This window comes from Tachypleus tridentatus, chromosome 13, assembly GCF_004210375.1.
Source record: "Tachypleus tridentatus isolate NWPU-2018 chromosome 13, ASM421037v1, whole genome shotgun sequence".
Lineage (NCBI taxonomy): Eukaryota > Metazoa > Arthropoda > Merostomata > Xiphosura > Limulidae > Tachypleus > Tachypleus tridentatus.
In genome coordinates, this window is record NC_134837.1 from 169483251 (window position 1) to 169609755 (window position 126505).

Below are 126505 nucleotides of genomic sequence, written 5' to 3' on the forward strand. Positions count from 1 at the left end.
TTTAAGATAGTAAAATTTATGTCAAGTAAGATGATTTTGTTTATTAATTTTGATAAAACAAAACTAGCATAGAAAATAAAATGTTTTTAAACAATAAAGCCCAGTGGACATGAATAATATAATTGTATTCTTATGTGCTTTCAACTTCTTTATTAATTAATTCTCACTGTTCAAAAAGAGACTTCATAAACCTCTCACTGTACATCGCAAGAGTACATGTACTTGTTCGTGTGTTTTCAACACGTTTGTTTGTTACTAGGCGCAAAGCTACATTATAGGCTATCTCTGCTGTGTCTAACACTAGTACATTGGCAATACTCGGATTTTAGAGGTATGTGCCCTCGGACTTGTTGCTGAGCTGTTAGAGAGTTTTTTAACGTTAAATGTTCCCTTCCCTCCAACTTTTCAAAATACAAATCTTTCTTAGTTAATAATAAAAACCAAAATGTATAAAGGCACCTTTAAGCTTAAATACAAAAATATTTCTTGGCAAAATGACAAACCAATAGTAATATAGCGCCGCCATACAACTTTAATAACAATGTTACGAAAAATATTAATGGACGAAAGTTTTAAAATTATTTTTGAATAGATCTGATATAAAGAATAACTGCAACTCTTCAAACGTTTATCATTAGTCATAATTTCCTTATATTAACTTCTATTTTCTTTTCCAGTGAAAATTGATGTGGATACGTTTTATCTGAGTATTAAAAATTTCGTGAAGGCATACATTGATTAATTGACACCGACTGACATTCTTTTCTTTTTTATCTTTATAGTATGTGTTTTTTTTTTCTTCTGGAAAATAAACTAGTTCTATAGTTATATATATGTATATGAGGGTTTGCAATTATAAACTGTGGCATTTAATTTTCCAAGTAGTCCACCTGCCAAGAAATGATTTCTTTTTCACTTTTTGTGTCTTTTTAATGTTCTTATTTTGAGTATATAAGTGGGTGGAATAGGTCATTAATCTGCCTATCAAAAACAGTTAAGCATTGTTAGGATTAGGAGCCTGTAAGATCACCTAGTCTTATATAGACAACTAATCACTAATTAACGAGGTAAGTGCTACTACTCCATCCCACAATATACCCTAACCTCACATTTTATATCTAACTGAAATAAATCAATTTTGTGAAATCAATCTTGACCAACAAAGTGCAACAGAATCAGTGAAACATTGGTAAATTCCTTTGTAAACTAATCAAAATTAAGATCATTTATGATTCACACTATGGGTTTTTCCCACTGACCGCCAGTGTTGTTTTGCCTAACTCAACATTCCTATTATTTAAAAGTACTCATCCATCTGTAGCAGCAACTGACCTTGATAAACGTCATACAGCAGTGCATCATGGGGTTTACATCCAAATTCGGTGGTTCGGGTACACTAGCAGTTGGATTTATGGTTTATCAGTAGTCGTGGAATTACACTGTACACATAATATCCTTTCTGCGTAATATTGTTTAGTCTCGTAAATAATATGCAGCAGTGCATCGTGGGCTTCAAACCAAAATTCAAAAGGACAGGTCAAACACTAACTGCATTTATACTATGTTAGTAGTTTCGGAAGTATATATTAGACATAAAATGCTTTTTATACAGTGATGGTTGATATCGTCTTATATACCTTGGGCTCTTTAAGATCTAAAAGTAGCTTTCTTTGTTAGTAAAACTAATTTTTCACAACAGTATTTTCTTCTTGCGTACCACGTTCAGGCAGATCCAATAATTATAGAACAGGTGTTTAAGGCTCAGCTTCATTTGGTGGTTAATTTCAGACTTTCGTTAGCCGAGTCTGATTTAAAATATATTGACCCAATTAACCTCAAATTTTGAACAAGATAGCATTATTCCGTTGTGGTCAAAAGAAAATTTTCACACAATGAATTCCTGGTAATAAAAGGCGATCACTTTAAAATCTAGGAAAACTGAAAATAAAAATAATATTTTTATTTTATACTTTACATTTAGGTATGCATAAGTAAATTCTGCATGCACAGGTCGGGGCGCAAGCGTTGCCACAAATTGTAAGAATAGAACAATTTTTTCTTTTAAATACGATAAGTCGTTTCTGTAGTACAGAAACGTTGTTATTAAACACGGATCATTTAAAAAAAAACCGCTCAAATTAAAACTAAAATACACTTAGTGGTATAAAACAATAAAATAAACAATATTTTATATGTAATTGTTAAGACACGGTTATAGTCATGAGACGCGCCTAGAATTCAACAATATCCTTCTATGTGTCCTTAACCCTAATTTTGGCCCGGCATGGCCAGGTGGGTTAAGACGTTCGAGTCGTAATCCGGGGTCGCGGGTTCGAATCTCTGTCGCACTAAACATGCTCGTCCTTTTAGCCGTGGGGGCGTTATAAAGTTACGGCCAATCCCACTATTCGTTGGTAAAAGAGTAGCCCAAGAGTTGGCGGTGGGTGGTGATGACTAACTGCTTTCCCTCTAGTCTTACGCTGCTAAATTAGAGATGGCTAGCGCATATAGCCCTCGTGCAGCTTTGCGCGAAATTCAAAACCAGCCAACCAAACAAACCACCATTTGCGATAAACTTGATATACCCTAATGGTAAAATACTTTATAAATTTCTAACTGAAACTCATATGATCTAGTTAAATGATGCAACATCGACACATATCTCGTACGCACACGGCACCAGTGAAATACCGGATTTATGCCTGTGTTCGTATAATATGAGTTGTAAATTCGTGAACTTCTCTGTTGGTCACAATATAGATAGTGACCACCTTCCAGTCTGGTGTGTCTTCAATCTCACCTCCCCCCACTTAAACAAAATTAAAGTAAAAGATAAACTAAATTATAAAAAAAGCTAATTGACCACTATTTCAATCAGTCATAGACCAAATTTTACCAACTGAAGTACCAAACTTCGCCGCGGACGCATCAGATATAGATGCATATAGTCATATAATCTCTGAGTGCCTAAAACATGCATCCAACAGCTCAATACCGAAACAAAAACACTTCACATCAACACACATATGGCAACCACATCAAGAAATAATACACCTAATAAAAGAAAGAAGAAAACTACGCATACAGTACATACAGAATTGAGACCCAACACTAAAAACACAAATAAACACTATAAGAAATAAAATAAGACATCAAATCCGACAACAAAAACAAGACAGTTGGGATACCTGTTGTTCACAGTTAAATCATAAAACAGATCCAAAACTATTCTGGACACACTTGAAAAGATATACCAACACAAGAAAAACAAAGAGTACCCACCACTCGAATCACATAGCAAAATAGCTTACACCAACATAGGAAAAGCAGAGATATTTAAAGACCATCTACAAAACACGTTCAAAACACATCATGAACCAGACATGAACAGATACTTCTATAATAAAGTCAATAACTTCATTGAACAGAAAAAAACAACATATAATGCCAAAATTTCCAGTAAACACATTAATAAAACCAGATGAAACAACAGACTGGATGTTTTATCAACTGATAAAAGATATTAACAGTAACGGAACTACTAATAGCCACGAAAAACACAAAAAAGTAAAGCTCCTGGAGAAGATGGTATCCAAGCCATCCTCCTGAAAAATGGTACTCAGAAATTATATGAACACTTAACAGCTCTATTTAACTTATCATTTTCAACGGGATATATCCTTGTTTCTTGGAAGGAAGCAGTAATTTTAATGCTCCAGAAGGAAGGAAAGCCAGCAAATAAACCAAACAATTACCGCCCAATTAGCCTAACCAGTTGCATCAGCAAAATTTTAGAAAGAACAATTAGTAGCCGACTATCTATACAGTTAGAAGCAAATTCAAAATTACCAGAACTTCAAAATGGATTTAGAAAACACAGATAAACTACCGACCACCTAATCAAATTAACAGAAACAATTACAGACAGCTTTAACAAAAACGAATGCACTGTAGCTTGCTTTCTCGACGTTGAGAAAGCATTTGACACAATCTGGCATAACAGATTACGCCACCGGTTAAAAGAAATGGATTTACCCCAGGGAATTATTCGTTGGCTATCTAACTTTCTGGACAATAGACGTGTAAAGTAGAAGTGAATGGGGACCACTCAAGATCCTTTGCACCTGAAGCAGTAGTCCCACAGGGCGGGGTAGTTAGACCTATCTTATTTATCATGTATGTGAGTAATATGCCACTGTCGGACCTAAATTTAGGTTTAACATCACAATTTGCTGACGATGTAGCGGTCTGGAAAAGTACACCCACTCCTTAAATAGCAGCAACAAACCTCCAACCAGTCCTGAATAATTTAGAAGAATACTGCCAGAAATATAGAATAAAAATAAATATTCCGAAAACCAAGTAATACTAGTCACCAGATTAAATAAACTGAAAAAGATCCACCAAAGTTATACATCAACGGATCACTTTTACAGACTGTACTTCTGCTAAATGTTTATGATTAACTTACGATATCAAATTAACGTGGATACAGCATACTAAAAATATCCTGACTAGTCAGTGACGTCGAGACAACCCATTTGTAGAGAAAAATATATATGTAAAACGGCTCGTTTGGGCTGAGAAAATTTTTTTACGTAGAGGAACGAACAACGTTTCAACCTTCTTCGGTCATCGTCAGGTTCACAAAGAAAGGTAGAGGTAACAGACCGTAAGCTGACCACATGTTTGAAATGGGTTGTGATATATGAAAGTGATTTATATTACAGTCGCAAATCTCGAAAAACTACTCACTTCCAAACATTTTTGTATAACTTTAGTATAAATACATGTAAATCTTGATTCATGTGTTGCTTTATTCAGACTTTATTTAAATGAAAATGTGCAAATTTGCCAGTTTTTACATAGAAAATAGGTTAATTTCTAAATTTCATCATTCAGGTCACAAAAGCAACATTTGCAGGGAATAATGGCCATTTTCTGTACTTTTACAACATAAGCAGTTAAGAAATAACGCATACTATTCAGAAACAAAATTTGTTTTACATAGTGTAATATTCCTATGGACATTAGCTGCTGGGACGTAACTTCGGTTTGTTGGAAAACTGGTTACACCTTTGATAGATATGTAATACGTGTTTTATATCTTTGCTTATTTTAACAGTAATCGATCGAGCTATTCTCAAATCATTCTAATACCTTTTTTATATTTCTAAATACACTGATAAATTCTTATCTGTTTCTGATTTTTAAGGTTAAAAAGAAAACTGGATATTATCCGTCTATTAAATACTGAGTTCGCTAGTCATGTATTTTAACACAGAATTAAAAAAAGTTTTTTTTCGGTGTTTAAATATTATTTGGGTGGAATCTGATGGTATACATTATACAGAACATTTAGGCAACAGTAGAAATAAAAAATAACTATTTCTATTTGATTTAAAGTCATCGTTAGTTATGTCTTATAAATAATAATTCATAGTGTGAGAATGGTGTTTGTAGTTGCCGCTTTTTATTTAATAACAGTAGAAGGAATCCAAAATATATTTTGAAAAATCGTATTTTGGGGAGACATTTGTTTTTAGGAATAATAATGTACATATAATATATAAAGTTACAGAGTCCCAATGAGATCTATTATAAAACTTAGGTCTTGGATAAATTTATATTTATAATAATATCCTTATTGGTTGCTAGACAAGTTTGGAGTAAAAGTTTGATATATCTGTATCACGTTAACACTTCTTGACAGTGCAGTGAGAAATTTTTTCTACTTGTTTAGATTTAATATAAAAATAAAATATATGATGTTCCTCAGCTCTTGGATTGTTTGGATTAGACAAAAATAAGAAATTTGGCACCATTGTTGAGTTGTTTGTCGCTGGGCCAGACCACAGACCATGAGTGCCATGGTAGTGTAACACATATGTTAACTTGTAAATGTAAAGTGAAACAATGTAGCAATGAGATATACTTGAAATGTTCTAAATTTGTGTGTAAATGTGATGCTTCAAATGTAACGATTAAGCTAAGCCGTGAGTCCAAATAAGATCATGAAAAAGCTTTTTCGAAGATACATCAATCGATTTGACGTACTAGCTGAATTGGAATCATATGTAGGAAATTATTAGCATCAATATTTTGTGAAACGAACGACATAGTAAAGTACATAGATGCAGTGTTGAAGCTGATGCATTATATGATGACGTCACTAGCGATTCTCAGATTAAAATTACCATTTCTGCAATGAAGAGTAAATATAATAAGGTTGAATAATGCCTAGTATGGTACCACCATATTATAATCAATATATCTTTGTTCATGCGATATTTTCATTAATAATTGCGTTTTTAATTTGTTTTAGGAGCTTTGCGAGCTTCATTTATCAATTTCTGTAGAAATCACCCAAAATCACCGGTGTTCGGAATGACCCTCCCCCTGTTGGCCATCTTAGGCTAAGTATTAAAATAAACTGAGGTGACTCGTGTGGCAGAAGATAAAGACAGTTATAGAAGATAAGAACGAAACTATAACGTGTAATAAAAGTAATTCAACCCTATGGTAAATAATCATACACACCTTTCTCTCCGATGCAACTACATTAATTACTACACATAATAACTATTTGTGTAACATGCGAATGAGTCAAGTGCTTAAAGCTATAGTACGGTTGATATTTAATAATGTAATATTTAAGCTCTGCAATATATAAATATATTTTTTTCCGCTGTGTGCTCACGGCTGTGAGTGAAGCTGTACTTTGGTTAAAATCTACTATCACACATTTTTTTTTCCTCCTGAGTTCATCGTATCAACTACCTTAACTAATGTATAAACAGCTCTCATTCCAGGAACTTTGTAGATGTGAAGACTATGCTATCTTCGTGTTACACTTTTTAAAATGTCAATATTATTAACAACCGTGGATATTTATTAATACTAATAAATACTGCATCATCAGACTGCAACGTCATCACACATGGGCAGCTTTCATAGATCAGTGTGTGAAGGAAGATGAATGAAGGAAACATTATCATTCATTATATACTTAAATGATGGAATTGTCATCAAACTGCTTGTCTTTATAATATGAGTGCATTAGAGAAAAAGAGAAACAAGCAAAACTGTAAACTTATTCGCGAAGTTTATTTGCTCTGGTACAGTGTGCGTGAATGAACTGTGAAAACTTACATTTTATACACTTAAGTCGACTGGTGTTATAGAAACTCTTATTGAAAACTCTTGTTAAAAGTTTTAAAAACGCTCTTGTATCGAACGATTTTGAAACAGGTAAACAACCCAAGGTTTTTTGTTTTTTGAACTTCGCGCGAACCTACACTAGGACTATCTGCGCTAGCCGTCCCTAATTTAGTGGTGTAAGACTAGAGTGGAAGGCAGCTAGTCATCACCACCCACCGCCAATTGTTGGGCTACTCTTCTACCAACGAATAGTGGGATTGATTCGTAACATAATAACGTCCCTACGGCTGAAAGAGCGAGCATGTTTGGTGTGATGGGGATTTGATCCCGTGACTCACAGATTACGAGTCGAGTGTTTTAACTACCTGGTCATGCTGGACCCACAACGTAAGGTGTAAGGTATGTTTTATTATATCTTGATCAAAGATAAATGACTACAACGTTTGAGATATAAATACCTTTTGATAATAAAAATCACATATGAGACACGTGCAAATGTACTAATAAAAAACAGACTTTTCTGCTTTCAATAAATCAAAACTTGTAATCTCAATACTTGTTTGAAATTTTCGAAAATTTATTACTAAGAATTGCACGTTTATAGAAAGCATTTCCTAATCACTATAGTACAGTTAAAGGAAGAATCAAATAAATAATATAATGAACTTCAAATATGCCCGTAGGCCTCAAATAAGTGTGAAAAACATCTGATAAGTTTATTTTAAAACTGTTTATCTTGTCTTTATAATCTTACATAAAAATTAACTTTGAATAAAACTACGAAGACATTTTCTTTTCTAAAATTCCAAACGAATGAGAATTGTTCCTAACATACAAAAGCTTTAAACAGTTTAGATTGATACCTTGGCGTGACAACATTTCTCATAACCAGTTTAAGTAACCTTTTCGATTAATTCCAGTTGTCTAACCGTTAGAACAAGAATAACCTGAATAACTTTTATGTATTTGTTGTTCGCAATATATGTCTCATAACTTAGTGTACTATAGAAAATTAGCACCAGTAACTTGTTGACGAAGAAATTGTAACTGCGTTGGTATGTATTTTTTTACCAGTTATTAGGTTTGGTAAATATATTTTACGACTAAGTGTGGCTCTGTTTTCATGTTTGATACTGCCGAGATTGAAAAGGTGCTCGTAGTATCAAAAGTGATTTGTTTTTACTTTCGCGCAAAACTTCACGTGAGATACCTGTGTTAGCCGTCCTTAATTTAGAAGTGATAGACTAGAAAGAAGGCAGCTAGTCAGCACCACACACCGTCACTTCTTGGGATACTTATCAACGAATACGAGGATTGGCCGTCACATTGCAATGCCTCCACGACTAAAAGGATGAGCATGTTCGTTGACGAGGATTCGAACGCGCTTGTGAGTCGAGTGCCCTATCCATCAGGCCACGCCAGGATTACAGGGGAAAATATAGACAGAAGGCACACAGTGTTTTACAGTTTCGGTATTGCATGAAACACTGCTTAAAATAAATTAATTCATAAATAAACTAACTATAGCTTCATAAAACGCTTACGGCAACGCCCGTGATTGTAAACCAGTATTTTAATGGATGAAACAAGTTTGGGAATACATATGAACGCATAAAAACTTTTAAAAACATTAGCGGAAAAGTCCATTCTATACATTGCAGATCTCAATATATTTGTAAATGCTTAATTTATAATACATATAAATTATGCATATACATATATTTGCCATTTTATATTGATAGAAATTACACTTTTAGTGCGAAAATGAAGTGCCTAAAACACGAGTAATAAGCAGTTTTTATTTCCGAAATTAAAAGGAATAAATCAACTTACTATTATAGCACAACATTAATTTTAGTTTTTGTATGTTTTCGGTTTATATCCTGAAAAACAAATCTCAGAAAGTTCCTTTGCTTGCTTGTTTTTTGAATTTCGTGTAAAGCTACTCGATGACTATCTGCGATAGCCGTCCTTAATTTAGCAGTGTAAGACTAAAGGAAAGGCAGCTAGTCATCACCACACACCGCCAACTCTTGGGCTACTCTTTTACCAACGAATAGTGGGATTGACCGTAACATTATAACGCCTCCACGGCTAAAAGGGCGAGCATGTTTGGTGCGACCAGGATTCGAACCCTTTAACACACTTGGCCATGCCGGGCCAACTTCTTTTACACCATTGAATAAGTCAAGTTCTTACTGCAATTATGTTTTATCTTGCGAGAATAGGTAACGTATTAAAACAAAGACAACTGTATACGTACAATTAAAAGTGTTACTTCATTCTGCAAGTGCTTGGACAAGACGAATTTGAACGTTCTTCTAGTCATATTGTTTTCAAAATTAAGCAAAATTATACACAATGGACCACTTGTCCTCTCTCCTCCACGGATATAGAAACTTGGTTTCTAGCGATGCGAGTCCGAAGACATCCTGCTGTGTTACTGGTAGGCCGCCTTTAGTCACAATAAAACGGTTTGCGGGACATAACGAGAACCTAATCTTATTTTCTGTTTTTATTTTTAATGTCGTTAAGCTTTTACGCAAATAAAATAAAAGACAATTTTACCTTTCTAAAATCCTGCGTGAACACAACGTATTCTGTGTGCATTCATAATGTAAAATTGGTACTTTGTAGTAATAGTAATTCATATATACATATTAGATCCATCCGTTTATATTTATTTCAATATTAGAAACATTAATATAATAAATAACCTTCCAGAAAAATATTCTAAAGTTATATACGCATAAATACAATAATAATAAAATACATAATAGACACACGTATGCACGCATAAATAGAATTCAATACGCATTATCCTATGTTTTTAAGCTCACAAATTGACCCTTTTTCACAATAACGGCAGAAATTACACTTTCGGTGTAATTGTAATTTCCTATGTTTATTGTTACAATACGGAGTTACAGAATGTGGTTACTCCCGAGACCTGTGTCGTTATTTATAGTTAAAAGTGTTTAGCGATTATCCAATGATTACGCTTCATACCAGATAGGTAGAGAAATGATTTCAACAGCACAAAGTAAAAAATAGAAAAAATTAGTCAAAATCTTGATTAAAATTGACGTTTCGTGTCCTACGCACACAAATATCATGATTTCTACCTTTTCTGTTTGGCATAATGTGCCATATAGAGCAAAATTAATTAAAATTAACTTAAGATAATCTTCACTTTACGGAAGATATCCCAGTTTTTATTGTTCTAAAACTTATTGTGTTTCTTATAGCAAAACCACATTGGGATATCTGTGGTGTCCACAAAGAAGAATGGGATTTTTGATTTTTGTAAATCAGAAAACTTACGGGGGATAAGACTTATGGAATTGACACTTTAAAATAGTATGTGTCCATTTATAATGGTAAGTAATATATTATAAGTTAGCGACTAACGTTTTTACGAAAAAAAATATCTCATCAGAATATTACTCTGTGGTCAGCATTTTGTACAGTCAGTACTTCGATTTTTTAACTTTAATTATTGCAATTTCGAATAAGTTTTATGAAAAAAATTAAAAGCAAGACTTTAAAACGTTCTTATTTAGAATATGTTTTTTTCCCTTAAAATGCTCAAACTTGTTTCACAAATTCTATTATCCGAAAATGATTTTTTTTCACTATTTTGTTACATATAAAACATTTTAAAGAATCTGCTTTAAAAAAACACTTTATTTTTCAGTTAAATGCTCTCGATTATGTAAAATATTAATCTATTCGTGTGGAATTAGAAATAACATGTTTTGTAACACAGCTTTCTTCGTTTACAAGTAATCTTTCGCTTATCCTAAAGCATGAAAACGCTGTAACAATGCAATAAAAGAAACTTCTTTGACTTTCAGTTAGATATAAATTTGTATGAGTCATTCGCGTATCATCAGCCTGTGACACATAAAAAACATATTTATTAACGATTAGAATTTGTTCATTTATTCAGATATTTTCAGGAGCACGTTTAATTTAAAAGAGGTTCCTTTAAAAATGTTCAACTCCTAACGGTCGTATATGTTGTTTGTTATGAAGAATAAGCTAGTTCAACATGTTGATCAACTACTTGTTTTTTCACTTTATGCCCTGTAGTTTTTCTGTTGACTTTATCCACTGACACACTTTACTTCTCTTGTTTTTAAACTAATATCAACTTTTTAGTAAAATATGATATGTCCTACAAAAATCAAATCTTCCATGTTTAGTTCAGCAGTGTTTAGAATTGCATTACAGGTTTACATATAACGAGAACTTCTCCAGTTTAACATACAGGTTTATCACCAAAACGTTTTTTTCAGTGAAACACAAATAACTATATTAACTAATGAGAAGCTCCTGTTCTACCAAACGTCAACTCATTATCCCTTTCTTCTTTGTTTTGTTTTTTAATTTTGCGCAAGGCAATTCGAGGGCAACTTGCGATGTCTGTCTCTAACTTACCAGTGATAAACTAGAGGGAAAAACCACTACTCAACAACACCCTCCACCAACTGTTGGGCTATTCTTTTACCAATGAATAGTAGGATTGACTGTTACGCTATAAAGCCCCTACAGTTAAAAGGCGAACATTGTTGGTGAAGGGGATTCGAACCCGTGACTTGCGAGTCGAACGCCCTAACCACAGAGGCCATGTGCTCTTCTTGGTCAATAAATATGTCGGGTAAAATATATTTATTTGTAATCGCTAATTTATAATTTATTTTATAAATTTGTCCATGAAGAGTATGCAACGATTGTAACAACTGTTATCAGAAACGTTCTACAAAGGCGATTTTCCAACCAACCATAAGATATATAACCTTTTTCTTTGAAACACGTATTAATCTTTGATACAAGTATACTTGTAAAACATATGTGAGTTTTAAACAAAAGTTTATGTAAAGGTTGCTTATCCTTCATGCACCTTACGTACTCAAAGTAACTGTTGTCCTGATTCCTAATAAACACTAAATGACTATCTTTTAAACAATATAACAGACTAGATTGCTTTTTTTGGAGGAGACAAAAATAATATTTCGTTATTTATCATTTTAAGCTGTTACCTAGTGATGTTAATTTATTTATCCATAAGTTGGACAGTTGTCATATTATTAAAAGTCACATTCTTTTTGGATTCATAAAACCATCAAAATTTCTTCTTTTCGGTTTTTTTAGCGCAGACTTTGGTTTGATTTCTGTTCCACTATCAGACTCATCGCTCGTTAAGAATCCAGACTTAGTTAAATTAATAAATTGCGATTTGAAACCGAGATTTTGAAGCTCATTATGTGTTATAGGCTTATAGAAAATTCGTGAACCTTCCAGAAGCTCCAAAAGTCCCCCTGAGCTAGAGGTCTCGTTTAACACACGTGATTGATTGCACAAAACTCTATTTACAGATTTGTTTGCTAAAACATTTTGTATTGAACAAGTACTAATTTGAGGATCACCGCCTCCTACCTTAGCGATCCATTTGGTATATGGCACTGCAAGTATTCCAGACGCGTTTTGACTGTTCCTTCGTTTTTTCCAAGACTCCTGTGACCATACAGGGTCTGGCAGAGAGTATCCATCAAGTAGGTGGCTACTACAGGCACCAGAAATTTCGAAAGTGCTTTTACTTTTGTTTCGATTAAGATTATGTCCAACAGGCCTTATTTCATTCAATGTGGAGTCTTTGAGAAGTTTACATCCTAAAAGATGTTTCTCCAAATTATCTGAGGTAATACAACTAGAAGGTCGATGTGGCGACATTCCACGACTGATCTTGCTTTCTCGTTGCTTTTTGTCAAGTTTTGGGGTTAAAAGCTTGGCAGGTTCGCGTTGACGTGTAGCTACTGACTTGCGGTCGCGACCCGAGTGGGTAGCTGCTATCAGAATTTCCCGATCTGAATTTTTCTTGTTTTCTTCAATTTCATCCGAAAGATTTGTTAAAATCCTTCTATTTTCGACACTACCAAACGATTTATGAGTGATTCCATTCGACGAATTACGTATTTTGATGCTTCCTGTTGTCTGAACAGTTGTAGGTGATATTTGTTTCGCGATTCTTCTGGGAGGTCTTGGTGGTGGCGTTTTCATCTTAGTTCGTGGTGGTACATTGGATTTTTCCTCCGCTTTTACTTCTCGAGAATTTTTAATATCACTTATTTGTTTTTTTGAAGGATCTGAAGCATTCTCGGGTTTTTGAGAGATAACTTTGATGGTTATATGTGAATTTTCTGAAGATTTTATATTTTGAAAATGTTCCACAGTCCTTTTAGAATTTAATCGTTCAGCAAGTATAGCAGATAGCTCGTTGTTGAAACATCTTCTGTTATTATTCATAGTATTTTTCGATTCGTTTTTAATAACGTTCTCTAAACCATGTGTCTTTTCTCTTGCCTCGTGGTACATACGGTACAGCTGGAAAGCGTCACTTGGCGTTTCACATCTCCAAACCCACGCTTCTTTTGATTTATGCTCGCCTTCTCCATTGACAACCCACACCACGGTACGTGAACAGTCTTTGGAAAGATGGCAAAGCACTACATTTTTAAAATTCATTCTTTCAATGACTGTAGAATTACGCTTTTTGCATGAAGCTGTCAAAACATATCCGTTAAACACCACGTTCCACGTGTTTTCATTGTTTGGTTGCCTCAGATTTTGGTCAGAGAAAATCCGTAGCGTTTTCAGACAACGCTGTAAAGTGAGCTCCGTCAAAGGCCCATCCACACGAACCCTTCCAACAAAGTCTGCAATCCCTTCAAACATTTTTTCTGGTACTTTCATGACAAACAGTCAATTTTAAAGCAATTACAATTTAGTTTTAATTTAATATATGAATAAAGAATAAAAGGTAATGATTTTCCACCAATCGACACTGCACGTATTTGTCGATAGTGAATGGTTATCGAATTAACACTGCACGTATTCGTCCATAGTGAATGGTTATCAAATCAACACTGCACGTATTCGTCCATAGTGAATGATTATCGAATCAACACTGCACGTATTCGTCCATACTGAATGGTTATCGAATCAACACTGCACGTATTCGTCCATAGTGAATGATTATCGAATATTTAAATATTCTATATTCTTCTTCACTAGTTTCGTAGTTGTTGTCTTCTTTCGCGGACCGATCTCTTAGGTTTTCACGTTTAACGATTTACACTCAAATAAATAGCAATGGACAGAGTTACTCCGCAGCTTCCAGCAACGGGACATTAAACTTTCAGCACCCTTCTGAGACACGCTCTGTCACAAGTACCACACAAGCCACGCGAAGTTTACCCCAGACTGCACTAGTCTCGAACTGTTACTAGGTCACCGCGCGCATGGAGCAACAGGAAAACCTGTTCTGTTTAGAAAATGGCTTAGTGGGAGTTCCTAGACTACATGCGATATCATAAATAAGGCATTTCTTTTGGACATAAAACAATCGAGGATGAAGTATGAGCATGTGCAGTAAATGTTCTAGACAGAAATATTTACAAATCTAAATATTATTACCCAGGTCCAGGGGTTATAGGGTCTTTCGTCAATCAATTAATTCACAATGCTCAAAATTACAGAGTGATTACATTCACACTCTCAAGACCAAGAACAACAATTAATTTACGTACGTCGTGCCACCTTCTTCCGAAAACAAAACAGCGAACCCAGCTGAGACTATTCAAGTCCATAAAGAAAAACTGTAATTTTTTTCAAAATACGTCATCAGTACAAGGAAGTCTTAAATAATGTTTAAAGGTTAGAGTAAATTGACAATCAACGATTTATAAGTATAGTGAAGTGTTTTTAATATGTTCCCCCAAAATAAAAACTCGTCGTTATGCTTATAAATCACTGTTTGTCAACTAACTATTGTATTAGCATAATGTACTTGAAATCACAAGTATTCGAACAATAAGTTAAGTCTCACACTAAACAGTTCGTCTCTTGTGTGAGTCTTTAACAAAAGAGCTTATCTGTGTTTGTGTAGTTGACCACCATTGCTCCAAGAAGAGAGAACCTAGAAACTTGAAACTTTGTGCACATACTAAAAGGATCATTGGGTATGCACCAGAGTATTATTTAAACATCTTTGATAATTTTTTTTGCTCTATACACCTTAAGCCCCATAATTCATCTTATTGAAGATCTATAGAAAAGCATTCTCATTTACTGAATGGCCCGACATGGTCAGTTGTTAGGGTGCTCTACTCGTTCGAATCCCTGTTACACCAAAGATGCTCGCCCTTTCAATCGTAGGGACATTATAATGTGACGCTCAATCCCATTATTCGTTGGTAAAAGAGTAGCTCGAGAGTTGGCGTTGGGTTAATTCAAAACAAACCAAGCATAATATTTAGGAGTTTCTTAGGTTCTATTTATTTTTGTTTTTTCGAACTAATTGTCAATCCAAGTTTCATTTATTTTAGTTTTCGTGAGATAAATTGTAAAATAACAATAAGAATTTGTAATATTTTAACTTTTAAGATAAAAACCAGTAATATTTTAATCATATAATCAATTCACAAACAAACACTTATTGAATGAACGATGTGTATATGTTTTCTGCCAAATATTCTTTTTCAACACAAACATGTAAAGGAAAATACAAACCTGAAAATTAAAAAAATAAGACAGATGAATTGAACTACGTTTAGAAAATAGCAGTAAACAACGAGAACTAAATTACGAATCAAAAAATCTTGGAGAATTTGAAGAATGAACAGAATTCCAATAAAAACTCAGGAAGGAAAAAAATCTGAGACACTAAGTTAAATGTATTTTCTTTTAAAAATATTTGAATTAAATTCGAGAAATGACAACAGACAAGTCAGTTAAAGAAATGATGCATTGAGGTAGCCATAGAAGTAATTAAGAAAACAGATACTCTTGACTGGTACACTGAAGCTTTTGTGAACTATAAGGGTTCCTTAAAATCCCATAGTGGGATGTGGGTATTTCATGTTAGTAACTAATAAATTTGTAAGATACCTTCATTACAGGAACTATTTTACGGTTAAGTTTCATTCTTTTGGTACCATTATATAAATTTCTCTTGCACTCGACGACATAATTCGAAATTTGCTATTTTTACACGGGTTTAAGATAGCACAGAAATTTCGGAGCTTTGAAATTAAGAATTTTTGAAGTGAAAATAATAACATTCAATGCCTTCGACGATTATGTCATATTTTTTATTTTTTTTGTAATCTCTGTACTGAATTTTAAAGTCAAAAGGTTTCTTTGTTAGTTTAAAATTATGCATAAAACTACACGATGGAATATCAAAACCCGTTTTCAGCGGTCTGAATCTGCAAACATACCACTGTACTACCGGAGGGATCGAAGTCGAACGGAAAGTATATTTATTTCCACGTAGTTTATATTTAGAAGATTTTGTAATTAAAATTTCATTACTTTTTCTTTTAACAAATGTATTATAAATTTCCATATATTTCCAGTCATTAAAATATGTCTAGCTTATGAAGAGATATAGAGCATGCCTTCGCTACAATATCACAGTTAGAAATTTGTGTTCATTTAATTGAACTATATTGTGATTATTGTTTTAGTTTTTCTTTTACCTATTTCTAATGTTATCGTGGTCATTTAAAACTACTCGTATATGTGCAAAATAAATTCGAAATGTGTGTTATACTACTAAAAGCAATATGTTTCTTTTCATAAACTTGACTTTTTTTTTTCTGCTTTATTTATTTTATTTGTTAAAATGTGAATATTGGCACTGGAACTTTTGTCACTACATACAGTTTACGAAAATTCTTTCTTATCGAAGGACTAGTTCACATCTTACAGAAGTAAATCTTAACAACACAAATTGCGTAACCGATTTAATCACCAATAAGAATCCGCTACAGAATTTTCCTTTTATATTTTTGAGGTAAAAACTCACATATTCATACATTTAGTCTTTCAACACCTAATTTGTCCTGCATTCATATCCACTCTTTTTCTTTTTCTTATCTTACTGCTATAGAAAGAAATGATATCATGGTTGTTTAAGAGCGTTGCCTTTAGTGGTAAGAATACCGCGGTTGGTTGAGAGGAATTTATGATACACTTTAGTGGTAACTATACCCTAATTGTTTAATTGAATTTACCATAAACTTTACTGTTAGGTAAAACTTGGTTATTTAAATGGTTTTAGGATACACGTTAATGATAAGTATATCCAGGATGTTTAAGTGCGTTTATGTTATGTTTTATTGGTAAATATACCCTGTTTGTTTAAGTGGGTTCATAATTCGCTTTAGTGGTAATTATACCGTGGTTGTTTAAGTTGGCATATGATACACTTTAGTGGTAAGTATATCCTGGTTGTTTAACTGGGTGTATGATACACTTTAGTGATAACTATACCCAGCTTGTTTAAGTGGGTTTATAATATACTTTATTGGTAAGTATACCCTGGTTGTTTAAGTTGGTTTGTGATACACTTTAGTCGTAAGTATACCCTGGTTGTTTAACTGGGTGTATGATACACTTTAGTGGTAAGTATACCCTGGTTGTTTTAATGGGTTTATGATATACTTTAGTGACAAGCAAAATTTGTTTGTTGAAGTGGGTTTATAATACACTTTAATGGTAAGTATACCCTGCTTGTATAAGTGGGTTTATGATATACTTTAATGGTAAGTATACCTTGGTTGTTTAAGTGGGTTCATAATACACTTTAGTGGTAAGTATACCCTAGTTGTTTAAGTGGGTGTATGATACACTTTAGTGATAAGTATACCCTGGTTGTTTAAGTGGGTTCATAATACAATTTAGTGGTAAGTATACCATGGTTGTTTAAGTAGGTGTATGATACACTTTAGTGACAAGTATACCCTGGTTGTTTAAGTGGGTGTATGATATGCTTAGTCGTAAGTATACCTTGGTTGTTTAAGTGGGTTTATAATACAATTTAGTGGTAAGTGTGCTCTGGTTATTTAAGTAGGTGTATGATTCACTTTAGTGACAAGTATACCCTGGTTGTTTAAGTGGGTGTATGATATGCTTAGTCGTAAGTATACCTTGGTTGTTTAAGTGGGTTCATAATACAATTTAGTGGTAAGTGTGCTCTGGTTATTTAAGTGGGTGTATGACACACTTTAGTGATAAGTATACCCTGGTTGTGTAAGTGGGTTCATAATACAATTTAGTGGTAAGTATACCATGGTTGTTTAAGTAGGTTCATAATACAATTTAGTGGTAAGTATACCCTGGTTGTTTAAGTGGGTGTATGATACAAGTTAGTGATAAGTATACCCTGGTTGTTTGAGTGGTTTCATAATACAATTTAGTGGTAAGTATACCCTGGTTGTTTAAGTGGGTGTATGATATGCATAGTCGTAAGTATACCTTGGTTGTTTAAGTAGGCTTATAATACACTTTAGCGGTAAGTGTGCTCTGGTTGTTTAAGACATGTACGTCTACGAATAATACTTTGTTATTCCATTGATTTTCAGTAGTAAGCTTTATATTATTGTGCTATGATTTAAACAGTATAGAAATTATTTAACTGACTCAATACTGTCAAGTACCAAGAAAAGTGTTGACAAAATCTTTTCTGTAATACGAGGAAACGGAAAAGCATAGGCAGGTGGTTAGACTGCTCGACTCATAATCTAAGAGTCGCGGGTTCGAATCCCCGTCGCATCAAACATGCTTGCTCTCTCAGCCGTGGGGGAGTTATAATGTGACGGTGAATCCCACTATTCTTTGGTAAAAGAGTACCTCAAGAGTTGGCAGTGGATGGTGATAACTAGCTGCCGTCCATCTAGTCTTACACTGCTAAATTAGGGATGGCTAGCGCAGATAGCTTTCGTGTAGCTTTGCGCGAAATTCAAAACAAACCAAACAAGAAAAACATTAGTAAGGTCACTAACAAGGCTGGATAAAGACCATAACTAATTCTTCAGTTGTTCATAATTTTTTACCATTAAATCTAAATTGTGATTGTTGGGTCGCTAAACTTTAAAGTGTTTTGTGAAACATCTTTAATTATATCCTGTATAACGCAGTTCTCAACAGACACTAATAGCGAACAAAGATTAACAGCTACGTCTAGAAGTATCTTTGTAAACAATGACTCGGCATCATAATTATCAAAATTAATATTGTAACTAAATTGTCTGCTTCAACCTACTAAAATGTTCATAACAGTTTATTCATTCTACAAATTGTACTTCAACTTAAAAAAAGGGTAAAATCATGTTTATAGTTGAGCATAAGTGCCTATACTAGAAACAGTTGGTCTAACCGGATATCCCTGTTTGTCAACTTTTAGGAGTCCTTATAAACACCTATACTTTGTGCACATATCTAAGATGTTTTAAAAATAATTTCTTCGATTACGTTTTTCTTTTTATTTTAAATTTCGCGCAAAGCTACACGAGGGCTATATGTGCTTGCCGTCCCTAATTTAACAGTGTAAGACTAGAGGGAATGCAGCTAGTTATCGCTACCCACCGTCAACTTTTGGGGTCTCTTCGGTTATGAAACTGTATTTGTTTATTCACTTTTTTAAGGTATTTGGATATGATAAATCACTCTAAACGAGTTTTGCTGTAAAAAGAAACTGAACATTTATGGTACATGCTCTTTGCTTCAAAAGTTTACTGGAAAAAACCATTAATAGACAAGATAATCCACTGTTTTTTGTCTTAATGTAGTTTTATACGTACTTATGTACAACCTATATTTTTAACCTTAGTTATTTTTCCATAAAACTCTCAAATGTAAACAGTTTACGATTGGTTAAGGTAGAAATGGTATATCACATAAAGTATACGTGATCTAGACCGTGTTTCATGTTTTCATAAAAACAAACAAGCAACAACATTTATATAGATCAGTAGACGGTGCAGTCCGTTACATCATCTCAAGCAGTTCTGGTTATCTTTGATAAAGCTTATTGTGGTATGGTATTATTGTTAGAGTGGAATATTGAAACAATGTTTTAAGAATCAGATATTGTGGTAATTTTATGAAGTTAAATATTAATGAAAATCACATTCAGAAACTTTCTCTTGTTGTTCATTTTAAGTATCAGTTGACCTTACAAAAACAGCGAAGCAGTTTTTTTGTTTTTCATACTTGGTATAGTTATTTTTATATTTGGAATATTTGAGAGTAGTTCATGGTGATGTTAAAAACCAGATTCGTGCTTAGATCTTGACAACCTACATAATTCACGTTTTTCTATCTAGCTGATAAAGGTGCAGGCTAATCACGGAGCGCGGGTGCATACGGAATCGTGCACCTGCTAGTGATATGAAAGCAGTTTGTTACTTGGCAGCTCAAAGCCGCGCTCGTAATCATACAATACGGCTATTAGTGTATTGTTAGCTCGTTAGTAGTGTTGCAAAATGCTCATTGTTGGTATTTGTTATTACGAAGGTTATATGTAAAACTAAGAAAAACGCTTTCAGCCAAAGTAGCGTAATTCAGTCATACGCATTTAGATTTGCATAAGGTGAAGGCAAGAGAGAACTGCTCTTTTCCAATAACGTTAGTTATTGTCAGTCAGACAGCCACGTTAACAAATTTGTAATTTTGTGAAAATTTTTTTTATTCTAACAAGTTTCTCAAATGTTTTGTTTCAACAGTGTTTGTAAAAAACTTATATAAAGTTTTGTTTACATGCTGTTTGCAGTAGGTTGAGGTTTTAATGTTTTGCATGTATTGCTCATCTGGCACATACCTACTATATTTATGATAATTATCATAGATAAAAGCATAAGAACTCCACAACTGTTTACTATAAGTAGATAGATACTGCTGTAGTTTAATAGATCAAATGTTGTCTTGAAGATCTTTATTACTGATTATTAAACACTATATGTGGTCCCAAATATCTATATTAGCACTCATTAAACAATTTATCCAATCAGATATTGTATCAGAGATCCATATTACTGTTTATTCAACACTTTTTACCAAATTATATATTATCCCGGATATCTATACTGCTATTCACAACACAGCGGTATATCTGCGGACTTACAGGCAAGAAACCACGTTTCGATACCCTTGTTGTGCAAAGCATTGTAAAGCTTTGTGGTTAACTTCAAACACAAAACAAATTCCCGCCCATTCTACGATTTACGGAATCAGATATCGTCAGAAGATCTATATCACCGCTCATTCAAAGATAAACCAAACCATATATTGTCAGGGTATCATGACTGCTTTAGACGTACTTTGCTTTTCGAGGTTTTTGATGTAGGTCAAATTTAGCACGACCGCTTTCAATGTCCTCCTCCACAATACACGCTTGTTTTTGTGAAAACAATGAAATTTGACCTTACAAAAGTCGAGACAAGACAAGCATTTCAACACAATCACAAAGTTATCTCGCTTGAAAAGAGAAAGCGTTGTGTTATTGTGCGTATTAGTGTTTATTTTCTTTTTTTTCAGTTACATAAATTCAGAAATGTATATCTAGCTTTTTTTTCGAGTTATTACAAATAATTACTTTATCTTGGTTAAAGCAGTATATATTTAAGATATCCTAAAAACTGAGAAAGACTTAACGCCATAATGCGTTTCATTACCTCACCTCATGGGGAGACATCTACCTTCCGAAAGTGTTCTGTTTAGCTACATTTTTAAATACGAAACTATCTCTTTTTGGTATTAAACGTGTTTATTTCTAATTCCTTGCAAGTGGTGTTATAGTGAAGAATGTCACATCATAAACAGTACCGTAAACGCAACACGTTTTGCTAGTTTGTTTTACCTAATTTCGCATAAATCTATTCAGGAGTTTGTTTGTTGTTAATTACAAAGCTACAACGTGGGCTATCTGTACTGTGCCCACTACGGTTGTTGAAATCTGGTTTTTAGCGTTATGATCCTTCGTACTTAACGCTGAGCCAACAAAGTGGGATGGAACTCAAGATTCTCTGCATTTGTCATCCCTAATTTATAAAAGATAGCCAACAGTAAAGGCAGTTAGCTACTGCTACCTGCCGTCAACTTCTGGGCTGATCTTTAATAATAAAAGAGTGGATTGGCTAACACATAATAATATCTCATTCGGATTAGTGACATCATTTCTAAGAAAATAACACCGATTTTTGCTGTGTTTATTTTAAGGGCCTTATAAGGATTAGGAATGTGTTTACTTGAGTTAAATACCCTCAATTTAGGTCAAACTTATCACAAAATATAATTACATGTGTACTCTTGCAGTATGTTGTCAAAATTTCTGTTCGGTGACCCAACTTCCAGCAGAGATTAATGGGACTTCCAACCCCTCAAGTCATACTTCCTCGTATGACACCTCGTCCTTCAGAGATAAATTCGTATTGTTACTTCATTTCATGTTTTTCATGTAATTATATATGTAAAATAGATACTTTAATTTTGGTTGTTTTGCAAGATTAAGATAATAACTTAAAAGTTGATTAAAATATTTACACATTTCAAACTAAAAAGAAAATGAAGAAACTGATAAGTTAAAAAATTAATAGAATTTCTAATATTTTTTCACTGTCAACACAAACTGTAAAGTCACACGTCTCTTTCACCGAAGTTCGAGACTGTTGTTCGATGAAGAATTATTTGTTTATGATTATTTTCCTGCAATAAATAACGTTATAGTTTTACTAATGGCATCAAGATAACAAAAATATATCATTTTTATCAGAATATCGTAGTTGAGTGAAATTAATACATAAATGGTTAAATTTACTAAAAGGGTGGATGGGAAGTTGAAAAATGGAGATCTTTTCTTAAAGTGGGTGATATTGTTATTTAAACAAACCAACAATTTTCAGCTCTTTCAATGAGCCCCGTATTCTAGTTTAACAAGTCTTAAAAATTACAGTGTCTTGCAATATCAGGTAAAATGGTTACACATCTGTGTGTAGAAGCTGTCTTATAATGACTGAAATAGATATGAATCTCTATATCGTAACTAATGAGTCTGTCTGTACCTTTGGTAAGATATACTCTGGTTGATTTTTCTACATTTTCGTGCAAGTGTTTTGCATGTCCTGTGGCATTCCTGTTAAACGTATACTAATTATTTAACTTCGGTAAAATCTGCATATGTCAACAGCGAGCAGCTCATGCCACTTTATATGATCTGTAAGAATACGCTACAATGAAAAGCCTTTGAATCATAATCAACCATTCAACTTATTTCTTTCCGTGTTAACTTAAACACAAAAGTAGTTTGGCCCTGAAAATGTATTTCATAGCATTTCTAGCTTTCATACACCAAAGACGGATTAAGTTTATCATCATAACAGCACATTAGTTAATGATTTTGCACTGAAATAGTAAAGTTGGCGAGGACCGATAATTCTCAACAATTTAGTTTTTCAGAGTTCTCACTTACTAATGGTATGGGTTACTCATTAACTTGATAATTCTTGAAACTCCAGTTCTCACTTACTAATGGTATGGGTTACTCATTAACTTGATAATTCTTGAAACTCCAGTTTATTACTTTTACATCATGCATTCTCGTTCAATTTGGCCATTTGATCACGTGGAAGGAGTAATACGTATAGTCATATCAATAACATTAGCCTGTATTAATCCTTTTAAAGATTTTAAGGAAAACAAAAGTGGATATTATCCAATGAAACATATAATTTATTATCAAATAAGAATAACTGCGGTAATTATATAATTATTTTCCTCTCTCGAATTACTAAAACAGTTATTATCATTCAAGTATTTGGATGGGCTTATGATAACCCACAAGTGTGTTTATTTCAAAAAGTGACATTGTACCAATCGATAAATATTTACTTAAAGTTAACACGGTCGGCGCAACAAGTTAGAATATTAACTTATCAGAGGTGCATGCAACATCATATATATATCATAAGAAGAGAAGTAGAATAAAACCACTTGTAGCATCCATTTATATGCGCCTCGATTCATTAAAGTAACGACTGTGTTAAGCAAAGATATGAGAAAGACTTCTCAGACACTAAAAGGTTTCCTTAGACGCGTTATTTCAGTCGCACGTCAGAGAACTGCTAACTACAGGAAGAAAAATTCATGTATCGAACTATAAATCATTAAAAGTACATAAAAGCACACCACCTCGTGTATCAGTAAAATAACTAGTGTTCAAGATACAAAAGTGTTAAGTATGTACTTTTAACTACGGGTATAAAGCTTTTATTTTTCTATAGAAAATATTTTTCGTGCGATTTTTGTGGAATGGGATATCAAATATTAGCAAGTATTCCCAGTTTTTACATCAGCTGCTGCTATTAAAATAAATCAAATGTCTGCCTGATTCCTGTAATGTACAGATAATAGAGTGAATTAGGACTACTGTCTGAACCTTGGCCTCGTTAGTTAACTGGTCAAGCCGGATCTTTGAGCTGTGGTTTGACATAGCTTTATAAGTTAGATATACGTCGTTTGTGTTGGTTGTTCATACAATGTACAGTATATACATACATATGTAAAAATATGGTATTATCTGTGTACCTCATTTTATATTGTACACTCGTTAATACGTAATCTGAGCTGATGAACTTTGTTGTAAAAGCTGGTTTCACAGAAACTGTAGCCTAAAATGTCTGGTCTTCAACAAACTAAACATATTCAGGACATATAAGGACATACTCAACTACTAATGTATCACGTGGTACTTCGAGAAAAAGTTTCATATTTTATTTAGTTTTTTTTCCGTTTTATGCTCCCACTTGTTTTATGAAGTAATAGATCCATGATAATGAGGCTAATAAGTAGTTATTGAACTATTTACATAAACAGAGAAAAGATAGTTCTGGTAATTATAGCTGCCACTATTTGTTAATTAGATTGCTACCTTTTAATTTATTAATTATCGCATACTTAAAACAAAGAAAGAAAATAATTTAAGTTTTCAGAACAGACAAAAAAGCCAAAACAAACATTTGAAGATACTGTTTTCTATAAATTGGAAAATAAAAATGTGATTCAAGAACTTTAAAGGACCATAACTGTCTGTCGAGTAAAGAGGACGTTTCGGTTTGACGCCTTCTCAAAGTCCTCAAACTTACTGTTTCTACTCTGCTCCCAAATCTCATTGAAACAAAATATGATACGCATTTACTTTTAACAGGCGTATCACTCCGTTTTTTCATTCTGTTTTTTTTAGTTATAATCTAAAAGTTATTTTCTAGATTTTATGCCTGTAATACGTATGACTCTTCACTTCCCACTACAAGTTTCTGTTATAGTGCTATGCACGCGTTTAACATATATTTTATTTCTTTTCTTTGGGCTCCCCGCTAGTACAGCGGTATGTCTACGGATTTACAACGCTAAAATCAGGGGTTCGATTCCCCTCGGTGGGCTCAGCAGATAGCCTATGTGGCTTTGCTATAAGAAAAACACAGACACACTCTTTTCTTTGAAATCTCGAGAAAATAAATAAGCTTGAAGAAAGTATGCTGAAAACACATTATGATTCTACTATTTTTTCGCCAACACAGACGAACACACAGACACATATATACATGTATGTATATGTAAATATTTTCGTTTGTCAGATGTGTTACAGGAAAAGTGAAAAGGCAGAATTTATTAATGTGGAATACATATGCAGCATACATATACAACACACAGTATAAACTTTCATCCTCATTGTCTTATTTCTATTTATACCATTCTACAAAAGCATAATTATGTAATTACAAAACCTAGATCTCATTCTTAGCTCTGTAAGTTACTAAGTTTTTTAGTTTGGTTTCAATAGGATAATGCAGGAAATGTTAGAAACATAACTTATATAAGTAAATATTACAGTTTTGTGTTCGTGTTCTTCTGGAAAGAACATGCAATTCTTCCCGCGTTATTTATGTTCATTAGAATTTGTAGGTCGAATACAATTCATACAAAATACCATACATACATATATATATATAAACGTCTACATATACAGACAGGACTGTGTTTGTTTGCTATTCTACTCTATTCTTATTAAAGGTATGCTAATCTTAATTTAGAGTTTTCCCTCGTATAACTGTGCATACAACAGTATTTAATTTCGCATATAAACGAACTTGATTCACCGTAATTATTCTGATGAAAGCAGAACCTCCTACAGAAAGTGTTGTGGTTTTTAATTTTTATTGTTTTGCATCTGATTTACCAACGATTTTGAACCCACGTATTTCCAACTATCCTGAATATTAAGGTTAGAAGTCACTCAACTCTGATTGTTTCTGGCGGCAATACCCGTTCACTGCCCTCTAAAGTGGTTACGTCACACTTATTCTACCTTTTAAGTGTTTCGTGTTCAATTATATCGTTACTTTGTTCTTGTATTGTTCAGAATATACTATAGATAAAAAAAAAAAACATTTGGTGTATTTGGTTTGAAAATATGGAATAGAAATTAACAGATAACGTTTGTTACTGTGATAAGATAAAGTTTGTTGACCCTTATGAAATTATGTCAGGGATGTTTTTCCGTGATAAAGAAATCCATGTTTGTTTTCCTTTGGATGTAGTAAACGTACCATCTCCATGGGCCTCAACCAGTTTTTCGTGATGACAAGAAACCCACCTGAAGTAAAAATGTATCTCAAGACAGCTGGTAAGCGTATTAAAACTTTTAATTCTTAGGTCATCTTCAGGTTAACAAAGAGAGTGTTTGCAACTGTTTGTTAGCCTGAAGATGACCTAAGAAGGTCGAAACGTTGTTCTCTACTTTGTTTTAATAAAAGTTTTAATATCCATACCAGCCGTCTTGAGATACATCTCAACTAGTCTTATTTTTGTAATTTTTTTATGCTTTTTACTCTTATCACACCATTTTATTATCATAAAACTTTTGCAAGACGGGCACATTAAATATTTTTCAGTAATAAAATGTTTTTAATTTTATGAAGAAGGTTCTTCACGAGGGATATCTGAGATAGCCAGTCCTAATTTAGTAGTGAAAGACAAGGGGGAAGGCAGCTAGTCATCACTAACTCTTCAGCTACTCTTTTACCGTGCCCCTACTACGGCTGTGAGGGCGAGCATCTTTGATGTGACAGGGATTTTAACCCACGCCCCTCATATTGCGACTCATACACTCTAACCACCTGGCCATGCCAGGTCGAACGATTACTTACAAAATGGTAGAACCGGTGCTTCTTTTGTTGTTCACCAGTGGATAACATGCTTTGTTGCTTTTTTCATCTGGGTTGTTCTTTGAAGAAACCAGTATATATTTTAACCTCTCTAGAAATGAACATCAAATATCATTGACTTTAGCTAAACAATGCTGGATTATTGAATCCTTTTCAGATATATTAAATGATAATTAAAAGGGTACATTTTGAAAGGAAAATAAATCATTAAAACTAATTAATTTCCATTAATATATTACACTTGTGGTATAATTCTTTTTGATATAAAGTTTAATGAAAATAATAAAACAGAAATGAATATCTACTTTGTTTTCAGGCCTATTTATATCACTGAATTATATTCAGAGGTTTTCAAAGTGCAAATGACTTAAAGTAACATCATAAAATATTTCATGTGTATTTTTTTATAGCAAAACCACAGCGAACTATCTGCTGAGTCCATCGAAGTAATCGAACCTTTGCTTTTAGCGTTGTAAATCCGTAGACTTAAGCAGCGGAGGACTAAAATTTCCTCCAGAATGATTACCACTAATATGTTTACGACAATTTCAATAGTTTTTTTTTTTTTTAATTTCGCACAAAGCTACACGAGGACTATTTGCGCTAGCCGTTTCTAATTTAACAGTGTAAGACTAAGGGAGGGCAGCTAGTCCTCATCACCCACTGCCAACTGTTGGACTACTCTTTCACCAACTAATATTATAATGCTCTCATGACTGAAAGGGTAAGCGTGTTTAGCATGCCTAGGATTCGAACCCGCGACCCTCAGATTGCGAGTCTAACACTCTAACCATCCACATTTCAATATAAACACGAGCTTTCTGAACTCCTAAATTACAGAAATAAAAGCACGTAAAATTGAAAACTTCGGATATGTGGTGTGTATTAACATATAAAAGTGAAGCCAGTGATACAACATGAGGATAACTTCTATTTGTAGAAGTATAAAATGAGGTTATATTGAATCATAAGAGCAGTGATGTCTTTCCTGTTATTCTGTGGTATTCAAATAAATTAACATCCACTAGTATCGATTAAAAAATTGTAGAATATAGAAATATTATGTAAAAAATTACAAATAATATGGATAACAAAAGAAAACTTCGGATATGTGGTGTGTATTAACATATAAAAGTGAAGCCAGTGATACAACATGAGGATAACTTCTATTTGTAGAAGTATAAAATGAGGTTATATTGAATCATAAGAGCAGTGATGTCTTTCCTGTTATTTAGAGGGACACAAATGTACAAATACCAACAAAAAAAAAAGAGTCTGTTTGCTGTTAAGCGCAAATTGACACAAAAAAATGGCTATCTGTACTTTGCTCACCGTGGTTAGCGTTATAAGCCTCAGAGATACTGCTGAGCCATCAAGAGCGCAATAAAATGAACCTTCATTTATTCAATAAACAAATATTGTGGTTGTAATTTATCAACTAGCTGACCGTTATTCTTTTCACAGTAACAGATTGCTGAGGTGAAGAGGAATACTAAAACTACATCGAGTCGCCCGTGATTCAGCAGTATGTTTGTGGTCTTATAACGGTGAAAATAAGGTGTCGATAGCCGTTATATACACAACATAAATAGAAGTCTGAGAAACTTTGTGCTTAGTTTTAAGCCAACAAAAAGTATATTGCACGGAACAAAAACAGTGATAAGGTAATTCGCGTCCTTATAGAAGCAAGAATAAAGAAATGCCATGTTTTCAGGTAAGATCAGGATTCTTTTGTGGTATCCCATGACCCTGAGATCATCTACCTCCATGATACTTCCAAATAAACATACGCAAGGGAAAAATTCCCAACGCTTAGCAACATTTACAAAGTCTCTGTGCCATCGTTTGAAGTAAGTGTGACCTCACTCCAGTGGGGTGACACAGAAACAGAGTCATACAGGCACAAGCCCTACAGTGCAGTTGTTATGACATATTACCTTTGCATAAAGTAAATAATTAGTGTAAGTTTATGGCCTCCATGCATCCGGTTTACTAAGGTGTTGCAATTAAATATACGAAACACTTGCAAGAAAAGATTGAAAAAAATGTCAAAATATACCAGAATAAATATATTTTGGTTACAACAATGGAGAGACAAACTTAGCAGATCTTTCGTGATGACAAGAAACCCACTTGAAGTAAAAGTGTATTCTCAAGATGGCTGATATGGGTATTAAAACTTTAATTAAAATAAAGTACAGAACAACTTCACGTTCACCTGAAGATGACCTAAGAAGGTTGAAACATTGTTCTTTACTTTATTATAATCAAAGTTTTAATACCCATACCAGCCATCTTGAGAATACATCATCTGCGACAATTTTCATTTAATTCAGAAACATTAATTTATAACTTCAGCAACCAAACCTGAGAAACCTTCATCAGTTACTTTAAAATATACATCAGTATTTAATAAGAAACTATGACGATATGTTTTTCAATTTCAACTAGTCTCTCGTTAATTACTGTAACTTGAACTGATTAATAATCTACTATGAATACGTTTGGCAACGTGGCCTGCTTTTGGATTATTGGCCCTAAAGGTGTTATACAATTGTCTAGCCATATTACTAACTTTTATAATATGCTGCTGCGACAAGCCCATTAAATTTCTTCTTTTATAGAACTATTTTCTCGTATGACTTACATGTAAATGGATACCTCTTTAAAAATAGTATAGCTATCTGTTATAACAAAGATACTGTTTGTCTAGCACACAATTATTAGTCCGTTGAAGCTAGACTCAAGTAACCTTTATAGGCATCAAAAACATGCATTTCAAAATAGGAAAACCTGTTTCGTCTATGATTGTACAAAGTTAACAGCAAAAAGCACGAAAAGTCCAAGACGGCACTATTAACCAGCTTCCTGTTGATATGGTGGAACAATCAGGCAGGTATGAGAAGAAACCTCAGGATTTATTGCCTCAGGTTTTATTTAACTTCCCTTTTTTATATTAGTTCATATTTTTGTTTTTCAACTGAAGAAGATATTTTGTTTCAAGCCAAAGTACTGTCGTTCGAGCCTCATATATGTTTCATTGTCCCCATCACTTTAAATAGTTTCAACACAGACAAGTTCATATCTCTTGAAAATGTAATATTAGCATTATCCATCTCTTTATAAGTTTATATGTAAATAAGTTTACATCTTTTAACAATGCAGCATCAACATTATACCTCTTTTTACTAGTATGTAACTAAGCTTACATCTGTTAACAATACAACATTAACATTATCCCTCTCTCTACTATTTTAACTATACTTTATAAAAAAAGATAAGAATGAAAGCATATTGATTAATGAATATGATTACCTTGAACTTAACAAATAATGAAAGTTCGTGCTCTAGCAGAGAGTGTGTGCGTGCTGTCTTTATAGGAAAGCAACATCAAGCTATCTGCTGAGTCCACCGAGGGGAATCGAACCACTGGTTTTAGCGTTGTAAATCCGTAAACTAACCGCTGTAATTACAGGAGACCTAACAGAGAGAAACCAAATAAAAGTTAGCTTCAGAGTTCAAATAGTTAACTTTTGAAAGTGTTACTTTGATCCTGCAAATAAACAATAGTAATGAGCGAAAGTATTATTTATTTTCTTGTCTTTTCATCTTTATTGTTTTCAGCTCATCTATTTAAAATATTTTAACGGTTTATTTTGTTAGATAAACTAACAGTTGATCTGAATACTATATTTGAAAAAAAAACCCTTTAAAATATTAAACATGTATTATAAATGTCACATTTTTTTATGATAGGCTTCACAAAAACACCCACCATGTGTTCTGCGTTAATTGCAAGGCTCATGATAGTAAAAGCATTGTTTTGATACCCGTCAATTACACACCACACATAGCGCGTTGTGCAACTTCGTGCTCACCGATAAACTAGTTAACAAACTTCTAGAAATATCCTTGTAATGAACTGAGTGGCCAAGATAATGAGTGGTACTTCGGTCTGTGAAACGTTTGTGTGTGTGGAGTCTCGGAACATAAGCTACAAAACTGTGAATATGTTCCTGCTTGGAAATTAGGATAATTTTGTAACAAGAAAAACAAATGTATATATATTTAAGTTTATTTATTCATGTTTTTATGTTGTTTATCAACGTCTACTGAGACCTACTGAATGAGAAATAACCACAAGTTGAGGGTGAAAAGTTATTAGGACGGGATGTACATCATAAACCACACGTTGTTTGACATATATAGGTTGACGCTTCGAGAGTTAGCCGGCAGCTCTGCGTTAAGCTAAGCACCATAAATCGTATTGCGCTGATAAACAATAAATAAACAAACACTGATCTGAGATCTTTTTCGTTGAATTTCATGTGCGTCGGAGCAAGTCCAGCAGACCGGGCAATAGTCGGACCAACATTTCGTCATAGTAACTATAGGTCTGATTAAACTTTAAATTGCAATACAAAACTTGCTTCTAGGTAAAGAGATAGCGTATGATGAATTATTTTTGGTATAATTTATGTTGTCACAACAACAAATTAGATTTTTTTTGTTGGCTTGAAATAGCAAAGTTTAGTCTGGCTCGATCATTAATTAAAGTAACATCAAACTGAGGTAGAATTGTTGATACAGTAATCAGAGAAATTCTTTTTCTTTGAAGAAAAACATTTCTCAAAGCCTTTAAACCAAAATTAAACATAGTAGTAGTCTCACTGATAAATCAACATTTACTATTTTATAAAAATGTATACAGTTTCTATAATCCAATTCTCCGTTGTTATAACATTTTCATGCAGGTCACATGTTAGAATTAATTGTGTTCGAAATATAGCACGTGTTTTATTCATAATTAAAAGAATGAAAAGAGTTTCTAATTATTTTAAAATAATTATGTCTTAAAGCTATAAATTGCTATCTCTTATGTGTCTGTTTGGACGACATTTATTGCAAAATAAATTTCACCCACCATGACCTGTGTTATGCAAACTTTGTTTTGAGGTAAACCGTTACACATGTATATTATCTCTCTTTCTATATATATTCGCGAGTTCCAATCCCCGTCGCACCAAACATGCTCGCCCTTTCAGCCGTGGGGGCGTTATAATGTGACGGTGAATCCCACTATTCGTTGGTAAAAGAGTAGCCCTAAGAATAGAAGTAAGGAAGCTAGTCATCACCACCCACCACCAACGTTTGGGTTACTTTATGAGTAACCCGATAAATTTATAATTAGATTATAAAACGTTAGCTCCAGTTTTAAATACTGCTTAATTTAGCAGTGTAAGAACAAAAGTAAGGTAGCTAGTCATCATCACCCACCGCTCACTCTTGGACTACTTTTTTACCAACGAACAGTGGAATTGGCCGACACTATAACGCCCCCATGACTGAAAGGGCGAGCATGTTTGATGTGACGGGGATTGGAACTCGCGACCCTTCAGATTACGAGTCGAGTGCCTTTACCACCTGGCCATGCCGGGCAAGACATTTTGGAATGGTTAGGCTAAACAATGTGTAACAACCCCACTACCGGCAAGCAAAGCATGCCATTTCTAGGTAAGTCTGGGGATATGCCCCCTCCGGAATTTTTAGGAAAGTCTTGTTTGGAATTAAGCGTAAAGCTACACAATGGGCTCTCTTTGCCCTGCCCATCACTGGTATTAAAAGCCGGTTTCTAGCGGTACGAGTCCGCAGACATACCGCTATACCACTAGGGGCGTTTATGAAGGTTTAATGCAATGAAACTGAATCTTGGGCCGTTTTAACTACAAATGCTGCTTACACACAACGAACGTATTTTATTGAATTAAAAAAAACAAGCAAGTTTTAATTCTTAAGTGGTCAGGACATGGCCTTACCGCTTGCTAAACATTGTGTGATAACCACATTACTGGCATGCAAAGTATGCTATTTCTAGGCGAATCTTGGAATACGCCCCCACCTGGAAGTTTTATAAAGGTTTAATGATACGAGATTAAATATTCAGCCGTTTTAATTACGAATACCGCATGCACACAACAAATATACTGTACTGAATTTAAAAAAAAAGCAAGTTTTAGTAGCTTTACCGCTTCTTATGGCCCTGTCCAATTTGAACTCTGCAAGTAATTAAGAAAAAATGTGAAACAATGTCTCTCAAAAGTGATTTTTAATCACGTTTGAGTCAGAAACTTGTGTGCAATTTTTCAATGTCGTCATCTGTAGTGCTAAATAATCAATAAAATTATGACATACGAACAACTCAGAACTTTTAACTATATCTACAATCAGGATAAGTTTCATGTCTTATTTATTTTAAAAAAAGCAACTTGAAAAACCCTGTCGACAAAAAAAAAGCGCGAAAATGAAAAATGTAATTTGATCAGTTGCACAGTAAATATTTTATTCAGTGTGCCAGCAAACTTCCTAATTTATAAAATTCAAAACCACGAGACCCATGCACTACAAATTTACATTTTAATTTACTGAGATAGTTTAGATTTTGTCGTGACCGAAAGATACTTTCACGTTTTTATTTCGAAATAAATTCAGTTAAACGCTTGTGCGATTTTTTATTACAACAAAACTACATAAACCATGTTTTATTATATTATTTTTCCCCTCCATTTCCAGCAGTTCGTTTCTTCTGTTGTTATAGGTTTGATACGTACAGGGAAAATGTTACGGTTGGTTCATATTCACCGAGTTATTGTTAAAACTAAGATACCTTATGGTAAGACATCAACGTTAATTTCTAGGTTCATACATCATGGTGTAACAGTTTGGATATTCTGTTTTATATATGTGTGTTGTCTTATAGCAAAGCCACATTAGGCTATCTGCTGCTATTTTATGTTTCATCGATTTAAATAACCCTTGCTTCGCTAGTATTACTAACGTTGTTCACTTTTTGTTTCATATTAAATGAAAAAAACATCCGCCAAAAAGACTTCAACGTAAAGCCAGAAATGTTGCTAACCTCAACAAGAACGGCAGAAATCCATAGTAATTAATTATAACTTGAAAAGGTCTACTCTGTAAACTTTTCTAACAAATTCAGTGGTTTGTTGTGAAAACGCTTTCTTTCAAAGAATTAGGGCGTTTGTGAATTTAAGAGAAAATAATAAGATTTTAAACATTGTAAGAGTATTTTTGTACCCGTTTGGTTTGTTTTGAATTTCGCACAAAGCGACACGAGGGCTATCTGCGCTAGACGTCCCTAATTTAGCAGTGTAAGACTAGAGGGAAGACAGCTAGTCATCACCATTCACCGCCAACTCTTTTAGCAACGAACAGTGGAATTGACTGTCACATTATTACGCCCCCACAGCTGAAAGGTCGAGCAGGTTTGGTGCGACTTCTGTACCTGTAAGCTCCAACTATGCAAGAGAGAGAATATTAAATGTTTGGCATTGATTGTTGTATACCAAATATATTTCACTTGTTGAAAATAAGCTTCTAATATTGTTAGTTTTATTTGGCACAACCTATCCCATCTCCCATAGATAGATAGATGGGTGTGTGTGTTGCGCGCGCGCGTTTATAATATAGGCAGATCTGTAAAGATATTGTTCGGAAATTTTTGTGAACTTGGGATTTTCCAAGTTTTATTTTTTCAAATGAAAAGAACATAGCTCTACTCATGCTGTAAGGTTTGTCTGTACTGGTGATCAGAAAGTGAATATAATCGTGCTACACGTTTTCCGTCCTAAGATTACAAGTTAGGACTAAAAATAGTTGTAAGTTATGTTCGAAAGATATTTCCTCAAAACACTTATGATCACATTAGAATAATTCTAATTTTATTCAGAACTGCCAAGTCTTTACAGTAAGATAAGATTCTTATGTTCATTCATAGTTTAATTCCTCATAAACATTACCAATTCTTCTGGAATTCAAGCAAAATAAATCTCAACAAATAATTAACAGCCCAAACAAAAAATATTTAACAATGACAAAGCTATACGCAAAATATCATTAGCAACTGAAAAACTGGTGAATCATTTCTCTTTCAATATACCAATAATTAGAAGTATAAGGTTATCTTTCAGTTTTATGTTAGTCTACTAGTATTGTGAAGTTGAACTCTTGTTTGACACATCAACATATTGCACACCTTGGAAACCTTTTCTTTGAATGAACCAAAATCCACAATTTCACGTCACTGTCATCATTCTAATATTTAACATTGTTTACAGCTGTATAAGAATTTCATAACAGCCCATTTAAAAAGCATACAACCATTTGTTCAAAAAATAAAAAAACACTTTGTAATAAATGTGGATAATAAACCCGTTTTAAAAATTTAAGTAGGAATATTTAGTTTAATTACTCAAATATTATCTTAAAACATGGTTTAACAATTCTCAAAATCTAAATATTGAAAAGATATTCTACAAAATATGAATCAATATAGTTATAAATATTTTTACAAGCTGCACTGACACACTTTTACTCTTTAAATAATACATATAGTAATTAGATAACACACAGATTTCTAACAGCAGAAACATTCCATACAAAATATTAAAAGCAATAATGTTGATGGTGAGTTCATATCATTGTAATTTAGTCTTTAAAAGTAGATGACCTTCCAAAAAAGACCAATGCTTATGACTCTTAGATGCACAACAATTTCTTAAATACTACATTAGTTATGACATGGTCAGTTACATTCTCAAGTAATCTTAGTTGTACTATCTCCTTTTCAGATCTTTTACTAATGACTGATGTCTCCAAATTTAAAAAATAAAAGATGTTCTATAGGGTTTGGAGGCCTAACCCTAAAAAATAAAAGAAAAATGTACCATTTTTTCTCGACTTCTATGTTCTCATGATTACTACTCATTTACTGTTGTATTTTTCAAGTTGCACGTTGTAACAGCAACAAAATCAACACTGAAATCACACTAGTGTTTTGTCATTACTGCTATTAGAACATGGTACCTACAGTGACTTGAACATTTCATTAACAGTATATTATCAGTGTCTGAAGAAACTACAAGACAACATAGGCTGCTGTTGTAATAACCTCTGAAAGTATAAATGTTGAAGTTAAAGAAAATTCACTTTCACCAATCATGATAAGATTAACATTATCTATCAACTTTAACTTTAAGTACTCAAATTTTTGATACCATTAAATAATTTCAAGCATTTAGTTTTAAGATGTTATGAGCTATAATCTGTTTAATTGATTAAAATGAAGTTTAACTTAAGATGCTAACAACTACGCAATCTTCCACGAATAGCAGGATCTCCAACTACCACATAATTTTTCAAAGTCTAAAAATACAAACTAATATAGTTATCCTATTAACTGGATTCTTTGTTACATATAATTAGAAGAAACATAAGTCTTAAAACTTCTTAAATGTTTTGAGAATTTGTCAAGATGTACAAAACAAAAATATGCAACAATTTAAACATCAACTTACGATGCTACAAGGTTAAACAAATGATGAGAAAGCATAGATTTTTGTTCACTGGTTTCATATTTTTTTCTTTATATTTACACATTTGCTTGAGATACTAGAAGGTTAAACAAATTAAAGATTATACACAAATGAAATTCTATAATTTTGCATTATGTTATGATTCCAAACAGATAAGGTATTAACATGAATTTTGTAGCTAACAATTCTCAGTATTCAAGATGTAAATAAATGTGGCAGAAATTTCAGTTGCATGTAACCACTTATGTTTCTATAGCCCATGGTGGACAAAAGTACCTGTTAAATAACAAATTAAAGCAGTTACTTAGTTATTGTGAAAAATTATTTTTGGGTATTCTGTTTCCATCTTATAAATTTTTCACACATACACAGTGAACAAGACTGACATTAGTTACCTACTCAATATGATATAAGAATGCTCACTAATAATTACAGAAAATTCATAATATTGAGAATACCATATTTAAAAAAACAATCCTAAAGAATAATCTAAAAGCATGAAATGCTTATCAACTGCATTAATCTGAAATGAACAAATATTACGTCTTCATCATCTCAGATAAGAAAGGAAAAACTCTAACAAAGATAAGAAATAAAATTTGTCTCCTTTAAAATAAATTTATTATACATTTTCTACCAAGATAATAACACCATAGAAATTAAAAATCTATATTGTGCAAGATAAATTACTAAACTACAAACTTTTGAAGGTAACTAAAACAAAACAAATACATAGAAAGGAAAAAGCTTGATTTCAGGGAAGATAAATTTAACAACCACCTATCTGAAGAGCAGATGTTACAGTGAGAAATAAAAAATGTTTCATTTCAAAGAGATAAATTTACTAGGTAAAGAAATAAAAAGTAATCACTGAAAAGGGAACAAGCCTGAAATACAGGTGAATAAATTTAACAGCTACACCTTTAAATAAAAAAATGTATCAAATAAAAAACAGATGAAAAGCTTAAGTTATGAATGGAAAAACAAAACATTTTCTAAAACTTTAACATACTTGAAAAATTCATTGTTTGCTGGTTGATCACTACATTGAGAATCATAATTTAAAATAAACAAACATATAAAGATTCTGGTATTAATCTCAGATTCTTAAAGACAATTATTAAAAGTCTAAGGATTTTATTCAGAAGTTACTAGATCAGAATAGCTATCTTCAATTTTCTTTTTCAAACTGAAACTAGATCTCCAACACCTTGCAGTAAGTAAAATAATTTGAACATATACTATAAAAGAAAGACTGCATGTTCTATTACACTGCTTGTAGCATCTTCTGTACTTCTATTTCATTGAAATTCGATGCATTTAAAGATGAAAGCCTGCACAAGTAGGCAGTTTATGACTGGATAGTTTCAACTGGTAAATTTCCTTAAATACTAGCAGTCATGCAACAATGTGTTCACCACAGAAGCCTTTTACATACTAACAATAATGCAACAAGAGAGTTCACCATAGAAGCCTTTAAATACTAATAATGAAGCAATAATACGAGTTTTCACATTAGATACTAGCATTCAAACAACACGTGTTTATAGAATCTCACAGTAAAAATTTAAAAGTAAAGATATTTGCATTAGTTTTTATTATTCCTACAAGCACCAAATGAATATATGCAATATACAAGTTCAACCATACTCATAGTAATTATTCATGTTAACCTGAACAGACTACAGAATTCCTGTTTCTGAGCAATTAATGAACACCATACGGTGTACAGAAGAACAAAGTGAGTAGCCATGCCTCACTTTGAAGTACCACTGTTTATTTTTCAATGGCACCAGTTACATGCAATTCAGTCTTTTGTTTATACGACAAGAATAAAGAGAATAACTGAGTACTGCAGATGTTTAATAATAATAATAATAAACATCTACATAACTTACATGGATACAGAGAAATACAGGAAGTGTTTTGTGGTTCTTAATCACATCTTTCTTGCTGTAAACATTTTAAGTATCTTTCACTTCAAATACTTTTACACCTGTATCTACATCTTGCTACCATAACAAGTTTTATTACAAGTTCAACTGCTTTATTAAGGTGTTTATATCAAATGCTTAATTTTTGCTTTGTATGCCTACTGAAAAATTCTCATTTGTTAAGTACAATTTATAGATTATATAGACACAGAGCTGACAAACTAAAATTATTGAAAGACTTAAAACATTTCATGCCAGTAGATACTGAGACATCACTGACTCCAAACTAAAAGGTTTCATTATCATCACATTCTGCAGACCAATGTCCAAACACTCCACAATTATCACAGTAAGGCCGTTCTTGCAGCCTCTGACCATGATGATGAGTGTGTTGAAATTCTTCCTCTTCTGCTGCTTGCTGAGGACAATCTTCTGTGTCGTGGAGGTCAAACATTTCACATATGTCACAGAACAGGCGTGGAGCAAGCACTGTTTTTATTCCATTCCTAACATGCATGAAATTAAGCAGAAAAATGAAGTTACAAAAGAACAAAATTCTACTCTATAATGTAAACTTAAACAACTTGAATAAAGTTAGTAAGTTAATGATGTGCAATTCTCAGTTGAAACTCATGACAAATTTCCTACAAGTAAATTATAAATTCCTTACACATTCTATTGTTAAAAAATAATTGTCTTTACAATATTCTTTGACAAATTTCGATTCAAATTTGTACATTATGTATACATTTGTACGTATGAATAAAATTGCCCTACATAAATAGTACCTCAGAAACTGCTTAAAATTTGACAAAACAAGTAGCAGTAAATTCATTAACAATTTAATTAGGCTGAGCTTTATATTTTATGCAGAAATCTAAAAAACTTAAGTATTAGTTTGTGTTAAGTAAACGTACAAATTTAAATCTTCACTTTCAAAACTTTCTCCACTCTCCAAGATCTCGATTCTTGATTTCAGTTCATCATTCTTCCGCTGCATGTCCACAATCACAGAATTTAAAAACTCAATCTGAAAGAAACACATGCATATTAGTAAGTGCTAATTGTGTACAAAATACAACAAACTTTATGCCCTATAGGAACTAGTAAGAGAGATACAACAAAGCACTTAATCTCTCTCCCTCCTATTAATAAATAAAGGAAAGAAACAAACTGCAGAAACAGAACCTAAACAAGAAGAGAGAGAAGTCCATGAAGAAGTAGAAATGGTAAATGAGGAAAAAACAACAAAAAAGAAACACAGTATAATGGATTTGTTGTCATGCATGCAGAAAGATTACTGTAAGTTTCTAACAAATAGAATGGGGTAAGATAATTTTTTTTAATACAAATAATCTACACAGATTTCATAAATAGAAAAATTTTATTAGGAAAAGGCCAGGTTAAGAGACAATTAAATAAATAAAAACTAGAGAATTTTAGGAGTTTTAATACACTCAGCAAGTATTTATATTTAGAAGTACAAGTAGAATACTTGAAAAGATGTTTTAAAATTCTGATATGTAGTATATATTAAAGATGCAGCACCTTATTAAAGGCTTTTTTTGTCATGATAACAGTTACTGTACAAGCTGAGGAAGTTAAAAAAAATAATGATAAACTAGAGGGATAGCAACTAGTCAACATTATCCACAACTCTTGGGCTACTTTAACCAAATATTGTGACTGACTATCACGTTGTAACACCACAAGGGTGAAAAGGCAAAACATTTGTGACAATGTAGATTACGAGTCGAGCAACCTATCTAACATGTCAGGCCTTTCCCTGGTATGTAATCTGATTCACACCTTGGCCATTAAGCATGTTTTGATCATAAGGCATTAAAATATTAAATGATTAATGTTCAAAAGAAAGGAAAAATAACTGAGGTATAAGATTGATCTTGAAATTCTATTTGTCTTGTTGTTTAAAACGATCATGTTTGGTGAAGATAACTAATTTATAACTCATACAGAAACAGAACAAACAATAAAATACAAACTTGTAAATGGTTTAGCAATAAGTAATAAGAGTTTAAAATGTAAATATCAGTGTATCATAAACTGGTTACTATACCTGTACTTCAAGAGCCTCCTTTTCTTCTGTAATTCTATTGTATTCTGGATCTAAAAATAATTTTCTATGGAGTAGTTTCATCTTTAGAAATTTATTAAAGAAAACTACTATGTGTTAAAAAATAAAATAAAATAAATAATTACATCTTCAAGTACTTTAAAAGAAAAGAGTAGGTAATCATGTTAAGTTTTATAGTTAATAACTATAAATACATATTAACTTGTGATTATACAGTTATACAAATCCACAGCTCTAACCTACAATATAAATTCAGTAAAACACACAGATAACAGTTCTAACCTTCAACATTGGCATTAGCCTGTGATCTTGCTAAAGCTACTTGAAGTTCCACAATTTTAACCCCTAGTTGTTTCTTCTCATGTTCTACATTCTGAAGAAGAGCTTTGTAATTTTGAAGAGTAATTTCATCTCCCTTCATTGATGCTAACTGGAAAATACAATGACAACATTGAACAAATTTCAACATAATGATCAATATAATCATCATTTAAGGTGCTTTTGTTTCTATGCACTAAACACTGATTTCACATTTCATTTGACTAATTATTTAAGTATTAAATTCAGAAAGCAATCTTGCAACATAGGACGTTTGTCTTTCAGTACCAAAATGGAATGTTTTATTAGAATAAAAATAATTCTATATTTCACATGCCATTGAGTCATGTAGAGTTTGAGTCTAACTTTCAATCTACTAGCCTTCTTTTCAAGGATATTGAGATAAGTCAACAGAAAGTGATACATATAAAAAAGCTCTTGTGTAAAAGAATGACTAAGATAATACTGATGCACACACAGAGAACAAAAATACTTTACTGAATTTAACACTCCTACGAAAAGTGGGGCCTATAGGCCCCAGAGCAACTTGAAAGGTTATTAATATTAGGCTAATAATTTTGTATTTAAATGAAATTTAAATGATATTTAATGAAATGAAATCAAATGAAATGGCAATTTCATTTAAATACAAATTTATTAGCCTAATATTAATAACCTTTCAAATTGCTCTGGGGTCTATTAGGCCCCACTTTTCGTAGGAGTGTTAAGAGCAATCTGGGTTTCCAAACCCAATTACCTATATTCAGTGATGATAAATTTTTCCACACAAAAAGATAGATACTCTAATAAAATACAAGCTCAACATATTGCTGGATCTGTGTTCAATAAAACAAAACAGAATTAGGTAAAAAGAGGTTAAAAAACAAACACTTATGTTATTAAATATTTGTACAAGTAACAATGTTGATGATGTTAGATAATCAACACAAATTTAGAATCACAAAATGTACGTAAGAGCAAAAAGCATCAAAATTAAGAAAAATATTGTTGCTATAGACCAAAACTCTCAAACTAACTGCAACTGGTTAACCATTTCCTAGTTTGGGGAATCCCAACAACAGTGGAAAAGGGCATTAATTGTCTAAGACTTCTGGTGTTGAAAAACTAAGTTACTGAAATTGGGCAGAAATAGTACTGTCCCTGTAAAATGCTACAACAGAACTGAAATGTGATACATTGTTTCACATACATTTCAAATAGAAGTAAATGAATAGGTAATTAATCAAATACCCTTATTTTGAAGTCATAATCATAAATAAGAAGGCTTCAAAGAAATTTATATCAGCACTGTGGCAAACAAATGGAAACAAATCTGTGACCTTTTGATATATAGCCAAGAGTAAGAATGAAAGATGACAGACAATCCAAATATCCTTTGTAAGATAAAAAAATAAGGAATATCTTGATAATCTAATCTAAAAAGTAAACCTGGTATTTATATCAGGAGTGTGCATCTGTGTAACCTTAATCATGGTTTTTCTTTATGTGGTATACTTTTGAGATTTGTTTTTTTGCCATTGATAAATGAGTAACTTTTCAGAAAATTTATAACTATATCCATCTACATACATACACTCCCCAGTTTCCCCATGGGTTGTTTTAAACATTAAAATTAAAAACTTAGAACTTCTGGATGACAAATTCTCATTTTGTTAGACAAACCAATAAACTAAAGTTAAATAAAATGGTTTTATACTGGTATTATATTTTTGTGGTATAATTCCATGGCAATTATCTGATTTTTGCAGTAATGGAGGTTTGTGGACCCTCACAGGGAGAAGGACTGGTGTAGTGATTTACTATAGGTGAAATGAAAGACAAGATACAATATGAAGCAAGATAAAATTGAACTTTATTTTCAGAAGATAAGTGGAAGACAGATTGTAGTAGTGCAGTGGGTTTCTTTTGTAATTAAATACTGAAATGTAATAAACTGTATTGAAATAAGTAAACAAAATAAACTGTATTCATTGAAAAAATTAAAATATATTTTGCTTCAAAATACATTGAAATCAGTCTGGTAAACTGAATAATTAAAGAAAATTATACATGATCAGTAATAGAAAGTTTATAAAGACAGGTGAAAACAGAAATGCCAACTATTTCAAATGACTGAGCATAATGATTGTAAACAAAGCCCTTTATTATTTGCAGCTACTAGGCCTGACCAATGTTTCTGTTTATTATTGTTATATATCAAATATTCCATTCTCATTGAGTGTTCTTGATACTGTAGATCTGGACACTATCATTTCACATATTTCCATTTATTTCATGCTTCAGATTAGTGGCAGTTTTCCTTCTGTCCTGAAAGCTTCATAAATGAAAATACTTAACTTTAGTATCATTGGGTTTAGGTGTTTTGCCTCTTCCTTTCCTATTTTCAAATTTATATATCTTGGTCACAAGTTCTACGGTGTACTTGACAGTATTCATGGAGCATTTCAAGTATGTAGAAATTTGTCAGAGTCGAAACAGCATCATGCAAAGGTTTTATGTGAACTCTCTCCTCTACAGACAATTCTTTATGCATGACAACATAACTTCATATATAGTATTAAACATTGTTTTTATCAAGGTTTATTTATGGAGTGCTGTCACATTGATTTATTCTTGCAAATATTGGTACTACATGGTAGCTCCTTGCTTACCTCTTTCTAATATAGAGAAGGCACTGCACTGGGTACCTGACAGTTATTTCAGACCCTAAATTTTATCAGTATGTTTATTCAAGCATAACCCTTATGAAGTACCCTTGGTAAAAATATATGGGAATTCTAAAAAATAAGTATTCACACCCTAGCTCATTCAACTATCAACATGGAATTTATATTTTGTAATGGCATAGAAGGAGGAGCCCCATAAAATAGAAAAAATAACTAAACATTCTCTCGTCCTAACATGTTTGCACAGTACTGTATGTGGTGTTTGTAAACAATTTTATTGAACAATTTTTGAAATACATGTCCTGATAATTATAACAGAAAAATGGTTATTTATATTTGTATTGAAACATACAATACATTCAATTCAACTGCATATATTATTTAACATATTAAACTAGCACCAGTACCTCTTGGTCTTTCTTAGAGATATCCTTTTCCCGTTGCTCCATTTGAGACTGAGCAGACTCCAGCATCTTCTGCAGAGATTCCCTCTCACTGTTGAAATCATTCACAAGTTGGAATTCCCTAAATGTAAAAGTTAAAGAATAAATGATGTGTATTTCAATTAGTTCACTGTAAAAACAGAAATGCTTTAAGTCTGTTTGTTAGACAGCATTTTTACACAGTAAATACATTAATCATTAGTATCAAAACAAGCTAAATTATTCTCAATACAACTTAAAAAAACAACAAATATAAGCTTGGGTATATTTGAGTATTATCAATGCAAACCCTTCAACCAAAATATGAAGCATAATGCATTTATTCAAATATAACATTGAGGGGGATCCATTAAATCAACAATGTATTACAGGCTCTGAATACTATCATTCAATTTTTAACTTCAACATGTGCAACGAGAAACAGTTAATAGAATACAAGAATGGGAATTTTAAATACCCATTATCATCAGTGTGAGTGTACCAAAATATGATGCTCAGGCTATATGGTATGTGTCCTGTTGCTGCAACAATTTTGTACTTTGGACTATTGTATGTTACAAGAAGGCTGGCAGTCAAATCTTACTATTTCATTAATTACCCAAGAGGTCATGATGGGCACTGCTGCATAGTTACCTTCACTCTGCTCTATCAGTTTCAAATTAAGGATTAATAGTACAGTTAAGCTTGTGTGTAACTTTGTGCATATTTCTGATACAAGAAATCTGACATTAGAGTGGTGCAATAAGTGGAACTTGAAAACTGAATCATTATTGAGCTCATTAATTATTAGATTCAAGTAACTGACTATTCTTACAAGATTTAAATAGTTGGTGCAACTAAAGTGTTATAACTGGTATCACTAATTTAAAATAGTTTATTTTGGGGAGTTGCAACACTAATCAATTAAACTGAATAACTGTAAATTAATTAAAAAAATATAAACAATAATGGTAATAGATTGATTACTTGAACAGCATAAATAATCAAAACCTATCATAATCATAAACACTAAATTTTAGTATTTTAGGTTATAGATGCTTATATGTAATTATTATACTGATTAATCAAGTTAATCAATTGGTTCTATCTCACAGATCATGATTTGTATAAAGTTTATCATTGCTTCATTTCTTGTTAGTTTGTGAATCATCCTATAAAAGTAGTTAACCTGAAGAATAATGAAGAGAAATAAATGTTAGATGTTTTCAAAAAGAATAAAAAATTGAAAATGTTTCTTTTTAAATCATTCTTTAGAGGTGTGGACAAACTAAAATGTTAATTAGGTGGTTATAGTCCATATTTGAATAAAGCATATTTCTTTTTTAAATATACTAAATGTATGAAATCTGACCATGGGTATTAAAATCTGTTTTCTACCAGTGTGTGTCTGCAGACATACCTCTATGCCTTGGGGTCAACCAAAAGTGGATAATCAGAAGCATGACTATACAACTGCTATGGAATGTAAAATGCATAAAACTTGTTAAATGTATATGTATAATAAAATACAGTAAAACATGCAGCTCTGAACACAATGAAATATGGTTACAGAATATTATGTCAAAATATAGTAAAGACAGATGCAAGATATCCATTTAGTGACTACATAACAGAACAAGTTAATGGCTAGGTTCAAATTTTGTATACGATTATGACATGACAATTACAAGTTGATTTTCTAACTCAGCTGACTAAATGTGTTTTGGTACTGAAGGAAATGTTTAGTTAAACCTAGTATAATATAAATAAAGTATGTAGTCTTTTTAGTAATCCAACATTAAAGAAACAAAGCATTTATAAACTAAATGTGCAAGTATAACTGGTTTAAAGGTATAACTGATGAAATAGTAAAGTTCAGAGAATAGTTTATCAGATGCTAATTTTTGTATTGAAAAGCAATTATAATGAGAATAAAAATAAATTCACATCAAAATTTAAGACAAATATAATACCAGCTAAACTAAAATCAATATTAAAAGCAAACAAATTAATCAGCATCAATTAATACAAATTATTCTTACCAGTATCCAAGTTTGCACAAAGCAGCACAAAAAGGGAAAATGTTTATACATATATTGCTACATATATTTAATTTTTTTTTCAAACCTAGCAAATATTTTAGTTACTTCACTGATATATATATATATATATATATATAACTTTACTGTAAATAAATGTACTTTAAATAATGTTTACATATAATTGTTTACAAAGCAAAAACGTTTGCACAGGTTATTCCATAAGAATAATTAACTATTTAAGAAATAGTATTTTAATTTCAAATATGTTTTATACTAATTCACAAAAAATGTTGATCAATCTAATTTGTAATACCAACTGATAGCCAGTCCAAGTATGAAGGCAGACATCTAATGAATTTCAAAGATTTTTTTGTGAAATTATTTTCAATTAGTTTGTATACATATGTGTTAAAAATTTATTGATTGTTATAGCTGCTGGAACAAACTGATACACTAGCTACAAAAACTGATCTTTCAAAGTTCACGTATACAAACTATACAGTTTGACATTCTCTGTCCTATCGTATTTTATAACATTAAAATTATATACATCTGAAGAAGAAATGGTGTTATATTACAAGTGTAGGAACAAATTGTGATATTAAGATGAATATTTTAAGGATGATATATGAATGGATGTATAATATGAGCAACATCAACTCGTAAATTAAAAAGTGAAAACAATTTTAACATAATGTGAGAGAACAACTTTTAGCCAACAAGAAAATCATTAAAACAATACATAAATGGATGTGAAAGAAAAAACAACTTACTGTCATGAGTATAATAGGAAATATTTAACATAAAATGAAACAAAACATTAATTATATAAATACTTCTATGAATACTGAAATTAGACTGAATATTTTATGTGGTATAACATTTAAACAAACTGAAGTCCTGAGAGAGGCATTTCATAATTGATCAATTAAAGAAAATAATATCTTATAAATGATGCATAAACAGTCATATCCAAATATCATAATTTTAATTAATTTCAAATATCAATTTCCCAAGAAAATGTATCAAACTTTTCTATAATTTTAATAATATTCAGAAACACTATTAATCAAATTCTTTTCAATTCAAGTTAAAACCTTAAGTAACATTGATATTTCTATATAAAACAAGTAATATTAACTGATAATGCAGCTCTAATTTACAGTGTTCAAATCAACATATTAAAAATGTTACAGTTACAAACATAAGTTATGATAATACTTGTCTGCGTACAAAATTAAAACACCTTCATACAAAAACGTTTAATGTACGTTTTTATCTTGCTATAATTTTTTATAATAAGAAATTATCTTAAAAATTGCATTACTACTTTATAGAGCAACTTGAAGTCAGCCATTCTAAATTTTAGTTGCCATAGCAAATACTGAATGTTTTCTATTAGTCATTAAGTAGCTTGGTAATAAAGAACAAATTTATTTTTAACTGGCTTTTTTCTTGCCAGTAAATTTTCATTAGCACCCAAGTTTTCAAATTTGACTTAATTTGCAGCTTCAGATGTAAGCACCTTTCTTAATCTCAGTTCCAGTTGTAAAGTTGGTTTACTGACACCTTAACTCATCTTCACTTTCTTAATGCTACTTGCTGTACAAATTCATTTTTACTATAGGTTAAATAACTTGTCTTTATAATACTTAGAAAATATACATGACCATAAGAACGATGTAAATCGCAATTTAAGAAACCCTGAAGAGGTCAGGTTCCTTTGAATTATCAGTTAAGTTCCTGCTGGACAAGAAACTTTAATCATTCTTAATGTTATAAAGCATGTTTAGAAAAGGCCAATAAACACATCCTATCATTGTAAAGAAAGCATTAAATGTATACTGAGTAAACTAATATACACTATCTGTATAGCATGGATTTTGCAAATACTTAATATTAAGTATGGTACTAAGTTGGATATAACATTGTATGATTTTAAAAATGATTATCATATGTACAGAAGAACCAGTGAGTAACTTATTTTGTTATATGATACATACATATGATTCTATTAGCTGTGAAGGCTCAGGTGGTGAATAATTAGAAGCACTTATAATGAATGCAAACAAATTACTTGATTATGAATACCTGCTTACTATGAATGACTATAACTAGTATAATCTGGAAATATGAAATTCTAACATTTATATTACAAAGAAAAACAGCTAAAACTAAGAATGTGAGAGAAGTTAGTGTACCCTTACCTCTTTTTTAATTCTTCTAGTTGTTGTTGAAGAGATTTTGATCTGTTTTCTAACTGCAATCAAAATTTAACTTTTATACTACATCATTTTTTAACAACTCAACTTTAGTGAATAATTAAACTCTGCAGGATATTTCATGTTTTAATAAATTATTACAAGGAGTTTATATATGAGCTTCACTAAGGTTTATCTCCTGAATGGCTTAATACAAAACATGAAATTATAACTCAAGTCATGCATTTTGAAAAACTGGCTGGCAATACAGTTGAAAAATTATGCAGATAAATGATTTTTACATGCAATCACAGAGGATTTTAAAATTGTTTACTGACAATACTTTTAATTGAGCTTAAGCATTGCTAGCAAATGGCCAGAAGTTGAGAATGAATAGTTATGAAACAAGTCATTTCTTCTACTCATCCAATTGGGTATACCTCTAAATATTTTGACCTGTAACAATACACATTTCAAAATGCAGTACTTTCTATCCTAAAACGTGTTTCATAAAATCCAAAGTGCTTTATATACTTATCAAGTCATATGGCATTCTGTCAAGAAATTCACAAGTCAGCTTCCATTCAATATAGCTATTTTAAGAAGCCTCATTTTATTAAGTATGATAATACTAAACACTAGGTTTCCATACAAGTTACACACAGAAATTGAATTCCTAAGGAAAAAAACCCATGATTCAAAGTATTGATTATGATATATTATGCACATATATGCACACGCACACAGACACTAATAATACACCAGAAGAGGTCATTAGAATTTCCAGTATAAAAATTCAAAAATCTTTAAAACAGCAACTTTTTCACCAACTTCCTACCAACCTAATCATTACTATTATTTTAATTATCTTATAAACAACTTGCATCATTACATTGTAGAACAACTTATTCTTATTGTCATAGCAGCAAATACTGAATATTTTGTATTAGTCATAAGTAAGTTGTTTAGAGAGTATAAATCTATTTAATGTTTTTTGCTTCTTACCAATACATTTTCATTAGTCAATATTTTCAAACCTGACAATTTGCAAGCTTCTTCAAGTGTAAATACCTTTCCTAGTCTCTGTTCCACAGAATACTATCACTACAAAATTTCTCCAGCACACTTGCTGGTCTGTGGGTATCAGCTTTCAATATTACAATAAACATAAATAGTTTTTTTTTTAGAAATAAAGATATTATGAACTTATTTAAGTATCTGTTCAACCCAATTTGATCCAACCAACAGGTAGTGCTGCATATTGATGGATAGGCACACAACAATTTCTAAAGGTTAAGTATATAGTTTGTACAGGTAAAACAAAAGATTAAACTTAAAGAGTTTTAAAAAATTATCAATTTTAAAATGAATTAGGAAATGCTACAAAAATAAAACAACCTGTAAACCAAAGTAAGGATTACATTTTAAAAATCTGTGATTGTGGTTTTAATTCTTGTAAAAGTTATAGTTATCAAGGATGTGGCTATACTGAAGGTTTACAGATATATCCATTCCATGGACATGTAAAAACTGAACACATAAAACACAAAAACATAATTAAAATTTGAATGGAAAGTATGGATCATTCATTATTTGTAGAATTGCTATAAGAAGTATTTAAAACAAAATAAATGCTGGAATGAAAATTACACCAACTAGTATCACTTTACTTGTTTGTGTAATTTTTTATTCCAGCATTGATAATAGTATTTGCTGATATGACATCTAAAACATATTTCAAAAATTCCAAAGTGCCCTGTGCAATTGTATCAAGTCATAAGGAATCTCAAGAAATTCACAAGACAACCTTCATTCATTCTAGTGTTACATATCATAATTTATCTTGGACGAGTCTCCAATTTATAATATTATGAATTACAATTTAAAATAGCTGGAAATTTTAATTTAGAAGTTTATTGAATATTGATATGTATAAAATTTAAGATATTTACCAACAGGATTGACACACAGTTTTCTTTTGTACCACATATATATTTTAACATACAAACAATAATACAATTTATAATAATGGGTATTACAAATAATTTCTATACAAGTTTTAAAAGCTTAAAAAATACTGAGTCTTTAATGTGGCCTGGAATTAAATATTTTATCAACAGTTCACAATGAGCAAATGAATTTCAAGTTGTTATCAGTACAGTTCATTTAATTAGCCAGCTGCTTTGCTGATCACATGCAATTTTTTCACCAATAAAAATATCTAATGTTCTCATAGATGTGCTAATATCTAAACTTAATTCACTGAAGTTAAGAGTTACAATATTATAAATCTATAGATATTACTGGTCAAATATCTGTAGTTTCCCAATTGATAAGCATTTATCACAGTTGTAGATTCTGAGGTTTATAGTATACCAACTGTAGCAAACCAAAAATATACAACTGTCATTTCAAGCATGAATTTATAAATTATTAAGGAAGGTTCTTGAAAGTTCAGTTGGAAATGCTACTGGCAATCACTAATATTTTATATACATACAATAGTATACTGTTGAATCTTAAGCTTAAGAATCTTCTGCAAATTTAGTGAATAGGTGAGTATTTCATGATATGCATTTAACAGTATCAGTTACATGTATTTGTAAATATATTTTGAGTGAAAAACATCAATAGTGAAACAAATATATAATAGAAAAATCTAATACAATAGCTAATTTGGTCTTATGTGTATTGTTACCAAGTAGTTTTAAAATCTATCCAGCTATTATCACTTTACTTGTTTACTGTTTATTGCAGCATTTATTTTGTTTTGGATATTTATTGTACCAATTTATGAATAACCAATAAACCCTACTTTCCATCAAAAGTTTAATTTTGTTTTTTCTATTTATAAGTACAATTAATATTTGTAGCTTTTTCTTATCTTATAAAACAGTTGTTAGCCAGGATGAAGTACCATTTAACTGCCAATCCAATGACACTATAACAGAAGAAACTATTGAGTTTGCCATGTAACCAAGTTGTTCATGTTCTTGTTAGCAAAGAAATCTACATTTAATTCATCTGCATTAAGAATTATAAGAATAAATTTCAGGATACGAATTAAGGGAAATTCACTAAGTTTCAATAAAGTATCAATAAATACTGGCAGAAATGACTTTGGGCAAATATGCTTCTTATATACTAATAATTTGAGCCTTATTAGAAAGGAAAAAGAATTACAGTAGATTTCACTGAGTCAACTCAATACTGTCAAATGTAATAAGGAAACAAACTATGTAAATATTTAATCTTAAGTGCACATTACCATTTAGTTGTAAATGAATTGTTTTTTGGAATAAACAACCCAGGAATATTTAACTTATAATTTGAAATGCTCAAAGTTTAACAACTGATAGTTAAATGTTTGATGACAGCTCTTAAATTTAATTACCACTTGCCCCATCACTATAATTTACATGGTTGGTTTTTTTAATTAATATAATTAATTCTGATTTTAATTTCCATCTTCATTAACTAATGACTGGCTAAAATAATCATATCTGCATAATAGTGTCAAAAGTTTATAGATGTTTAATTCACCTGATCTCTTTCCTCCTGTGCACCACGTAGGATGAGAACTTGTTGGTACAACTCATCACGCTCCACCTCTACATGAACTAGCTTATTCTGTAGTTCACTAAGTGCATCTCTCTGCATGTTGCTACATGAATACAAAGTAAAAAAAAAACTTGTACCCCTTCAATCCCTCACCATTTTACAGCCTAAAAGTATGGCATCCAAGCAAAACTTAAAAATACACATGGAAAAAGTTAGACATTACTTCATTGTTTGTGCAATCATTTACTTTTATTAGTTTTGTAATAATCAATTATCTATAGTTTATAGAACATTTATAACTACCTCTGTCTAAATTTCAGTTTTCTTGTAAAGAGTTATTAGCAAATGCACTGAAAATATAACAAGTTTTTCACTAATTTCACATCAAAGTACTAAAGGTACTTTATTTCGTTACTGATAAAATGTAGTGAAAATTATGAGTGGATTGTTTATTACCTAATTGATGGTTCATAACCACTTAGTGTAAATGCTAAATTTATAATTAAAAATTACACTTAAATATTTATAGGTTTTAAGTTAAACTTTGTGTGGTGGTTACCATCATAGGAAATGCTAGTATTGTAATATTGTTAACACTGAACCAGCTTCTGCATTCTTTTATTATTTCTTTTAAATAGTCTCTAATGTAGTAGTATGTATGGATATTATTATAACTAATAATGCTGGCAGAAATAGCATACTGTGAATCAGATCAATAATCAAGGACCACCCATTGCACTTGAAAACACATGCCCAAGCTGCATTCTTTTCTTGACTGAGAGATTATCAGGGAGAGAGAGATGGAACTAATGTAATCTATTACTGTTAAAACACAAAAACACTTTTGTTACTTTGTGGATACTTGTTGATTGTGACTCTACATTCTGCTACCACTGTTTACATAAATAAAATGTAAGGACACTATTATGACATATTAACATCATTCATTGTTTTTCTTATTTTAATTCTGAGAACAAGTAGTTTAGATGACTTAGGATGTTAATGTGTGGTATATTTCAGTTTCATTTTATTGTTGAATATATACCATGCTATAAAAACCAGAACATTTTCAAAATTAAAATTTAATTATTATAGTAGACTATTGTGCTATTTTATAAACATACATTTTACTGTTCTATGGCAATGGACGTATAGTTACTCAAAAAATAAGTGTTTAGGAGATAATCAAATCAAAAGGCAGAAGCCGTCATTTGACCATAAACAAGAGGACACGTAATGTTGAAGAAAAATGCTCTTTATAGATGTATTCAGATTTCTTTGGAAACAACAAACAATAGTTACTTCAATGATAAAGGGGAAAAAAAAAAAGATATCAAGGTCAACATACAACATTTGCAGTGAGTTTTGTCAGGTTACCAACACAAAAAGTGTGGACTGAATTTCAGCCAGTGATGTTCAAGATATACAGAAACTGATGGCAGTGTGACTGCTGAGAGGTATATGCACATTCTTATCCATAATGTAATTTTCAGAAAGTATGCAGCAAGTGGGATGAAATATATCTGGGAGGTAAAAAGATAATGAGAATATTCTTGAAAAAAAACAAGAAACATGATAGTATAACTTAAGGGTATTACTCTTTTTCATAGAGGTTAATCCAAAGAAATATTCCACTAAAATCATATGGACTGGAACAATGTCAGGTTTAGGCTTCCACTTATCTTTCAGCAATCATAAGATATGATTTAGACACTGTAATGTATAATATTCTTCCCATAACAAACCAGTAGGGTACTTCTCATTGATCCATCATGTACTAGCAATAATGTTAAGCTTATCTGCTTGTATTTTGCATTTTTTTTAATAATGTATTATACTAACAAAAATATTACCAGTTGGTTGCAATTACTCATTGCTTGTCATTCCTATAGTGTATGACCTAGGCTTTCCATAATTATTTTAAATATTGTAAAAACATGTATATTTTGTTCAATTCCATAAACATCCAATGTTACAAATTACATTATATTACTAGAACAAGCCCAAATCTTGAGAGAACAAGCCAATTATTATTAAAAAACAACAAAAAACATGAAACTAAACATGCTTAGATGAATCAATACAGCATGTTGCATGCCAGCTTACAACTGATTATGAAGATCTTGCATCACTTGTGACTCCTGTTCAGTCACTGCTAATTTTTGCTGAAGCTCTTCTCTGTGCTTAGCAAATTCTTTCTGGAGTCTATCCACTTCTGCCTTCAGCTGAGCCACTTGAAAATCACGATCAGAAACTGTAGCCTGTTGTTCCTGCTTCTCTTTCACGAGCTGTTCTTGGTTTTTCTCTAACTTAGCACAGGCTTCTCTGGCTTCTTGATACTGATTAAATACCTAAATAAAGAAATATAGAAATTAAAAAAAAATACTCGCATGCTTTTGGACTCTCATTGATATTTGAATTTCAACTTCAAAACAGTCTACAATTGAGCTTTAATAAATTACAAGGTTAACATTAGATTTTGTGAATGTTCCACACAGATATTTTTTTAAAACAAATAATAGCTTCCTTCTCGTCATAACATATCCAATTTTATATCTCACTGATATGATGAGCTTCCTGGATAGGTTAATAAGTTTATGTAGAAGCAACATCTAAAATTAGTTTTGGTAACACTTAGTTTTCAAGTATGTAGTGATGGCTTGTTCCAAAATAATTTTTGAAACGTCAAGACTTAACCCTTAAATAGCAGGAATGTTGTAGGTAGCAGGATCAATTGAAGATGATCATCATTTAAGGTTTAATAACTGCAGAAAATTTTTTGGGTATGTTTGAGATAGAGAAATATTCTTAAGTTCACTACAACCCTGGGATACTGCTTTACAATACACATGTATCAAAATTTAAAGGCATGCAAGATCCATCATCAACCAAACAAGTATAAGAAATATGCATAAATAAAACTGAAAATCAGGATGAAATGTAACAGAAATATATAAAACTATCAATTCTACTCACTTTGAAATGAATATAAAATTACCTTTTCCTTCTCACACTCAACTTGTTCCATCTCTTTTTGCAGCTGTTGAACTTTTACTTCTAGATTCTTGACACTGTTGGAGGCTTCTGCCTTTAGGCCTTCTACAGTGAGTTGTAATTCTTGTAACTTAGCTTGTGAGTGTGTGAGATGAGATTCACTTTCTTCAAGCTTATGGCGTAGGTCTTGTATCAGTGCTTCCTTTTCAGTCAGTAACTGTTCTTGTCTAGATAGTGATTTAGACATGATGGACACTTTATCTTGTGTTTCTTGTAGCTCCATTTGCTAACAGGGATTAAACATTTTTCAGGGATTAAGGAAGGAAATATTAAAAAGGGGTAATTACTTTTGACATTTTGAATGGCTGTCCTAGTAAATAATCAAATTTATACATAATGATTAAATTCAATGTAAAGTATATTAAGTGACAATTACATTTTGATAACATGCAAAATAATAGCTTACATAAATCATTTAATACAGAAGAATATGTTTGAATGGTGATTAATTTGGAATTGTAAGCATCTACTTTTAAGTGGGGAGATATATATTCTGATGCTTATAATAATACTAATAAAATGTACATACAAGAGATATACAAATTTATTCATTTAAAAAACAACAAAGACTACAATTTTAGATTTCCTAAAACTCACCTGATTTTGCATCTTGGCTTTCAGTTCCTTAACTACTTCATTATGTTTACTATTAATCTTTTCAAATTCCTGTTTATTTTGATCATGAAGGCTATTAACAGTGTCTTTCAGTTTCTCTACTTCTTGAGTACGACTTCTTAGCTGGAACTGAAGTTCCTCAACTTGTCTAAAAAAGTTGACAAATGTCAAGTAATTTAAGAAGTCTAACTTCTCATAATCCCAAAATAAAAGATAAATTTCTCTGTATAAAACTATGGACAAACTGAAATATTATCAGAATTAGGTAAATCTTCAGTGCTTAGTTACATGTGTATAAACAGTCTTTTGTAATTAACCTGCAAAGCAATTTTATCTTTCCTTTTACTGTCTTACTTTAACAATTTAATTATACCAGGATAGATGTCTATAATGTTTAGCCACAATCACACTGAAATTTGGCATAAGATTACATTTCATTCACACTTATATTAACTTTTCAAATTACTTCAGATTTTCAGAAACTACTAACCAACAATTGCAAGTAGTATATGCTTAAAAAATATGAAAATCAAATTATATATATATAAAAATATTAATATCATATTTATCTCCTTCTGAGAGTGGTGGTATTTTTACCACTTATCTGTGTGGGTGTATTTGAACAGTATAACTCATTTATAAGCTTTCATATGAATTTGATCAAATGTTAGAAACAAGTAACTTTTGGTAAAAGTAGCTGAAAAGTTAAGGTAACACTGATGGATTCTGAAAAACAATCCAATTAAAATCAAACAGATACAAAGATAATCATGGCACCTAGACATATATTTTTGATGGTGACATATTACTTTGTGTATATCTTAAGCTGGTTTCTATCAAAAAACATTGCAAGGCATAGGTTGAACTCTGAGCTTTTTTGTAGTTAACTTTTGTATTTAGTGGACAAAAAGTTCATGAAATAAATGAAATCACTCCTGATTACATCATACAACTGATTTTTTTAAACAAATATATTGTGCTATTTATTTTAGACATTTTCACTAACTTTTCTCTTTCCCTGATTTCTTCATTGATCTGGCTTAGCTGATCTGAGTTACTTCCTGATAAGTGCACCAGATCTGAAACTTGCCCTTCTAATTTTGCTTTTTGTTGAGAAAGTTCCTGCCCTTGTCCTTCAATAACATGTAGCTTCTGTTCAGCATCTGTGACAGTCAGGATTAGTTTGAATGTTATACATTAATCTTTCTATATTTCTATTTCATAAATTAGGCCAAAAAAACATAATATACTATTTATTAACAATAATCTTCTTAAAACTTAAATGAATTGAAAAATTCTAATCCAGATCAGAGGTGATATTAATGGTATATGGAAATCCATTACTTAACACTAATTTCTCTTATTAACCTTCAATACATCACTATGTTGTTAGTTTTAGACTATTTTGAAATATATATTAGTTTTAAACTATTTAAATATTTCCATATCTGGATTTATTATATAAAATGGTAAGATTAATGATATATGTAGTAATTTTATCATACATCTTTTCCAAAATGCTAGTAATTCTTTCCGTCTGTACCACTGAAGGATAAATTAAACAATAGTGATTATGAATAATTTTAGAAGAACATAGTCATTTCACTGTTCTTTCAATAGCAGTTCTACACAAACAAATATTCACTGTATTAGCTGAAACAACCTACAAATAAACTGTAATCTCATTCTTAATACTGAGTGTAGTAAACAAAATAAAAGATGACTTTTATACAGGAAATGATCACTAAATATGTCTTATCCACCTCAACTCAAAAGAGATAATATATCAAACAGTCTTAAAACAATTTGAATCACAAATACATGCAAGATAAAATATTCAAATTATTGCATAAACAGATACATTATTTTGTGCCTATAATCCTATGTATGTACAGTAATAATTTACACACACTCTTACTTTAGAAATTACATTCTGTAAATACACAAATAAATTTATAATTAATCATTCAGTGAAATATTTTTTGCATGCATACATTGGGCTAAAATCAATGTGAAGAAAACCCCTCTGTCTCAAAAAGTTCAGAAAATTTAGATGGAAAAATTTCTTAAATCCATAGCTCATCATTTAAAAATACATAAATAAAACACTAGCAAGCAACCGTTTACCAAGATCACCTAAGACAGTAATGTTCATTCATGGATCTCTGCAGTGTGGAGAAATATTTATCAGTAATTAAACCTAAGTCATGCACACATTGATATCAGAAACAAGAATAATGCCATAATAACTGGAGAAGGAAGAAAACATTACCCCAACCTAGATATTGCATAGCTACTTGTATATAGTTAATTAAATTTACATAGCTTTAGTTACATTGCTACCTTATTTGTAGAAAGAAAAGGTGAACATTTAATTTTAAATTTTTAAGTTTTGTACTATAAACAAAAGCATGTCTAACATCCATTCCAGTTTTGATGATAATTCCAATGTTTCTAAGTTCACAGTGAATTTAGTTAGAAATGTATTAATTTTTTTTAATCTAGATGTATTCATACATATACATTAAAAACTTAAGTTTAATTACTGCTGCCAAATGTGAAAATGATCAGTTTTTTCAAAATACATTACAGAATGCATACCAAGTGTTCCTTATTCTTTGAATGACTGATAAATGTTTCTATGTTCTAATTTCCTGATGGATATTAACTTTTCTGAAACTTTAAAAAACAAAACTTCAATCGAGGAAGCTGCCCATCTCCTGGACTATGCTAATGTATGCCTGTTTTGTACATGGACAGATGTACTTAAGTGGACTTAATGAATGAAAAAAACACAAACCTGCTAAATGTGTCTTCATTGCACTAAGCTCCTCACTCAGGTGGTTTGACTCAGTTTCAGCACGTGACAGTTTCATATTCAAATCTACAAGCACAAGGGCATGACAAGAACCACAAAAACACACACTAAGGACTCACAAAAATCAAATGTAGTTACAAAAACACAACGTAAAAACCATAAAGAACTGATTTATAACATGATGGCGTATGAAAAAAACTTAGATGAAAACAAAACAAAAATAATTTAAAATGTATTAAAAATAGTGCTTTCACAGACTTAAATGGTTTTGCCTTATATTAGATTATATTTAAATTTCAAAAACATTATCATTACTTTGTAAACATGCCAAAAGCACTTTTACCTGTAGTCTTAAAAAAAGTGCATTTAAATTTTATATATATTTGTATAAATTATTAATAATCACATATTTACTTATTTACAAACCAAAAAATTAAAACATTCAGTGAGGAACAGTGATTTGTCTGTGCATGGTTTCAGAGCAAAGCAGTTATAGTACAGGCAGAGGTATACATGACAAAGTGAAGTATTTAAAACTATGCATGACTTCATGGTGAAAATTCAGTTCTACTCAGGCTATGGATTGCATGAGAGAAGCAGTCATAAAATGAAATCAGGTATACAATATGAATGATCTCAGAAGGATGTACTACAACCTGGAATAAAGCTTTTGTTTGCTTCTTGAATTTTACTCCAAATGTATTTACTGTTGTAAATAAATACAATATTAATAATAATAATACTTGAACTAATATTTAATGAAACAAAAATATAATGATGTCATTAAAGATATCACATTACTCTCAAATAACACTGACTGGAAGGCATGTTGTCAACTGGTTCCTTGTATTTGATTGAGGTTAAAATCATGGTTCATAAACATTTTTAAATCAAAATGATAAATTTGACAATGTTATAATTAACATATGCCATGTTTTATTTCTTGAAACTAAATGAGGTTTCCATAGCTTTTGTGCAATAGCTGAAACCCAGTTTTATCAAATTATTAAAAATATAAACTTCACATTTTATTGCACACCAATTTTGGTATAAAAGTTCAAACTAAAAACTAATGATGCAACCTACCATCAATTACTTGGAGTTGCTTGTCCTGTCTTTGTTTGCCCTGTTCTAAATCTTCACCCTAACAACATATTTATACATTTATTTTTTTTCAGAAATTTGATTTATAGTTAACAGAAATCAGATATATTCTACAAACACATTCATCTTTTGATTCAATTAAAAATCACTATAAAAAGATATGACAGATAAAAATAACCTGAGATTATACAGTTTACTATTATTATCATTCTAAAAAGAGAGAAATGCTACTTTCATATATAACCTGTTAGTAGCTTTTATAAGTAGCTCTTAGATGTAATTTGAGGTTAAACTTATTAATCAGTTTTCATAACAACTTTCAGGTGTAATCTATGGATGAAACATTATAGTAAGTTTTCATTAGTAGGTTTCAGGTGTAACTGTAAGAACTACTTATAATGAATTAAAATATTGTCTTGGTTGAATTAAAATATTTTTAAGCTCATTTTTTACATTCTGAATATACTTTCTGTAGAAATTTCTAAATAATGGCCTAACATTCCCATTTACCTTGACATGAAATGCATTAATCCTAATACCAGCAAAAAACAAAACAAGTAATCTATCAGATTGAACATAACAGTTAAAAACTGGACTGAAATCTTACCATTTCTAAAATTCTTTTTTGAAAATTGGAAATTTCTCTTTTGCGACTCTCAAGAGAAGCTTCTAGCTGTAGAATTATTTCGTCTTTTTTTACCACATCTTCTCGTAATTCACTGGAAACAGCATTTTCATATTTCTTGCCATATAAAAACATCACAGATAATATTAAACATTCCAAAGTTTGTTTAAAAACAGAACAAACAGAAAGAATAAATAAAACTTTAAATGTTATATGTGAAAAAAATCCTTAAATCGCCTTTTCTTTCAGGTTTTATTAAGATACGTTTTTCAGCTTTCTTAAGTTTCTAGCTACAAGAATACTAGAGGTCTAATGCCAAAGATAGAGCGAGTCCTTATTCACAATATGGACTATTCTAATGAACAAAGTCATTAAGTTAAGTACGAAAAGATTTATTCAGGTCAAATCCATTTGTTTAACAAATGAACATTAACAGGATTACAACTATTTTGGATACATTTTAATCAACACTTCTCTTCTTAAATACAATAATTAAATATTTCTTTTGAAGCCCATTATTACAGTAGCTACTTAAATATATTACTAAATAACATACCAGAGAAGTCTGATATTGACTGTCTTTTAAAGAATTTTCAAAAAATAATCATTTAAGAGAAAAATTAGACTGGTCTGTGATGTTTTTACATGTTCTACAGTAATTTTCATAAGCTAAACCCCAAAATGATATCCATTTTTATTCATCAGGTACATTATTTCAACAAACATCACATGTACTTTTCCATAAGTGAATCATTTTCATTGAAATCAGGTCAAATTTTGTTATGCTTAACATGTAGCCAACAACTGGCTGTAGATTCCTCTAGGCCAATTATGATGTGACAGTCTTATCAATCATTCTAGAACCTATAAGAAACACATCGGCAGTATATAAATGATTAACAGGCTGCATGACATCATTATTGGATAGTATTTGTTTGTGCATGCACTTTTACATTATTTTTTAATATTATTCATTCATTGCTATGGCAACAGGTTTTTTTAAATAACCCAAACATACACTGTTATATTTGTGGTAAATTTGTTGTAAAGAAAAAAAAAGGCAAAATATTACATTATTATAAAAAAGTGTATTATGCATATTTTAAAATAAAACTTAGGGACCAAGACAAATTATAGGCTTTACACAAAGTTTGCACCACTTATGTTGAAGAGTAGAGACTGTGAACTCGAGCTAAAAAAAATAAGTCTATCTTTTGGAAATCCAATGGTCTAATGTGAGCCTAGAAGCCACAAAAATTACCACTATCTTTGGTCATTTAAATTTGTTCAAGGCTACAAAACTTGAAACAAAAAATAAATTCCTTATCTAAACCTTCAGTCTGTTATACGTCTTGTTGTTCCTGGAGCTGATGTACCTGTACCTTTTCCACCAGGCAAGTCTCAATATAGTTTCATCTGGATTTTAAATCTGATGCCAACAGAAATTATGATTAGGAAATTTACTTCAGATGAAGAGTTCAAAAGGACAAATGAAGAAAGTTGAAAAAAATCATGGATTGCTTTTAAATATGTTATTGAAATTTTTTTCGGAAATAACAAGGACTCAAATTATGAATATATTGTCAATAAAATGACTGATACATTTTGCAAAGAATAAGGGTAAAGGTTTCATAAAGACATCCGGAAATATGAATGAGGTATCAGAAAAGGTGGAACAACAGCATGATGGTTGCTTACTGTTGGTCATTGAAACAAGATGCTCAAGACTCAATAGATAAAAGAAAGCTCACAACGTGTAGTTCTGAGACTACTGAAAGACATAAATCTCACAAAAACCTGGGATGAATAAAGATGCATGTTCATTTGACATCAATGACCTTCCTTTAACAAACATAGAAATAAAAATGTTCATTGTGGTAAATGAAATTATTTGTTCTTAGTAAATTTTTTTCCTTCCCAATTTCTTAAAAATCCTTACTTGATAGAAAAAACAAATCAAAATCATTGCAGCTGAATCAAAGAAAATCTGTTAATAAATCCAAAACACTTATGAAGTTTAAATTTGCAGGACTGTGTTATTTATGTAAAAAAAACATTAACAAAAAATTTTGTTTACTGTTTAAACACAAAGTTACACAGTGGCCTACCTGTACTCTATTTTCCTTGGGTATCAAAACCTTATGTTAAGCAATTTACGCTTACAGGCAAACATACACTGTTATATTGGGAGGGAAGAGAAAAACTACCCTTTTCATTTTTATTGTGTTTTAATATTAAATAATATTCTCTATAATTCAATTTCATCAATATCAGTTGTAAAACATTTTTATCCCCCACCAAAAAATTCACGTGTGGAAGTATGTTAATGGTTTAAATATTTGTGTTAAAATAACTTATGATATAAAATAGTCTCACCAATTTTGTTTCTAAGGATTTGATCTTGTCTTCAGATTGTGTCACATTCTGATTTAATTTCTCTATTTCTTCCTTGTAATTGTTCACCTTATCAGTTTCAGGACTTTCCTACAGGTGGAAATAAAATATTGTACAAACTTGTATGAACCTGTGATTTTATGTACAAAGTTTTAGAAATAAAATGCAAGGAAACTTGGAAACTAGATCAAATATTTCTTGAATATTTGGTTCTATTGTTAGCACACAGTATACTTCTATACCTGACTGGTTTTATTGTTAGCACACAGTATACTTCTCTACCTGACTGGTTTTATTGTCAGCAAACAGTATACTTCTCTATTTGACTGGTTTTATTGTCAGCACACAGTATACTTCTCTACCTGACTGGGTTTATTGTCAGCACACAGTATACTTCTCTACCTGACTGGTTTTATTATTAGCACACGGTATAATCGTATACCTGACTGGGTTTATTGTCAGCACAGAGTATACTTCTCTACCTGACTGGGTTTATTATTAGCACACAGTATACTTCTCTACCTGACTGGTTTTATTATTAGCACACAGTATAATTTTCTACCTGACTGGTTTTATTGTTAGCACACGGTATAATCGTATACTTGACTGGTTTTATTGTTAGCACACGGTATAATCGTATACTTGACTGGTTTTATTGTTAGCACACGGTATAATCGTATACTTGACTGGTTTTATTGTTAGCACACGGTATAATCGTATACTTGACTGGTTTTATTGTTAGCACACGGTATAATCGTATACTTGACTGGTTTTATTGTTAGCACAGTATAATCGTATACTTGACTGGTTTTATTGTTATCGTATAATCGTATACTTGACTGGTTTTATTGTTAGCACGCGGTATAATTGTATACTTGACTGATTTTATTGTTAGCACACGGTATAATCGTATACTTGACTGGTTTTATTGTTAGCACACGGTATAATTGTATACTTGACTGGTTTTATTGTTAGCACACAGTATACTTCTCTACCTGACTGGTTTTATTATTAGCACACGGTATAATTTTCTACCTGACTGGTTTTATTGTTAGCACACGGTATAATCGTATACTTGACTGGTTTTATTGTTAGCACACGGTATAATCGTATACTTGACTGGTTTTATTGTTAGCACACGGTATAATCGTATACTTGACTGGTTTTATTGTTAGCACACGGTATAATTGTATACTTGACTGGTTTTATTGTTGGCACACGGTATAATTGTATACTTGACTGGTTTTATTGTTAGCACACAGTATAATTCTACTTGACTGTTTTATTGTTAGCACACAGTATAATTCTACTTGACTGATTCTAAAGATGTTGTATGATTTTACTTGATTCAACACATTACATCATTGAAAACTCAAAGCAAAATACACTTTTTGCCATTGTTCTCTCTAGATGATTTAATACCATCATTTTCATTATGTATACATGCTAGTGTATTTAAGTAAGAGATTCTTATTTATTCACTGCATAAGACATTTCTTAAACAAAATGATCAACTATTAACAAATGTCTCCAAATGTAAAAACTTAAATTGTGATTAACATACCAAGTAAAACAAGACGCTATACAGATGGATCATTTAATGATTATCCTGAAGCTATTATCTAAACACAAGTATTATATACACATTAAGTTAAAATTGTGTGTTATAAGAGACTAAAATGTAAGTGAATGGTTTCTGATACTTTATTACTGGTAAAATCTGAAGATCTGGAGCATTGTTGTTGTTCTTCCAAAAGTTTCTCCAATTCTTGGATCTTCTCTTGTTCCTTTTCTGACTGATTCTACAAGAGTTGATAACTATATATTAGGAATTGAAAACTTTACTCAAAGTTGTATTTCTCTATAAAAAAAAAAGTCATAAAACAGTACAACATTTAGAGAGAAAGGTTGCTTTTTGAAACCTGAATGAAAAAGCAACAACCAGTAAAGCTTATAATTAAAAACCATGAATTTGTATGTAATAATCCAGTTTATTTGTATGTAATAATCCAATTTAAGTTATGTGTGAGCACTTTGTACTATCACTGGCAAAGACCTTTGACAATTCTCAATTTGAACAAAATTTTCTGTTTAAAATCTTTCTATCCAAGTTTGTTTCACTGCCTTTTAGAACCTATCAAAGTAAATAAACATTTCTACAGAGTATTTTGGTCCAACATGGAAGATTGGACATATTTTATTATATTAAAAAAAATCAAGGTTACAAGAAACAAACTTTTTGTTCATTTTGGCAGTTGACTAAATATTACAAACTCTACAGTATCTTCACCTATTTCTGGACTGTTTTTGTTTCCAATCATAATTATTTTTCATACTTTAGCTGTACAATCACTACAGTGTAATAACCCACATATTTTGAGTCATATGTTGTTTGATACACAATAAATACATGATCTTGCCCGAATCTTACATACCAGTATAAGCTATGCTCATAGTGGTATACATTTGTTTACCTTCATAAAACCCTAGAATGCTTTGCATACTCTTCATACTCATAAGATTCTAAAATGGATTATTATTTTTAAAGTGTTATAAAAATTATTTTAACTTCCAAAGCATTATGATTATTAAAACTAATAGCCAGAGTTAGGGCTAATTTATTTTTGAAAAGTGCAACTAATTCTATCCACAGATTAGAAATTCAGTGGCTTTAAAAAAACTGACATTTAAAGTTGGTGAAATAAAAATAGACAGACACACCCACACAGTAAATTACCAACAGTACTGTCTAAATCAATCACACCGATATCTATTAAAAATATATATGCAATACAGGAAGAATTTAAATGTGTACAAGATATTATAATATTGGTAAATGAATGCCATTTTCTTAAACTACTAAGTTCACAGAAAAAAGATATGGTTGCCAGCCATGGATATTCCAGAGTTTCTGTTTACAAGCATAGAATTTACTATTTCTATTATGATGTTCTAAATGCTACCATTTATTAATTGTCTAATAATTACAACATACGTTTTGCATATTTTAAAATCCATTTTTACATTCACAATATTCAATGGTTAATGAACTACTAATTAAACTTACCAACAGATCAACCTTGTTTATTGATTCTTCTTCTATTCTAAACTGTAAATCTTCAACTTTTCTGACAAAAACATTAGCAAGAAAGATCAAAACCAAAAGATAAAAAAGAATAGCAATTACAAAAAAAGTACCAGAGCATTGCACCACTAAAGAGTTGACTTATATTCATCCTACAAGTCTATTGTAAAAGTAAACACGGTTGTTAATGAGCTACATCTTTAAACATAACCATTTTTTTCTTATAAATTACTTAAAATAATATATGAAGTTATTTTAATCATCTGGTGGAATCCACACATCGGGATATGTAAATAATCTATGAAGTTATTTTAATCATCATGTGGAATCCATACATCAGGATATGTAAATAATCTATAAAGTTATTTAATCATCATGTGGAATCCATACATCAGGATATGTAAATAATCTATAAAGTTATTTTAATCATCATGTGGAATCCATACATCAGGATATGTAAATAATCTATAAAGTTATTTTAATCATCATGTGGAATCCATACATCAGGATATGTTACTCACCTTCTCTCATCCTCTAGCTGACATAATAAATTCTTTTTATCCATTTCAGTCTTTTCGATAATCTTCCGTAGTTGGACCAAACTGCATTCTGTTTCTTCCAAATACCCTTGGTGCTCTTTCTGTAAATCTGCCAACTTCTTTTCAACCTGTCATGACATCCATAAAGCAGAACAAAGAACAAATGAAACTAGATATCTTTAAAAAGGACTCACCTTTGTGTTAAATTATAACAGTACAGAAAATGGTAACTTCTACAATAGACAAATTAAACACATGTAAAAACATCATAAGTAAAAAACGTTTTAATGAAGTGAAAACATAAACCAGGTAAGAGTGGAACTGATCATTCTGCTCTTTAGACAGATGCTTTAATCTACAACAAAAGTAATCCCACAGTTGTTGATGTTTAACAAAATTGAAATATTTAAAGTGTAGTAGTAAAGTCTATATTGCATAAAACCTATAGAATGATCTAACTAAGCTTATCTTGGAATATAAAAACATTTTCTCTGGTATGATGCTACAGCATTATACCATTCTTAAAAGGTTCTAACCATACAATGGGTAAGTTTAAACAAATTGTTATAAAAATACTCAAATTAAGGATTGTACAGATCCGTCTTGACAAAAACATGCTATAACATAAAATTTTGTTTTGTATAGAGACCACAATTCAATTTCACTACCTCATCTACTTGGCCTGCAGCTCGAGCCACCTCTCCTCGTTCTAGATCCCGTTCTCGTAGAAGTTGTTCAATGTGTTCTCCCTTTTCTTTTAGTGCTTCCTAACAGGAATAAAACCATAGTTTATATCAAGTTGGAAGGAGATCTAGAAGTACTACCACATCATGGACAACATTACATGACCATGAATGTAGACATAAGAAACAGTTAAAAAAATTAGGGTAAATACAAATTAATAACAAAATATAAGTTACACTTGGTTGTATACTGTAATTATTCATTCTTTTATCACAGCTTTCTGAACAGACATAACATTTCTGCTCCAGCACATGTATAAAGAAAGACCTTGCGTAACAGTTGTATATTACATGTACATAAGAAATTACAATAGTACATTTGTGTTAAAAGAACAATAGTTCAGAATAATTTTAGTTGAAACCAATTTCTTACAGTTAGTTATTGGAGCACCAATACAAAATCATTTAGTAACATTAAAAGCCTTGACATTAATACTAAGGATGAGCCTTCCCAGTCCTCTATAACGATATTCATGGTTTATGATTTATGCCACACCATTTGTTTTGCTCACTATGATAAATTTGAAGAGAAAATATTAAACTTAATAAAATAGGAGATACAGATAGAAGGACAGTGTGAACTGATAATGTTTAAATTAACTTTTGCACCTACAAACAAAGCATCTAGTACACAAGTTCAGAGTATGGTAACTGTAGTGCAGTTACTTTTCAAACTTGACAAAATTTAGTAATACAAATGAGTACCACAGTAACAGAAAAAAAACAAACCCTGCCAACTATATATGTCATGGTTTCTTATCCAAAATTGGTGTTCACTGGTTGAAATTACCAAGTTCATAATACCACAGTTATCTTCTTAATAACTAAAACCATAAAAAAACTTTCAAACCACAAATATTAAGATGTGAATATTTAAAACTTACCACACACACACTAATTTTTTATTTAATGAAAGAAATGCACCAGAATAAAAAAAATAATATTAATTATCTATAAGAATTCCTCAGTAAAAAACAACATTGTATAAAATTTAAACACAACAGAAAACTTTCAGGTTAAACTGTTACTGCAGCTACTTTAAGGTTATATCTAAAGCTTTGTTACCAAAGATAGACACTCATAAAAAACATTTCACCTACCAATTGGAAGCTTTGAGCAAAATACTGTGATATTCTAATAATATTAAAAACAATAATACACATAATTATTAAGTTACAAGTATACTACACAGACATGGTATAAAAGGCAATATTGTTACTAGAAAATCTAAACATGAAAATTTTTTTCAGTTATATAAAGTTCAAAATAAAAAAAGGTTTTGTAGTTTTCAAACAGGTATTTATCTTTTCAACAATATAGTTCAACTGATGCTACAAGTTCTGATAAACAGTTACCATACTGATTTCATGATACTAGTAACTGATCTCATGAAAAAAAAACAACCAAAAAACAGTAACTAACAGTTTGTAAATCACTAGATTAAAGTAGAATTAAAACTAACCTGAATGGCATTATTAGTAGCTGTAACATTGGCTGCAGAGGGACGTGAAGACCTCTGGAACAATAATAAAACAATCTAAGAAAATTAAAAACCAAAACCTATAATAGAACAACTAAAATTGCAATGAGAGCCACTTAATACCAAGTATAAGCATCTTTACTGTAATTAACTAACATCACAACATTAACAGTGTACACTAATTTATTTAAAGGATTACAACACTACCAGACTCACTAGATAACTATATTTCATGGCCAGTACTATGTCACCTTAAAAGGAAATGTCATATACAGTTATCAAATCAGGTGATGTTTCAAAATGTCATTGTGCACTTAACATTATACTTTTAGTTCATATAATTTATCCACAAGCACTGTGCTTTGTTACCATGGTTATCCATTCTTTCATTATGATACGATTGAAGGAAAGATGTGGCAGCTTAAAATTTAACTTAAGTTACTTTAAACAATTATTTCTTTTTAATTACTTACTATTATAACACTAATAAATCATGGACTGACATCTAAAATTAACTATATGTGTGTAGTAATAGCTAAAAAGAAAGTTTCATAATTCCAACTGAGTTTTTGGGTGAAGCACTTAGAGAACTGACAATCAACCATCTTGATAGAGCTTTCTCTATGCAAAACCTCACTGGAAAGGTTTACATAATTACCTTATATCATCAGATTTATTTGATACACAAATATTGTTAATGTATTGAAATATGTTAACAAATACTGCAATAGTAAATATTAACTGCAACTTTAACTGTGTACCCTACTTAAAAAGGGTTGTGCAATCTCATACAATTTTATAAAGTTTAACTTCATCACATATTTTCAATGATATAAACATCTACAGAGATAAACTTTGCATCACCTTCTTGTATAATTTCAGCAATGTTAGCAAATACCTCATCAGTATCTAAACTGCCAGGAATATTTTGTCATTATGATACTAAAGCTAAGTGGACATGTCTTCACAGAGATTTGCTTTGTTTCTGAAATGTAAACAGTTTCTTCATTGCTAATAACTATAAATCTTAAGCATGTATGTGTATATTTTCATCATAGCTTTAATTCAAACTAACAGGTCCATAGAAATAGCATTTAAGGTCTTTATCTTACATTATTATTTAACCCTTAAACAAAGATCATCATTAATTGATGGTACTACCTACAACATTCCTGCTGTTTAATGGTTATTAATACAGTAATAACAAATTATGTGTGTTAAAAGCTGTATATTTTACAGTTTATAAACTTTTGTGTGTGTAAGTGATGCTAGAAATTATGGGAATGTTTTAGGTTATGTCAGTAACAAACCTTTGAAGTTTTTTTTTTAGCAAAAATCTCTAACAAACTCCTCCATATGACAGAACTTTATTTGCAATATACGATTAACAAATAGGAGTTTGAAATGTAAAACTTAAAAGCTTTCAGTTTAACTCATCTAACACTGCATCTTTCTCCAAATAATTATAACTTTCAATTATACAGACAGACAGACCCACAAACTTGCATATTTTAATAAACTGCTTAAAAATTTACCATGTTATATACAGAATATTCACTGTTCCTCTTATTTAAAAACAAAATCAAACAATTGCACCAATAAATTACATTACATCTCTTTTTGAAGAAATAAGGAACTTACTATTAAAATGTTAATGATATAGTTTGCATGTTATCTGTAAATTGTAATTTACAGAAAATCACTTTGGGTGATAAATCAAATAATTAATCACCAATTAATAATCATATTCAATACCTAGCAAAAACTTGTGTTTTATTATTTAATATTTCATCAGTAAAAGTTTGAACACTGAAAGAAAAACACCATTCTATGTAACTTCTGCATTTTTCATTACAGATGGATCGATCAGTTAACCTACATGTAACTGAAAAGACTTACATGAAACCATCCTGAATTGCAATTAATCAGCTACAGATGCAAATACAGATTCTACGTCAGTTGTTCTCCAAATTTTTGAATAAGAAATTGCAAGCACTAACTGTGTAAAAGCATCCACGTATAATTTAAATCCTTCAATATAACTAATACACTTGTTAATCTTGCCAGTGAGGACTAATTCTGTTTAAAAAGTTGAGTCTGATTACTTTCTATATTAAACAAGTTAAAGCACTAGAGCTTATTAGTAAGAATGAGCATTCATGCACCAAAAGTTTTTAGAGGGAAGGAAAATGTAAGTAAGTTAATATATGGGTAAGTACCTGGGGACTAGTGAGTGATGTCACACCAAGCCTTACCCTGCCACCACGCGTAGCACTGGAGGCAGAACTGATAGAACTATTGAGTGACTCGTGACTTCCTGCTCGACGGTGGAGGGTTAGACCAGTACCTGATGACAGGCGAGTGACTCGAGATGTGCTTGAACCCTTACCAGCTTTGGAAACTTTATGGATAGGTGCAAACAATCCATGTTTCATCTGACATTCAAAATACCTTTGAATGAGAGGGAATAAATAGATTAGGAATCTAAAAAGATATTTTATCAAAAGTTATAAAACTAAAGAAAACTAGATTCTTTGTTAACAAATAATTTTATATCCAGAACAAACAAGAACCACAAACTATGATCCTAAAGCTACAATATCACAGCAACATGTAGGGAACTAAATTCACTTTTGTAAAAACAATTCAAGAACACTGAACACTCTACATAATTACTTATCATGTGTAATATTCATTGTTAAGTGTAGAGTGCTGAGTCAAGAACTTAAGTTTCTCATATTATATAGCCAGTTTGACTTCCTTCATATCTTTGCTTAATACAACTATGTTCTGACAAAAAAGATATTAATAAGCAAGAGAAAATTAATCCTGGCTAGTATTAGGGAAATTATCCTAATTATTCTTTTGAATAATATTTAAATACCAAAGTAAAAAGTGAATTTAACTGAAAAATGTTGACTCCAAACAAAAATAAGCATATTTAAGTATAAACTTTGAGTAAGGCAAAGGCAATATAAGTTTAAAGTCAATTTTAAGATTTAACACAAATATGGGCATTAACCAACAACATTGACTTCTAAACTCTACATTTTTTCCTTGACCTAGAGAAGTGCAAATCTAAGTCTCTTCAGCTTTAGCACTTGTACAAGTTACCTAGTTTTAGTTCAGCCTTATATTACAGATTCATGTTTATGTCCAAAACTAAGTAAACTCATCTGACTTAATAAAGAGTTATCTGAAAATCATGCCCCAAATGGGAGTACTCAGAAAATGTTGAGCTGTATCACAGCAAATGTCTGGTGTGTTACAAACCGAGTGCAAAGTAAAAATCAGTTTGTTGCAACCTGTAACAAGGAACATTTGCAATTACACAGTTCACCACCTTACATATATTTCCATTGTAGCCAAATTTAATCTGTTCTACAGAAAAAAATAAATACACTATAAATTTCAATATTATATCTAGAAACCTTTTTCCTGCAACTGAACCATCATTTTTTCCTTGAGGTTCCTCAAGATCAACTCCTGCCCACTCCCCTGGAGCAAACTCTGTAGTTCCAAGATAGCGAAGGATTCCTACTTTTACACCACTTGTGGCATTAACTACAACCCGATCTCCACATTTAAGTGGACTGTCATTAGTAGACACACTACCACTCGCACCCCGATGTGTTGTTCCATCTTTAATGCTTCCTGATGTTGGTGAAATCGGAAGTTGTGATGTTGAGATAGCAATTCTTCCTCCAACCTGTGAACTTATCATTGATGTTCCACCTGTATTTGTTTGAAGTGTACCATTAGAAACAGTATTGGCTGAGCCGGTAGGAGATCGAAAAAGTCTATGAGGACGGGCAAACACTCCCTTATTTGGTTCACACTGAAAGTAACGAATTCCTCCAACTGAACCATCATTTTTTCCTAATGGCTCATCTAAAACAACTCCAGCCCACTCTCCAGAAGCAAACTGAGTTTCTCCAAGAAACTGGATGAAACCACTTTTGGAGCCATTAACCCATACTTTGTCTCCAATGATAAAATTTTCAGTCCTTTCTGGTAAAGCATCAGCTGTATCTGCTAAACAATGAACAATAAGAAGTTTCTTAAAAATATTTTAATAAGTACTGTAGATCAGACATATCACACCTGCAAAAACATAAATGTATGAGATTAATGTATTTTTGTTTAATCCTGCAACAAACAAGTAAATATTATTCTCATCTTGATTTCTTCAGTATGCCTACTACATTGTGGCATGGAAAAAGTAAAATTTTAATTTTTATAATGCTGTAAAATAAAGATTTATTCAGCACAACAAACTAAAGTTACAAGACATGGAGTAAAGCAACTGGAAAAAAATATATTTCTGAAAATTACATTAAATATAATAGTGTAAATGACTCCTTCCTCAGTAATTATACAATTTTTTTTTGGTTTTAATAGCAATTAAAAAACAACAACATTAATCCTTGATTATCAGGTTGCATCAACTGTAAGACAAAACCCATTAAAATTCCATCATTATTGTTACTATACATAATTTTAGTTGTGAAGTCTGTAAAAGTTGGTTAAAAATTAATTTAAACAAAACACCTCCAAACCTAGTGATTTAGAAAGATAGTTCATGTATTCCTTTCTTAGCCAGTTTCGTCATGTTTTAGAACCAAACAGATGTCTTTAGAGATTACCCAATAAATCTCGCGTTATACTACCAAAGTAGTATAGTTTCTATTTTTCAAAGGAAAATATAACTAATATTGGAGACATTTATTACATGCCTGTTCCACACATTTTGCTGTTTCAAACAGCTGTCTATACAAATATCTTAAGAACAGTTCATGAAAAGCAACAAAAACATTAATATATTAAAACAGTGGTGTGGGAGGAAAAACACGACCCACAGTTCACCTGTATCATGTGTATTTCTGCTACACAGCGAATCTTGTTTTGTTCCCAACACCACTTGGTGCTTTCAGCTTAAATCACCGCAAATTGGAGCTTAACTCCAGAGTAATTAAAGGATAGGTAAATGTTTTAATACAGACTTACAAACAACAATACATAGAACTGCACACACTTAAATTATGTAGAATAATGGTATAAAGTGAAAAGGTTGAATTTATTTGAATCATTACAGCTATTTTATTTCTCAATAAACCAAACGCAGCTTGTAGAAATTACCTTGCATGTGAAGAAAGTTCCCTAGTTCTAAATATATATCATTCCATATTGTTTTGTTTTCTTTAATACGTTTTCATATTATGTAAAGATCCATATTCGACTTCTAACTTAACGTTCTTCAGTGAATAAGTCGCCATTAATAATCCATTTTACCAACTTTTCTAGACGTGTTTAATTTCTCAATTAAAATGCGATTTTAGTTAATAGCTTATGGATGAAGAGCTATAATTAGCTTTTGAGAACTACATGAAAACACGCAGAACAAACGGGAAGGGAAGGAAAAATGAAAGGTTCAGCAGTTCACGAGACCGGAAATTGCGAATCAGGAGTTCGGTCTCATTCGAGGAAACACGGATAGCTTGTGTGCTTGCTACCAGTGTCAGCTGCACATATGGTGACGGGCTTTATGGTTCTGTGGCTTGTCACGTTTCTTTGAATCAGTTCCATTTAAAAATTAAAGTAAAAAATGAAAATCGAGATAGGATTAGTCAAAGAATTAAAAAACTGGATGTTTATCTTCATTACGCACGAAATACTTTTCCTCCTTGTGTCTTAAAACACAGAATGTCATCATTTGATACTATACAGAACAAATACTTTTACTGTCACATTCTTGACTTCACAAATTGGAAAAGAAAAAGGACAATTAGTTGTGGCAGCGCACGTGTACGAAAATGAATACCCGAACTGTATAAGTAAAAAACTTATCGAAACTTCAAACCTCTTTGTGCGCTCTTCAGAATTAGTGCAAAAACCAAGAAAAAGAATTTGTTATAATGTTTTCTTTTTTCGAAATATGCTACCATGTTCTTGATTGATTGGGAAAACTTTTAGGTCTATCCTTTATATTTAGGTCTAACTGCTACAGTTACTATGAAAATAATGGATAAAAATACCATGACACAAAAATTCAAAGTTTCGTACACACGAACAAAATCTCACGAGTCATTGTCCTGTTCTGTTGTAAAATGAGCTCATTACATTTACTGTTGGGCGTGTTACCGAAATAAAAACTATACGTACGGGATTCAAATCATTATCAGGCTAGATCAGCCAAAACTGAAACCTTACCAAACGTATAAGGTGTTTCACCAAATTGCGAAAGGCCACTGTCCACAAGGAATCTTTATTGGCCTTTTTATTGTTGCTACAGTAAATCTCACTAAATTCTCACACTTTATCACTGTAGTTTAATTACTTTTATTGAAATTCAAATAATCGTTAAATATTTACTTACAGTTACAATGCATTTTGAGCTATTCAAAATAACAAACCCGGTATCAGTATTACATTGCAAGGAAAAAGCTTAAAAGTTCTGGCGCACACACCTAAGACAATACGATAGCCGAACGAGTTTTTGTAGGGAAAACAGTAATTAGTCTCAATGATCCAGAGATCAGAACAAGTAATTACAAAAGGAATCTCCATTTCCAGCAGATAACTAGCTTAATGTATGCCACCAGATTGTCTACAGTGTTGTTGGAATCATGAGGGAGTCATGCCAGTATTTGATTAACAACACCCAAGAATGTCGCTTGAAAACATTACTTCTCACTGTTTTTACAATAACAAAACAATAAATTACGTGTACAGGTTTCATTAACGAATAAGGTTGTGGAAAAACACATTGCACAACAGTAGTGTTAACACATGTGATATTAACAGATTCAGCTAAAATTTATTTAAAATAAATTGCAAATTTAAATGTTAATGTTTTAAAATTTAACAGAAAGTACCGTTTGAATCCAGAGTATTACACTTTTTAATGAAGGTTCATTTAACTTTTGACAAAAATTCGAAACAAAACGCTGTTTAAGATTCGTTGCTGTGGCCTTATGAACAAAAATAAATTAACGAAACAGACAAAACAGTATATTCTGAAAAAGTAAAGAAAAGCATTTTAAACAATTTCAGTGTTATAGAAATAGTTATTAAAATACATCTAACTTACGTTACTGTACTTCAAATGAAAAGCTTTTGTGATCGAATTTGTTCCTACAGAAGTAAATACAACGATTTAATAGATATATAATTATTAACGATTGCTTCAAGATTTGACTGTTAAAATATTATATCAAGATGCAATTAACTATACTGTGTTGATCTAAGCTTCTATAATAAACTCAAACTTGCAGAAGCAAAATTTAGGCCATATTTTCAATCTTATGTGAAAAGTTTATCAACTTTAAAATACCCAGAAATTGTCACAACATACCAGGTTTAGTTTGTTTTGAATTTCGCTTAAAGCTACTCGAGGGCTGTCTGTGCTTGCCGTCCCTAATTTCGCAGTGTAAGACTAGATGGAGGACAGACAGCTAGTCATTACCACTAACCGCCAAATCTTGGGCTACTCTTTTACTAACAAAGAGTGGGATGTACCGTTACGTTATAACTCCCCAACGACTGAAAGGGCGAGCATGGTTGGTGTGACGAGGATCTCTAATCTACCTAATAAACACTCGTACCTTTCTATTACTACTAAGACATCCTTATACATTTCTATTACCTGCAATATATTATATCTTTTTTTTTTCTATGTGTATATACGTCACTTAAGCATCTAAAAAAATGTAAAAAAAAATGAAATGTAATACCTTACCAATAAATAACAGGATTTTTAATATGTTTAGAATAAATGTATTTCTTTATGACAACTTCATGCAACAAACTTCATGCATGTATTTAAAAACAAAAACCAAACTGGGGTAAGTCAGTTCAGACTTATTGTAACAAATAGTGTTTATACCGTTTAAAAAAAAACATTATACATTAGTCATGAGCTGGATCCTATTATTTTATGGGCTATCCTGTACATCGCATTTAAATTATTAACCTAACTTAAGTGTACCATTACTTATAACTGTTAAAACGTTTGGATAAATTAAAATGATGCCAAAAGCACAAAACTGTCGACAGAACTGGTTATGTTAATTATCACAACATACCAGACAAATCTAACCTTTATTATGTACATCTTAAAGCGTAATCGGTTGTCAGAAATAAAATAATCTAGACAACTAATGACCACTGTTCAACACCTTATACTATAGAGCTGCAATTATTATGTTAACCAGGTATGCAACTCAGTAGCTTCGACAAGTACAGTACAATATAATGAAAAACAAACACACAAAAACAACTCATTCACGGTCAGTGACAAGTCAGGCTGTGTAGATATTTTTGGCCATTTCAAGCAAATTAATTCATTGCCTAAAATAAAACTGGTGGTAACGAAACACGTTCCACTGGACGTGATAATACTTTGTTCTTTCATTGCCAATTCTTACAAAATGCAAATGAGAAAATGTTAAAATAACAATAGTAGTCTAAGGAAATTATTCCTGACAAAAATTTCACGCACATGAGCACGTGAAAGAGAAAACCATAACAACGTTTCTATCTTCTTAGGTCATCTTCAGGCCAACTGAAGATTACCCGAGAAAGTCGAAATGTTGTTCTGTACTTTATTTTAATTAAAGCGCTAATACCCATAAAGGTTGTGATGACGAGAAACAAAACCGGTCGAATAACTTAATCATATACAAATTATAATTATACTGTGATAGAAATAAAACTCAAGACTTAAATAATCATTAATACCTTACAAAGTAACAACTACCGTTTCACTGGTATTTCAGGCAGAGCAGGCACTTTAAGGTTGAAATGTGTTTCTTGAGCGATACGACGTTCTATTATGTTTCAAGGAGTGATCCACTATACAAGCTTCAACCGTAAAATAGTAATATTCACAACATGTATATGTTACTCCAGTAACAATGTAACAGCTACAATAAACTTAATTACATAACTAAGTTTAATGTAACTGAATAATAAAAAAGGAAAATTTAACGATATGGCGATAATTATAATCACTACAAAAATGTTGAACAGTATTACTAAAGAATTTAGTAACGTAATACTAACAAATGCCAAAATATAAGTGCTACATGTTACAGATATCGTTCATTTTTTCTGCACTTGTTAATTAAAAAAAACAAAGAAGGAATGTTAATGGATATTGCGGCTGGAAAGTGAATTGTTCTGAAAAGGATTTTCCAGTTTCAATGAGATGTTTCATTCCACTTGCAATTATAACATTTCAGCGAACTTAAAAAATCATTAACAAATATTTAAAAACTATACAGAGAAAATATTAAACAACTGATTAGAAATTAAAGTATTGTTTGTTTCTGAATTTCGCGCAAAGCTACTCGAGGGTTATCTCCGCTAGCCGTCCCTAATTTAGCAAAGACTAGAGGGAAGACAGCTAGTCACCACCACCCACCGCCAACTCTTGGGCTACTTTTTTATCAACGAATAGTGGGATTTGCGATTTACTGTTACATTATAACGCCCTTCACGGCTGAAAGAGCGAACATGTTTGATGCGACTGGGACTCGAACCCGCGACCCTCAGATTATAAGTCGAACGCCTCAACCCACCTGGCCTTGCTGGGCCGCAAATTAAAGCATACACAAACAGAACTTATTTTTCGAAAAACAAGATAAGTATTTTCGAGCCCTGATATTTTGACTTGGAACTTTTCATCGAAAAATCAGACGAGAAAGGAAATTGACATTACAAAATTTGTATTCTTTCTACGAGTTCAGAGTCAGGTCTAGGGTCACGAAGGTATTTTTAAAGTTATTTTTTCTTTGAGTGTAAGATCGTAGATGTAAAGTATAATACAGTATCACCAGTTGGGATTGCAATGTTCTTTTTCTGTGGGCAGATCTATTTAATGTAAAAGTCAATGGGTCAGAGTAAGTCATGTTTGCTTGTTTGTTTTTGAATTTCGCGCAAAGCTACACGATAGCTATCTGCACTAGCCATTACCAATTTTGCAATGTTAGACTAGAGGGAAGGCAGCTAGTTATCACCACCCACCGCCAACTCTTAGGTTATTATTTTACTAACGAATAGTGGGATTGGCCACACACATTATAATGCCGCCACACTGAAAGAGCGAGCATGTTTGGTGTGACGGGGATTCGAACTTGCGACTCTCAGATTACGAGTCGAGTGTATTAACCAACTGACCATGCCAAGCCTGTAAGTCATGCACGAGGGGGAACCGGTAGGAGCAATGATGGTTTTAAGTAGCGTCCAGCCGGAAATCACTCCATTTCCAAAGATTACGCAATAAAAAAAATCTGAAAGCGCTGCTATGGCGTAAGTTATCTTATTTCAATGGGTAAACGTTCGAGACAAACCACATTTCCTTATAAAGGCGAATATGTTACATAACGGCAGCCAAACTGTCTTGTCAGTTACGACCCACCTATCAACCACCAGCCCGCTGAGCACCTACGTTACTTTCGACTATTTATCCACACTTTGAAGTTGAAACAATACTCCCCACGACAAAAGGAACGTAATGAACGTTTGTTTGTCCAAAGCAAACAAATATTATTCCACATGTGCCAATCTGTGTAATGTTGATTAAACAGCTTAGTTATTTCTAATGTATTGTATATTATTGAAACTACACTATTGCAAAAACGTCAGAAACGTTAATCATATATTATCAGAGAGGAAAAGAATTTGGCATTCCTGGAAAATGTATTAGTGTATATGTGTGCACATAAACCGAACAAAGTAAAACATTAAAAAGTAATATACAAAGAAATTCAGGGCCACAGCAAATTCCCAAGTAAACGCACTGATTCCGATGTATTTCATGAGAAAAATTTTTGTACTGCTAGACAAATTCAGTAATCATGTAAGTGCAGCTAACTCTTGAAGAAATGTTTTTCCTTACTTACAGTTTCGTTTATGTTTACTTATCGTTCGCTACGGCTCGCTATGCTTACGTGATCTGCGCCAATAATCTTTAAGTTTGAGAAGAAAGATTTTGAGATCAACAGGGCTTTACCTGTATCAAAATGCCTTGCAAACATTACATAGCTGTTGAATACGAAAAACGCATAACGATTTTAGAGACCCGCCACGTCGTGGGTCTTGATGGCTCTTCAGTGCAGTTTCTATTTAAAAAGGTCCCGCCCGACCCAAGAATGCCATAACCAAACCATACCTTCCAGCATGTTTTCCATTATGCACTTAGTTTATGAGGGCAATGATTTCCCGACATTCGTTTCAACAACCTGATCGGTACTCGACCTACATGTTTTTGTATGCTATAGTATGAATACCCGTTTTACTGTCCAGCTGCTTGAGAGATGCAGCGGTTGAATGGATATTGAAAGCAACTTGTGTATCCGCGATATGTGTTGCTTTCCCAAATATCCTTCTTGATTTTGTTGGGTACTGTTGTTGCATGGGGCACGTAGACCAGACGACTTCTGTTAGCGAACTGTGTACTCGTTCACCATCATCTGTTACAATATGCCGCACTTTCTTTACCACGCCTGGGGTACGACTTGCTGCAGATCTATTTCTGGGTGACCCTAGTCTATTGTATTGATTCATGTTCGTTTTGCCAAGCATTACAATTTCGAAGAGCCTCAAACTGAGTTACATGATAATTTAGATTTAGAAGTTAAATAAATGTCGATAAGTATCCAATTTACACTTGCCAACAAGACTGATACAAACCTTTATCTTTTTTTTTTTCATACAAATATATTTTTACTACACAAACTAACACAATTTACAGTAGCTGTTATTACGAATAACCATCTGCATACAAAAGGTTTACTAACTTACAAGTAATACTAAGTCTCCTATCTGGTTTCGAACTTTCGAAATCTAAAGAAATTCCTAATCAAGTTCCTGATTAATAAGTATTATATTGCTCACAGTTATAGCTGCCGAGTTTATAGCACCTCAAATATACAGGTATATATATACACACACACACACAATCTCTTGGCGCGTCGCGTTGATTATATTTATAAACGTGAGGAGTTTCGTGAAACTTCATTTCAGACAACAGTACAGACGATACATTAATGTTTACTTAGACTGTTGATTCCGACATTCGATAATCTTCTACAATTTTAATGAATAGGCGGGAATTTCGCAATCCAAATTTAGCAGTATAAGTTATGGACATTTCTAAATATAAATTTATCTTAAACAAAAATCGATATTAAAAAAGATATACGATAAAATTCGTCACACTTTGTTTTCAAATATCTTTAAATACCAATCATATCCCCATTCTGAAATTTCTAGATCCTACATATGAACTCATCTTTATGAGTTGAGTGCATGAATATTTTCATCAGAAAGGACTCACACACATTCTTCCCAAAATAACGTTCCAAAAACTACCAGTTTTTGATGGCATCACACTACCTACAAGAAACACCAAGTAACGTCAAAAAAATGTGACTGGTACCGTTCCATCACGACTTAATATTGGCCGTTGTATTCACGTGACTTGCTAATTTATAAATCCGGAATTGTTTCAATAAATAAAACACACAACCTTCTGTACTCCCAAGTACACAGAATATTATAAATGCTTGTACAAGTTGTTTTGTGAAATACGTTTAAATTCCTTAAATTATTGCGTTTACGGTTTAGAACAACTTAAACATATTTCACAACAAATCTAAAAGATCCAACTTATTCAAGCCTATGCATTCGCCATGGGTGGTGGGGCACTTCACCCCACCCCCGGGAAAATGAGAAACTCAGAACGGCTGGCATGGGTATTAATACTTTTACTGATGTTAACTCCTGTTAACCTGAAAATGACCTAGGAAGGTCGAAACATTGTTTTCTGGTTATTAATAAAAGTTTATACCCATACTAGCGGTTCGAGATGCATTTTTATTTAAAGTGGGTTTCTCGTCATCAAGAAACATTCTCTCTTCATTCGTTTAGCATATGTGTATGCTTTTTTAAAATTCAACTCGAACTGTTTTACCACCTCCATGGAAAAATTTCTGCGGATGCACATGTGCAATAGTCTTGTGATATCTACGACACTACATTCCAAACATGATTGCACACCAGTTCACTGCTAAGCGTTGGCATCCGTCACTTAAAGCTATATATTTTATGACCAAATTAATTTATCACAGGACTCGGACTACAGTTTACTACAATTCTCAAGTGTATGCACACCTCACATACACAATCTCTTCTCCCTCTCTTAATGACGTTTTTAACAAGTATTCAATTCGAAAATTCTCGTGAGAAAAGTATAAAACTATATTGACGTACTTTTATTTGGTTATGGTATTTTTTATTTGAATATAGAAAGTTCACGAAATGTAAAAGCAGTGCTGTTTATTTCAAATTGAGTGACCTGCCTGACTAAGCACGTTTCACATTATGTACGTTTGTTTGTGTTGTGTTTTTCTTATAGAAAAGCTTTCAGGTTTTTGAGCCAGCTGCTTGTTTGTTTTGAATTTCGCGCAAAGCTACACGAGGGCCATCTGCGCTAGCCGTCCCTAATTTTGCAATGTAAGACTCTTGGGTTACTCTTTTACTAACGAATAGTGGGATTCACCGTCGTCACACTATAACGCCCCCACGGCTGAGAGAGTGAGCATGTTTGGTGTGAGGGGATTCGAATCCGCAAACCCTCGAATTATGAGTCGAGTGCCTTAACCACCTGGCCATCCTGGGCCCGTTAGGTACATAGAGTTCTGAATGAAATTGGTGGTCGTGCGAGGCGTCTCAATGACCGCGAGTTTAAACCTAAGTGGGTTAAACCTATTCCATAACACACGATACTCAAACACTTCGAGTGCAAGATACTGAGCCGAATGGCGCGATCAAAAATAAATCGATCAATTTATCTAGTGTCAGATACCAGCTCTTGAAACCTGTTTTCAGTAATTTCAATTATCACTACAGTTCGTTAGTGGTGGATTCTGTTGATTATGACTTCCATCTTGTCTTAATGAAAGTCATAATCAACAGAATCCACCACTAACGAACTGCAGTGATAAATGAAATAACTGAAACTTACAATCGTCTCTGTTTTCCTCAACTGTGTAATTACGGGATTTCACGAAGCACCGACAGTTTAAAGTATTATTTATATTAAGAAACAAATCACTTCACAGCAGGATTTGATCGTCAGTTTTATAACGTACATAAGGACTTGAAGAGGATAACGTGATTTTGCGACCCAAAACGTGATCAATGACCTCTAGAAATTAGTCCAACAACGAACGGCCAAATTTAATTATGAATTTTATTTAAAACAGTTCGTCACTGTTTGTATCTATTCAAATTTTCTCTTGGTCTCTATCAAAATGTTTAGTGTTTGTAGGAAGCGTACATAATAGTGAAGTATTAATGGGTATATTTTAAAAGTCCAGTCAAAAACATTAACCTACCAATTCACAGAAACAAATAGCAAGCTAAAATGAGCATGCATTACGAGGACGTCTGACTTATAATAACGTACTCTTAAAGAAATTAAGAATACAGAAAATGAAACACCGTAAAATCGATTACATTAAATGCCCTAATGAAGTGTTAAGTTTTCCCTGCATGTGATGTCGGAAAAATTGTTTCTATTCATCTCTCTCACAGCGACATAAAAAATCTGCTGAGTTTTTTTTTTCGGTGTATGAAATCAAAAAAATTTTCTAATCTTTATTTTTCTTTTTGTACGAATTTGCTAACTTGTCCGTGAGGTGAAAAACTGATGGTGTGTGTGTGTGTGTGTGTGCCTATATATATATATATATATATAGGCACCCTAAACTATGACAAATACCAGCATGGTGTAGCGTCAGAAACAGAACATCCGTTCCCAAGTTAAATATTTGACACACTTAACATAGAATCATTCTACTAGATTCTCCCGAGATTCATAAGTTGTATTATTTTAGTTGCACAAGAAAGCAATAACGATATCTTCATTAAATAAAGCTTTATAAAAATAATCATTTTAACTTTCTGTCACAATATTTTGTATTAAAGCATAAAATGAAATTGATGTCACAATTTAAAAATGATTTTAAGTATACATATTTCTTGGCTCGTAAGTATAATGTTAAAATAAATAACACCACGTTAAAATAGGTACACAATTAAAAACATTTTAGTTAAAACCTTTCTATGACCACTAACATGTTGACGAAACGTTTCCACATTACAAAGCCATCTTCAAAAGTTAAATGACAGACAAATAATCGTGCCTTATTTATACTCTTGTTGTTGTCGTTGTTAAATAGGTCATATGATCTATTTACAGGTTTGAAATTCCCGCCTTTCTTTTTTTTACAGAATATCATTCACACATGTTTACACAGATATTAGCCTCACCCTTTTCTCTATTTAAGAAGTTTTTTTATTTAATTATATACATGGATTCACGAATATTATTGGCTATATTACATTTATGTATTCCAACCACTTGTGAAGATGACACTGCAATTTCAAAACAGTCAACATGTTAATGGTCACTGAATGGCCTTAATTAAAATGTTTGTGTATTTATTTCAATATTGCACGTTATTTATTACTTTATACAAAATACAAGCCACAGTACTTACATTGCAAATTTTTTATCAATGATTTTGCTGTCCTTGTTTCTGACTAAAATAAAAATCATATCTTAATGATACTAATGTAACAAGGTCTTCAGAGAAGTGAAGGTTGGTATATGGTCCAACAACTGGCATTTACTTTTTTTTTTTTTAAATCAATGTATGGTCATATTAACAGGGAATGAAAATCAGTAAGTAAAGAGTATTTATTAAAATAATTTTGTTTGGTCTTTTACTTGTTTTTTAATGGTTGTGTTACCTTTAACTATAATTGATCTCAAAATATTGTACACCTTTAGCTTAGTACCCTCAGTCATCAAGTATTATGACTACAACTACAAATAGATTTGTCATACAAAATGATGATTTTGAATGTGTAAATTAACAAATTATGTGACAACTACAGTGCATAAAAATGTATCAGAAGTAGATTTTTTTATATTGTTTTGTGCTTTTTTTTTAGAAATGTTACATAACAGCACTTACCAATGCAAAATATTCCTATGCTCAAATCATAAAGATGTATTTAGATGAGATACTCAAAATTTCCAGAACAGGTATATCCCTTGCACTTAATGGCAACAGAAAACAGAGGAATACATAGACTTAGAGTACCAAGTAGGACCATCCAGAAAGAGACACCATATCATACACTATCAATGCTAAAGCAAAGTCAGGGGTCTTGTAACAAGTAAGAAACATGAATTCAAGGCACTGTGACCACAGCCACATGCCACTATCAATATCGTGAAGTTATCGTTATTGCTTTCTTGTGCAACTAAAATAATACAACTTATGAATCTCGGGAGAATCTAATAGAATGATTCTGTGTTAAATGTGTCAAATATTTTAACTTGGGAACAGATGTTCTGTTTCTGATGCTACACCATGCTGGTATTTGTCAGAGTTTAGGGTGTTTCTATATATACAGGCACATACACACACCATCAGTTTTTCACCTCATGGTTCCATAAAAGTTGCTTCCATGACATATCCATTCAACTGTTGCACATCTCAAGTTGCTGGAGAATGAAACAGGTAGCTAAAACATGGATAGCAGCAAGAAAGAGTGGATAGATGTGGACATGACAGCTTCACAACAGAGCCTTTTACAAATGGCTACTGTAAAGAGACATGTTGTAACTACATGGTGGTACTCCAAAATAATTTTAATATAAAGCACTCCTTATAATATATAAAGCATGAAACATACACTAAAATAATACTACTTGTGATGATTCATAATTTATATTCCCACTCTATACTGTACAAATCAAATGTAAGTTTAATAAATAAAATTAATAATATAGAAATCCACAAATATTAGTCCAATTACATTAGCTCTTACAGCTTGGTTATATTGAGGTTAAGTTCTGTACTGAATATGAATATCACAAGAATGTTCTATGTAATGATAAACTTCATAAAGAATCGAAGGTTAACCCACAGTTAAACACTGCTCGTCATACTTCATCCAAATAAACCAATGATGTAAATTAGGTAATCTACAAATATCTCACTAAAAATTGTAAAGTTGAGTTTTGAATACTGATCTGGTTGATTTTAATCAACTCAAATCAAACATTGAATGTGCAAAGTAAATCATTTTTGGTTTCCACATGCCACAGATAAAAGGAAACACTGTTAATAGATGAAACATCAATTACCTATTAAGATATTTCAACCCCTCTTTTTCACTTCTAAAACTTCACACATTTCAAAACATTTAAAAACTACATGCAACTATACCTTACAATGCAGCACATTCAAATTGTCTTATGATTGTTCTTGGGAAGACAAATAGAATTCACCCTCTAATAATGTCACCATGGTTGATGTTGCAAGCATGATCTTTCAAGGGATTTGAACACACAACTCACAGTTTGTGATTATACTGCTGCAAGCAGACTATACAGAAAACAAAATTAAAGGTATATGAAAAGCTAATTATAACGTGATACTCATTAACAATACTTCATTTACATAAGCAAGTCTTTGGCGAGGTAATATTGTAAAATTGTGTGGTTGTTATTAACTTCGTGAATAGCTAGCTATTCTAGGGTTATATGAGCTAGCAATCCCTAATTCAGAACTACTAGATAGAAAGACAGCTTTTGGTAACATCACCCACCAGAAAGCCTTAGCTACTGTAATATATTATGTGAAGTAATTTGACTGACACTCTTTTTTAAGTGTACTAATGAGCCAAACCCATTACTACAGTAAGAGGATGCGAGCCATAACCACCAGATTCACAGTCAAGCATGCTAGCCACTATGCCATACCTGGTCCCCAGGAAGGGAGGCAAATGAGAATATTTTATGATAAAGAATTTGATATGTAGATATTATAACATAACATACAGATACATCATGGAAATGTTTAAAATTTTAGTACCTGCATTTGATTACAAGTTCCACACGACAAGGATGAACATAGCCCTGTACTTATAAACCCAACATATGCAGGCTCAAGACAGTTGTCCATCACTAACAGTACACTAATGCTTGCATGCTACAATATTAAGTGAGTCTTAGTAGATTTAGCCAACTGTTTGTCATAAGTGAAGATGAAATTCGATACTCTTTATTTCCCATTCCTGTTTATGGAGCTTGCTCAGCAATGTAGCATAGTGGGAAATTACAACAAAATTTATAATTGAATAAAATTCCTAAACAAGTTTAGTTTTCAACTAAGGTTTGGATGGATGTTCTGTCTTTTTTTTGGCACTTGTTTCACTTTTCAGTTGCAGTACACAAAGAAATTTTGTTAGATTAGTGCAGGGCATTGATTTAAACCATAAACATTTTAATTTCTTCATGGTAAAAATATATGTTTGTTTTTTGTATCTAGCTTCACATTTCTTTATAATCAAGCCTAATGTATTTTGCTTTTAATTGCATATCTTACCCAATTTCCTCTTTTGCTGCATTAACAGTTAACATGTTGAGTCTGGTATTACCTGATAATATTGTAGTATTTTGTTTCTTTCTAAAATTTGAGCAAAGCTATTTGCACTAGCCATTTCTAATTTAATTCACAAGTAACAGGCTGGAAGGAAAGCAACTAGTTAATGCAATCCACCACCAACTCTTGGGCAACTTTATGAATGAATGGTAAGCCTGATCACCATAATATAATGCTCTCACAGCTGAAGGGATGAACATGTTCAGTGACAGGATTCATACCTGAAACTAAAATAAGGCTACTACTTTGAAGAAACATGTCGCTAACTTAAGATTTTATGTACATTTTCCTATAACTAGTGGGATTAGGCAAAATAAAAAATGTCAATTACTGTAACAAAGTTACACATTGTGTTATTGGAACAGAATAGTTTAAAATCCACTAAACAAGAAGGAAGCAATCCGAGAGAGATTGCATACCCTTGCCCCTCATCAAATATTTGGATTTTCCAGTGGTTGGTTGATTTAGTTTTGTGTCACAAAGCAGATCGGCTATCTGTGCCAAACGTCCAATAAATTCAGTAAAATTCATAAAAGGAAATTAAGTTAAAACAAAACAAAGTTAAAAAATAAATAAATAAATAGCATGAAACCAATGTTTACATCTAGTCTACTATGTCAAGAGAAAAACTACAGTGATTCAAGTTGTAAAGGACTTTCTGTAGCATGACTGTAATAATCATAACTCACCAGGAAGACTAACAGGTAAGTACAAAAACCACCGTCAGTCACCTGAAGTTGGCCTTTCCAGTCCTGGTTTTGAGTTACTTAATGTATGGTCAGTTTCTAATTTTAAATTGAACTGGATGAACTGTGATTTTTAAAGGAAGCCACATTAAAAAGGTGTGAAGTATATATTAAAAAACTTAAATGTCATTAAAAAGATTAACAGCCTTCAAAAGACTAAAAGAAGCTACCAAGGTGGACAGTGTCACCATAACCAATAACACTATCAAGATGAGAAGAAAGTAACATGTGGCTTATTGTGATCTGAGTGTTACACAAACTACACACTAGTGCATCAGTTCCAGATAAAAGAAAACAATGACCAATGCTTAGTCTAGTCAGAACAACTTCCTCTGTCTGATCCTTACAAGAACAAGATGGCCAAAGTCCAATATAGGGTTTTATTTGGAAAAGCTTGTTTTTACATTGCTCACTCCAAGTCGACTGCCAGCTGACATGGAGCTGAGCCTTGAATACAGGACCATAGTTCATGTATGGGACAGGTACAGCATTGATAGTGCCAGAGCAGATAGACTTAGCTGCGTTGATGGCAAACTCGTTCCCACAAATACCAACATGGCCTGGTATCCAGAAAAACTGGATAGAAGTAGATGTTAATGAGAAATGGGCCAGTCTGTTTTGAACACTAGCGAGAACAGGGTCAGTAGAGAACTAAGCGAGTCAGTATAAACCATGCAGTTTGAGTACTGCTTAGCTTTTATGTGATCCAGGGCAAGAGAAATAGCCTACAGTTCAGCAGTAAACACAGAAATTGTATAGGGGATTCTGCTCACAACCACCAAACCACAACAAACCATGGCAGAGCCTACACAGTCACCAGATTTTGAACCATTCGTATAAATAGGAATGGAAGGATGGTTCGAAAGATGTTCAGCAAATAGCAGACAGTATTTCCAATCAGGAGTGTCTACTTTTTTCAGATGACTTAAAGACAGGTTGCAATTGGGGACTGTAATAAGTCATGGTGGGATGGGCTGACCAGTGGATACAGCAATGTTATCCAAGGACAGACCCAATTCATCTATCTGCACCTGGATATGAAGGCCAAAAGGAGCAATGGCAGACCATATGGTCTGAAAAAGCATGGCCCATTGAGGAAGGAAAAGACAACCCCAGCTGGGAGGTTTTGGTAAGGAACGAAGTTTCGAAGCATATAGTGAAGACAGTTGCAAATGGCGGAGGAGCAAAGAAGGTTCATGAGACTTTATGTATAAGCTCTAAACTGGGGAAGTGCAAAACCCCAGTGCAGAGCTGAAGTCCTTGATGATGAATAGGGTCCAGCATCTTTAAGGCCAATGGTCTGGCAGAGCTATAGACCAGTGATAAACAGTTGAGTTTCGATCAAATATAAGCATGATACATCTTTAGCATAGAACATCAATCCGCTCCCCAAGTGGTGGTAGAGAAGACACTGAGGATGTTCAGTGCTCTTGTACATTTGACCCGTAGCTGCTTAATGTGTGGTATAGTGGTATAAAGGTTAGCTTACAGTCAAAGATAAGCCACAAGAACTTTGTCTGAGGGACCACAGGCAGCACAACTTCACCAATATGGAATTCAGGATCAGGGTGAATATCCTGTTGGTAGCAAAAGTGCATGCAAATGGTTTTAGAGAGAGAAAGTAAAGCTGTTTGGTGTGGTCCACTTCAGTAGACAATTGAGGGCATTCTGTAGCTGCCACTCAACATACCTCACGTTCGCAACCTGACATCAGTTGTGAAAGTCGTTGAAATAGAGCCCATTTGCAACAGTGAGAGGGAGTTGTTTGGTGATGCCATTAATTTTTATACTGAAAAGTGTGACACTCAGAACACAGCCCTGAGGGACTCCAAGTTCCTGTAGAAAAGAACGGAAAAGTGTCGAACCCACACAAACACAGAATCTCCTGTTCCTTAAGGAATTTTTAATAAAAATGAGCAAATGACCACATCACCCATATATATGGAGGTCTTGCAAAATGCCATAACTCCATGTTGTATCATAAGCCTTCTCAATGTCAAAGAATATTGATACAAGATGTTGTCATTTGAGAAAGGTTTCTCTGATTGATGTTTCAAGTCGAATCAGGTGGTCCATGGTGGTGCACTGTCATTGTAACCCACACTGGGTGGGCGAGAGGAGGTTGTTTGATTCGAGGATCCAAACAAGACGAGCATTAACTATCCTCTCTAAGGTCTTACTGAGACAGCTCCTCAAAGCAACTGAAGTAGTTTAAAGGAATCTTGGGATCCTTCCCAGGCTTGGAGAAAGGCAGGACAATAGCCTGGCACCAGGTATCATGAAAAAACATTCTCCTACAAGATCTAGTTAAAAACAACCAGAAGGATAACAAGAGAAGCAGGAGATAGATGGTGCAGCATCTCATAGTGTACATCATTAGGTCCAACCGATGTACTGCCAGACAGAAGAAGGGCCAGTTTGAGTTCCACCAGTGTAAAGGGACAATTACAGTCATAGAGAAAATCAGCTCAAAAGGAAAGAGGTGATTGTTCTGCCCAAGTCTTGATGGCTAAGAAGGTGGAAGAAGAGGCAGAAGTGCCAGATACCTGGCAAAAGCGTTCACCTAGAGTACTAGCAATGCTCTGGGTATAAGTTACCTCCTGGCCATCAGAAAGCAAGATCAAGAGGGACACAGAGTGATATTGTTCACTGATCTTTCATATCTTGTCCCAAAGGATTTTGGAATTGGTGGTAGAGGATATGCCAGTTGTGAACTTAATCCAAGATTCCTTCTAGCTTTGATGTCTTACCTATCGAGCATGTGCACAGCACTGGAAAACAATGTGGTTCGAGAGTGTGGGATATCTAAGAAGTGTATCCCAGGCTCGTTTTTGAGCCTTCCGTGCCATGCAAGGTTCCACCATGGATGAGGATATACCAGAAAACGAGTCGAGGTTTTAGAAATACATTAAGCAGCTGCTTGTATAATACAGTCAGTTTCTACTGCCACACAGTCATCTATTGATGGCTTACAGACAATGGCAGGATCAAGTTCTGCAAGAGCAGTGAAAGAGGGCCAGTTTGCCTGATCCAGCTTCCACTGGGGCACGCAGGTCGGGTTGCATCAACCACAGCCAGTGTCTCTCAAGATTATAGGGAAATGATTACTGCCTCATGGATTATTGTCAACCCTCCAAGAAAAATGGGAAAATAATGAAGGGGAGCAAACTGAGAGATCAATAGCAGTAAAGGACTAACTAGATGCATGGAAATAAGTAGAAAAACCAGTATTGAAAAGAGAAAGGTTGTGATTAGAGAGCATACACTCTACAGTGACCCCTTATATCAATAACAGCACTTCCCCAGAGGGGATGATGGTCATTAAAGTCCTTCAGGATGAAAAAGGGAGATGGCAACTGTTCAAGGAGAGCATCAAGGTCTGATTAATCATATGTCTCTCCAGGTGACAGCTAGAGTGAACAAACTATGATGATATGACAAGGAAACATGGATGGCTACAGCCTCCAAGGGCATGTCGAGTGGCAAAGACAGGATGGGCACATGCTGATCCACCAACAGTGCCACCCCTCCATGCACTCGTCCATCACAAAGTCTGTCATTTCTGTATAAAGAAAACTGCCGAAAGGTGACTGTATCGGCAGGTTTCAGAACTGTTTCCTGTAAGGAGAGACAAACAGGATGATAGGAAGCAATCAGTGTTTTGATGTCATCTAGATTAGAACGTAAACTTCGACAGTTCCATTGTATCAGGGTGGCCATTTTTATTTATGTATAAGCAAATTAGGCAGAGAACCTTTCTATTTATGACCACATCTGTTTTCCTTACTTTCCTTATTCAAGGGAAGTCAATCGACCTACAGGGATCCTGTCCTGGGTCCATTTGGCAGGTCTTTGCTGTTGGAAGGGGATTCCAGAGACTGAGGACATGAACAAATCATTGTTTTGCATCTTGGGGTGAGAGAGGAAGATGGATCTGAAGAAATGCCTGTACCTGGAACCAAAGGATGTGGATCTTGGGGTTTGGTGGAACATATACAAGGGTCAGATAGGTTGATTCATCAACTTTTTTAACCATGGAGGTCAAAAGAGTTTATTTGCTTGGAGAATGATTCTTTAGGAGGCACAGAGAGATCTGTCTGCACTTCCACAGTAGCTGTGGAATGAAGTGCAGCAGCACATGTTCGAGATGAGGTGGTGGACAGCAATTTTCGAGCCTCAGGATAGGTAATGTTATGAATCTTTATCAAATGCTGCACCTCTTTTTCTTCCAACCATTTAGGACAAGAACGAAAGTAGGACAGGTGAGAGTCATTACAATTGATACAATGAGGGTCTATTTCCCACTCATATGCATCATGGTCCTTGCCACCACAATGAGCATACATCAAGGAACCACGACATGATGTCTTTGAGTGACTGAACTGCTGATATTGGAAACAGAGTTTGGAACGCATGGCCGTACTCTGCAATTAAGATAACCTGCCTTGATGGTGACAGGTGGATGTGGTGACATAAATGTCAGAATGAGGACATTGGTCAGCACCATAATTCCATCTTTGCGAGTGGAGATATGCCTCACTGCAGAAACTCCTTGGGTAGAGAAACCAGCAAGAATCTCTGACTCTAGGATGTTCTTCAAATCCCTCTCAACAATAACTCCTCATGATGAATTCAAAGTAGCATGAGGTGTAACCCAATAGCCTTTGAATGCAACATGAATTCACTGTGTTGAGATGTGGATGTTTCCACCAATATGTCACCAGATCAAAGTTTTTTACTGACTTTGGAGAGCCAGCAAATCCCTCTAGTCCCTTCTGAATGTAAAAGGGAGTGATTTGCCCTAAAGGTTTGTCTGAAAGTGAGTGCAATATAGGAAAATGAGGTACAACAGGGGGTACAGATGGTGAGGATTGCTGCTTAGAATCTTCAAGATGTGGTGGTGTACCTATAGACTGTTTTTTCACTATTTTAAGATTTTTAATTGGAGTATCCATAATAAAGAAAGGGAATTTTTGGTGCCTACTAACCCCACACCACCATGGAGCCCCACATTGGACTATCTAATGTGTCCACTATGGTGAACAGAACCCATTATTTAGTATTTTAAGTTTGTAAACTTAACGCTATCCCATCAGAAATCCACATTTGTTGAGAAAGCTTTTTATAAGCCTTACTATTAGACAAATTTATATGACACTTTAAACACTAACCAAAGGTTCATTTACATCTTCGATAAATTTAGTAAGCCATAAAACTACAATATATTTATTCATATTTGATACTTTTGACAGTGAAATACAGGTCACAAAAAATATAAACCTGTCAATAAACTGAAAAATACAATTATTTATACAGTAAGTTTATTTACAATAAGCTCTAGATAAAGGAGAACAAACAAATAGCTAATGCTTCATTTTATTTTCAGATACTGAAATGTATAATTCTCAAAATAAAAGGTTGAGATAAGGTCTGCATTATGTCTTTCTCCAAGTATTTCACAAGTTTTTCAAAGCTACTTATGCCCACCAAAAGGTGTCCAAATCACTTTTGAAACTGCATTCTGAATCTTTAAATAAGAAGAAAATATTTCTTTCATGTCTGGACTTGCTGTTTCTTTTTAAACTTCGGAAACTACATCTTAATAAAGTTGTTTGCACTTTTCAAAAATCTTATCTATTATTAGATTTGTTCTTCGTCACTGAAAAACACTACTTAACTACATTTACTGGTCAAATTAATAACAATTATAAATATATCATTAAAAACGTTAACATGTTTTAAAACTTGTCACAACAAAGAACTGACATTATAAAGACAAGTTACTAAATAACATTGTACTTAACCTTTAAAACAGCAGAAATGTTGTTGGCAGCTGCTTATCACGGGTGAGAAAAAAATCTTAAACATAATCAAGCATTTTTATTACGAATTTTGAACAAAATATGAAAGAAAATGATAAAAAAGCACAAAAGATTTATTTATTACAAGTTCAAATGTTTTTATGGAATGCAATCCAGGAAAACATTTTCCAGTGCACAGAGCTACTTCTTTACACCAGGTAGTACCAATCTTTCCCTTCTTTTCTTTTCTTCTTGTATGCATAGTATTACATACATGGCATTGTCTTTGTCCAATTTTTCTAGCTTCTGAGGATGAAATGCTTTCTAAAATGTACCAAGAAAATGCTTCTTTTCCAACAAGTCTATCAGAAACAGTAAGGCTACGTCTTGTCATTCTTCTATACCTTTCCAATAACTGGTAAACTACATTGTGACTGAACTGCCTCAATTATAGAAAACACCAGTTGATGATGACAGCCATTTAACAGTTAATTATATTCTGTACTGGAGCTGTAATTCTAAACATTACAAAGACATGCTACCACATAAAACTATACACTGAATTGGAATTGTAACACTAAACATACAAAGTTTCTTCCAATTTTTTCTGCTTACAATTTTCATTTACAGAAAAATGTTTTATTCTTGGAGTTACTATATAAGAGCAAATTAAAACAATTTTGTCAAAATTGTTTTCATTATGATAAAACCATAACATATTATGAACACACACTACTTTAAGGAGTAATAATTTTAAGGTTAGGTCTACAATTTTTTGTTTCTATTTATATACAGTAAGTATAATTATATTAAAACTTGTTTATGCTTCCATTTACCTTATCAATTTGGACAAAAAAAGAATAAAAACTTTCAAATTCATTTCATATAGATTTTAAATCAACAAAGGCCTATTTTAATGAATGGTCACTCCTAATAAAAATGTAAAGTAATTATGTATACCAGCCAATTGAAATTTGACAATTTTCCTAAATTATCAATTCCAAATACTCATGACTGTTGAAAAATAAAATATGTACAAGTAATATGCTTGTGTTTGTCTGTCCTGACTTTTTGTTGCACATTTCTCGATCAAATGTTACAAACCTCACATGGTTAGAAAAGCCTCTGACTGAGAAGACCAGACTGCATGCTGACATTTTTAATTCAAAATCACCTTACCCATTTTTTGCTTTGTCAAACTTTTCAATGCAACTAGTACATGATTAGCTCAATGTCGTTTATCACATATGCCTGGATTCAACTTTAACTTTAAATGTTTTTATTTGCAAAGTACTTCCCCAGAAAACAACACTTAAGCCACATATAATTTCCTAAAAAAAAAAAAGAACATTACACTAAATACAATTTCTGAGCTTCCTTGTCTTTAGATCTAAAATATGCATGTGCAGTTTGTTCAAGACCACATACTTATCATTTTGCGAACACGCATTCAGGTGTTTCTACATGTTCAGCTAAGTTTGTTTTCAACTTTACATTTATTTTACTTTGCAATAACTTAGCTTCAGTTCATTTCATAGATTGCTGTAAATATCTTTAAAATACTATTTTTCTTTAATGCAGCTTTTATTCATGAGAGTTTTTTCTTTTAACTCTTTAATCCCTGTCATATATTGAACACTCATAACTCTTTCATACTCTGTATGCTATTAAAAATAGTTACTTTATTGTACAGTTTAATGTAATGTGTAGTTTAATTAAATGTGTGACCATGTAATTTTTATTACATAGACCAGGATTTACCAATCTAACACAATACCTTCAAGACAACATTTAAAAGGTCTGTATGAAAATGACAGAATGAGAATATTTCAAGTGAAAACTACCATAAATATTTTGCAGGTTGTGACTAGTATGAACAATATTAATTTTAGCCAAAAAAGTTAGCATTAAAATGATCAAAATTTTGCATGAAATAACTGCTTTATTGGTGCTAATGTTTCTCTTGGATGTTATTTACAGCAAAAATAAATTCCATGAATAAAGTACAGGATGGTGCAAAAGTTGCACCTCATAGAGATTGTGAATAATAATAAACACATGTATTATTTGTTTATTAATGTTTGAATTGCTGACCATTAACTCAGAAACACTTAGAGTTAAATTAACTGGCCAGGAATTTGAACATTTATGTAAATAAATCAGTAGACTTTTTAAATTTGTTATTAAAAATCTCTGTGGGACACGATTTATGTGGCACCACGTATACAATCCACAATACTTAGTCTTCTAAGATATTAACCTAACCTTTCCATCCATCATACAGTATCTAGAGAAGTTTACTAGGTTTCAAAGTGATAGAAGAAAAACTCTATAGGTCTGATTTCTTCACAATCATGTGTAGTTACAAGAACAAAAGACAATCATGATTTGTAAACTACACATTCTTTCTTTTATCTTAGAAATTAAAATTAGCTTCCACATACACAAAAATTTAAAACAATTTTCAGGGCAGAGGGAGTACATTGATTATATGAATAAGAGTACAAACTGGTATGCAATGTATCATTCTGTATATAATCTAAATCTCATTTTAGTTAGCCTTTATTTATAAGCCAAAAGTTTGAGTTTGTCTTGATAGATCTTCCTGGCCAATAAAACTAGTACCTTCATACAAGCATAGAGAGACAGTATCAAGACTGTTATGGCCATGTTTGCAGTTGTTCAAACTTTAAGCTCATTAAAGGTTTCTTTTAACATTAATTGTTAGTTAAGTAAAATGCATTTTTATTTGTAACGATACATGTACATTACAACTTTCAGGACAGAACCAAGTTATTTTCTAATGAAATCTGTTCTTGGTAATTGTCTATGATTTCACAAGCTAGACACTACATAAGTAGCACTTTTTCTTGGTAGTTGTCTACGACTTCAAGAGCCATGGCTATTCTTCATTAGTGAAACCTGTTCTTGTTACTTGTCTGCAACTTCATTAGTGGCACTTATTTTTCATTCAAAAATGATGACAGTCAAAACAGGAAGGTTAATTTATAGTCTTGTATATACATAGTAACATGGAAGGAAGTGTATTTGAATCAAGTATTTTAATTTCTTACAGATATTCATAAAACATCTTCAAATCTTTGACATTAAAGTGACCAAAGTCCCAGTTTTGATGCTACAGTCAGGAATTTACTATGCTGCCCTCACTATGCATATAGGTCTGGATGAAGCAAGTACATGCAGTTCATTCACCTGAAGTACTATATAACATCACACAGTATAGTTTATGGTTATCTTACTTGTACTGGATCACCAATCTAGTCTTTCAATTTACTGAAAAAAACATTTAACTCATTTACTTATAACAGGCAACAGAATCATTTGAACTCACTGTAAACCTTGTGCCACAAAACCACGTATTAACTTCTGCTAACATTAATCAGTACAGTTACATTATAATCATTAAAACAAAACTAGTCTAATACAAGTTTTTTTAAACCCCGTATACTTACTTTAGTAACAGCCTCAAATATCATTATGTTACCAATCAGAATATTGTTTCATCAGTTTTTGTGCACACTATATTAAAAGCTTCCATCTTAAATTATTATATTTTGTATACTTAAATCCACCAGATGTCATGCACGAAGGGTAGCACTGTGAGGAAATGTACAAAACACAAACAAGATAGTAGTGACAACATTTGAATCATCTCTACATAATAGTACAGGCAAACAGCATAGTTGAATGTTAACATAAAAAGAGAAATTAAGTTGCGATTGAATTAGTTATTTGTTAATTCTTGCCTGTGTTATTATGTATGATGTACATGCCATTCCTGTTGTCTTGTTTGCATTGTTTTTGATGGATTGATATGAGCCATCCCTACATTTACTTCCTTTTTGAAAAGATTTTCTTTACTTGTTTTTTTAATGCAGTGTTTCATTACACATAAAGTTGTACTTTCATTAAGTTCTCAATACAGCAAGGCTCCAACTGTAATATTTATTGCTTATCTATTGTTGGCTGATGATTCCTGTGTCACCTTGTACTTAAACTTTTTAAAGGGACAACAAATTTCTGTAAGAAAGTTAACTTCAAGGGGTAATGATAATACTGTTTACACTAATTATTAATATTAAAAAAAATAACACTTACAAAATCAGAAACTTCTTGAAACTGTTGCCTCAGTAAAACTGGTTGACACCATCGTTTTGGTTTTTAAATTAACATGCAATAAAATAGTAACAGAAGAAAGAAGATATCCAAACTTTTTACTGTAATAATTACAGACATTTTGAGAAATTATGTCCGTCATTACAAATATATTGTTATAAAAGGAAACATTGTGTAGTACTGTAAAGTTCTGATGACCTAGTGAGGAGATATTCATAATACCATTTCGTGGAACAATCCCAGCTATTCCTACATAGGCAGTCTTGCCACCTGTCTGATACGAGTAATTTATAAATATTCTAGCGCGTTACAAACAAACCAAAGTTAAAAGATTATGTAAACTGAACACAAAGATTCGAACTGTTAACCTGTTTGTGGTCGTGATCACTACTTTATGCACGGCCACCTTACCTAATGTCATTTTATATCTTGATAGTAATTATTAACTAGTTTTATTCTTCAACACGTTCAATTGCATGCAAATAGTTTTATACTATGTTTCTGGGCCTTAAATTGCATGACTGGTGGGATATAACAATCACCACTTTCTTCAATAATGTTAATAGGTCAAATCGAAAAGCCCGCTGGTGATATTTTATAAATTATTGTTGCATTTCTTGAAAACCTTAATTACATTTAATGACCCGTAAATGAAGAACAAATTAATATACAAAAAATCACTAACATATCTGTCATACACTTTTGATGACAGCTATTGATATCAATTAAACTTTTAAGTACGAACATTAGTATTAACACTAAAAGAAAATATTACATACTAAAAGCGATTCTACACATTAGCACTAACGATACTACAGTTGTCAAAAAGCGTCTGGTGTATGATATTTTTTTTTGCTTGGTGTTCATATTACCACAAGTTAAATTCATTGTGAACACAGAAGGGACCTAACACAAACTTTTGTCGTAAAGCCTTAAGTTTGCTCGCTGGGAAGGCGTGTAAGATGAGTAAATTTATACGTAACAGACGTTTTTCTGCATACGGTTCTGTACACAATAACCTCTGGCGTTGACTACTTGCCTTACAAGTGTTTAAACGAGAGAAATTTAAAGTTGTTGATTATATGTTTGTATAATCGCAGTGAGAAATTAATATATATATGTAGAGAAATGACTTGGCTATCGAGTTTCATAATCTTACACCCAGGAGAAGGGATAACAAGTTATTCTAGATGCAAGCTGAAATATGAAATCCCAGTTACCCAACAACGATATTAATCGTGTGACGGCCATTAACGTAGCGACCAAAAGGCGCTAAAATTCGAGAAATAAAGAAAATAAAAAATCGAAATCAAGTTTTCAAAATTATATTCAGCACACCTTTCTGACGGTCAGGTACGACAAGGAAAATCAATCCATCCGCTGTTTGTCGCTTGATAGTATATTAATGATACATTCACAAACATAATGCATTAAAAAAAAAAGAAGAAAGAAATCATTCTTGACGTGAAGAACCGTTATTTAAATAACTATTCACCAACTTTAATAAAATTTTTAGTTTAACTTGCATATAACATTAATGTTTATTATACAAGTTATATAACGGAAAAGTTTGTATTAAATGACGGCTGGTATGGGTATTAAAACTTTTGTTAACCTGAAGATGACCTAAGAAGGTCGAAACGTTGTTCTGTACTTTATTTTAATTAAAGTTTTAATACTCATCCATACCATTCATATTGAGAATACATTTTTACTTCAAGTGGGTTTCTGTCATCGCGAGTTTTTGTGTCGAATGCTATTGCACAACTGTTTTAAACACATGTTCTTGTTAGATATATTTGAACATGTAAAGTAATATTTGTTTAAAAACCAACACCCCATTGGGTGCTTCCTTACAGCAAAGCTACATCAGGCTATCTGTTATGTTCACCGAGGGGAATCGAACCCCTGATTTTAGCGTCATATCATTGGAGAAAGATCAGAGACGGGTGATACTCTTGGTGTTAACGCCTATTTTCGCTTTTAGCTAATATTTCGATGAGGTAGAAAGATTCTAGAGTACTCGTCCGATAGTGAGGATGTTTCCATCTTGACTTTGTTTCTTTGTTTTGAATTTCGCAAAGCTACACGAGGATGGAATGCCACTCTTGTGTGAATAAGAAATAAATAACATTTGGTAACCGAAATTCTTGAATAATTACTAAACAACTGACCTTCATAACGTCAATTCAGGGGAAGAAAGTGTCATGTTTGAGTCAACGTAGTTTCGATATAATACATCCTACATTTTTATCGTGATTTTCTCACCTGAAATGTTAGCTTTAGAAAGCTGAAGAGCAAAAGTGTATATAACGTATCGATTAGCATCATTTTAACCTTTTTCCTAAGAGGAAAGAAATGGTCCGGTGAATAACGATAAAACACTTCAAACTACAAAGCGTGTTGAGAAAACATTTTTAGTACTATTAATTCTTCTTTAAAGCGAATTAAGCCGTCAGTAATTAATAAAAATTAGCTTCATGAAAATGACCACTGAATTCTTTTATCTCGGACCTACAAGGCATTTGCGTGGATGGGATAAAAATGTTTTCTTATTAATTAACCAACAGTTGTAAAAAAAATAAAATAAAAAAAATTATCTCACAGTTCCGTGAAGTTGGAAATTATTTTTGTAAATGTTTGTTTCAGAATTTCGCGCACAGCTACACGAGGATTATCTGCATTAGCCGTCCCTAATTTAACAGTGTAAAACTAGAGAGAAGGCAGCTAGTTATCACTACTAACCGCCAATTCTTGGGTTACTCTTTTACCAACAAATAGTGAGATTAACCATTCATTTTATAACGTTCCTACGGCTGAAAGGGCGAGCATGTTTGGTGCGGCTGGGATTCGAACTCGTGACCCTCGGATTTACAAATCGATTGTCTTAATCACCTGGCCATGCCGGGCTACGTCAATGGAACAAACAATTTATTCAACACTGGGTAATTTTCTTCATAATGTATATAGCCTGTAAGCGTTAAAAACAGTTACAGAATTACATATTAATATGATAAAAAATGACCGAGGTTGTTTATTATGGACACTACTAGTAGTAAACACACAATAAACTTAAAAAATTGTAATATTTAATGTGTCACGTAGTTAATTATACTGAACTTTCATTAACATTTTAAAAAACAGTTCATCGAGGAATCGCGAAATTCTCTATGAAAACAACAAGTACACTTCTTTTAAGCTGACAATATTCTGTTTATATTTGACGTTTTTATATTCTCCATATTAATATTAGGCTTACGGTTCATTTCATGATTGACATTTTTGTCAATAGAACTACTCAGCTTCATAAGCTGTTCTCAGTTTGCTATAAATACAAATATTTATCACTTCGAAAAGTTAGTTAAATTTCTCACAAAGCTACTTAGGACGACCTACGCTAACCGTCCCAATTTTTAAATGACAAATTAGAAAAAAAGCAGGTAGTTATAACACTACTCACCTCAAACTCTATAAAGGATCATTTTTTTAGAAACGAATAGTGGGATCGAAAGTAACGTTAATACGTCTCCACGGTCGAAAGAGCCAGCAAGTTCGGCAACTGATTTCCTTCCCGCGATCCGCAGATTGCGAGTCCAGCGCCCTAACCATCTGGCCAGTTTAAACAGAAGTTATAAAGCAACTGCCAGCCACAATGTTAGAAGTAACCATTAAAACTTAAAATCACTTTAATAAACTAACTATTAAAACGACAAAGGTTAATTTTAAGTTAGAATCTATAGTGTATTTTATTTATACAAAAACAGTTGAAGTTATAAATAAACGCTATTACATTGTGGTGCTTGTAATAAGCCATACGTATTTTTCCTGCAACGAGTTACCTTTAAGCTGTTTGGTTTGTTTCAAATTTCGCGCAAAGCTACGCGAAGGCTATCTGCGCTGGACGTCCCTAATTTAGAAGTGTAAAACTAGAGGGAAGGCAGCTAGTCATCACCACACACCGCCAACTCTTAGGCTACTCTTTCACCAACGAATAGTGGGATTGACCCTCATATTATAACGCCCCTACGGCTGAAAGGGCAAGTATGTTTGGTGTGACGAGGATTCAAATCCGTGACTCTCGGATTACGAGTCGAGTACCTTAACCACCTGGTCAAACTCACCGTATTGAAATTGCATTCATTTCGACAAAAATCATTATTAGAGTAAAATAAAAAAAACATGATAATAATAGTCTTAATTTACAGTATAAACATGTCATTCAAAACTTACGTCTAATCTGATAATGACAATAAAAGATATTTTCAGACTAAAATTTCACACGTCAATTAAATTACATTTGAAGCCTACAGGATTTCAAACACTTAAGAACTCTTCATCAGCCAGATGTTTAATATTATGAAGACCATTGAAAGTTTGTGAGCTCAAACAAAGCTAAAGGCGTGCGACTCGTAATCTGAGGGACGCGGGTTCGCATCCCCGTCGCGCCAAACATACTTGCCTTTTCAGCCGTGGGGGCGTTATAATGTGACGGTCAATCCCACTATTCGTTGGTGAAAGAAGAGTAACCCAAGAGTTGGCGGTGGGTGGTGATGACTAACTGCCTTCCCTCTAGTCTTACACTGCTAAATTAGTGACGGCTAACAGATAGTCCTCGAGTAGCTTTGTGGGAAATTCAAAAAACAAACAAACTTTATTAAAGTTTTCCTTTCTTCTACAAAATGACAGTATATATGGTTGCAAATAACCGAATACAAATGTAAAGTATTATCCACGGAACAGTTAGAGTGGTTATAAATATTTGACAGTATTTACAATGAACGGACTTTATAGTCATATGCTAAAGAATTTTATCCTATAGAGAATGGAGCCTCTATAAAACATAAATAAAATTTTTGTATAAAATAGAAGTTACCAGATTAACACTGTCTGTGTGAACGTGGTGGCAACCTTTGATTAGGCTTTGAGCAGATGAATGCCTAATATATTTCATTACGTGTAATTGTGCTGTCACTCTGAATTTACTCAAAGTATCTTATCTCGATCTCAAGTGTCAAAATATAGTTTATATATTTATTGAAATATTGCACTGTTCAGTTAAAGCCAAAACAATTACTATTTAAAAGAGGCACAATTTTCTTCCCAGGAAAGGATGAAATTTCTCACTAAAATCCCAATGATATCTGAGTAAAAGTTGCGAAATAAAGTTTACAAAACTGCTATCTCGGATAATGTTCTGTTCTAGATTTAATACCGAACAACAAAAAAGCCACACGTTCGATACTAGTTACTTAAATACAAATACTACCTTTTGTCTAACGCACATTTAGAAACAATTAAATATTTATAGCGTTAAACTCATTCAGCCACATTGACTTTTAACAGCAGAGTACATCTTTTCGAATATACAGGATTAATATGAATTGTAACTTTACTTTTTACTACACATGATCTGAAACTATTTTTCAATTTTAAGAATAAAAATAAGTATCCAGAAACGAATGGCGTGAAATTACATGGAACGATAGCGCCATCTTTTGGCCGAATTTAGTAATTCTGGAAGTAGTGATGAAATAATAATACGTAAAGATGTTAAAAATAAATAATAACGAAAACATAGAAAAATAGACAGACAGAAAAAAGTGTTCATCAAACAGAGCTGACATAAAACACTAAGACGAGCCTTATATATGACGTACCTGTTCTTATTTCATTGGCTGCTGCAGTAAGAAGTTGAGAATTGTGTGGGGGAGCTAGTGCCGGCCTAGAAGTTGGTTTAGCTATCTTGCTGGGTACTTTACATCCTGTCGTCTTTTGATTCATTATGACTAGTATACTTCGATAAACAGAAGTAATTTAAAAAAAACAACACCAAATATACTTTTATAGCCGTTCTCTACCTACGTCAAAACTGACACTTCATCACAGATCCCCGAGAACAGTTTCTACCATTACGCACAACGCGTGTGTCGCTGCTTACGTTCTTACACGTACATCGCATTGCAGTATCAGCCTGAAAAAGCAACACGACAAAACTAAGTTGTGTAATGAGAAATCCACAGACGAGATCTCCAAAACTTTACTATCGCTGTACATATATTTATACCGATAGGAGCAAGGCTTTAACTCGATGTTAATGTCACGGGTTGCTTAAAACACCGAAACATACAGTCTCCAAGAGTTAGAGTATGTACTTTAGGATGAGCTGGACAGATTTCCTCGTATCTGGACGAAGATCCTGCAGATAAACATGGTCAGGCTGCTAGAGTGAAAACGTCGCATCTCCTCCAACTCAGGTCATACAGTTATTGTCTGATACTCTAAACTACTGAAAATTATTATTTTTAAAATATTCTTAAATTTAAGTAACATTTACATTCAACACACATGGAAACTGAGCTTGTTCACCGTTACATGGAATGACTTATCATAAGTTGCACGGTGTCACTTGGTTAGACGATTTCCCTCCATTTATCCTGTTAGTGTGATTCTGTAAAAAAGAAAAACAATTAAAGTACCACACAAGTAACTAGATATACAGCGTACATTTAAGTTAAACACGTAAATATTTAATATCACTATTTTTCTTATAGCGAGCATGATTTCTATTTGAATGCTTACTTTTTATAGTAGCAGGAAAACATGTACCTAATCACAATGTAAGTTAAGACAATAAATTCAATTGGAAAAAAATAATTCATTGAAAAAAGGATCAAAATTACTATCGAGTTTCCTTCCACTCAGTAACGTTACAATGCAGTAAATTTCGTTTTCATGAAAATCAAAAGTACCATAGTGTTATACAAGGTGTTCAGAAAGTCACTGTGCACTTGTATATTTATTAACAGACATGTTTCAATGTAGAATACAGGAGGTAAATATGAATGACAATTATAAACAATGTTGAAAGTGACCCCTGTTGGCATCAATACAGGCCTGGATCCTTCTTATTTTGTTTCTAAACACCGCTATCAGTTGCTGGCTTGAAATATACTGAATAAAATATGATTACAAAACTGCACAGTGACTTTCCGAACACCCTGTAGAAAAATCCAATTATTTTTATGTAAAAACAATCGTGGTTTCGACGATGGAAAAACAATAAAATTATTTCTTTAGAAAAGAAAAACAAGCTACAGATTGATTGGAATTAAGCACAAAGTTACACGATGGGCTATCTATGCTCTGCCCACCATGGGTATCGAAAACCGGTTGTTTTATGGCGTGAGCCCACAGACATACTGCTGTGCCACTGGTGGCAACAAACTACAGAAATACAATAAAATATTTTAAGTATCTGTATCTCCAGTTTCATTACTAACGAAGTGGTAAACCTTTTAAAACATATTTCATTGTGTAGGTGAAATTAGTTCACGAATCGTTATTGACTATGTATATTATCCCTTCTATGTTTTTGAGATATAAAAACGTTTCGATGAATCATTGGGCTCCTAGACCGATATACCCTTCGTTCAATATTGTTGTGTAAGAAGGGCGTCATCTGTCGCTCATCGGACACAGTTTTTAGCCGCAACACATTGGCTCACAGTTTTTCACGTACACCACTTTTACCTCATAGCTCCGCCATCTCTTAACCGATTTGAAAACTAATTACAGTTTGGATACACGAGGTCAAACTCATTCGACTGATGTACTTAACGAAGCTCAAGCGTCCTACGCTTGTTACAGCTGGAGCACAAAAATACAGCTAATAAACAAGAAAATATTCTGTTAGATGAATTTACTTTAATTACGCCTAAAATAATCAAGTGCCGCGGTTACTGAAGATTTCCTCTGGTTTTTCTCCCCTTTTTTAAAAGTATTTTCAGGCTTCTATACATAGTTAACTTTATTACATGCGTGACTCCATTGTTAGGTAACCCATCGTTACGACTTATTTTCAAGGTATACGTATTTCGTAGTTTTTCATTAAAACACGAGAAGTATTAAGCTGTTAGAGTTTGCTTTTAATTTCGCGCAAAACTACACGAGGACTATCTGCGCTAGCCGTTCTTAGTTTAGCAGTGTAAGACTAGAGGAAAGGCAGCTAGTCATCACCACCCACCGCGAATTCTTGAACTTCTTTTGCCAACGAATAGTTAGATTGATCGTTACGTTATAACGCCCCCACGGCTTAAAGGGCGAGCATGTTTGGTGGGACAGAGATTCGAACCCGTGAACCTTAGATTACGAGTCGAGCCCCTTAACAACCTGGCCAAGTTGTTAAAGATTTATTCTTCTGGTCTTAAACGAATCATCTCTGGTAAAATACAGGGAAGTTTTAACCTGTTTCTTGGAAGTTGTGAATCTTTCACATCCAGGCTCATTTGCGTTCGTGATTCTAACAAAACAAAACACGTAAAGTTTTAATTTATAAATATTTATTTGATAATAAGAACATCATACCGAAAAGCTAGTCAGAGACAGTCGTTCTTCTGGATTTTAAATTAAAATATCCGAAATATGTCTTGCAACGTGGCACACAAATTTCTGATCACTTGGATGTCAGATTACCGTGTCCGTTTTGTTATTTAGCTGTCCCTCAAAAAAAAAAAAAAAACAAATCAGATTGCTTTAGTTTTTTTGTTGTCAACGTGCATTATTTATATTGACTTTATATCAAAATCTTTTAAAATATTTCTAAGTATACTTTACCCACTTTATTCCTTACCACTCTTACAACAATAAACCTAATGATACAAAACTTAAGTGTTTGTTTGTGAATTTCGCACAAAGTTACTCGAGGGCTATCTGTGCTAGCCGTCCCTAATTTAACAGTGTAAGACTAGTGGGAAGGCAGCAAGTCATCACCACCAACCGCCAACTCTTGGGCTACTCTTACCAACGAATAGTGGGATTGACTGAAATAATATAATGCTCCCACGACTGAAAGGGCGAGCATGTTTGGCGCGACGGGGATGCGAACCCACGACCCTCAGATTGCGAGTCGCACGCCTTAACACGCTTGGCCATGACGGGCCAACTTAAGTGTTATAAATTAAAGTACAGTTAATTTTTAAATGAAAAAAAATCGGTGTTACTAAGCGCTTGTTAAATACCACATGAAATGAACGGAGAACATGCAAGTCTCGTACACCATTGGCGTAGGTACCTATAAGAACCGAACAAATTAAACTTAAACTGAAACAGTCATGTAACTGTAACATAAGCCTTACACAACATGTTGATATAGGTTTTAAAAACACCATGAAGCTTAAATTGCTCCGATATAAATACCTGACTTAATTTAACCACAGAACAAACTTGTGTTAATAATTATTTAATTCTTAAACAGCATTGTGATGGTGTTTCAAAACTTTTGTTTGTGAATAGAAACAAATATCTCTGAAATTAAGTGCCAATGGTTTGGTTTGAATTTCGTGAAAAGCTACTCGAGAGCTATCTGCTCTACCCGTCCCTAATTTCGCGGTGTAAGACTAGAGGGAAGGCAACTAGTCATTAGAACCCACCACCAGCTCTTGGGCTATCTTTTACCAAAAATAGCGGGATTGACCGTAACATTATAACGCCCCCATGGCTGAAAGGGCAAGCATGTTTGGTGTGATGGGGATTCAAACAAGTGCTTATGTATTTAATTCCAAGAATGGATCTCATCCTTAAATCCATAAGACCTAAGGGAGAGTGAATGTCTGCATCCAGGTTTTAACTATAAATCATAGGTAATTGTGAAGTTGCAAGTATTACAGTACAATTTGTCCACTGCATTAATATAACGGGTTGTGGTCTAATCAATTGTGAATCTGGTTTGTATCCAATTACACAAAATCGAAACTTGGGTGCATTATAAGATCGGCGGTCAAATCAGACTCTTCAAAAAAAGTCCAAAATTTGGCAGTGAATGTTGTTTACTACCTGATTTCCCTCAATTGTGACAGTAAAAAATTAGGAACGGATCTCAACGATTGGTTTGACTTATTATGAACTTCGCGCAAAGATACATAAGGGCTATCTTCGCTAGCCGGCCCTAATTAAGCAGCGAAAGAATAGAGGGAAGACAGTTAGTCATCACCACTCATCGCCAACTCTTGGGTTACTCTTTTTAACAATTAATAGTAGGATTAATCGTCACTTATAACGCCCCCACGGTCGAGTGTGCGAGCATGTTCGGGGAGACGCGGATTTGAACAAATATCCAAAATAAAATATTTAATTTAATCTTATACCTTATAATACGGGTCCATATGGGATTTCGTATATCTTAAGACATTTTTCAAAACTATTTATGCACCAAATTGCATTACGGGATCACAAGTTACAAAATAAAAGAAGATAGTTAATATCACAATCTAGTACTGGGATCTATGTACCCTATACAAGAAATGAGTGATCTTTATTTTTGACCAATTCTTTACATTAGCTTTAATACGACGTAACGTTTATCCAACCGATAGTGAATGGCATAGGAAAAAAAAAAGCTAATTTGAAGGTTATATGTAGTCTTAACGTGATCGAGAAATATTTCAATACGTATAATTAATGTTTACAATCGGATTTTCTATGGTTTATATCAATATGCATAACTATACACCAAAGCGTATTATCGTTTGTTCAGGAATAACGAATTAAATACAGCTCTTCCAATTACATTTGTATATCAAAATATTTGGGAAAACATTTATCATAGTATACATGTTACATTTACCTTAAATATACAAACATATTTCGCGCCACAAATATGAAGAGACGTCACAACAGAATAATTACTAATAGGTCACGACTATTGCATTAATATTGTACATACAGTCACATGGAATTTTAAACAGCTGTCAGTACGAAATAACTACGTGAACTTTTCAAACTAAATTTTAGCTAAATCAACCAGTAGCCAATCAAATCTTATGCTTTTATATGAACAAAAAACACGTGAACTTACACTAATTCTTATTGTTCCATAAAAAGGCAAAGAATGATACTTATAGAATAGAATTATAGAACCGCTAAGCACAAATTAAAAACCTTATCAATAAAATTGTTAGCTGGTGGTTCATAAGAACACACATTCATCTCTGTTTACCTACCTAATCACATCATAAATGCTGTCTTCCACATACATATTTATATCTGAAAGATTAATAAAAATTGGGAAGAAAACAACTTGTAAATAGGGATTAAAAAACTAAAAACATGGCTGAACTGTTGTAGACATTTACTTATACTACAAACCTCTATCTTGGCTCCATGCTGTTACCCGGAGTCAAAAGTAGGATTTGTAGCTTGAGTAATTAAAGTCTACAGTATCTGAAGCCTTGTTTCCTTACTTTTTTACGATCCTTATTTGCAGGTTTTAAAATTTTCAATTTCATATTTCTCTTGTTTGGTGGATTCTTTAATGCTCAACTATGGTCAAAGGATTACTTGATATGTTAGCTAGCTTTACATATAGCACTGATAATAAACATAGCTAATAGATCGCTAATACGGTTAATGATGATTTACTGTAGCAATTGACTATTTGATCGCATTAGTTCGAGATGTAAAACATTAAACTGCAACTGTCACGGAAATTCGTTTAGGAATACAGCGACCAATAGTTTGTGTAACTCAATTCTCTATATGTAATGCATAGCAATGTGCAAATATACGCCAAGACTAAGACACAAATCCCACTAAGAATAAAATTTTACCAGAAGAAATACAGCATTTTCAAATAAAACATATGTCTAAAGCATCGCGTTAAATAAAGTTTATTTTAAAATAATTACTCTAAAATGTGTGTATTGATTTTCCTAGTCTTTCTATTCATACTTGATATATAGTACTTCCTGTTTCATTATGTACTTAAGCGTCTTAAAGGAGCACCAGACATTTGTAAGAAAGCTAGCTAAAGGGTAATAAGATTGTTTACACTAGAATAATATTTTTACCTTACATAAAATATAGAAAAAACATATGGACATTTCAATATCCTTACAACCTTCTCAGTATTTGATATTTTATAAAAGTTTTGAATTCAGTATACACAACCTTTACTGTTTTAGACTACGAAGAGAATAATAGTAATAATAATTACAAACGTGTCGTTTTTAGCGGATTTTCTTTTCTTTGCAAGTATAAGATGCGTGTTTTTGTGCATATTTACACGTATACGGCCTTAGCAGTCGATAGTAAAGATTGAAGTGTTGTTTGATCTGAATCTTTGCTCCGAGGTGCTTTTTACTCGAACTTTCTATAAAAGGTTTGCAATTTCTTGCGATCCTTATTATGAAGTACTATAAGGGCTCATACATTGTTTCACATACTCAGCCCTATTTATCTACTTAACATACAAAATGCTACGTATTTTGTTCCAACATTAACCCTCAAATTGAACAAAAAAAAAACAAAACGGCCTGGATAATTAATTAATGGATATTTGCTGTCTCATTATTATCAATGATATAAGTGTAGTACCAGTTTTGATTTCTTTAAGTTGCTCGATCCGTTTTTGTCCGCACATCCCCCACACCCAAGTTGTTTTTGATTAATTTTGAAGTTTTCGTGACATTGGAGAAACCGTTGGGAGATGTTTTTAACATTTAAGCTCTCTACGAACGTTTCCGATTTTCACGAACATGCATAAAGCTTCACAGCACTACACCTGTCCAGCATCTAGTGTTGTAGAGGAATACACATGTAAAATAACATCACTACAGTAGACTATCTTCAAAAGTTAATGTGTAGATACTGCACAAAATTCCTCTTTCAAATGACACCATCAGCAGCAGAAGAGATGACATGAGCGATTACATCTTGGCTCAAGTAGTTGCAGATCTGATTTCAAGCTCAGCACAATTCAGCCTTCAACTCGACGAGACCACCGACGTTTCCAATCTAAGCCAGCTTGTTGTATTCGTGCACTATGTGAAGAACGACGAGATAAAAGATTTTTTATTTTGTAAGCCTCTTACAACAACTAAGGCAGCCGACGTAAAGAAACTTGTGGATGACTTCTTCAGAGTCAACGATCTTTCGGGGGATATGGCTTTACAGTTTGTTCGGACGGAGCTCCGGTCATACTGGGATGAAACTCTGGTTTTGGTGTGGTGGTGAAAGCCGATGCACCACACATCATTGTAACGCACTGTGTTCTGCACAGGCATGAGTTGGCAACAAAAACCTTGCTTTCAAAACTGGCAGAAGCATTAAAATTTGTAGTGGAATGTGTGAACTTTGTGCGAAATAGCGCCCTGAAGCATCGCATCTTCAAAGATCTGTGGTAATAAAATGGGCTCTGAATTTGAGGTACCTCTGTACCATTCTAACGTTCGGTGGTTATCCCGAGGAAAGGTGCTGAATCATGTTTTTGCCATGCGTGTGGAATTAGCCCTGTTTTTGCGAGAGCACCAACATTGTCATGCAGATTGCTTCAAAAAATCTGAGTTCATTCTCATTTTGGCGTACATGGCAATATTTTCAATGTTCTCAATCAACAGATGCAGGGCGGTGGAGTCAACATCATCGAAGCAGAAGAAAACCTGAAGGTTTTTCAAAAAAAGCTACCGTTATGGAAACAACGAACAGAGAATAACTTCGCAAACTTTCCCCTGCTGGACGACTGTGTAAGTAAGATTGAAGATGTGTCTGAAATCGGAGCCATTTCTGTACCCGAGGAACTGAAGCAAGCAATTGCCATGCACTCAGATGAGCTCGCAAAGTCTTTCGACGGATACTTCCCCGCCAGAGAGTCATATCCAGCATGGGTGAGACAGCCGTTCACGTTTAGTGTTGCGATAGCAGATGTCAATCATGAGTACCTCGACGAAATCATTGAATTTCAGCAGAGCCAGGTTCAGCAGCAACTTTTCAGAACAACAACGCTCAACGTTTTGGTGTCACCAAATCGTAGCGTACCCTCTTATTGCTAAGAAAGCCCTTCAGATACTCATACCGTTTGTTACAACGTATCTTTGCGAACAATCCTTTTCGAGGATGGTAGACATAAAAAACGAAGAAAAGGAACAGACTTTGTTGCGAAAATGATATGACAGTGGCATTTGCCAAGGTGAAGCCGCGCATTTCTGAACTTGTCTCTGAAAGGCAATAGTAAAAGTCACATTGATTTGCAGTAAATATTCATTGAGTTATGTTTTTGTTTGTGTGTGAAATTCATGTTTTGTTAGTTTTGTTCTTTGAACACAGTGATATTGTGTGGAACTGATTAATGGTTCATTTTGTGCACAAATAAAATATCTACTTATGTTTTAACTTTGAAAATTTTTTATTTTTCCAATTACGAAGGGTTCAGTGAATGCAAGTACGAAACTTCCGGGGTTCAGTACCTTCAACAAGGTTAAGAACCCCTGCAGTAGACTATCTTTCCAATCTTTTTTTTTTTTTTTGTTAAAGCAACGGCTTACGTATATGTAAATCAGTACGCGGTTATCATATAAACATGACCATATATGGAACTAACAGGAACCTGCTGTTAAGCACCAGAGGGCTTGTCACCTTTATGTTTATTAAACGAACACAGCATATACATAATTACCAGCGGAGCCGATTTAATTTCACCTAAACTCAAGTAAATTTACACACTTATTCCTCAGCGCTTCAAATTTAACTCTTAAGGCTTAACTTATCAGCGTAGGCCTACTTAAAAAGCAATATTAACGAGTCATGATCGAACCCAATATTCGGTTAAAGCATGTGTACACACCGCAGTTCACACTGCAAATAAATGTGTAGGAAGTCATCAGTGGACCCTGAACTACTTGTCATCATTAAACTTTTATTCATCAGTCGTTTCGATCTTCTAACAGTTTAATCCTGAACCATTGCTATACTGAACGTACATTGTTGTAAAAATATAATATTTGTACCTGTCTGTAACAGGTATACAACTTAATTATTTTCCAACACTGATCATTAACGTTACTCCTTTATTCATGAATAAATAAGTTTTGAGAGAACAAACATCTTCAATGTTTAACCTCAAATTCACTTGAAGCTAACCTAAGAAAATCGAAACATCATTCCGTACTTTATTTTAATTAAAGTTTTAATACCCATACCAGTCGTCTTGAGAATATATATAGGGAAGACAATTATCACTAACCACTTCTTCGAACACTTTCTTCAATAGTACTGCAAGATTTGACTGTCAACAGTGCACTTACAAATCATGGGGCTCATGGTTCCAGCATGCTAATCACTATGCCATGCCAAAAATAAGACACCTGCTAAGCTTTTGAAGTTTGACTCACCATCTGTATGTTATTTAATTATAATCTTTTTACCAGTATATATTTAGTTACTGATACAAGATCAGACACTACAGGCTTCAAACATCATAATATCACATGGAGTAGTTAGTTAACTAGTTTCTGTTGTCAGTATCAAAGTAAAATTCATTCAGATATTCTAACAGCAAAAAAAAAAAAACTGACAGAAGGTGCTGTAGCTATATGAACATTTGCTAATCACATGATAACAGTAATTATATCTAAATACAACAAGCTCATTTCATGTAAAAGAACTTCAGTATACACTCTGAAGACTATTTATCAACAAATGTAAACACGTAGGAAGAAAGTCATATCACACTGTTTTATGAAACAATGTTGTAGTGTGCTGTAAAACATTCTATTAATTAAGCATTAAAATTGTATCTAAAGTAACAGACAGTTTTAAAAAAAATTATATTGCACAACATATATTGATGCATATTACTTGAAAGTACAACTGAGCAGTTACTTGTGCATGCGAGTAAAATAAATCCAACGTGGGGTAATACAAGAAGCTAATATTAGCTCTAGAAACTGGCAACACAGCCAAAATCTTTAATAACAATACACGGTTGTTCTAACAGAATGAGTTTTCAACATTGCAGGCACCAAAATTATAGCAGGTTGTTAGTCAAAAATCTCAAACTGTGTTTCTAAGAAAATTAAAAATTGAAACAATGTTCCTAAATAAGCAAACAAATTAAATATAAAAATTCATTTATATCAAATAACTGTTGTAACAGGAACAGGTTCCTAGATGGCATTTTGTTAGTTAATGATTAAACAATATCTTATACAGCATGATACACAGTGATATCTGACACTGGACATTATCTCTAGCAACTGAAACAATGGTTAAACTGAATCTGAAAGTTTAGGATAATATAGATAAAATATTTACTCCCTAAACATTGTCTAAAAATTACATGGGAACATGGTCAATGGTAGTGTTTGGTTTAATAACAAACTTGTTCATGTTACACTGAAATGTTCATATTCTTACATGATACATCTTGTAGGAATATTACACTACTGCATCTTGGGTAATAAATTCTCATATGTTGGCATCTCTGAAGATGTACTTCAGCTTGCCATTTTAATGTAGTAAAGTTACAAACATGAAATTATAAAAAATAAAGTTTGGGACAAATTTGAGAACATGAAATAAAATACTTTGTCTACATCGAGTCACTACGCGTTAATAAATAAGATAAAAATTGAAAAGCCCAGAATTGGCATATGCATCGAGGATAGTTGCACTGAAAGTAGACAAGATTCCCAAATTTTTCATACAACATACACTAAGCTCAGTGCCAATATTCAATCTCAACATCACTATGTTTATAAGCTACTAGAAATTCAGCAGTGACAGACTTATGTAAGCACCTAATGAAATGTGTAGATGTGTGTGTTACTATATAATACTGGTTCTTTATTTTGTTTTCACTTAACTTTGAAGAATATTACCAGTAATTGATGAGTCTCATAGCTGTGCATATATCTTCAAGTGGTACTATCAGTATTATAAACATCAGGTTTATGATCACATGAAGAACTTGGTACAACTAAAATACTCCAGAGAGACCTTTGGCATAGTGGTTAAAGCTCTTTACAGTTCCATTGCAGCTACACAGATAACTGTAATTACATGTAGCTACAAACTTGGGAATTTCTTGGTTGAATGAAGCTATCATTATATACCTCCAAAAAAAACTGCTAGGTACACATATGTACATTAATAACCTAACATTTCAGTGGTTAGAGTTCTTGCAATTTTTCATTAGTGAAATCAGTTGGTGAACAAAAAAAGAGAAAAGCCATTACCTACTTCACACCCAGGAAACAGACATTTATTTACTATAATAGTCAAGAAGATCAGATGTACTTAATTAATTTGTCACAAACAATAATGGTAAAGTATACAGTTTATTATGAAGATACAACTGTAAGATTCAGCAGACCTGATTTAATCTGGCTAACAATTTTTTTATATAATTACTATTATATCTTTAAAATATAAAATAAAAAAATTAGCTAGCCTTTATCAGTTTTTTTTTTTTTTTTACTGATTATTCATTCATGAAATCTACATTTAAGTATTTTTCTCACAGTCCTTATATAGTCATTTCATTCTTTCCAGCGGATCATCGAGTTGTTCATACATTAAAGTTTTTCATGCTAATTTTTTTTTTTTTTATAACATTCTGTTACACATGCAAAATAATTCTCTTTGAAAGTTCAGTTATTTTTACAAAAACACAAATAATAAAATTTACATTTCTATATGAAATGTATATTTTAGAGATAACATTTGTATCCTGACAACAAATAAACATAGAACAGATATCTTTGGAATATTACTGAAAGTTGGAGGAAAATGAACATTCACTCTCTACAAGTGTAGAAGAAATGTTTTGGATCACTCAAACCTGTCAAGAATTTCATCAGAAGGCAAAATGTGTAAAACACTTCAAGTTATAATACAAGTATCAAATACACCGAAGCTACGGCATAATATCCTACAAATACCTCTCCTTATCATTGAAAATGAGCATACAAAAACACCTAGTAAAGACTTTCATTAACAAATAATCTGTCTCTAAACAATAATATTCAGTTTCAAGTGATAATTCTGAAATGAAAGGATAATATTTACCTAAGGAATAACTTCTAAAAATTAAAACTGATAAAGAAGGAGCCAGCAAATCATTAAGTCAATTTAATCAAATCCTAATAAAAGTTTCAGCTGTCTATTCAGTAGGTGATCCTCACATAAATGAGATCATAAATCAAAAGGTGAATTCTTATACAAGTAAAGATAACCAGGACTTAATATGTAGAATCTCAAAAAAAGAAAAATACAAGAAACAGTCACACATTGTCACTTCTATATTATCAAAACATTTTGAAGCAGAAGCAGTACTGATGTAGTCTACACTAATTAAAAATATAAATGGAAAAGACATATCAAATTATAAACTAAATGAATATGAGAAAGATGCCTTTTATAGAACAATATTTACCTCTAGTGATATGATACAAGAAATACACCTTAAACAGACAGAAAAACTAAATTTAGTTCTTACATATGGTTCCTTAAAAGATCAAAAGTTTGACTGTCTGAGTATGTCTAAACAGACTGAATTTTGGAATGCTCTGCTATATGTTCATAATATATTACAGTGTATCGGCACATTTTTTGAAAGCACGTTACTATATAATGGGCTGTCTTTGCTTTGCTCATTATGGGAAGAGAGCCTCAGTTTTTAGTACAAGGCATCAAGCTTACCTCCAACTCACTGATAGGCACACATGACTTTTGTGTTACAATTAAAAATTATTTAAGAATATTCATTAGAGAAAGAAACTTAAGAGAAAAAGAGGTTGAGACACTTGAATTAATGGAACATCAAATCTTAAAATCAAGTTTCTTCTCAGAAAATATTATTCATTGCAGAGAAATCTTCTGTTCTGAAAGAAAAACTTTGCAATACGGATGGATAACAAAGTATAGGTAAGTCAGTCACATCTCTATCTGTGTGTTCTCTTAATTATCATCTATGCATTTAAAAATTGAACAAACACTTAAATAAAATGACCATTTTTCAAAGAAATTCCTAATATAATTTACAGGATGATGATTGCCATGTAATTCAAAATTACACAAGTAATACAAGTCTTTCAATATAACTTGCACAAATAAAAAAAATAGTACAAGAAAATCTACCAAAAATATCAATTTTTTTATACACAATCATATCATGTTAATGCATATAATTACAGTTCATTGTTGAGGTTAAGTACTGTAACGCTATAGGCTATGATTTGTAAACTAAAACACAATAAGTAAAAAATGTAAAATTCCAGAAAGTTTACCATTTCTGAAAATCCCAATGATAATTAACATCTATAGAATCAGCTTGCACAACTTATTCACCTGACCCACAGAAAACAGTGTGTGTAAGTATGGCTATATATATCTCCTGTAAAATCTTAGAGTAACAAAAATTGCCTTTTTGAGAGTTTACAAGATGAACTGATTATACGTGTTCTCCAACTATACTACTTTTAAAAGTCCAGATTACCCATGTAAGAAAGCAATTAATATTAAATCTATTCATTCCAAACATCTGTAAAGTTGTAAAGGCATTGGTCATACAAGCCATTTTATTTATGTGAAAAGCAGTCATCCAATAGCAGATCTTGTAACATCCAATTGGATTTACCCTTAGATAAGTGAACTGAGAGATTATATCAGAAAATACTGGTGAAATATCAAATAAATACCTTTTTTCTCTATTTTATACACTTGCAGTAAAGAAATAAATGAAAACTATGCTTTACATTGTACATCCTATTGTTATAATGTTACATCATTCTAAATCTAAAAACATTTTAATATATGAGAAATGTGTTAGTAGAAGGATTTTTATTCTAAGGATATTATAAACTTTGAAAAATTTGTAATATTAAGTTAGTCCTTTTAAACCTCTTTAATTATGCAAAAAAAAAAAAAAGCCATGTCCATAATTTCATTAAAATATTTATTATTTCACTGATCACATCTTAAACTACTCATCCCTAGGTACTACAAGACATTTTGCAAAAACCATGTTAAAATGAGACATTACTGACCATTACACAAACCCTAGCAAACCTGCAAGTCCCTATCCATCCATATGTTATTATGTTATATTCAATTACACATAAATTATAAATTTGTTTCTTTCTTTTTATAAAAATATGGCCAATGTAAGCCCATTTACACTTCAAGAGCATATTGTAACAAGTATGTGGGTACATGAGCGCAAGAATACTGGTAACAGCACACAGATACACTGGATACGCAAGATATATGGACGGGTATGGACTTACGGACCACCCTGTAGAAATACTACTTATAACAAGATATATAAAGCAAACACATCTTGCCAACACTGTAAGACCAAAACTAATCCCTCTTGGTTTCTTGTATCATTCATTTAATTTAAAGTCGCAATACAAACTGTCACAAATAAAATGCAATAAGATAGTACTCTATCTGGCTATAATTGCAGATATATTGCCACACATAGTAAACAATTATATTTATTATAATATTTTAGTATTAGTCCATTATATTTTATAACACTACATTATTTATATTATCTTATGGCTTTTATAAATATTATTCTGTCTATTACTCTTGTTTTTGTATTTCAGTTGGCTCAATAAGCCCTGTATTGAGTGGAATGCATTAGTATCAATGAATCTGACAAACAGAGCGATTAGAAAATTATAATACCCCATAATACTAATGTTCCAAAACAAGTATGATTATAATCATGTTTTGCCAGTTTAGAAAAGGCATTCAAACTATATATCAAATGCACAGCATTTTGCATTAGTAGTGTGATGTTACAGAAAAATAAAAAAAGATATATGATACTAAAAAAAAAAAGCCGTTTCTGAGAAATTCTGGTGTTCAAATATAAAGTTTAGTGAAAATGATAAAGAACAGTTTGTAACAACTTGTGTTTAAATTCAGAAAACAAACACCAAAAAACTGTGAAGCAGCAAGTTTAACTCATTTATGGTATATTAAGAGAAAATTTTGAATTTGCTTTTTTTGATGTGATGTATTAGAAAGATTGATATAAGATTACCTGAGAAGGCTTCAAGTGCTGGAAAACAAATATGAATGTTAGTCCGGTAACAGATTTATGTTCTGAAAGCTCAGACGCAAACTCTCTATTTAAAATTGTCTTTGTCTCAGTTGCTAACAAATTTATGAAATGCTTTGTCTGATTTATTTAGTGCACTTATTTTTAATTATTCTCAAATTTAGTTCCACAACTAATTGGTTGTAAGCAAAGTTACGATCACTCTCTTAACTTTCTTTTTTCTACAGAGAAAATGAAGATTTTAACTAACCCTACAATTATAAGACAGCTCTTCCAAATTCGGAATTACCCTAGCGTTCTAAACGTTATGTATTATCATTAATTATCCCTAATAATTATCAATATTATAATTATAGCAATTACACCATGGATTAGTCACACTCACACACGGATGGAACAGCAACTTCTGGTAAATCAATTAATACAGGTTTGTTATTTAGTGATTTTAAATGTATCTACTTTTATGGAACAGATAAAGTAAACAGAGAGTAAATTAAAAGAAGTATTTAAAATATCTCGTTAGTTTAAAAACAAATTATAATCCAACATTTACCTTTAGCCTCCACCACAACGAATTATAACTCAATACCAAATAATTTACGTTTCACACCCTATATTGAACGAACAGCAATAACAACTAGAGCGCACTCTGTGAAATATTACACATAAGTATATAAAAGTCATAAATAATAATTTATATCTGAGATGAAGCAATAAAAATTCATTATAGAAACTTTAAAAAATGGTATTAAGCTCATTTTCATTACTTACATATTTATGTTTTAAATGTCAGTACAAAGCCAGAACTGTAAAGAGGCACCAACAGATTGGACTTTGGATTAACATAGGTTACTAAATTTATTGTGTGGAAGTTTAAATGGCTTGAGACCAGGTGCTTATCTTTATTGTTGATAATGAAGGTAACTTTCGTGTCTTACAAGTAAATTGAAAGTAAATATAGTAACCATTAACTGTGTTTTTTCAATTATAGCTGAATATTTTTCATTATTTTTAAGGTTTATTTTGTAGAAAATGTATAATTTGTCCATTATAAAAGGAAAAAGTATATTTTGAATGTTTATGTGCTAAACAACTGATAGGCCACCACTGGATCTTAACTGCTTATAACTTCGTTTTAGCTGGAATTAGACTTAATTAAGCAACAGGCCACTGACTTGTTACTGAGCCACCAAGGTATGACCGAAGAAAGAGTGAGAGTTTCAAATGAAATAAACACAATAAAACGCCCATATATTGGTGAAACATAGTTCCAGACTTTTAACATTCAGATTTGTACGAGTAGTAAGTTTAACTACTTACCCCACAAACAGAAATATTTATCGTTGTTTTAGCTGTAAGTACAAAAATATGTCAGCCTGAAGAACCAAGAATGTGATGTAAAAGCCAATCTTTCCGTGCATGTATTATGTTTATGGTCAGGTCTTTATTTACTTCCTTTGTAGGTGGTGTTCTCAGAGGAATATCACTTTATAAAGTAATTTTTAAGATCTGAATTTAGCAAAAGTGAGTTTTTAAATTTTAAATATTATAATTTTTCGAATAAATCGCCGAGTTGTTACTTGTCAATAAATATATTAGTCTTCTTCCAATTGCTTAACATCCAAGGTGAGAGGCTAGTACCTATATGGTGTTAATGATTGAACTAAGAATTAAAAAGTGGCTACAAGTTTGAGACATCATACAAATGTTGCAAGAGATTTTGAAATATTTTAACAAGGACGAGAAGGTTAGTATATAATGATTTAGTAATAGTGGAAAAACAGAAGATGAGTTCAAGCAATTTACGCATTTTTATCATAAATTTGAAGAATACCATTGAAACCGCCTGTGAATATTTCTTTGAAAAATTGATATCAGCCAGGCATAATCTCTAAATATGGTAAAATGTAAATACTGGCAAATTTAGATTTCCGTGTAATATTAAGATATGGTTACATACTCGGAAAATTCTACGAGTTTAAAATAATCCTTAAACATGATACTGTTCTGAGAATTACCATTATTTGAGTAACAACTATTAAAAAGCGATTAGTATAATACTTATTAACTATAGCCGATAAAAAGTCGTGATGGGTACACAAGGAAGATAAAACTAAATGTAGAAAACTGAACACGGTGATACTCGTGAAGGCGTCAAGCATGTATATATCTTGATAACTGTACCAAATCTCGTACCATTTTGTAATGGCATAAAAAATGAAATAAAAAAAATTCAAAAATGGTGAACAACACGTCGCAAAGCTTTATCAAATGAATTCATGATAATCATTACTGCAGCAGGGACAAGTTAGGGATAAAGATAGTTAATACAAAGGTAAAGGTAAACACTGTTTATTACTAAGATCAATTTTTTGAATCTCTCCTTCTTTTTACTACACAGAAATAACGGTTTTGTAGGAAATTAAACCAGTCACACCACCTATTCAACAGTCACAAACCTCAAGTAGCTGGAAAACAAAACAAATGTTAATGCTATTCTGTACGAAAACGTGCTATCCAAGCCACTAGACACAACGCCTATGAATTTTTGTGTGACCAGATTGTTGAAGTTGGTGCCAGAAAACCGTTTCTACAGAATCCTCTATTAAAAGAATAATATTCTTTGGACATGACAGCCTTAAGATGGAGCCTTTTACAACGGAACTGAAGGGATATTAACATAATGCATGGTTGTGAAATAGATCAAGACTGGACATGGTCACACGGACTGTAACGACGTGATGAGTCTACAAAATCGTTTTAAGATAAGACTGCATTTTATCTAACATTTCTTAAAACTTTATTATCTGGGGATATACTACATTGTTTGGTAGAACATGAAGTATGTCGCCCCGAAAATAAAGCAATTTCTTATGATTATAAATCGTTGTTTTTCAGTCTACTATTATAATAACATAATGGGTTGACTTACTCGTGACGGGTACACAAGGAAGATAAAACTAAATGTAGAAAACTGAACAGGGTGATACTCGTGAAGGCGTCAAGCATGTATATATCTTGAATATATGACATAAAATATATAATAGAAGATAGAATAAATTACACAACTAACTCAACTATTAGTTCACTAACTTTTCTTTACATTATGTCTACTACGTTCTACTCTTCATTATGTCAACTAAAGATGGGCTATATTGCATTTATTTATTGGTTACTCCTCATAATTTTGTTATGGTTTTGGTGAATAGCATTTTTTTTTTCTGAACTTGGTTTATAACTTATAAATGTTCATTGAGCAGGCATTTCTATAACGTAAAATTAACTCTAGCATTCGAGAGTGTTATAGCATTTACAGCAGGTAAACATTTGGTTTATAGCACTTTCCAAGTTTTACTTTAGTCCATTATTTAATTAAACAATTTTTGCATATAAGCCAACTTTCACGATTGTCGAAACTCATGATACATGTGTGCTACATGTTGAAACCACGGCCGGCGATAAAACATTAATAACATTACTAGAAGAATGCCAGCAACTCATTTTCCTAAGCTTCAATAGCAGCCTCGAATAACTTCAGCAGAAAACAACAACATAGGTGTGAAGAAAAGAGTAACTAGCATTCCCGTCAAGCGAAGTGCATCTGTGTGTCGACATAAAAGTAAATTACGCCTCGTGGACTTGGATCATCGATAAAATGTCCAATTCCAGCCCAGATAGAAGACTGAATATTGTTTAAGAGTTTGTAACATTTTTATATATAAATAATTAGTTGTGATAACTGTTTGTAATAACCGTTATTTTAAATTCTATTGTCGCTTATATATTAAAATACATCTGTGTTTTTTACAAAGAAAATTGTGTGTATGAAACTTGTTCGTAAAGAACATAAATTTGATACATATCAACATTCATTTAACATCCAGATCAATTTCCAGCTATTTGAATTCGTCAGAAGTGTGTAAAGTACGTAATATAATAAATCGGAAACACGTCAGAGATACACTTTAATACGTAACAATATATACATATATGTTTTTTTGTTATAACCTAAAAGCAAATCTAAACAAATATAAATAAAAAAATAATAAAGAAAAACGCTGCGTTAATTAAAAACATCTCAGGGTACAAGCTATAATGTGGGATAAAAAATATACCCTAGGTTCTGGAAGTGACTAGAAGTACGAGGGCTGTTCAAAAAATACGCGGACTGTTTGAATTGCGCGGCTCCAGTTGGTTCCAGGGGAATCCGCTTGTTGTCGCTAGGTTTGCACAGATCAGCTGATTACGACGCCATTTCCCAATTGCAGATATCTTCATTTGTGTATTAGCTACGCGGTTTTAAGTGAAGTGCGATTTTTTCGTTTGGCGGATTTCAGAATGAATTACCTGAAGGAGCAACGACTTGCTGTGAAATTTTGTGTTAAACTTGGAAAATCTGCGACTGAAACTTTTGCTATGCTTAACACAGCTTACGGTGATGTTGCTAAGAAGCGTACGGCATGTTTCAAGTGGCATGAACGTTTTAAGGATGGTCGACAGTCTATTGAAGATGAAGAGCGTCCTGGACGTCCTTCCACGTCAACTGACGACCCACACGTCGACAAAATCAACACTCTGGTGCGGGCAAATCGACGTCTGACTGTTAGGGAGCTTGCTGAAGAGTGTGGTATATCAGTTGGATCTTGTTACGAGATTTTGACCGAAAAATTGAAGATGCACCGCGTTGCTGCGGAATTTGGCCCTCAGAACTCGTGAGTTTTTGGCCAAACACTCGATCACTGTTCTTCCCCACCCTCCCTACTCACCTGACCTTGCTCCTTGCGATTGTTTCTTGTTCCCCAAACTCAAAAGACCCTTGAAAGGAAGAAGATTTGAGAAGATTTCCGAGATTAAGGCAAATGCGACGAAGGAGCTGGAGGACATTACAAAAGAAGCGTACCAGGACTGTTTCAACAAGTGGAAACACCGTTGGGATAAGTGTGTGCGTTGGGGAGGAGAGTACTTTGAAGGAGTCCCAGACCTGTAACTTCTAAATAAAGTACATTTTGTTTTATGACGTCAGTTCGCGTATTTTTTGAACAGACCTCGTAGGCCTCACATTGCGGCGGGGATACATCGTCTACTAGTCTTAAACTCCATTCGCCAGTCTCATATAAAGAAATAAATTGTAGGAGTAGCAATATATATAGAAATTAGGTGAGCGAGATGTGGGTGCTCAAGCCCACAAGCCCCATATCTATATCATCCTTTAATACCTGTAGACAGTTGTGGGAAGGTGATTGCCCTCCAAAGTAAAGAAGAAAAAAATATTTGAAAAATAGAAATAACAATAAGAAAAATAAAGCACCACCATTTAGGGATAAGTAAGTTAAAATCTTCTCTCTTGAAGCTAGCATTTCAACCTCCGTTATGTCATAATGACACTAACTGGTAGCCCAGTAAACGAATTATGCTAGTACGGCCCAGGACGAGGTGGGTTAAGGTGTTCGACTTGTAATCTGCTCGCCCTTTCAGCCGTGGGGGCGTTATAATGTGACGTTCAATCCCACTATTCGTTGGTAAAAGAGTAGCCCAAGAGTTGTTGGTGGGTGATGATGACTAGCTGCCTTCTCTCTAGTCTTACACTAGTAAATTATGGACGGCTAGTGCAGATAGTCTTCACGTAGCTTTGGGCGAATTTAAAGAAAAACAAATATACTTGTATAAAGAGTCCTATCTAGTTATTTAGATAAACTAGTATAGCATTCAACCACCACCCATTTACTGTGACTATCATGCTTCAAACAAGTCTTGGCCCGGCATGGCCAAGCGTGTTAATGCGTGCGACTCGTAATCTGAGGGTCGCGGGTTCGCATCCCCGTCGCGCCAAACATGCTCACCCTTTCAGCCGTGGGGGCGTTATAATGTAACGGTCAATCCCACTATTTGTTGGTAAAAGAGTAGCCCAAGAGTTGGCGGTGGGTGGTGATGACTAGCTGCCTTCCCTCTAGTCTTACACTACTAAATTAAGGACGGCTAGTATAGATAGCCCTCGAGTAGCTTTGTGCGAAATTCAAAAAAGAAAAAAATTAAACAAGCCTTTACATATGGCAAGGTGTACATTCGCGTAAAGTAGTGCCAAGTTGTCAAACGACCTTATTTATACTAAAAACAGTAACTACAAATTTTAGTAAACCTTCTCTAATTATTATTTCTTTATATTTATTTAACAAATCCTTATATTTGTTACAGTGTAGTGTAATAGTTTTATTTAAAGTTTCGTTATTAAATCCATTAAATATTAAATTTTGTTTCAGTATTTCAACATTGCTGATAAAATACTGTAATGTATTACAAATTTTACAATATCTGAATAATTGCGAAGTTATAATGTTTATGACAGAAAGTTATGATAAATTACTAATAAAAATAGAATAAACCACAAATTGGAAAAGCAAAATATTTTCTTTTATTAAAAATATTTACACTGGTATCCTTACCAATTATTTAAATTTATAAATCTAAGTAATGTTATTCTGTATTAGATATTGAAGTATTTTCAATTTTTAACTCTGCCAGTTAAATAGTGTTGATAAGATTATAAGGATTTACTCAACTTTGTCAGTATTGATATTCTATATATATTCAACAGTATAACTTTCATAGGAATTCTTTATCTGTAATGAAACGCAAATGTGTGATGTTGTATCTGTATTTAAGTTGTTTAAAATAAAATACTTAAAAATAATATTTTAAAATGGTTTTTTCTTCATTGCGCACAGCCCTCGAAAGATGGCACTACTCTTTGCTATACCAATATTTATTGCAAGTTTACTGACATTCTTTATGAATAATGTTGAAACTAATTCAAGAGTATAAAAATTATGCTTTTAATTGTTGATCTAGTTATAAATGCCCCATAGATTTACAAGAATATTTTAATTTATTTTCTTTTTCGCACCAAATTTCTGTTGCTATTAGTCACAGGTTTTATATTTCAGTAACGGAGTTAGCGAGTTAAAATAAGTGAGAGAGAAGAGTACAGCTATGTAGATTATTGTGTAGAACTCCACTGCAATAGATCCATTACAATGCTAAAATTCAAGGTTTGATTCTTTTGTTTTTGTTATTGAATTTCACACAAAGCTACTCGAGGGCTATCTGTGCTAGCCGTCCCTAATTTAGTAGTGTAAGACTAGAGGGAAGGCTGCTAGTCATCACCACCCACCGCCAACAGTTGGGCTACTCTTTTACCAACGAATAGTGGGATTGACCGTTACATTATAACGCCCCCACGGCTGAAAGGGCGAGCATGTTTGGTGCGACGGGGATGCGAACCCGCGACCCTCGGATTACGAGTCGCACGTCTTGACGCGCTTGGCCATGCCGGGCCTGAGGTTTGATTCCCCACAGTGGAAAGAGCACAGATTATTGTGGGACTTTCTCCTAAAATATATACACGCACTAGTGACACAAGCCTCCGAACTACTCTTGTTTCTTGTTGAATTTATCTATTATTTTACTGACAATATTTTCGTAATTTGGAAATCTTGTTGTTTTTTTTTTTTAAATGTGTCAGTAACATCTTTAAAGGAAACGATGTTTCTTTTTTAACTTTCCTTATTGTCTTTTCGAACTGTTCAAGAGTATCTGTAGAGAAGGTACAGGTACATCAGATCGTATAGCAGATTGAAGGTTCGGATAATAAATTTCCTTTTTATTCTGATGTTGTAGCTTTGCTTATTACTTGAAGAAAAACAGCAGTGATTTTCGTGGTTTCTAGGCTCCCACCAGACTACTGGAATTCCAAAAGGCAAAGACTTTTCTTACTTTTAGTCGGTTGTGTCAACTTTTCAATACAAACAGTGAATAGTTTGTGTAGAGCCCATGATTTGTATTGGTCCCCCAGTTTTATTCCAAAATGTGCATAACATACTTTTTTTTTTTTGAAATATTGTGAAATATTATATTTACCACAAATATAATAGAATATATTTTTGGTTATTTACACAATTGTTTTTTGTTATAGTGACGAATAAATAATATGGAAAAGAGAAAAAATAATGTCAGAGTGCACACCTAAAGAAATACTATCTAGAAATAACACGTAATGCGACCTGTTAACCGTTTATATACTATCGGTGAATTTGACGTGGGTTCTAAAACG

The 126505-nt window shown here is 32.5% G+C and overlaps 1 protein-coding gene and 1 long non-coding RNA gene across 9 annotated transcripts; one reads left to right on the forward strand and one right to left on the reverse strand.

The window, feature by feature from the left end:
- The first annotated feature begins 8064 nt into the window (after positions 1-8064).
- LOC143240775 (uncharacterized) lies at positions 8065-43227 on the forward strand. The gene is made up of 3 exons (XR_013021951.1): positions 8065-8216; positions 10410-10541; positions 42739-43227. It is a non-coding gene; the product is annotated as an uncharacterized LOC143240775 (long non-coding RNA).
- On the reverse strand, positions 34948-119063 carry LOC143240774 (uncharacterized). Of its 8 annotated transcripts, none has more exons than XR_013021950.1 (24): positions 118952-119063; positions 103211-104001; positions 71771-72374; positions 70559-70790; positions 68322-68375; positions 66785-66883; positions 66099-66244; positions 65560-65620; positions 64196-64294; positions 62475-62582; positions 60081-60215; positions 59456-59513; positions 58352-58435; positions 56558-56714; positions 55534-55699; positions 54881-55162; positions 53989-54233; positions 51865-51985; positions 48328-48380; positions 44064-44181; positions 40934-41081; positions 40634-40697; positions 39474-39586; positions 34948-39062 (listed from the first exon to the last, which is right to left on the reverse strand). XR_013021950.1 is itself a non-coding variant. In XM_076483796.1 (24 exons), exons 2-24 carry the CDS (start codon positions 103332-103334, stop codon positions 38843-38845), a joined length of 3474 nt encoding a protein of 1157 aa, XP_076339911.1. In that variant the 5' UTR covers positions 103335-104001; positions 118952-119063; the 3' UTR covers positions 34948-38842. The 8 variants fall into 8 exon arrangements, 7 of the variants coding, with proteins under 7 accessions (XP_076339911.1, XP_076339913.1, XP_076339912.1 ...); XM_076483796.1 differs by having other exon boundaries at positions 40634-40683; positions 71771-72371; XM_076483798.1 differs by having other exon boundaries at positions 40634-40683; positions 70595-70790.
- Between the last annotated feature and the right edge of the window lie 7442 nt (positions 119064-126505).

Excerpts from the sequence above, each read along its gene's own strand:
- LOC143240774 (XM_076483794.1), bottom strand. The coding sequence starts at position 103,334 with ATGAATCAAAAGACGACAGGATGTAAAGTACCCAGCAAGATAGCTAAA. Across the intron at positions 68,376-70,558 it reads CATCACTCACTAGTCCCCAG|AGGTCTTCACGTCCCTCTGC; the intron begins GTACTTACCCAT and ends TTATTGTTCCAG. Across the intron at positions 64,295-65,559 it reads TAAACAAGGTTGATCTGTTG|AATCAGTCAGAAAAGGAACA; the intron begins GTAAGTTTAATT and ends CAACTCTTGTAG.